Source organism: Cetorhinus maximus, chromosome 1 (genome assembly GCF_964194155.1).
Source record: "Cetorhinus maximus chromosome 1, sCetMax3.hap1.1, whole genome shotgun sequence".
NCBI lineage: Eukaryota > Metazoa > Chordata > Chondrichthyes > Lamniformes > Cetorhinidae > Cetorhinus > Cetorhinus maximus.
In genome coordinates this window covers 226,383,844-226,528,022 of record NC_135879.1, presented here as the reverse complement: position 1 = coordinate 226,528,022, position 144,179 = coordinate 226,383,844, and positions in this window count along the sequence as shown.

Below are 144,179 nucleotides of genomic sequence, written 5' to 3'. Positions count from 1 at the left end.
TAAGGGCCCAAATTTTCACGGAGACAGAAGGGCTCTGCATCTCAGCCAAAATAGCGCTGCTGCTCCAAATCTGTAAGTTCTACCCCCATATCTGGCGCCCACTATTTTTTTTTCTGAGAAGGGGGAAGGGGGTGGGATATATTTCATACACGTGCAGTTCAAGGAGGCAGCGGCACATTTAAAGTGCACTTCACTCAAAATCAATTTTCATCACCGAGGCTTCTGAAACATGACTCATGGGATTTACAAATTTGAGGAAAAGGTCTAAACCTGCCAGAGTTCTTGGGAGAGGCCAGGTAGCCTTTTTAAGCGGTCAGGTGTCAGGAGAGATCAGATGCGCCTTTAGGGTTCTTAAAGTAGACATGAATGTGTGTAAAAGGCGGATAAGGTCTGTGGAACTGTCAAGCTGTCGAGTTATTTAATTGCCTGCTCTTTAAATTTTGAAAAAAATAAAAAAGCCTGCTGTGTCTCCCAGTTACAAAAAAGAATTGTGGGTGCATCTTCAATTGATGTTTGTTGAAATAAGCCTGAGGACTGTCATTATAGGATTAGTGCTGCATGACTGCTTCCACAACCTACCATTATCACAGTGGGGGCCTGTAAATTCACAGTTTGATTGATAGCTCCAAATTGTTCTATTGGATTAGCTGAGTTTGCTGTGGGGCTATGAATACAAATATTTGTTTTTATGATACGTTACAAAAGTATAATAATTTTCATAATATTATTCTGGTTTATTGTAAAGTAGGTTATGAGTGTGAGTGTGGGTGGTTCTGTCTGTGTGATTTAATTACATTGGAATAGGTAGACTGCAAGCTTGAAATTATCAAAAGAAGTTAGGTGTAAAAGTTCACTTGAAATGCTAAAAAGTAAACATGGATGCTGTTTTAGAGTATAAGGTGTGGAGAAAATTTGCATTTTTAGCTAAATGAAGGAGTTATTTGGATTTCAAAGGGATGTTAGGATGTTTACAACTAACCAGATAAGCAAGGCCAAGCAGTGTGTTTATTGTTCTCAAAGGTATTGACAATATTGGTAACATGATAGTTTTTATATTATTAGAAAAGTATATTTCCAAAGACATATGGAACAATGGAATTTACAGATTAAAGAGAGATAAACATACATAAAGGAGAATGAAAGGCTATGTTAGGGGTGGGTGGGGCATGTAAGGTCTAACAGGAGTGTGTGAAACAGCCTTCGGGAAGCCTCCAGCCATTGGCGCATAAGTCTGCTGTGTCCAGTAACTAAAACTGGAGAAAAGCCTTTGGAATTCCACTGTTGAGTGAGTGTGGTGGTAACTCGCTGGCTTGCTTTTTAAATTTAAAATCTATTTTAGACTGTTGCCTTAAATAGGCTGTGTAATTGAGGGTTAGGTTAATTAAGAATTTTAGGATTTGTTATAGTATTAAGTAACTGTAAACTTATGCATGTGCTTGAAATCTTTTGTTTTTGTTAATAAATGTTTTATAATTTAATTTTTAAGATCTTTAAAGGATGTTAGTGGATTTGTTAATTATGAATTGAATGCACACATCTTCTCATAATAAATACAAATTGCGAAAAATGTTTTGGCAGCTGTTTCAAGTTTCCCTCTAGGATTTGGGCAGCTTGGCATTTACCATCTGCCGCGCCTTAACAAATGGAATAAGTGCTTAAAAGAATTTAATGTATTTAATGGGCTTTTATCCATTAGTGTGCTTTTTACATATAGAGAAGTCTGTGATAAATACTTAGAAGTTGTTTTATTTCATATTAGTATGGCTTCTGCAGTCTTTCCATGGTAGATACTGGTGGATTAGTATGAAGGGTGCAAGGGAAAAGGGTGGTCAGCGGAGGGCACGTGTTGGCAAAAGTTGGTATAGGGGCTATAATGGGCAATGGAGATGAGTGGGGTGTTATGGGTTGGCAATAGTTGGCACTAAGTTGGCATTTGCGTTAAGAGAGACCAATAGGGTGGATAGAGTAGCATGGATTGATATGGAGGGTATGAGGGGCAAGGACAGTGGATAGAGGAACATAGGTTGGATGAAGGATATGAGGGGCCATGGGGATGAGTAGAGGGGCATAGTTTGGCATGGATGGGCATAGCCAGTATGCTGGGTGTAAGGGGGTGTGAGGGGTGATGGATAGAGGGCTATTTTTTGTTTTACTGTTTTTATTATAACTGGGACAAAGCTCCAGACCATTGATGTGGGCTTCTCGAACAGACCAGCTCAGCACTCAGCAGCTCCTGTGGCTGCCTCCACACTGCTTCCAGAGTGGGGGGTGGCCTGACTCCAGTACGCACCTGACCACCCACCCCCACCCTGCCCCAAGTGAAAACCCAGCGGTTCGGGGAATTTTTTCCCAAGTCGGGGTCGTGGAGTCAGGAAATTCCCAACTCTGCCCGCCGAACATGGGAGTGAAAATCCGGATCAAGGTGTCCAATATAGTGGAGCCGCATAGCATCTACTCTTTTTTAGGTGAAGTCTACAGAAAATTTCCAGAATAAATGTTGACGGAGTGTTGGAAAACTCTTGCCAAAGAGTCCCTGAAAGTTTCCCAGTGTGATTCAAAAGGGGACAGTGATCAATGTTCTCCTACTAACGCTTGATCCACTTGTCCTCATTCCCAAGAGCCAGCTGTAGCTGTGCATCCTTTGTTGTTGGGCTGGACACATACTGCTGTAGAAAATTTTCATGAACACACTCCAGGAACTCTTTCCCTTCTCTGCCCTTAATATGGCTACTATCTCAGCCTGCATTTGCTTTATTTGCCTTATAGTTACTCTATAATTCTTGCACCTCTCCGCAATTTTCTTGCAAATTTGTTCCTCTACATCCTTCCAACTAGTCGGTGGCCTATATACAACGGGCAATGTAATTGCACCTTCTTTGTTTCTCAGCTCTAGCCAAATAGATTCTGTCCTTGACCCCTCTGCGACATCCTCTCTCCAGCACTGCACTGTTCTCCATAATCAATACTACCACCCCTCCTCCTTTCCTATCCGTCCTGAACAGCTTGCATCCAGAAATATTTAACACACAGTCCTGCCCTTCTTTCAGCTAGGTCTCAGTTAAAGCCGCAACATCATATTTCCACATGGCAATCTGCGCCTGTAACTCACCAATTTTATTCATCACAATCCACACATTTACATACATGCATAGCAACCCTAATTTAATTGGGTAATAACTAAGTGGACAGCTCTCTCAAAGAGCCAGCACAGGCATGATGGATCTTCTGTGCTGTATGACTCTATGAACCTATGATACTCTCCTATGACCTTTAAATGCTGAGGACACCTTTTCACTTTGTGCAGAAATCAAATGAATAGTCGCAACTGTAGAGAAACAATAATAAAATGCATCTGAGCATAAAAAGCGCAAGTTAATAGCCTCCAAATACAGAAGATTGGATTGCAAAACAAGGAGCCCAAGACAGAAACATGAACACAGGGGTATGTTTACTTCATATGAAGATATAATAAAAAGCAGTGAATCAATTATTTTAGAAAATGCCCACACTGCTGCCATTGATGGATAGTTTGTTGGACTGTATTATTATCTATCCAATATGTTATAAATGGGTAGAATCAGAATAATTTGAAAAAAACATCAGCAGTCACACATCATCCATTTATCAATTGAAGTTATTGATTTTGTTACCCAGTGTGGTGATTAGTGTAACAATCCTGATATTGATGGACTTAACACTTTTACTGGATGGATAACATTTCTGTATTCTCAATATAAATCACATCCAACTATGAGAAAATAAATTGAATTTTCAAAGTAATCAATGCAGATTCGTTCCTAGATTTAACATCCATTCCTCAATAAACCAGAGATTTAGAGGTGAAACAACTACCCGTTCATTTAGTAAAAAAACCACAGACTTTGAGTTTGAAAATAATTTTGTTTATCAACATACTCATTATGCTAAAAATGAACAAGATTTATTTTTGCATCTAAGATTTTATTGTGGTACCTAATTTGGTTCTAAAATGGCTGATTCTATCCGACTGACAAAAATAAATTAGCCTGCCTCGTCCTTCTTGACCTGTCTGAAGGATTTGACACCATAATCCTTCAATGGCCCTCCAGTACTGTCTAGCTGGGTAGGATTGCACATGTCTCATCCCATTCTTATTCACCTGATCGTAGCCGAGAATCACCTTCAATGGCTTCTTTTCCTGCTCCTGCACTGTGATGACCCTCAAGGGTCTAACCTTGGCCCTCTCCTATTTTTCATCTACATGTTGCCCCTCAGCAACATCATCTGAAAACAGAATGCCAGTTTTCACATGTATGCCAACTACGCCTACCTCTACCTCACCACCACCTCTCTTGACTCTTCCACTGCTGCTAAATTATCAGACTGTTTATCTGACACCCAGTACAGGATGAGCAGAAATTTCCCCCAATTAAATATTAGGAAGACTTAAACCAGCCTTTAGTCTCTATTCCAATCTCTATTCCCTAGCTATTGACTCCATCCCTCTCCCTGGCAATGGTCTGAGACTAAGCCAGTCCGTTCAAAACCTTGGTGTCATATTTAACCGTGAAATGAGCTGCCAACTACATATCTATGCTATCACTAAAACTGCCTTTTTCCAGCATGTATCGTTGCCTGACTCTGTGGTAATAAGCCTTTAAGAGATAGCAGCATGCCATCATTAGAAGGGAAATGTGTCATGTGATCCAGTCCCAGTCTCGCATTGGCCTGCGAACAGAACAAAGCACACACAGCTCTGCTACTGATGTATTCAAGCTTTCTACCTTTATATAGCTGTTCTTATGTGCCTAGTGTAAATAAATGAAGCCACAACATGTTTACGCAATCCCTTTTGAGTTACTGGTGCCTTTATATCATTATTAAAACATGACATGGTGTTCGGCGGTGGTCAAAAAGCCTGGCAACAAGATTAAGTATAGGTACGACGTGGTGGACAGCCTTAGCTCATGCTACATGAGACAACCCTTTATGTTTTGGTCAGACCGCAACAAAGATGCAGCTTCAGAGAGTGTTGAAACTGCAGCTGACTGCACAGAAAAGCTTTGAAGACAAAGACAAGTAAAGAGCTGGTAAGCAGATGGGTCCCTCGTGGTGAGATTGTAGTGCAACATAGCCTGTCGGTACCGTGAGTGGGACAGCGTAGCGAGAGAACCAGCACCAGGTTAGCTCAGTTGGGAAAGGCATGTTTACACAATCCCTTTTGAGTGATTGGTGCCAGAGTGTGGGCCGGATTGGTAGCGAGTGAGGGAGAGTCAACCAAAAATAACCAAAACACACAAAATTGTCATAAAATCAGGCCAGAGGAGGTTGCGATTATAATGGTAGCTTTAAGAGTTGCTGAACAATAAATTGAATAAAACAAGGAGGAAAGTCAAAGGGGTATTGTCAGAAAGTCTACAAAATACCCCAGTTTGAATTGGGATACAGCTGACCTACTATCCGAATTCAAAATGCTTAAACAGTGTAAAGAGCTATCGTTTCTTGATTCAGGTGTGCCTGAACCAGACAAACAAGCCATAAAAATTTGCCTAGCAATTTGGAATGAAGGTCTACGTGGGCTGAACACATCAGGATTAACAGAAGAGCTAAAGGATCTACAAAAGATATGGGCCACATTGGAAGACTGGTTCAGAATCAGGTTAAACCTCCATATTCATCAACTAGAGTTCATGCCATTTCAATAACAACCTACAGATTCCACAGACCACTTTGTCAGCAGGTGTAGAGAAAAGGGTACGTACTGTGATTTTTCAAATGCAGAGCGAGCAGATAGAATTGTTAAGTTGGTGATCGCATCCAGTCCCATGGAAGCATTTCAGAAGGATCTGCTGGACAAGCCCAAAACATAGAGCATCAAAGAGCTACTCAAGGATGGGCGCAAATATCTTCGCAGGTCGATGAAGCTTATAGGTCCTAAACACAAGCTCAATTGTTGATGCACACACCAAACCTAGCAAGACAGGTGGAAGGTGGGGCCTTCTATATGCACAAAGGAAATGCCCAGCTTTCCATCAATTCTGCATGGCATGTGGCAGAAAGGCTCATTGGCAGCAGCAGTGCACTAGAGCAAAGGCTGATGCAGCTACAAAGAGCTGTGCACTCATCCAAACAGACCATACACAATGAGTACCTTCAAGCAATAAACATGACTGTCCAGTATCCCACCAGAAACACACACGAGGTATTTGACAAGCCGGAAAATGAGGATGATGTGTACGATGAGACAATGAGCAGTGAATACGTTTCACTCTGTTAAGCTCGAGGAAAATAGAGATGCCATCACACCATCTGCAGTGTTTGCCAAGATTAAAATTATCTGTCCTGGGAAAGCTGGCAGCTATTCATTATTGGCCAAGATTGGCATCAGGGACAAGTGCCAACAGACTACCCATGCGAATTCTAAAAGTTGCATCCACAGATGCCTGAAAAAGCCTTAATCACCCATGCTGACTCTGAGGAGGAAGGCCCATCATATCCTCTGCCCATCAGGCAGTTAATTGGATAGCGGCGGGCCTTCCTGAGGACCCCAAATGATGACATCTCGCCCGCCAAGAGTTGCCAGCTAATCAGATGCTGGCTGATCCTGCCCTTGGCAGTGCCACACATGAGGCCATGGCTGCTACGGAAGCACCCCCCCAGAGTCCCAGGATAGAGGAGTGAAGCAGGAAAAAGGTAAGTGCTGTTGGGGGCGATCAGGGGGGTCTCGCGGGGTGGGGGTCGCAGGGAGAGAGGTGCATGAGGGTCGGCAGCAAGAGCAGGGGTTGGCTGTCAGCGGCCAACCCCTACCCCATGTCCATACCCTCAATCATGCACAGCTTAGTGCAGATTGAAGGACCCCCCCCCCTCCAGCTGACATGCAGCCCACGTAGTTTTACCAGTCGTACAGGCAGCATGTTGTCAGGCCCGCCAGGAGCTAGGAAGATTGCAGTGGAGGCAGGAAGAGGCCCTGAAGCAGTTGTTAATTGGCCACTTAAGGGACTCAAGTGGAGGTGTGCAGCAAGGTTGGCCTTCCCAACCGGAACGTACTTCCAGTGGGGGTGGGAAGACGTCAGGTATCGGTCCCGACGCCACCCTGCCAAACCCTCAGGCCCGTCCATCTCCTTCCTCACCTCCTGCAAGGGGCAGAAGATTCTGGCCATAAAAGCAAGTTCTTTCTTTTCACAGGGATGAGGTACGCCAGAGACACTCGAGAATCTGGGATTGTTCCCTTCAAAGCAGGGAAGGTTAAGGGAAGATTTAATAGATTTGTTTAAAATTATATGGTTTCAACAGAGTAAATAAGGATAAAATGTCTCCATTGATGAGTGCTGATAAACGCTCGGCACAGGTTTTAGATAATTGGCAAAGAAACGGGAGGAGTTGAGAAGAATTTTTATTTTACTCAGAAAGTTGCTATAATCTGGAAAGCACTCCCTGAAAGGGTGGCAGAAGCAGATTTTCCAGCAGCTTTCAAAACAGGGTTGGAAAAAACTCTTCAAAAGTAAGAATTTTCAGAGCTGTGAGGAAAGAGCAGGGGAATGGGATTAATTGGATAGCTCTTTCAGAACTGGCACAATGGGCTGAATGGCCTCCTTCAGTGCTGTAAGATTAGGGCCCAATTTTAATTCTGTCTAAATGAATGGGTTTTGAGTGAGTTACAACCAGATCCTGATTCTACTGTGAACTACAGAGCCTGCCCTGTAAATCAGGTTTGCAATATCTGTGCTGTCCTTTCACTTCTAACAGCAAGTTAGCAGGCCACAGCCGGATTGTCAAATTATTATAGAATTATGGACAGCAATTTTAACCAACCCCCAACCACCTCCACAAAACGGTTTAGATCAGGTCAGAAGTAAAAATGTTAATAACCTGACTCATAGGCCAGAATATAATACTTGTCGGGCAGGCATCTGCCCGACCCACCGAGCATAAATGACGCGCGATGACATCGGGCGAGCGTCCCAACCTCATCACGCACTCGCGCGACATTCCGGTCGGCGGGCACGTGCGGGAGTCGGCAACAAACCCACCAACAATTAAAAGGCCTATTAAGGCCATTAAAGTTATAATTGAAAGAAATTTTTCACTACCCGTCCAACTTTACGGTTGGCGGGCAGGCGAAAAGGCCAAGCGGCCTCTGCATTTTTTTTGGAAACCTCATCCACGGGCGGGATGAGGTTTCCAACAGCAAATAAAAATGTAATAAAAATGTAAACATTTCATTAAGAACATGTCCCTGCTCATGTGATAATCACATGAGGGGACATGTTTTTTACTAATTTAGAACCCTTTATTTTTATCTCTTAAAAGCTTCATCTCCTGAGGCAGCTCTGTGCCTCAGGGAGCTTTTCCAGTGCACACTCGGCATATGCCCGAAATTCTCACTCGTCCTCCTCCGCCAACCGCCCGCCCCCCCCCCCCCCCCCCCCCCCCGTGTTTCAGCTGGACGGGCCTTAATTGGCGATCATGGTCTGGCCCCAGTTGCGGGCGGTGGTTGGCTTCCCGATCGCTCCCGCCTGCCCCTGCTGAGCCCACCCGATGAGGGAATAATCCTGCCCATAATCCCAACCTGCCTCCGACACACTCACTGTTACGATCCCAGCTGAGGTTACCCCTGGACAAGGGCTAATCTGATCCCAGAGTGGAACCCAGTTTGATAGATCCTAACTTTTATTTTGTTTGTTTAGATACATGGAGAGTAGCTACAGAACAGAGTCACAGGAGTCAGCTGATGAACTTTTAACAAAAGAATAGAACATTTATTCAACAAGAAAAGATTAACTATATTACAATACTCCTTCACCCACAACTATACCTTTACAGATGTATACAGATTTGTAAGGATAACACAAGTTACTAAAGCTATCTTATACTCTAATGTCCATAGTAAGTACACAATCCATGTAAATTTATGGCACCCTGTCATCAGATACACCACAATTTGAAATCAAGTGACAAATGTCACCTCAAACAAAATGCTATGGATCTCACCTTAACACCCCCCAGATGTTTGTCACACCATGAGCCAACCGGTGTCACTGAATTTGGTCCTTCACACTAGGGTTTCCAATCTCCACTCTCCAAGACCTCGCCTTGGAATCTTCTCCTAAACAGACGCTTTCTCTCAGGCGCCTTCCACAAGGGTTCACTTCCAGGGTTTCAAACTCTCCTTTTGATGTTCTTCTTCCCTGGGTCACCACATGCGTTCAAGCTGTCTTCCACACACTCTGTTTCTCGGACTCAGCGTTAACAGTACACACTGCTTCACATGCCCAAAGCAAAGAGCTACAGACCTTCAGTTGTCTCTTTGGATCTTCTTGCCTCTTGCACGCTGTTCTCACTTTAAATCTGCTTTCTGCAGCTTTTGTCTCTTTAAATTTAAAGTTTGGAGCCTTTCTCTCTGCCCCTCACTCGTAACTTCACTTAACAGGACCTTTTCCAGGTTCCTGTCCTTCCTTTGATTAGAAGGTCATCTTTGGACTTCCTCTTCTTCCACTCCCCTGGATTTTTGGGGTGTTCCTTTAGCTTGGGACTTACTATCTGTCCCTTCTAGGCTGCTTCAGCTTCTCAGCTGTCTTCAAACTAACTGAACTCCAACAGCTTCCAAAACAAACTTGTTTTCCTTTTTCTGTGTGTGTCTGTGGGGGGGCAACCTGACTCTCTGACCCCCCATGTTACAGTACGATTCTTCTATCCTTGTTTGTTTACCTTTACTTTAGGGGTCGTAAATCTCCTCATTAGAAATGCAAGCACCTTTTTAAAGTGAAACTAAAACTCCATTGACCTTTCTTAACACACAGATACAGAAATACTAATCAAACTTAAACTTTAAAGCTGAAACTCATTCCTAACACCTACAAATACCAATATAACTTACTTAAACTATCTCTATTTCGTAACAATCGCATCCGCTTTGAAGGGAGGTGGGTCAGGAATGGGCAACCGACCCACTCCCAGAAGGCGGATTGGCCATTTAAATACCACAGTGAGGCTGCATGCCACATATTTAACCACCATTTTAAATTTAACTCTGACCAGCTGTGCCTCTTGGGCTTTGGGCAGCTAAAGAATCAGGGCGGAATCTTCTGGTCCCACCAGCAGCGGTAATCGTGGCGGGTGGGGGCACTTAATGTGGCAGGAGGCACAAAACCTGTTTCCCGATGGGGCATAAACTGTGTGAATTTTGTTCCCCTGACTTTCAAGGTTAAAGGCAGGTCCAGTTTCCCAACAAATGTTGTTGGGAACCTATCTGTGTGCAATAGCATCTCATGCATGCTCATTAAAAGGCCACCTTGCCAGAATTAAGTTCACCCTCCATTGAGTTCCCCGCCAGCAGGTAATTAGAACGTCCAGTCTTACGGCTGGATATAAGGGGCATGCACCTGGCGGGCTTCACCTCTTCCAAGGCTTTGAGGTCTGTACATGTTGCATTCGTCGTCTTGGGGACCTCGCATTACTTCACTCATATCGAATGCCGGTAACAAAAGCTGGATGGCATTGGTAGGCGAAGGCTGGAAGGGAGGCCAGGTAGGGTGGAGTGAAGGCTGGAAGGGGAGGCAGGTGAAGGCTGGAAGGAGTGGAAGAGTGAATTGGATGGGGAGGCAGGCTCAATGGGGAAGGGGGAGGGAAAGTGTCTGGGAAAGGGGAGGAGTAGTGTCTTAGAGGGCGGGATTGGTGGTGTCGACTGTGAGGTCCTGGGGGGGTGAACTCAGGGTCGCAGTCAGAGGGGGAAATGGGATGTGGTCGGGTGGCAGGCCCTGATTGAGGGTGCGGTAGGTGAAAGTCTCATGGAAGGTTGGGGGGAGGTTTCGGAGGAGGACTAGACAGGTGGCTCGGATAACTCGGAGGGGGCAGAGTCAGGGTGGGCATGGGGATGGTAACAGGTGTCAGCTCTGAAAGAAGGGAAGGCATGTAGAGGTGGGTCGTGATAGGGTCCAGGGTAACAGGTAAAAGTCTTGGGAATGGTTCTGATCCAGAGCAGGAGGGCATGTTGCTGGTTATCACAGGGCCAGGAGGAGCAAATGCCTGAGCAGCAAGAGGTACTGGGGCCTCTATAAAGTCAAGGTGCTGGTGAACGTGGACTGCTGCAACGGTGAGCACCGGGCCGAGAGTGGGTGTAGCACTGGCAGAACTCAGCCTTCTGAAAAAGAGTTATATTGATCTCAAAACATGAACTCTATTTCTCTCTCCACGGGTGCTGCCGGACCAGCACTTTTAAGTTTTATTTCAGATCCCCAGCATCTGCAGTATTTTGCTTTTATTTTAGAGGGTCCAAAAAGGTACATCTACTTGCCTGCTGGATCGAATTTACCTGCTTCACCCAACCATTGAGATTTCCCCTGACATTCTTCCTCCTCTTCTGCCCTCTGACTTCCAATCGCCTGTGACCCTGGTCTCCGATCTACCCTCTGACCTCTGACCTCCACCCTTGTTCCCCACAGCCACCGCCCCCACAACCACCAACTGGGCCATTCCAATCTTTCACCGCCTCCTCTCCACTCTCCAGCTGCATCATGGTGCTGAAGACTATCAGCCTGATGGCCTGTCAGCCTCTCAATCTCAACCTGGCTGACTGCAGCCAGGAAACAGAGACAGAAGAATGGAAATCATGTGCTGCCGTTCAATTCAGCAGCAAGATATGAGGCAAGCCCATTCTTCTGGGTTCTCCCGACTCAAAATGGCAATGCACCCTCTGTCCCTGCCTCCGTGCTCAGAGCCATGGAGTAATGGAAAAGAGCAGCACAGAAGGAGGCCAGTCAGCCCATCGAGTCTATCTCAGCTCTTTTGAAGACGAATCCAGTTAGTCCCATTTCCCACACTCTTTCTTTATACCCCTACAATTTTTTCTCCTTCAAGTTTTTATCCAATTCCCTTTTGAAAGCTGCTATTGAATCTCTTCTTATCACCTGTCAAGACATTGTAGGCATTTAAGATTGTTACCCACCCAATTGGCTGGAATACTATTTTGTGTCAGCAATAATACACTTGCAGAGTCTGTTTGATGCCATTGGGGTTCCATTTTTTTATAATTCAGGTTGTTAGGGTAGCTTTAAAAGATTCAGCTGAGCCCTGAGTCTCATCCTAGCAGTTCAGAGTTCTGTAACTGCTGGGAGTGCTTCATGCAAGAAGCAGAGTTTTCATTAAAAACTTATATTAATTAGAGGCCTTTTACCCACATACTGAGTGCTCTATTTAGTCCTTGTCCATCACCCCAGGCTTTAAAGTAACTGAGAAAGATGGGCATTGTGGTATTGGTGAGAGACACAGCCTCCAGGGGAGGATGAGGAAGAGGAGACTGAGAGGAGGAAAGGCAGAGCAGGAGGTCCGGGATGCACTGATGGTGCATGAAGGTGCCAGAGCTGCACCAGACCCAGAGGGTAATGAAGCATATTCAGTGGAGGCGTATGTAGATGGTCTTATGCAGCCTCTCGAGTATACAGGCAGAGACTCAGCCATCTGCAGATGTCAGAGGCACAATGCAAGAGAAGGCTCTGGCTATCAAGAGCCACAGTGACATCACTCTGTGACATGCTCGCGGGGGATTTCTCCAAATGCTTTGGGGGACACCCGATGCCTTTAGCTCTAAAGGTCACTGTCGCACTCAACATCTTCATGACAGGCTCTTTTCAGGCAGCATGTGGAGACCTCAATGGCATAACACAACCTGTTACACACCACAATTGGAGTATAGAATACAATTCTGCACACCACATTATTAAAAGAAAAGAAAGAACTTGTGGTAAAATGAAGTGCTATGTACCTTTAAGAGAATGTAGTTAGATGACCATGTGACTGTATTGACCAATCGCTACACAGCGCGGGCTTCTTGGGTAACTGTAAGCCTAGATCTGGAGGTGATTGAAGAAGCACACATGGTGTTAGTGCTCTGTTCTTAGGTCCAATAAACTACCAGTGTTTGTTCTGTTAAATCCTAACCACTTGCGTAAAAATAAAGTTCTCATGTTGCCTCTGGTTCTTTTGCCAATCAATTTAAAACTGGTTATTGACTCTTTAGGTATTGGAAACAGTTTCTCTTTATTTACTGTATCAAAACCCCTCACAATTTTAAACATCTCTATTTGATCTCCTCTTAGCCTTCTCTTCCAGCTTCTCCTGCCCATCCACGTAACTGCAATCCCTAGAACCATTCTAACATTATTATCTGTTACTTACACTGCTTTAAGTGGCAGTTTAGTTTGTCAGACAGTCCTAAGAGTACCCTGTACATTCAGCTGCACCCTGGTGGGGGTGGGGAGATGATGTGTCAGATTTGCCTTAAAGAAAATGAAAAAGAGGAGACATTGCGCAAAGGTTGAAGTAGCATGAAGGAGTGGCAAGGTTGCTATTTCAGGGCCCAGCATTTCCCACTGCCGCACAGATTGGTCCATTAGGTGTGGCAGCGGCATGGTGGTTTTGTCACTAGACTAGTATTTCAGAGTCAAGGGTAATGCCCTGGGTGACCCAGGCTCAAATCCCACCACGGCCGATGGTGAAGTTTCAATTCAATAAAAATTCTGGAATTACAAGTCTGATGACCATGAAACCATTGCCGATTATTGTAAAAACCCATCTGGGTCACTAATGTCCTTTAGGAGACGAGATCTGCTGTCTTGATCTGGTCTGGCCTACTCCAGACCAAGAGCAATGTAGCTGAACAAGGCTAATTATGGATGGGCAATAAATGCTGGCTTAGCCAGTGAGGCCCACGTCCCATGAACAAAAAGAGGTTATCTCATTGGGGTGTTTGTGAATTGGTTCATTGACTTTTAAGAGAAAAAAGTTAACATAAGGCATATTTGCAACTAATTACACATTAAGACGAATGTTGAATTAACAAAGCGATATATAAAGAAAAAAAAAAGAGGCATCCTAATGTACCCAAGCTTCTGGTAAAGTTTGTCAAATCGGGCGCTCCTGTGACTACATAAAAATGAGTAACTAGCTTAGCTAAGCATGAGAAATGTGAACTCAAGGCTGAACCCTTTCTGCCCATTTTGATGTGGGATGTCATTTCAAGTAATGTTGCAATTTCTTTGGCTGCTCATCTGTTTTCTGCTACTTGTTTTCTTGAAAGCATTCTGAAGCTTCCAATACTTCCTCTACAAATTTGCAGGCCCTTTCAAACAGCACATTCATCTCCTACAGGAGTCAACTTCCAGAAGGCCTGGCTTCTCTCTAATCACTTAATGAATTCACATGCATACCCTTTTACTCCTTCAATCTCTGACAAAGTCCTTCTCTCACAATGGAACATACGATACCTTAAGCTTCTGTCTTTTTTGTTGTGCATTGTTGGACTGCTCATCCACATGCATGGTCTGTCCAAGCACTTAGTACTGCAATAAGGCCTGCTATTTCATTGTGGGTAAATTGAATTCAAACTGCTCTTTTATCTTTCTGTCAACTTCGTCTCAACATTTATTTAACCCCGAGAGTTTAGTCTATAGTTAGTCTTCCATCTGTTTCTTCAAGGAAAAATATTCTATCTGTGGTAATGTTACCCATCTGTTTGCAACTTACTGCAGCAATATTATTTTGGCAATAATCCTAGATTGGTGTAATTAAATTTAGATTTCAGTGTTTTACTAAACATAGCCAGACTGTGTTAAAAGAACATGTAGTCTGGGCTCAGTGGGTAACACTCTTGCCTCTTAAGTTAGAACTCTGTGAATTCAAGTCTCATTCCAGAGTCTTGAGGCTGATTAATACACTCCCAAATCGGGAGCGTTCCCCGCCTCCGCCAACATATTATCGGACTTGATGATGTTGAGTCACATTCCTAACGTCGTTATGTCCATTTTGAATAAGACGACAGGGAGGATGTGGTTAAAAATAAGGACTCTGCCCGCATTATTCAAATTTTGTTTAAGTAGGTATTTAAGATTGTTACCGATCCAATTGACTGGAATACTATTTTGTGTCAGCCATAATACACTTGCAGAGTCTGTTTGATGCCATTGGGTTCCATTTTTTTAATAATTCAGGTTGTTAGGGTAGCTTTAAAAGATGCAGCTGAGCCCTGAGTCTCATCCTAGCAGTTCAGAGTTCTGTAACTGCTGGGAGTGCTTCATGCAAGAAGCAGAGTTTTCATTAAAAACTTATATTAATTAGAGGCCTTTTATCCACCTGCTGAGTGCTCTATTTAGTCCTTGTCCATCACCCCAGGCTTTAAAGTAGCTGAAAAAGATGGGCATTGTGGTATTGGTGAGAGACACAGCCTCCAGGGGAGGGTGAGGAAGAGGAGACTGAGAGGAGGAAAGGCAGAGCAGGAGGTCCAGGATGCACTGATGGTGCATGAAGGTGCCAGAGCTGCACCAGACCCAGAGGGTAATGAAGCATATTCAGTGGAGGCGTATGTAGATGGTCTTATGCAGCCTCTCGAGTGTACAGGCAGAGACTCAGCCATCTGCAGATGTCAGAGGCACAATGCAAGAGAAGGCTCAGGCTATCAAGAGCCACAGTGACATCACTCTGTGACATGCTCGCGGGGGATTTTTCCAACTGCTTTGGGGGACACCCGATGCCTATAGCTCTAAAGGTCACTGTCGCACTCAACGTCTTCATGACAGGCTCTTTTCAGGCAGCATGTGGAGACCCCAGTGGCATAACACAACCTGTTACACACCAAAATTGGAGGCTAGAATACAGTTGTGCACACCACATTATTAAAAGAAAAGAAAGAACTTGTGGTAAAATGAAGTGCTATGTACCTTCAAGAGAATGTGGTTAGAGGACCATGTGACTGTATTGACCAATCGCTACACAGCGCAGGCTTCTTGGGTAACTGTAAGCCGAGAGCTGGAGGTGATTTGAAGAAGCACACATGGTGTTAGTGCTCTGTTCTTGGTGCCAATAAGTTACTGGTGTTTGTTTAGTTAATCAGTCTCTCTGCCTATATTGTTTCAAGCACCAGCTAATGTGTGAATATCAATGGCACAGCTAGCGTTCATTGGACAAAGTGAACCTGATAACCAAAAACATAAAAGTGGCAACGTAGATAAACCAGATCAATTGACGGCAATCAAGAAAGCCGCGGTAAGCCAGCTACCTTACTTCACCACTACTTTGAAAGCTGTTTGAAAGCACAGTCTCCTTAGTCATCGAGTATGCTGCATCTTGAACTATTCGACCCCGTTTCTGATGACTGGTCTCATTACGCCGAAAGCCTAGCGTTCTTCTTTACCACTAACAACATCGCCAGGGAGGACAAGAAGAGGGTGATTCTTTTGTCCACATGAGGGAGCAAATCCGCAGCCTCGCGTCACTTAACACCCCCGATACGAACACTTTCAGCGAGTTAGTAAAGATTGTAAAACACCATCTGAAGCTAAAGCCCTCAGTCATTATGCAGCGTTTTAAATTCAATTCGAGGAGTAGGCTTCCAGGAGAGACAATCGCTGGCTATGTAGCTGCTTTAAATGAATTAACGGAATATTGAGAGTTTGGAACTTCAATTAATGACATGTTGAGAGACCGATTGATATGCGGAATCGGGGGTGATGCTATTCAAAAGCGTTTGCTATCTGAAACTAATCTAGACTTCAGTAAGGCAGTAGAACTGGCAACAGGCATGGGGAGCGCTGTTAGAGACTCGGGGGCAATAAAAGATACACACAAAATGGCACCGTCCATCTTGTAGGACGGGAAGGGCCGGTAACAAAAGGCGCAAAAACATTGGACTCCACAGAAAGGTGGGGAACGGCCACTATGTACAGACCATTGAAGAACAACAGTACTACAGTGAAAACCCACGACATTAAGGAGAGAAATGCATCCAGACAGCCTTCAGGCGATCGACAGTTCAGAAATATCGAACACTTTTTCTGCCACCACAATGGTCACTGTTGAGATAGGCTGATGACAGCATTTTAAAAACAAAGGTAGAAATTGCCAAATTTGTCTCTTTGAAGAACCAGAGGAAGCAGAACCTGACATCTAATCATTACACAACCTGAAAGTGGGTAGAACTGAACCAATCCAGGTAGCCATTAGAGTCAATGAACAATCAAGATGGAGGTCGATACTGGGGCATCAATATCTGTCATAATGTCACATTCAGACACTTGAATAAAGGACGACTTCCTTTAAGTTTGGAACAGTCAGACACTAAATTAAAAACATATGCGGGTGAAGAAATAAGAGTGAAAAGGATATGTCGAGTCCTGGTGCAGTTTGTGGATCAGTCTGCAAATTTACCCCTTATAGTAGTAGCTGGGGCGGGCCCCAGTTTAATTGGTCGAAACTGGCTCAAAAAGATTAAATTGCAACGGGTCAAGATTTTTCAAATCAGAACGAGAAACTTAAAGGAATTGATACAAAAGCACACTTTCACTTTCAGTGACGATCTAGGAAGGATTTGTGGGCTACAAGCCAAAATCCATGTAGACCCTAACACAACCCCCAAATTTACCAGAGCCAGACCAGTCCCTTATGCTCTAAGGGACAAAGGCAAGACTGAGATAAACAGGCCGGAAAAGTTGGGTATTTTACGACTGGTGCAATTTTCCAAGTGAGCGGCCGTCATAGTGCCCGTACTGAAGCCAGACCAAAGTGTTCGCTTATGCGGTGACTATAAGTTAGCTGTAAACAGAGCACCCAAACTTGATAGACACTCAATACTGAGATTGACGAATTATATTTGAAATTTGCAGGGAGCATCACACATTCAAAACCCGACATGAGCCACACCTGCCAGCAGGTAGAGTTGGAAGAAGACTCTAGAGAATTTGTGACCATCAATACACAACGAGGATTGTATCAATGTACTCGAATACTCTTTGGGGCCTCATCGCCGTGTGCTATTTTCCAGTGTACCATGGAAAATCTACTTCAGGGACTGCCCCATGTAGTTGTTTATCTGGATGATGTCTTAGTCATTGGACTAACTGATGAAGAACACTTAGCTAATTTGGAGGAGGTGTCGAAGTGCTTCTCACAAGTGGGGGTGCACTTGAAGTGAGAAAAATGTCTCTACCGAGCCTAAGAGGTAGTTTACTTGGGCCATAAGGTCGATGGGCAGGGCCTGCATTCTGTGGAAGAAAAGGTTAAGGCTATTCACGAGGCACCTACACTGAAGAACACGACAGAACTAAAGGCCTTCTTAGGCATGAAAAACTACTGTGGGTGATTTCACCCAAATCTATCAATTTGGCTCCGTTCTACGCATTGCTTAAGAAAAACCATAAATAGATTTGGCAAGTTCCACACACGTTTCTGAAGGTAAAACAGTTGTTAAGATCATCAGCCCCACTGGTCCACTTTGACCCAAAGAAAGAATTGATTTTAATTTGCGACACATCCTCTTATGGAGTAGGAGCTGGACTTTCACATCGGATGGCGGATGGCTCTGAATGACCCATTGGTTATACATCTCGCACACTCAGTGCCGTAGAGCGATGATATGCTCGTTGTGTTTGGTGTTCGGAAAGTCCATCAACATCTTCACGGTCGCCATTTTCACATTATATCCGACCACAAGCCTCTACTGGGATTATTTGGAAAGGATAAGGCGATATCCTCCATCACATCTGCTCACACCCAGAGGTGGGCACTGATGTTCACTGTTTACGAATACACTTTTATCCACCGATCAGGAAGCCAAGTCACACATGCTGACGCGCTGAGCCGTCTCCCCCTGCCAGATAACAACGTGAAAGTCCAATTCGCCAGGAACTTGTCTTAGCACTATTTTTTTTGGATTCCGCCCCTGTCCAGGCCAAACAAATCCAAGATTTGGGAAGCTGAGGTCCACTTTTATCTCACATGCGGGAGCAGATCTTGAATGGATGGTCAGGCGAGCCAAAGTCTGATGACATGAAGCCCGATTTCAATCGTAGATATGAGCTCACCTGCTAGGATGGCATATCAGTCTGGCGAGCAAGGGTTATCGTGCCCCCGAGAGGGCGAAGGCCATTACTGGCCGAATTACATAAGGTTCACCCTGGTATTAGTAGGATGGAGATGCTCACACGCAGTGACTTGTGGTGGCCAGGGATGGACGCGGACATCGAATCCCGAGTCAAAAGTTGTCTTCAATGCCAGCAGGTACAAAAGCTACTCCCCTTAGCGCTGTTGCACCCTGGGAATGGCCGGGGCGGACATGGGTGCGCCTCCGCGTCAATTACGTGGGGCCCTTCTTGGGCAAGATGTTCCTTTTACTAATAGACACCCAGTCCAAGTGGATGGATGTCTATGAAGTCCAGCCACCCACGTCTGCTGCCACCATAGACCGTCTGCGGCAAAGTTTTACAATGCACGGTTTATCAGAGGTGCTCGTGTCAGATAACGGGACTGCATTTACCAGCGGGGAGTTCCATAGGTTTACAACCCTCAACAGAATAATTCACATCAAAACTTCACCTTACCACCCTGCCTCTAATGGTTTGGCTGAGCAGGCGGTCCAAACTTTTAAGTCCAGAATGAAAAAGCTGGACTAAGATTCCATCAGCACCAGATTGTCACGGTTCCTGTTCGCATACCGGACGATGTCACACACGACCAACGGTATTGCCCCCGCTGAATTACTAATGAAGAGATGTTTCCACACCAGTCTAACTCTTATCAGGCCGAATGTAGCGGGGAGGGTGGAGAGAAGCCAAGGGGCTCAGGAGGCTAGACAAGATGGCCATAATCATGAAAGAAATTTCACGGTGGAAGATGCAGTTCTCGGGAAGAACTTTGGAGATGGGCCGAATTGGCTATTAGGTGAAGTGAGTGCCATGACAGGACCTCTCTCCTATAATGTATCGATAAATGGCCAAATAATTAGATGACACAAGGATCATCTCCAGAGAAGAAAGATAGTCCCACAAGAAAGAATGCCGTCATCATTTATGTTTGAGTCTGCACCGCATGTGGAAGAAATGTTACTTAATTTGGAAGTACCAGTAGGGCCTGTTGGACCTGAGAGGGTCGAAGACACAAACTTGCCCACTTCCACCGAAGACAGTGACACTGGCGGACAGTTGACCCCTGAGGCCGTTGAGCTACGATGCTCGGCATGTCTGAGGAAGCCTCCTGAGAGACTTGACTTATAAATAGTTATTCATGTATAATTGGGATGTTGTGGTGCTTGTCAATTGTACTTTCAAGTAAAGGGGCAGGGATGTGGTAAAGTGGTGTGCTATGTACCTTTAAGAGAATGTAGGTAGTTGGCCATGTGACTGTATTGACTAATCAGGCACGCAGTGTGGGCTTCTTAATTAACTGTAAGTCTAGAGCTGGAGGTGATTGAAGAAGCACACATGGTGTTAGTGCTCTGTTCTTTGTCCAATTAACTACCAGTGTCTGTTCAGTTAATCGGTCTCTGCCTATATTGTTTCAAGCACCAATTAATGTGTTAATATCAAGGGCGCAGCTAGCGTTCATTGGACAAAGCGAACCTGATAACCAAAAACATAAAAGAACTTAAATTTGTAGAACACCTTTCATATCTTCTCAATGTCCGTTTACGACAGCCATGAAGTGTTTATTTTTTAAGCGTAGTTCTGTGGTAATCTCTGGTGTTATTTTATTTCACCTTCTCTGTAAACTGCCCACAGCTCTAAGATCCTTCAATCTCATTGCTGCATGTGAGGCCTTGCTGTGTGGAAAATGGCTGCTATTTCCCCCTATCTTACCACAGTGACTACACTTAAAAAATAAATACGTCATTGCCGTTATAGCCAAATTGTAACCCAGCCAATGTTGTGTATGAATTCCATTTCCTTGCTTTTATATGTAATGTTCCTTTGTATAAAATACAGATGAAGGGACCAATATACCGTGCTGTGTGTGCACGTGCTCAGTCCATACTGCAAGAATTTTTTTTTCATTCTTTCATTGGACGTGAGAGTCACTGGCAAGGCCAGTATTTGTTGTTCATCCATGGCTGCCCTCGGTGCTCATTCCAATTGCTTAGTGTGCTCCAAAGTCATCTCGCAGGCATTGCCTGTTTTAGGCCCGGTGCCAGTCAAAATGCGGTGGGGGAAGTGAGGGGGGGACCTAAAATCGGTTTCAGGCCCCTTTGGCAATTGCCACTGACCCCATCAAGTGCTGTGCATGCTGCTTTCAGTTCTCACAGGCCAAAAGTAGCTTTGATAGGGAATACTGGAAGCTACCAACAAAAGGGGTGTGGGAACCAAGAGAAAATATTAGAGAGGAATACCAGGGTATTGGGAGCAACAGATAGCACTTGTATAGAGAATATTAAGTTAATAGGTGAAGTCAGGGTGAGGGAGAAAGTAACAAAATCTAAATCAGGGTTACAGTGCATGTATGTAAATGTACGGAGTATAGCAAATAAGATTGGGGAGTTACAGGCGCAGATTGCCATGTGGAAATATGATGTTGTGGCAATAACAGAGACCTGGCTCAAGAAAGGGCGGAACTGGGTGTTAAATATTCCCGGGTACGAGGTGTTTAGAAAAGATAGGAAAGGAAGGAAAGGGGGAGGAGTGGCAGTATTGCTAAAGGACAGCATTGCAGTTCTGGAGAAAGAGGGTGTCCCAGAGGACTCAAAGGACAGAATCAATTTGGCTAGAGCTAAGGAACAAAAAGGGTGCAATTACATTACTCGGTGTAGTCTATAGATAGCCAAATAGTGAGAAGGACAAATCTGCAGGGAAATTGCAGAGATATGCAAGCATTATAGAGCAGTTATAATGGGTGACTATAATTACCCGAATGTAGACTTGGACAGTGGTAGTGTAAAGGATGGAGGAGGGCAAGAGTTCCTAGATTGTGCTCAGGAAAATTTTCTACAGCAGTATCTGTCCAATTCAACAAGAAAAGATGCACTGTTGGACATTGTTCTTGGAAAAGAGGTGAGCCAAGTAGATCAAGTATTAGTGGGGAACATTTAGGGGATAGTGATCATTGTGTTGTATGTTTTAGGATGATGACAGAAAATGATGATAGACAATCCAGAGTAAGAATAATTAACTGGACAAGAGCCGACCGATGGAACAAGAACAAAGCTGGGTCAAATAGACTGGAATGAAAGATTGGTGGGAAAAACTGTAGCTGAACAATGGGCTACCTTCAAAAAAGTATTGGTTCGAGCAGAGTCAAGGTACATTCCATCGAAAGAGAACGTTGGAGCTCCCTGGATGAAAAAGGAGATAGAAATTAAGATAAAGAAGAAAAAGTGTGCTTATGACAGGTGTCAGGTAGAAAATACAAATGAGTACCAAGAGGAAATCAGAAGGTTCAGAGGGAAGTGAAAAAGCATATTAGAGAAGCAAAGAGGGATCATGAGAAAAGAGGTTGGGACTGTTCTCTTTGGAGAGAAGAAGGCTAAGAGGAGATTTGATAGAGATGTTCAACTTCATGCGGGGTCTGGACAGAGTAGACAGGGAGAAGCTGTTCCCGCTTGTAAAAGGATCAAGAACGAGATGGCACAGATTTAAAGAGATTTGCAAAAGCAGCAAATGTGATGTGAGAAAAAACTTTTTCACACGAGTGGTTCGTGTCTGGAATGCACTGTCTGGAAGTGTGGTGGAGGCAGGTTCAATGGAGGAATTCAAGAGGGCATTAGGTGATTAGTTGAATAGAAACAATATGCAGGGGTACAGGGAAAAGGCAGGGCAATGGCACTAGGTCATAATGCTCATTTGGAGAGCTGGTGCAGACCTGATGGGCCGAATGGCCTCCTTCTGTGCCATTAAAATTCTGTGATTCATTTGGATGAACGTGGTACTCCTTTGGAGAGGTAAGAAACCCCTTTGGATCTGTTCCCAGGACACCTCTGGGGGAGATAGGGTGCCTTTTGGCGGAATTCAGGTGCCCTTTGGGGTAGTTCAGGTGCCGTTTGGCATTGTTAAAATTAGGCATAAATGTGCACAAAAAATGCTCATTGGAACCTTCAAAAGACCTGTCAAAATCAACAGTCAAAACTGGCAGAAACACCTGTCAAAGGGCCTGTCAATGGGACCTGTCAAAAATGCCAAGAAGACCTCTAAAAAACACTTGCCAAAGAGACCTTTCAAACCTGTCAGAAGCACCTATCAAAGGGGGCTGTCAAGCTGTCAAGGCATTTAAAAGCTCTTCCCTTTAAATCTTTGAAAAAATGTTAAGAGTGTTAAAAAAATGGTTGCTTGCTATTTCACTTTGTTGGTTGACATTAGCCTGAGGGCTTCCACTACTGGATAAGTGTTGTCTGGTGGATTTCACAATGATCCATTATCACAGTAGGGCACCTGTCATTTCATTGTTTGATTGACAGCTACAAGTGGTTATGGATTCTTTGATGTGGGACTATGAAGTTCAATGTTTGTTGTTATAAAGCTTTCTTTAGTTGAAGGAATGTAAATGTAATAATTTTTTTTCATGAATGAGTGTTTTTGTCAAAATAGTGAAGCCTAGCATAAAGTATAGACACTTAGAACTTTCTTATATAGAACTTGATTTTTTTCTCATCTCTGCATGAATCCTGAGGTCTGCCCATGGTGGATACCAGCTGAGTTGACATGATATGTGTAAGGGTAAAGGGTGGTATGTGGGGACATGAGTTACTACCAAGATGGCATAGGGGCTATAAAGGGCCATGTGGGTGAGTGGAGAGGCACAGGTTGGCATGGGGGTATGAGAAGTCATAGGGATGGATAGGGGGCATGAGGTGGCATGGACTGTCTTGGATGGTGTTGTGATAGTGTTTTAAGAGAGAATGTGTTAATGAGTAAGTAGCTAGAATGTAAACCATGTGACCAGCAGGCATTGTTCAGAGGACCTTTCAGTTTAGTTAGCAGCATGTGGTGTGAAGGAATGGCAGCTGTACTGTCCTGTCAACAATAGCTACTGAACCTTTACGGGAAATCTGTTTGCTGAGCAATCCTGTATTACATCTTCAAATGAACCGAGCCTACATTTAGTTTACCAGCCCTGTGTGGTATTTGTAAGTTTATATTAAGCAAACATAGAAATACAACAGAGGGGCATGGGGAGTGTGTGGGCAGGACGGAGTGGTAGGTGGTGAGGGGGGTGAGGGGTGAGTGCTGAAGAAATGTTCCCTTTTTAAAAAAGATTTTGGACAGAGTGCTGGAGCCCCGAGGGGGGCTCTCCACCCAGACCGTCTCCATGAATAGCATCCTCCTCAGTTCTTCCGGAGTCACCTGCCCCGACTTCTAATCCGGCCCATCCCACTGGACTGAAAATCCGACATTCGGGCAGCCTTTTTTAAAGGTCGATGCGCGGAGCCAGGAATTAACCTGTCTATTCGCATCCCACCCAGGAACAAAAATCTGGGCCATCAAGAAGAGAAGCTCCTTTCACCTTGAATTTGAATTCTGATGATGACCATGAAACCATTGTCAATTGTCATAAAGAACCATCTGGTTCACTAATGCCCCTTAGAGAAGAAAGTCTGCTGTCCTTATCTGGTCTGGCCTACATGTGACTCCAGACCCAGCAATGTGACTCTTAAATGCCCTCTGAACAATGGTAATATGGCCTAGCCAAAAAAAAGAGGCTGGAATGTTGTTGGACTTCCAATCGGTAGATGGGTATCTGATTTTGAACAGCCACTCGGTCCTCCTCACCCATGCACTGTAGCCCACTCTCTGCCTTTCCCTCATACTCACTCTATTGATTTTCCAGGGAGTCCTGATATTTGGAAGTTTTGCGGTAATGGCTTACTCAGGACACAGGCTGTAATTGCATTTTGTTCTATTCCTAAACACAGAGAAATTGAACAAAATGCAATCTCAAAGACAAAAGCACCAACAAAAGCTTGCACTTATAAAATGCATTTAAAACAATGAGATGTCTCAAGGCACATCACAGAAGCATTATAAAGCCAAATCTGACACCGAGGCAGATAAGGAGATATTAGGCCAGATGAATGAAAGCTTGGCAAAGGCCTTTTTGTCATCTCCACTTCGCCCTGTGGGAACTAGTGGTTTCCAGGACTAGGTCAGTGGACATGGCTTTCTAGGGGTAAATTTTCCCACAGGCGTTGGGAACCTGATGCCTGGATCATATCTGGATCCTGACCCAGTGTGTTTCGGATGCGCACCCTACAAACTCATTTCACACAAGGCAGTCAATTAACCTTGGTATTCGTCTTCCAATTTGGGATAGCAGGCAGATTCAGCAGAGGTGGGTGTGCAGGACATCGCGGCCTTCTACAATGCAGGTTGGCAGCCCCCCACTGTGAAGGCAGTGGGAGCGCTGCTGAGGGCCTGATTGTTGGGGCTGCAGTGAGGCACTGCATCTACCAGTAGCATCCGCACAGTAGCTAGAAAGGGAGCTGCATGTGGTCATCAGAGACACCCATCTCCACTATGTCAGAGCTCAACGGCAAGGCGATGATTGAGGAAGACAGCAACCTAAAGATATGAAGGCATTAGAGAGAGAGTGCAGAAAAGATTCGCGAGAATGGTTCCAGGGATGAGGAACTTCAGTTATGAAGATAAATTGGAGAACTCGGGACTGTTCTCCTTGGGAGAAAAGAAGATTGAGAGGAGATTTGATTGACGTATGAAATTTAGAATTAGCGTTTAAATTCTGTATTTCATCCAGGCTTAAGCAGGGATATACAGGCTCTACACTGGATAGCAGTTGAAGCTATTTAATTAAGCAAACTTGCTTAAACTGTTTTTGGGGCTGAGCTAACTCTTTAGCTTCAGAGCATATAAATACAGGCCTCTCCGTGCGACTTAGCATTGGAGAGTAACTTTGAACAACAGTGCTGGGAGTTTGGTGAGTGAGGGAGTTGGGTGAAGAGGGGAAGGAGGTGCTCCTTTGCTTTTCCAACTTTATCACTCTGTAGGAATTGGTTCTTACTCTGCTAGAGGGGAAGAAGCCAGCTGTTTGGTGAGTATCTGGTAAGTGGTTAAGGTCTATTCTATTCCCAAGGTTTGAAACAGTATAAGAAGGTAAGGAAATTAAAATATTTTAAAAAGGAAAATAATTAATTGAATAAAACTAAGTAGTTCATTAAACACATTAAGGAAGGCAGGACATGTGATGTGTCACAGCTGCAGCATGTGGAAGTTTCCTGATGTCAGTGTGATCCAGGGCAGACACGTCTGCAGTAAATGTTTGCGGCTTGAGGGGCTTTGGCTCAGAGTCATTGAGCTGGAAGCCGAGCTGCAGGTGCCGTGATGCATCAAGAAAGGGGGAAGTTACCTGAACACTTTGTACCAGGGGCTGGTCACACCCCTTAGGATAGGATCTTCTGATTTGGTCAGCGGTCAGGAGCAGGAAGGTGTGACTGCAATTGAGGCACGTAAGGGGGACCGAGGGCAGGAGTGCAGGACCCTCAGCCTTTGAAATTGTCCAACAGGTTTGAGGTTCTTTTGGCTTGTTTGGATGAGAGTGGGGGCTGCAGGGTGGATGAGCTGACTGGCCATGGCACTGTGGTACAGGAAGCCATTCAAGTGGGGGGAGAAAATAGGAATATAGTGGTAGTAGGGGACAGTATATTGAGGGGGATTGGCACTTGTCTCTGCAGTAAAGAGCGAGAGTCCAGAAGGCTGTGTTGCCTGCCCAGTGCCAGGGACATCTGCTCAGGGCTGGCAAGAAACTTGCAGTGGGAGGGGAGGATCCAGTCACCGTGGTCCAATTAGGTACCAATGACATAGGCAGAACAAGGAAAGAGATCCTGCATAGCCAGTACAAGGAGCTAGGCACTAAATTAAGAAGCAGAACCTCAAGGGTAATAATTTCTGGATTATTACCTGAGCCATGAACAAATTGCCATAAGGTACATAAAATTAGAGAGATGAATGCAAATCTGAAAAACTGGCATGGGAGAAGTGGATTCCAGTTCGTGGGGCACTGGCACCATTACTGTGGAAAGTGGGATCTGTACCGTTGAGGTGGCCTACTCCTGAACTGTGCTGGGACCAGTGTTCTAGGGAACCATGCAGCGAGGGAACCGTGTAACTAGGGAAGTAGAGAGGGTTTTAAACTAAATAGTGGGGGCTAGGTATCAAATTTGGGAAGATGTGTTAAATCAAAGAGTAGAAACAAGGCAAGAGAGAAAATATTAATGTGGGAAATGATAAACAGACAGTGACAGGAAGGGAAAGAGAGTACAAACCTAAGAGTAAATCAGGAGATAATGCTAGAGGTTTTTGTTTATTCATTCAAGGGATGTGGGATGCTGGCTAGGCCAGCATTTATTGTTCATCCCTAATTGGCCTTGAGAAGGTGGTGGTGAGCTGCCTTCTTGAACCATTGCAGTCCATGCGATGCAGGTACATGTAGGTTACAAAAACAATAAAAGGACAAAACTAAAGGATCTGTATCTGAGTATGCATAACATTTGAAAGAAAATGTTGATAGCGCTAACAGAAATAAATAAGTATGATTTGATAGCCATTAAATAGACATGGCTGCAGGATGACAGATTGGGACCTGAATATTGAAGGGTACATGAGATTTAGGAAGGATAGGAAGCTAGGAAAAGATGGAAGGGTGGCTCTCTTAATTAAGGATTGTGTTAGCACAATAGAGAGTGATGACCTAAGTTCAGGAAACCAGGATATAGAAGCAGTTTGGGCAGAGATGAGGAATGAGGAAGCCACTTGTGGGAGCAGTGTACGTGCTGAGAGTGTTGTACAGGTCCACTAACAGTAACCATACAGTAGGATAAAATATAAAGGGGGAAATAATGGGAACTTGTTAGAAAGGTGCGGCGATAATCATCAGGGATTTTAATCTACATATGGATTGGAAAAATCAGATGGGCAAAGGTAGCATAGATGAAGAATTCATAGAATGTTTTTAGGATAGTTTCTTAGAACAACACGTTCTGGAGCCAACCAGGGAGCAGATTATACTCAACCTGGTATTGTGCAATGAGGTAGGATTAATTAATGACCTCACAGTGAAGGCACCACTAGGTAGAAGCAATCATAATATGATTTTACATTCAGTTTGAGGTAGGGAAGAGTGGATCTAGGGCTAGTACTTTAAACTTAAATAAGGGCAATTATGAGGTATGAAAGCAGAGCTAGCTAAAGTGAACTAGCAAAGTAGGTTTATGGATAGGTGAGTAGAGATGCAGTGGTCGAGATTTAAAGGGATATTTCAGAATACACAGAATAGATGACCCACAGAATAGGTGAACTCCTTCACTATCACTGGGTCAAAATCCTGGAACTCCCTTCCTAACAGCACCTTGGGTGTACCTGCACCACATGGACTGCAGCAGTTCAAGAAGGCAGCTCACCACCACCTTCTCAAGGGCAACTAGGGGTGGGCAATAAATGCTGGCCCAGCCAAGCGAACCCCACATCCTGTGAATGAATTTAAAAAATACATTCCAAGGAGAAAGCAAAAGAAAAAGCAAAGGTGGGTGACAGATCAGAAGATTGGACAGAATATAAAAAACAGCAAAGAATGACAAAAGATTGAAAAGGAGATTGAGTACAAGAGAAAGCTGGTTAGAAATATAAAGACAGATAGTAAGTTTCTACAGATATTCAAAAAAAGAGATCACAAAGTTGGTCTTATACAAAGTGAATCTGGGGAATTAATAATGGAAAGACGAGTAAAATAACGCATGGTGACGTCACTGTGTGTCATTCAGATCTTCAGTTCGGCGGGCGCACAGCGGAGTTGGTTACGGCCCGCAGGACTGTCAAAGGCCTATTAAGGCCAGTTAAAAACTAATTAAAGTAATCAACTGAACTGCCCGTCCAATCTTAAGTTTGGCGGGCAGGCGAAGAGCCCAGGTGGCCTTCGCATTTATCATGAAACCTCATCCACGGGCGGGATGAGGTTTCATGAAGGATTTATAATTCAAATAAATTATTTTACTAAAGTTCATTGACATGTCCCAGCTCATGTGACACTGTCATGAGAGGACATGTCTAAATTTTTTTTTTCTTAATTAAAATTTTTGATAATCAAACTAATCTCCCTCAGGGAGATTTCTGCGCTCTTTCGCACGCATGCACGAAAGAGCACAGGCCCCGACTCAGTCTACTCCCTCCGCCCAAGCAGGGAGTGCTCAGCGCTTCTGGGTGTGCGCCCCAATTAAGGCCCGCCCACATAAAATGGCTGTGCGCAGCCGATCGTGGGTGGCGATCAGCTGCAGGCCCGCCTGTGCCCACTCCTGTTCAGTCCCCCTGACAGGGAGAAAATTCTCCCCTATATGTTTCAGTCAAGTCGCCTCTTACTCTTCTAAACTCCAGTGGATACAAGCCTAGCCTGTCCAATCTTTCCTCATGAAACAACTTGCCAGTTCTTGGCATTAGTTTAGTAAACCTCCTCTGAAATACTTCCAATAAATTTACATTCTTCCTTAAATAAGGAGACCAATACTGTACACAGTACTCCAGATGTGGTCTCTCCAATGCCCTATATAACTGAAGCACAACTTCTCTACTTTTGTATTCAATTCCCCTCTCAATAAACAATAACATTCTATTCACAACAAAAACAGAACTATCTGGAAAAACTCAGCAGGTCTGGCAGCATCGGTGGAGAAGAAAAGAGCTGACGTTTCGAGTCCTCATGACCCTTCAACAGAACTGAAGTATAGTTAGGAGAGGGGTGAAATATAAGCTGGTTTAAGGTGGGGGGCGGGGGGAGAGAGAGAAGTTGAGGGTGGGGTGGTTGTGGGGACAAGGAAGCAGTGATAGGAGCAGATAATCAAAAGATGTCACAGACAAAAGGATCAAAGAGGTGTTGAAGGTGGTGATATTATCTAAGAAAAGTGCTAATTAAGTGCTAATTAATAACATTCTATTAGCTTTCCTAATTATTTGCTGTACCTGCATACTAGCCTTTTGTGATTCATGCGTTAGGACATCCAGATTCCTCTGTATTGCCGAGCTCTGCAACTCTCATCATTTAAATAGTATACTTTTTTATTCTTACTGCCAAAATGGACAATTTCACATTTTCCCACATTATACTCTATTTACCAGACCTTTTCCCACTCACTTAACCTATCTACGTCCCCTTGCAGCCTCCTTATGTCCTCTTCACAACTTACTTTCCTTCCTTTCTTTGTGTCGTCAGTAAATTTAGCAACCATATCTTCGATTCCTTTCATCCAAGTAATTTATATAAACTGTAAGGAGCTGAGGACCCAGCGATGATCACATCCCACCAGCCAGAAAAAGACCCATTTATGGCTATGCTATGTTTCCTGTTAGCTAGCCAATCTTCTATCCATGCCAATATGTTACCCCCGTACACCATGAGCTTTTATTTTTCACAATAACCTTTGATGTGGCACCTTATCAAATGCCTTCTGGAAATCCAAGTACAGTACATCCACCATTCCCCCTTTTTCCACAGCACATGTGACTCCTTCAAAGAACTCCAATAAATTAGTTAAACATGATTTCTCTTTCACAAAGCCATGTTGACTCTGTCTGATTACCTTGAGTTTTTCTAAGTGTCCTGCCATAACATCTTTAATAATAGCTTCCAATGTATTCCCTGTGACAGATGTTAAGCTAACTGGCCTGTAGTTTCCTATTTGCTGTCTCCCTCCCTTTTTGAATAAAGGAGTTATATTTGCTATTTTCCAATCTAATGACACCTTCCCCGAACACAGGGAATTTTGTAAAATTAAAATCAACTCATCAACCATCTCACAAGCCACTTCTTGTAAGAAACTAGAAACATAGAAACATATTTCTTCTTAAATATATTCAGTTACTTGGCTTCCGCAGCCCTCTGTGGTCGAGAATTCTACAGTTTAACCACCCTCTGAGTGAAGAATTTTATCCTCCTCTCAGTCCTAAATAGCCTACCATATCTGAGATTGTGACCCCTTATTCTAGAGCCCCCAGCCAGAGGAAACATCATTCCTACATCCAGTCTATCCAGCTCTGTCAGAATTTTATAAGTCTTAATGAGATCCCCTCTCATTCTTCTAAACTCCAGTGAATACAGGCTTAGTCTGCCCAATCTCTCCTCATACGACAATCCTGCCATCCCAGGAATCAGTCTAGTGAACCTTCGCTGCACTCCCTCAATGGCAAATATATCCCTTCTTAGGTAAGGAAGCCAAAACTGCTCATAGTACTACAGGTGTGGTATCACCAAGGTCCTGTACAGCTGCAGTAAGACATCCTTGCTCCTGTATTCGAGTCCTCTTGCAATGAAGGCCAACACACCATTTACCTTTTTAACTGCTTGCTGCACCTGCATGTTTGCTTTCAGTGATTGGTGTACAAGGACACCCAGGTCCCTTTGTACATCAACATTTCCCAATCTATCACCATTTAAATAATACTCTGCCATTCTGTTTTTCCTCCCAAATTGGATAACTTCACACTTATCCACATTATACTGCACCTGCCATGTATTTGCCCACTCACTCAACTTGTCTAAATTGCCTTGAAGCCTCTTTACATCCTTCTCATTTGTGTCATCAGCAAACTTGGAAATGTCGCATTTGGTTCCCTCATCCAAATCATGGATATATATTGTGAAATAGCTGGGGCCCAGCACTGATTCCTGTGGTTACCCACTAGTCACCGCCTGCCACTCTGAAAAAGACCCATTAACCCTACTCTCTGTTTCCTGTGTGCTAACCAATTCTCAATCCGTGCCAATATATTACCCCCAATCCCATGTGCTTTAATTTTGCACACTAACCTCTTATGTGGGACTTTATCAAAAGCTCCCTGAAAACCCAAATACACCACATCCACTGCTTCTCCCTTATCTATTCTGCTAGTTACATCCTCAAAAAACTCCAGTAGGTTTGTCAAACATGATTTCCCTTTCATAAATCCATGTTGCCTTTGTCTAATCTCGTTGCTATTTTCTAAGTGCCCAGTTATCACATCCTTTATAATAGACTCCAGCATTTTCCCTACTACTGATGTTAGGCTAACCAGTCTATAATTCTCTGTTTTCTCCCTCCCTCCTTTTTAAAGTAGTGGGGTTACATTTTCCACACTCCAACCTGCCGGGACTGTTCCAGAATCTACAGAACTTTGGAAGATGGCAACCAATGCATCCATTATTTCCAAGGCACATCCTTTGGTACCCTGGGATGTAGCTTATCAGGCCCTGGGGATTTATCAGTTTTCAGCCCCACTAATTTCTCCAGCACTGTTTTTGTTTAATACTAATTTCCTTAAATTCCTCCTTCTTACTAGACCCTTGATTCCCTAGTATTTCTGGGAAGTTATTTGTGTCTTCCTCCATGAAGACAGAACTAAAGTAGTTGTTTAATTGCTCTGCCATTTCCTTACTCTCTATTATAAATTCTCCCATTTTGGACTGTAAGGGACCTACATTTGCCTTCACCAACCTTTTTGTTCATACATACTGATAAATGCTGCTACGATCCTCTTTTATGTTTCTTGCAAGTTTACTCATATACTCTATTTTTTCCCTCTTAATCAATCTCTTGGTTCTCCTTTGCTGAATTCTAAACTGCTCCCAATCCACAGGCTTGCTACTTTTTCTAGCAACTTTATATGACTCCTCTTTGGATCTAATATTATCCTTAATTTCTTTCGTTAGCCATGGTTGGGCCACTTTTCCTGTTGTGTTTTTGCGCCAGAAATGAATATGAAACTGTTGCAATGCATACATTCTTTCCTTAAATATTAGTCATTGTCTATCCACCATCATGCCCCTTAATGAAGTTCCATAATCTATCTTAGCCAACTCACACCTCATACCTTTGTAGTTTCCTTTGTTTAGATTTAGGACCCTAGTTTCGGGTTGGCCTATTTCACTTTCTATCCTAAGGAAGAACTCTATCATGTTATGGTCACTGTTCCCTAATGGACTCCACACAACAAGATTATTCATTAACCCCTTCTCATTGCACAAAACCAAATCTAGGATAGCCTATTCCATGAGGACTCGAAACATCAACTCTTTTCTTCTCCACCGATGCTGCCAGACCTGCTGAGTTTTTCCAGGTAATTCTGTTTTTGTTTTAGTCTATTCCATAGTTGGTTCATCGACATACTGGTCAAAACAACCATCTCGTACACACTCCAGGAATTCATCCATCACAGTATTATTGCTAATTTGGTTTTTTGCAATTATATGTAGGTTAAGGTCACCCATGATTACTGTAGCACCCCTGTTACATGCATCTCTAATTTCCTGTTTAATACCGTGCCTTACCTTATCACTACTGTTTGGAGATATATAGTCAACTCCCACTAATGTTTTCCATCCAGGCTGATTCTACATCTAGATTTTCTGAGCCAAAATTCAGTCTCACTATTGCACTGATTTCATCCTTAATTAACAGCGCCACACCACCGCCTTTTCCTTTTTGCCTGTCCATCCTAAATATCAAGTAGCCTTGGATATTCAGTTCCCAGCCTTGGTCACCCTGCAACCATGTCTCCGTAATTACAATCATATTGCACCCATTTGCATCTATTTGTCCTGTTAATTCATCTACCTTATTGCGAACACTCCATACATTCAGATCCAGTGCCCTTAGACTAGTCTTTTTACACATTTTTTTGTACTATTGCCCTATTTGCTGCTAGCCTCTGCCTTCCATTTGTACTTTTTACTTTTCTGTCTTTCATTTCTATCTTTGTTTCCCTCTCTTGTGCCTCCCCACTCAGGTTCCTGTCCCCCTGCCACCCTCGTTTAAACCCCTCCCCACAGTACTAGCAAATATCCCTGCCAGGCTATTGGTCCCGGTCCTGCTGGGGTGCAACCCGTTCAGCTTGTACAGGTCCCATCTTCCCCAGAATCTGTCCAAATGCCTCAGGAACCTAAATCCCTCCCTCCTAAACCATCTCTCCAGCTGCGCATTCATCCAGTCTTTTCTCCTATTCCTGATCTCGCTAGCTCGTGCCACTGGGAGCAGTCGTGAGGGCCTGCTTTTTAATACATTTCCTAGCTCCCCATGTTCTACTTGCAGGATCTCATCCCTCTTTTTACCTATGTCATTAGTACCAATATGTACTACAACATCTGACTGTTCAACCTCCCCCTTCAGAATGTCCTGCTCAGTGATATCTCTGGCACCTTAACTAGGATGAAGTCCATTGGGACCCTAGGATTTGCCAGCCCACAGCTCCAACAGTTTGCTAAGCACCACTTCCCTGGTGATTGTAATTTTCCTGAATTACTCCCTCCCTTCCAAATCTTCACAGAATCACAGAATCACAGTGCAGAAGAGGCCCTTCGGCCCATCGAGTCTGCACCAACATGTGAGAAACACCTGACCTACCTACCTAATCCCATTTACCAGCACTTGGCCCATAGCCTTGAATGTTATGATGTGCCAAGTGCTCATCCAAGTACTTTTTAAAGGATGTGAGGCAACCCACCTCCACCACCCTCCCAGGCAGTGCATTCCAGACCGTCACCACCCTCTGGGTAAAAAAGTTTTTCCTCACATTCCCCCTAAACCTCCTGCCCCTCATCTTGAACTTATGCCCCCTTGTGACTGACCCTTCAACTAAGAGGAACAGCTGTTCCCTATCCACACTGTCCATGGTCCTCATAATCTTGTACACCTCAATCAGGTCGCCCCTCAGTCTTCTCTGCTCCAACAAAAACAACCCAAGTCTATCCAACCTCTCTTCATAACTTAAATGTTTCATACCAGGCAGCATCCTGGTGAATCTCCCCTGCACCCCCTCCAGTGCAATCACATCCTTCCTATAATGTGGCGACCAGAACTGCACGCAGTACTCCAGCTGTGGCCTCACCAAGGTTCTATATCATTCCAACATGACCTCCCTACTTTTGTAATCAATGCCTCGATTGATAAACGCAAGTGTCCCATATGCCTTTTTCACCACCCCACTAACATGCCCCTCCGCCTTCAGAGATTTATGGACACACATGCCAAGGTCCCTTTGTTCCTCAGAACTTCCAAGTGCCATGCCGTTCATTGAATACTTCCTTGTCAATCTTGATTCACGGATTGGAATGTTTGATCTTGTGGGTTTTTTTAAATATTCGTTCATGGGATGTGGGCATCCCTGGACTAGGACAGCATTTATTGCCCATCCCTAATTGCCCTTTTTCATAGGGCATTTAGGAGCCAACCACATTGCTGTGGGTCTGGAGTCACATGTAGGCCAGACCAGGTAAAGATGGCAGATTTCCTTCTCTAAAGGATATTAGTGAACTAGATGGATTTTCATAACAATCAACAATGGTTCCGTGGTCAGCATCAGACTTTTAATTCCAGATTTTTATTGATTTCAAATTCTACCATCTGCTGTGGTGGGATTTAAACCTGGACCCCCAGAGCGTTACCCTGGGTCTCTGGAATACTAGTCTAGTGACAATAACACTGTGCCACCACCTCCGGTCTATGTGGGGACATCGCACCTCGGGAGCAGAGTCCGATCGTGAGGGATGGTTTCAATTGATCAAGGGAGTGGCTTACAGGGTAACCGTGGATGGTTGGGAGGAGATACTTTTGCTTCTCCTGGTCCTTAAGCAGTGGAGGAAAGGAAATTACCTGTTGGACCCAGCAGTTGTCACCTCCCTTTAGCTGACGTAATCTGGTTAGAGTTGATCCAAAAACAGAGGAAAGCATGGGGCGCAGGCTCATTAAAATAGTTCAATATGTGACCCGCCTCCTGAGATCAGGTTGATCACTGTTCCCCCTGCCCTCCCCCACATCCACCTTCCCACCTTCGTTAAAACCAGAAGTGGGAAGGTTCAAGGTTTGGAGTTTGAGATACTTGGTGGAGATGGTGGTGTAGTGATAATATTACTGGTATTAGTAATCCAGAGGCCCAGGCTAATGGGGACTTGTGTTCAAATCCCACCATGGCAGCTGGAGGAATTTAAATTCAATTAATAAATCTGGAATTGAAAGCCAGACTCAGTAATGGTGACCATGAAGCTATCATCAATTGTGGTAAAAATCCATCGGGTTCACTAATGTCCTTTAGGAGAGAAATCTGCCATCCTTATCTGGTCTGGCCTACATGTGACTCCAGATCCACAACCATGTGGTTGACTCTTAACTACCCTCTGAAAAGGCCTAGCAAGCTGCTCAGTTCAAAGGTAGTTAGGTTTGGGCAACAAATCCTGGCCTTGGCAGTGATGCTCACAGTCCATGAAAGAATTTTTAAAATTCACATTTTAACATCCTAGCAGACACAAACCTACTCACTTGTGATGGTTAAAAGTTACCCTTGATTTTAGCCTATGTCTCCTAGCCATGTTCCATTACCACACTTAATGTATTTATGCTTATAGGAAGTTTAAATGCTGCCTTCCTGACATAGTGTCCCCTTGAAAGATGATACTGTCAGCTTTGACAACTTTAATTTTACTAATTTGCTGGATACTCACACACAGTATTAACCTTGAAAATTGCCTGCAAAACAAAATCAATCCTGCAGCTGATTGACAAACATCAGCCATATTACACATCTGCACTGCACTAGATGGGTTCACAAAATATTATTTCTAGTAAGATACATAATAGTTAGCCTGAAACCAGATCTATGTCCGGCTGAGGTGATCCATGCCCGGCTGAGGTGATCCATGCCATTGAATGTTTGTTCCCACATTTACTTCAATCAAAAGGATCTGAGAACTCTGTGGTTTTGGAAGCACCAGGCTGTTCATGCAGCGAGAACTATATGGCAACTTGGATCCAATGATAAGCTCAGGGTGACAGTGCCCTAAAAACTGAAGTTAGCTGCCACGCATGACCTATCAGCTTTAATTAAAAGGCTTTACTTTGAGGTATTATTGGCTTAGCCAACACATCCAAAATGGTTTAAGATCTTCCTCTTAAGTCGAGCGTGGCTTAAACTGATCATGCAGCTCGTCGACAGCAAACAGTACATGAGCTGCATGAAGAGAGCTAACTACCTTAAGGAAAATACTCTTGTACACAAGAACACAAGAAACCTACTCCACAATCATGGTTGATCTTGGGCTTCAATTCTATTTTCCCATCCACTCCCCATATCCCTCGGTTTCCTGAGAGACCAAAAATCTGTCTATCCCAACCTTGAACGTAGTCAACTATGCAGCAGCCACGACCCTCTGGGCTAGAGAATCCCAATGACTCACACCAATCCTTTGAGTGAAGTGATTTCTTCTCATCTCAGTCCTAAATGATCACCCCCTTATCCTGAGACTGTGTTTCAGATTCCCTGACCAGAGGAAACAATCGCTCAGCATGTACAGTCACAAATATATATGAAAACTTGGGGTGGAAATTTGCTTTGGCCTGTTTTCATGTACACGCATAAGAAACTAGAGGCCCCAGGCTCACCTGAAATTAGGCCTCAGGCATCACCATCACATTGCTGGTGATCTATGGATTTTTTTTAATACATTAACGGGATGTGGGCTTCGCTGGCTGGGCCAGCATTTATTGCCCATCCCTAATTGCCCTTGAGAAGGTGGTGGTGAGCTGCCTTCTTGAGCCGCTGCAGTCCATGTGGTGTAGGTACACCCACGGTGCTGTTAGGAAAGGAGTTCCAGGATTTTGACCCAGCGACTGTGAAGGAACGGCGATACTCTCCACTTGCCTGGATGAGTGCAGCTCCCACAACACTCAAGAAGCTTGACACCATCCAGGACAAAGCAGCCCGCTTGGTTGACACCACATCCACAAACATTCACTCCCTTCTCCACCGATGTACAGTAGCAGCAGTGTGTACCATCTACAAGATGCACCGCAGGAATTCACCAAGGCTCCTTCCAAACCCACGATCACTGCCATCTAGAAGGACAAGGGCAGCGGACAGATGGGAACACCACCACCTGGAAGTTCCCCTCCAAGTCACTCACTGTTCTGACTTGGAAATATATTGCCGTTCCTTCACTGTGGCTCAGTCAAAATCCTGGAACTCCCTTCCTAACAGCACTGTGGGTGTATCTACACCACATGGGCTGCAGCGGCTCGAGAAGGCAGCTCATCACCACCTTCTCAAGGGCAAATAGGGATGGGCAATAAATGCTATGCCAGCCAGCAAAGCCCACATGGGAAGCCCACATCCCATGAATGAATTAAAAAAACCTAACGAGGGGCAGACCTTAAACCATAAATTCAATATAGCCGCACTTGTTCTTTTGCTGGGATCACCAAAATCAGTTAATGTCAGGGTTTTGAAAAGTTTGCTTGAATTATTTTCAAATAATTCAAGATGTGAAATAACCTTTTTATAATCTACAAACAAGCTAGCTTTTGATGTCCTCTCATAAATGACAAATAGTCATGGAAACTATGGAATTTGCTTAATGTACATGTGGTTCCTCAAAATGGTGAAGTTAAACATCATATAGGAATCCAATTATTTTGAAAGCAGCAAGGCCTGCATCAGTTCACAAGAGGAGAGTAGCTCATTTTATGGTTTCATTCTGAGTTGGCAGTTCACATAACACCTCCAGCCCGTAGATTTCCATAGCTGTTCCAGCTCATTGAGTGATGGCGTTGCTGGATCATTATAAATCTGTATTGTTTAACCATAGGATCAGCTTTGATGGGCAAGATGAAGCGTGTTGCTCTGAAACCTCTACAATAAATGTTGATCTTGAACAAGTTTTTGTTTTAATGTTATATAGTGACATAAGCCCTTAAACAAGAAATAAAGTTGCCAGTTAGTTTGTGCAGAGAGATGCAATTTCAAGGGTAATAAATTAGAGTAGGAAATGTGATCACTGATAGACGTATAACAATGGTTTTAGGCTTCAGGGCTTCAAGACTGATGCCCAGAAATAACACCTAGAGACCTCCAATGTGGCTGACTCTTATTACTGGATCTGGAATGTTTAAAGGACTTACCTGTTTGGAGGTGGGAATTGGATGGGGTGAATAGGGACATGTGAAGTAACTTTATTTGGAGATCCAATCTTTTACTTCCTGAAAACTTGGGACTATCAGTTGTGACATCCTTGCTTGGCAATTGACTCTACGATTTATTCTCCTTCCTTTGATTCCAACCAAGCTTCTTCCAAGTCTTTTTTCTTCCTCCTCCTCGAAATATCAAAATTGATGAGCTCCCGTTGACAAGGTCATGTTTAGAATGCAAAACAGTACAAATAGCAACAAAACCCCTAACGCAGTCCTCAGAGTACTAAAAAGGTCACTCTGTCGGCATAGTAACAGAAGCTTTCAGTGGCAAGCACACAGAATGGCTGCTCAATGCCGTCTCCTTTTCAGAAATAGCCTACAGCAGCAATTGGCCTGGGTTTGGGGCAGAAATGGAAGAGAATGAAAAGTCTGGAGGATTTCATGCACTCCCTTGATCCCAGTTCAGTATGGGCAGCACAGGTTTGTGACAGGCTTTAAAAGGAACTTGAGTTTTCGTTTGGGAGGAGAACTCAGGTGCAGATTTTTATGGTGAATTTGAGGCGGCTGTCTCCAGAAGTGAACTGTTTCCTATGTGGTCATCCAAAATGCACCTAAATGGATGGAAATTCAGAGGAGATTCCAGGCTACAACCTCACAGGGCTTTCCAAAGCCCACTTGGGATGTCACTTTCTCAAAGCCAAAGGGGGGTTGGTCAGGCAGCATCTTGCCCATCTGAATTCACTCTGTTTATAGGCGATTAATGCACGGATAACCCTCAAGTTTAACTTCTTGATAATCCAAACTGGGATCAAATGATTGTCTTGAAATAACTGCAGAAAACCATTTTATGCCATACACCTCACCGTTGGGGCAGGATTTGTCCTTCGTTGGGCGGGCACGGCGGGCAGGCCCAGGAGCGGCCATGAAATGGTCGCCGCCCGCGATCGGGCCCCGACAGCGACTTCACACTGGCTGAGAATCTCAGTGCTGCAGGGGTGGGTGCCAGAGGACTGGAGAACAGCTAATGTGGTTCCGCTATTTAAGAAGGGTTGTAGAGATAAGCCAGGGAACTACAGACCAGTGAGTCGCACGTCAGTGATAGGGAAACTATTGGAGAAAATTCTGAAGGAGAGAATCTATCTCCACTTGGAGAGGCAAGGTTTGATCAGGGATAGTCAGCATGGCTTTGTCAGGAGGTCATGCCTAACAAATTTGATTGAATTTTTTGAAGGGGTGACCAGGTGTGTAGACGAGGGAAGTGCAGTTGATGTAGTTTATATTGATTTCAGCAAAGCTTTTGACAGGGTCCCACATGGGAGACTTATAAAGAAGGCAAATGCACATGTGATACAGGGTAATTTGATAAGGTGGATTCAAAATTGGCTTAGTTGTAGGAGACAGAGGGTGATGACAGAAGGATGCTTTAGTGACTGGAAGCCAGTGTCCAGTGGCGTACCACAGGGATCTGTGCTGGGTCCCCTATTATTCGTAATTTATATAAACGACATAGATGACTATGTGGGGGTTAGAATTCTTAAGTTTGCGGATGACACAAAGATTGGCCGGGTGGTTAACAGTGAGGTTGAGTGTCCTGGGCTACAGGAAGATATAGACGGGATGGTCAAATGGGCAGATAAGTGGCAGATGGAATTTAACCCTGAAAAGTGTGAGGTGATACACTTTGGAAGGAGTAATTTGACAAGGAAGTATTCAATGAACGGCATGACACTAGGAAGTTCTGAGGAACAAAGGGACCTTGGCGTGTGTGTTCATAGATCTCTGAAGGCAGAGGGGCATGTTAGTGGGGTGGTGGAAAAGGCATATGGGACACTTGCTCTTTATCAATCGAGGCATAGATTACAAAAGTTGGGAGGTCATGTTAGAGTTGTATAGAACCTTGGTGAGGCCACAGCTGGAGTACTGTGTGCAGTTCTGGTCACGCATTATAGGAAGGATGTGATTGCACTGGAGCGGGTGCAGAGGAGATTCATCAGGATGTTGCTTGGGATGAAACATTTAAGTTATGATGAGAGATTGGATAAACTTGGGTTGTTTTTGTTGGAGCAGAGAAGACTGAGGGGCGACCTGATTGAGGTGTAGAACATTATGAGGGGCATGGACAGGGTGAATAGGGAGCAGCTGTTCCCCTTAGTTGAAGGGTCAGTCACAAGGGGGCATAAGTTCAAGATGAGGGGCAGGAAGTTTAGGGAGGATGTGAGGAAAATCTTTTTTACCCAGAGGGTGGTGACGGTCGGGAATGCATTGCCTGAGAGGGTGGTGGAGGCAGGTTGCCTCACATCCTTTAAAAAGTACCTGGATGAGCACTTGGCACTTCATAACATTCAAGGCTATGGGCCAAGTGCTGGTAAATGGGATTAGGTAGGTAGGTCAGGTGTTTCTCACGTGTCGGTGCAGACTCAATGGGCCAAAGGGCCTCATCTGCACTGTATGATTCTGTGATTCTGGGGGCGGGTGGAGCATGAGCACTGAAATCCACACATGCATGGGGGTGCGCTCACTGATAGCTCCCTGAAGGCACAGAGCTGCCTCAGGGAGCTGAAGATTTTTAAAAAACAAAATTAAAGGTTTTAAAATTCTGGAAAAAAATATCCACACAGTGGACTCATGTACCTTCACATGGAGATAATAAAAATCCTGCCCAAACATTTTTTTTTAATTTAATTACGGAAACCTCATCCTGCCCATGGATGAGGTTTCCTCAAAAATCAAAAGGCCACCTGGCCGTTTCACCCATCCACCAATCATAACGTCGGATGGACAGGGAAACATATGGTTTAATTAAGATGGGCATCAATAGGCCTCTTAATTGTCAGTGGGTGCGCTGCCAACTCTTACATGCACCCGCCAACTGAAATATCATGTGCTATTTCACGTTCGGGCATGCCAAGCTGAAAATCCAGGCCTTGAAGCTCTTGTCTATTCTGATCAACAGTTATGTTGGTCATTAAGAGCCAACTACTTCCACTCCATAATACCCCCTACCTCAGCCTACCTGCTGCTGAAACCCTCATCCATGCTTTTGTTACCTCCAGACTCGACTCTTCTAATGCTCTCCTGGTCAACCTTACATGTTCCACCTTCTGTAAACTTGAGAACATCCAATACTCTGCTGCCCCACTCACACCAAGTCCTGATTCTCCATCAACCCAATATCCTAGCACGTCTCAACCTTGCCATCCTACCCCCGGTGAGGTCCACTTGCACATGAATGGAGGCTAGTAGGCCTCAAGTCCCTTGGCATGTCATCCACCTGTGTTCCGCTGGATCGCTCATAAGCTGAGGGTGCAGGAATTCCGAGTCTTACGGATCCCCTTTGTCAGCCATGCCTTTTCTGATGGAATGGTCAAGTAGGAGAAGGATGGAGGTTCTCCTTCACAGTGGACAATCCCTCGAAGCTCCAATCCAAGGTTGGGACCTGGTGTAACTTGTTCCCCTCGGAGTGCGCAGCTTCTCTGCTAAATCCCAACCAGGATTATGTCAGGACGCCATCAGGATGACTGTGCAGTTTGGGTGGGGGGGGGGGGCCGCTTTGCAACCTCCAGTAATTTTAAGCATTTAGCACACAAACGTCTATTTGCTTGGTGCTGATCAAAATTAAATCGAAGCACTTATGTAGCAGCAGCAGCTGGTGCCAAAGTAACTGAGGCTGAAAGTTACCAAATGAGATGGGCCAAGGGCCATGGGAATGACAATTTGATTTATGTGGGGTTTGCAAGAGATGGATAATAAAAGCATACTCACAAAATAAAAGGCAGAAGACTCGCCACTATAAATAACCACTGCTGACATTTTCATTCTGAAGTGGTGTCGAGTTTATTGACACAGCCGATAAACAACATAAATTCATCATTTGCCGCAATCATTATCAGCAGCTTGAGAAATATAGCAGAGGGTCTATGGATTCTGAATCAGAGAAACAAAGTGAAATGGTTAGCAAGTGTCCAAACGGGCTTCCTGACTTTTCTCCTTACTATTTTGCCACGGTTTCCTCAGATTTGGACAGCTGGGAAATGAATTTGGAATTTAAGCTCATGACACTTTTCTTTACAAATGACTTAATTTTTGGAAATTGCCATTCAATAGGTTTGATTAGAAATTAGAAGCACTGCTTTCTGTTCCTTTCTCCCTCATGCGCTTATCTAACTTCCCCTTAAATGCGCCTTTGCTATTTGCCTCAGTTGCCCCTTCCACATTCTAATCACTCTCTGGGCAAAGAAGTTTCTCCTGAATTCCCTATTGGAATTATTGGTGCCTATTTTGGCCTTCCCCTGCATCTTCTTTATGTACATCTTATCATAATTAGGATGAGGAGTGCTTAAGAATGATGGGAGGATGTTTATATCTTGTCAGGATGGTCTCCAGACAACTAAGTTGCAGCCCAGATTGGTAACAATTTATGAACGTTTGAACTAATCACGCTTATTTTGAGATAAAAGCATAATACTGCAGATGTTGGAAATCTGAAATAAAAGTAGAAAGCGCTGGAAAAATTCAGCGGGTCTGGCAGCATCAGTTAACATTTCAAGTCGAATATGACTCTTCTTCGGAACTGAAGGGAGGCAGATGTTGCAAGGTTCCAATATTCCTATCTTGGCAGATTAAATATGTGTTTTATTGCTTATGCACTTACTTTTCCTGGTTATTGCCTCTCTTTCTTTAAGTTATAGTGCCAGGTTTCTAAAATAAATCAAGTTATTCTGTGATCAGCATTTTCAACACACCTGTGGAAGATTAAAATTATGGAACCATACAGTTCAGAAATAAGCTACTTATCCCATTGTGCCTGTTCTTTGGAAGAGCTAGTGCCACTCGCCTGCTCTCTCCCCTTGGCTCTTCCTTTTCTTTTTTTAGTGTGTACCCAATAGACTATTGAAAGTTAAATCAATCACTCTATCTATCTATCTATCTATCTATCTATCTATCTATCTATCTATCTATCTATCTATCTATCTATCTATCTATCTGTCTATCTGTCTGTCTGTCTGTCTGTCTGTCTGTCTGTCTGTCTGTCTGTCTGTCTGTCTGTCTGTCTGTCTGTCTGTCTGCCTGCCTGTCTATCTATATATCTCTCTTTTATTTATCATATCTATCTAACATTCTAACTATTTAAAGTCTTGGATTTAGTGTAAGATATAACTTTGTCAGATCTAGCTCATTAATTCATATTTTAGGTGTCACATCTGTAAAAACAAGTTTCCATGCACATTGGCACACAATTGGCTGAAATTTCATTTTTATAGAACAGTAACTAATCACAGCAGGATAGGTAAAAATCAGGGAAAAAAATGAAGCCGAAATGTGAAAACTGGGTATGGTCTTGCAATGCACACCATCATGGCATGTTTTGAAATTGAAATGGAGTCACTAAGACCGCCTATTTTCACCTCTGTAACATCTCCCGACTGTCTCTGCCTGAGCTCAGCTGCTGCTGAAACCTTCATTCATGCCTTTTGTTCCCTACAGTTGATGATTCCACTTTCTAGCCTCAGGAAATGTGAGGCCATCCAAAACTGGGATGCTGATGTCCTACCTTGGACCAAGTCCCATCACCCCTGTGCTTGCTGATCTATATTATCTCCTGGTTAAGCAATACCTTGACTTTATAATTCTGATCCTTATTCTCAAATGCCACGCCCACCCCCCCCCCCCCAACCCCCACCACCCCCAACCCATGGCTTTCCCCCCACCCCTATCACTGTAGTCTTCTTCAGCCCTATAATCCTCCGAGATATCTGAGCTTCTCCAATTTTGACCTCTTGACCTTCTTTTAATCACTTCATCATTGCTGGTCATGCCTTCAACTACCAAGGTCATAGGCTCTGGAATTCCCTCCCTAACCCTCTTTGTCTCTCTATCTCTTTGATGAAGCTTTTAGTCATCTGCTCTCAAATCTCCTTATGTGATTGGTGTCAAGTTTTATTCAATAACGCTCCTGTAAAGTGCATTGGAACTTTTTACTTCCATAAAGACACAATATAAATACAAGTTGTCTTTATTGAATTCAATAAATCTGGTAGTTTGTAATTTAGCACTAGAGAAAAAAATAACCATTATCAATGTTGGAAGGTCACAAAAACCCAACTGGTTCATTCATGTCCTTCAGGGAAGGGAACATGCCACCCCTCATTGCTCAGCCTACACATCATTCTAGCCTCACACAATAGATGGAAGACCATCACCAACGAGGAATGGGAAATAAGTGTCTGAAGAACAAACAAGAAAAAAAAAAGTCCGCAATAATCAGTCAGAAAAAGCTACCAGTGAAAAGAAAAAGAACAAATAAGACTGTGGCAAATGTTTATTAAAAATTCTTGCAATAGCCATCTTGGGTCGCCTAAGGCTATAAACCCAGCATAGGCAGAAGGCTTTGTGAAATAATGAATACATTTATAATATATGAAGAGTGGAGGAAAACACATTATCTACGTGCTGCCATTCAGGGTCGCCTATCCACCGCCAAAAGACATCGGTCAGGACTCTTAGGCATTAAAATTGAATGCAATATTCTAGGTAGGGGGTCATTTAAGTAGTCAGGACAGGTAGCTGTGGCCTGTAAATGTGCAGTAAAGATAGTGAGGTGAGATGAGGTGAGGAAAATCTGAGCAGCCCCTGCCATCCAATAACCAGTGGCCCCTAATGAGCCAAAGCTAGAATTACAGTTTCCATTTTATCTGAAACAAACAATGCCATTTTTTATTATTTACTGACCATATCGAATTGCCTTCAGTGCATCAAGTCCAGTTCACTGATCACCTCCATTTTGATTGACCGATATCGACTCCCAGGCCCAAATTTAAAATTCACATTCTTGATTAAAATCCCTCCATGGCCATATCCCTTCCCTCCCTATCTCTGTAACTTCCTCCAGTCCCATAACCTTTCGAGATTTATGCACACTTTCAATTCTAGCCTTATTTTGTCCCAGTGTTGGCAACCATGCCTTCAGTTGCATCGGCCCGAAGCTCTGAATCTCCCTCCTTAAACCACTCCACCTCTCCACCTCTTTTTTTCTGCTTTAAAAGGCTCCTCAAAACTTATCCTAATATCTCCTTAATGTCAAACTTTGTCTGATATCTTTCCTGCGAAGTGCCTTGTTTTTACTATGTTAAAGACACTTTCCAAATGCACATTGTTATTGTGGCCAGAGGGCATCACCAACATTGTGTGAGATTTGTTCCATTTTAACATTGCATGTTTTCCACATCTTAAAACGTGTGGTTCTGACATTCATCTTAGCATCTCCATTCTGCATCATCTGCTGTGCGAAAATATTCATTCTCACTCGCATTCCCAAAATATGCTTCAATTCTGTGAACTTTCATTTTTAATCTTTACTCAACTGATAGAAATGGTTTTGCTTTGGCATTGTAAAATTGATTTTTCACACAAGGGGTAGATAGTTGGACACGTTCTGAACATTTCTTGGTCTCCGCAATTTACCGAAATGTTTACAATCCATGATCTGTAGGTAGCCAGCTTCCAGACTGTCATTATGAACCCAACTGGTTCACTAGTGCCTTTCAGAGATGGGGACCTGACACTTCTATCTGGTCTGCCTACCTGTTAGTTTAGGACCTGGGGTGCACTGCTTGAGAGTATAGTGGAGGCAGACTCAATTGTGGCTTTCAAGAAGTAATTTGATAATTATCTGACAAGAAAAGATTTGCAGGGCTCTGGAGAAAAGGCGGGGGAATGTGACTAGCTGAACTGCCCTGACTAGAGATCTGACACAGACGCAACAGGCCAAATGGCACATTTATATCCAGCCCCATGGCTGGGCCCTCCTCAGTTGTCGTGGCATCATCAGATGCAGTGGTCACTGGCAGAGGGGTGGAGGAGCTGGTGCCCTCGTCCACAGTGCCCTGAGAGAAGCCCATAGAGACGACAGGCAGCTTGTCTGCCAGTGTGAGGTGCATTTGCACCTCCCTGCTCACCATGACAGGGACCTAGCAGGGAGACTAGGTGCCTCATCCATCTCTCACACTGGCAGTGACCTCTTTAGGTCCATGTCTGTGTGAGGGCTTACAGGTTTGAGTACAACCCCAGGAACCCCTGATTCTGCTCCTGAAGCTGCCTCTCCATGAGAGTGGCCATTTCCTCAAAGGAGGAGGCTGTGCGCTCAGTGTTAAGGGTCAACAAAGAACTCATGCTCCGCATGGACTCCTCCATGACGGAGATCATGGCACACATACCCTCATGGATCTCCATCAGTTCTCCCCGTACATCCCGCTGGACATCCAGCACCTGCCGCCTGATGGATGATTCCAGAGGCTCGTCATCTGCCTCGGACACAGCATGGTCCTGGTCTCCAGCTGTGCTCCTGCTGTCAACTCCCTGGGACCGCTCTGCCTCTGCCAGCTCCTCATGTGAGTGTGATGTGCCCTCACCACTGTGCATTACCCACGGAGCCGAATACCTAATGCCCACCGACGTGTGAGTATCTGCGTTGGTGCTTGGTTCAGAGACACGGTGTGACGCTGGTGCAGGTGTGACATTTTCCTCAGAGCTCAATGGGGGGTCCTCGGGTTACCGCGGCTCCTGCGGATGGCACATCGGTGGGAGGAAAGCATAAGATCAGTACATTCAATCATCAAAGTCACTATGCATGCTCAGCGGGCTGAGGAGACAGTGGAGACCTGCTGCATGGTGCCATCTGCATTGGAGCTTCAGTGGAAATTCAGTTTCTGGTGAGAGGAGCCCATTATAGATCCAGTACCCACCGTACATGCATTTGTCACCTACACCCCTATCTTCATCCGACAGTCTCGTCTCACCACGACCAGAGGAGCGAGCTGGTCAGTGGCATTCCAGCTCCAGTGCATCACTCTCGTGCTTCATGAGGATGCACAGATTTGGCACTCCTCCACCCGTTCTGCAGCGCTCCGCAGCGTTATGACTGCACTTCTCCTGACAGGGAAAAATAGCCTCATTACAGCTCCGTTTCCCTGAAGTTCTTTTCCTGGTTCCCACCCGCCTCCCACTCAGGCATTAGGTGGGCTGTGTCACTGTGGCTCATCTCACCCTGCAATGCACTGAGGCCAATCAGGCTGACATCTCAGCCTTGGCAGGGCAAGCTTAAACGCCAGTTGGCAAACACACCCTTAGACCCCTGAATGTTCCGAGCAATGGGCACCTGACTAAAGATTCTCCGCACAGGTCCATGCCGTTTCTTCACTTACCTTTGCTGACCGCAACAGGTCATTGAACCTTTTGCAGCACTGAATGTGCTTGCCTGACATTTGCTCACATCTCCTGAGACTTTGTCATATAATGAGATAACATTTCTGTCAAAATAGAGGAAAATCTGGTTTGCCAGCCTCCCTGGTTCCCACAAACTCCAGGGTGGTATGTTGCCTCCCTGGTGCCAGGGTCCGGGATGTCACTGAACAGCTGCAGGGCATCCTGAAGGGGGAGGGTGATAAAGCAGAGGTCATGGTACATGTTGGTACCAATGACACAGGTAGAAATAGGGATGAGGTCTTGCATCAAGAATTCAGGGAGTTAGGCAGTAGACTAAAAAGCAGGTCCTCTCGGGTTGTAATCTCCGGATTACTCCCAGTGCCACCTGCTAGCGAGCTCAGAAATAGGAGAATAGCGCAGATTAATACGTGGCTTAAGAGTTGGTGCAGGAGGGAGGGTTTTAGATTCCTGGATCACTGGAATCGTTTCTGGGGTAGGTGGGACCTGTACAAGCGGGACGGTCTACATCTGAACCAGAGCGGGACCAACATCCTTGCGGGCGGGTTTGCTAGTTCTGTTGGGAAGAGTTTAAAATAATTTGGCAGCGCGAGGGGACACAGAATGTTAGCAGAATAGGGACACATCATAATACAGTAAAACAATCAAGTCAGAGGGAGTACAGCTGCATTAAGCTTCAAGGGAGTAAGGCAAGGCTGGATGGCCTCTACTTTAGTGTCAGGAGTATTACAGGTAAAACAGATGAGTTAAGGGTGAGGATTGACACGTGGAATTGTGGTATAGTAACCAACATGAGATGTGGTTGAGGGAGGGGCAGGATTGGCAGCTCAGCATTCCGGGATATAGAATCTTCAGTCGAGACAGGGGAGCCAGTGTCCAGTGGCATACCACAGGGATTTGTGCTCGGTCCGCTATTATTTGTCATTTATAGATGACTATGTGGGGGGTAGGATTACTAAATTTGCGGATGACACAAAGATTGGCCGGGTGGTTAACAGTGAGGTTGAGTGCCTTGGGCTACAGGAAGATATAGATGGGATGGTCAAATGGGCAAATAAGTGGCAGATGAAAAGTGTGAGGTGATACACTTTGGAAGGAGAAAATTGACAAGGAAGTATTCAATAAACGGCATGATACTAGGAAGTTCTGAGGAACAAAGAGACCTTGGCGTGTGTGTCCATAGATCTCCGAAGGCAGAGGGGCATGTTGGTAGGGTGGTGAAAAAGGCATATGGGACACATGCCTTTATCAATCAAGGCATTGATTACAAAAGTAGAGATGTCATGTTGGAGTTGCATAGAACCTTAGTGAGGCCACAGCTGGAGTACTGTGTGCAGTTCTGGTCGCCACATTATAGGAAGGATGTGATTGCACTGGAGGGGATGCAGAGGAGATTCACCAGGATGTTGCCTGGGATGAAACATTTAAGTTATGATGAGAGGTTGGATAGACCTGGGTTGTTTTTGTTGGAGCAGAGAAGACTGAGGGGCGACCTGACCAAGGTGTAAAAGATTATGAGGGGCATGGACAGGGTGGATAGGGAGCAGCTGTTGAAGGGTCAGTCACAAGGGGGCATAAGTTCAAGGTGAGGGGTAGGAGGGGGGATGTGAGGAAAAACTTTTATACCCAGAGGGTGGTGACGGTCTGAAATGCACTGGAGGGTGGTGGAGGTGGGTTGCCTCACATCCTTTAAAAAGTACCTGGATGAGCACTTGGCACATCATAACATTCAGGGCTATGGGCCAAGTGCCAGTAAATGGGATTAGGTAGGTAGGTCAGGTGTTTCTCACGTGTCGGTGCAGACTTGATGGGCCGAAGGGCCTCTTCTGCACTGTGATTCTGTTAAACGGTCGAAATTAAACCCTGATTTTCTAAGGTTCTGTAGGCTGATGGTGGTGGGCATAGGCACAAATTCAGGCCACCTTCCTCATGTACCTCATTCTTTGTGTTCTACATTTTATATTGCATGGGGGCAAAATGACGTTGTGCCATAGGGATGTGCAAGACTTATTTGCATGCAATGGTACAACCACATATAAAGAAACAAAGATTTCATGTCTCCAGGTGAAGTTGTGGTAAATTCAATAACAATTATAATTAATATTGTGTAGAGGGAGCGTAGAGGGGCTTAAAGATAATTTGTTCATTTGGATAATAACACAGCCAATGTAGTCCAACTATTCAATTGAAAAATGTCAAATGGTTGAATGTTTGATTCCAAATTCATTCCAACTGGCCTAGAACTTATATTGCAGCCAGTGCTACTCGTGCTGTTGATTGCCTAGACACTTCATTGGAAGGGTGGGATTTTGGATGATTCTGATTCCACTTAATGGCAGCCAGCAAGACAGAAAGGAGGGGTTAATTCTGACTGTAGACAACAGGGAAGCTCAGATTGAAGCTTCCCCCTCAACCACAGAATGAAGAAAATGGTCAGGGAAGAGGTCATTGAGTAATTCAATGCCAGGATCTCACACACTCCTGTGTGCTCACACACTCACCAGTAGTGCAACACTCACTTCTCCAATCTTCAAGTCTTGCATACATATACCAACTATTTCACCATGACAGAAGCATTCTTTGAACACCTCAGAATGCACTCCCTTCTTTCTTGTAGAAGACTGTGGACAACCTGTGCCAGGGAGCAGCCACTCAAAGGAGGCCAAGCCCACCTCAATACCCTCTCTCCTGTGGTACAAAATGCACTGGCTGTCATGGGTACAGGAAGAATCATGGCCACGCCAGGCGGTGATACCTGACGTGGTGCAGGATTTCTTCACACCTTACTCTGTCCTCCTGTTTTTACGCTGCAGACATACTAATCTTTACGCGTGAAGGTCTGCAGCTGCTTTTACCAGATATTTCTTGCTTATTCAGCTTTCACATCAAAAACTAACCTTTGCTTCTCTCTTTCATTTCAGGCACTGAAGATGTGGACACACCTCTGGCACTTGAGGGAGAGGAAGGCAGTCTTTTTCAAAATGCACCATTAATCAGTCTGACCCTAGCAAGCACCAGCTCAGAGATTGGCATCAAATGTACTACCCAGGCTCGGGTCGGGGAGGAGGTCTTTACGTGATGAGTTGTCAGCCGTGTGTGCAGGAACTGGGACATGAGGATGAGGTGTCATGGGTGCCAGATTGGAGGTTGAAGTCACATACTAGCTTTGCTGCAGAGGCTTCAGATGTTGATTTCCGGTGCCCAGGCTACCAAAGAAGGCCGATGGATGTACAGCAGGAAATGATAGGTGCACCAGGAAGACTGCTAGCAAACTTATACACAATGAAGCAGAGCTTGGATGGACCAGCTGCAACTTATATCAAGGCTTCGTGCATACATGGACACCATTCTGCCTAGCATGGACTGAGTGACCACACTACCAACACCACGTTGTTACCCACAACTCTGATGGCTTACGTGGCAGCATGGTCATCTATCTTGGAAAGACTAAACAGCTGCCGTCTCAGGTGTGGGGAACATGGTGGTCAGGAGCTTAAGGAGTGTCACATCACTCCTGCACTATGTTCTCCAGCAGAGTGCTAGGAGGGCTGAGGTACCAAATCAGGAGAGTGCCCTCATCAGTGCCAGACATCTAGATTGCCCCAGCCCACATTGAGATGGCACAGTCTGAAAATAGGCCCTTAAAGCCCATAGCTGCTTTAGGCTGCCCTTCATAGCCCATGTGAAATCTCCTCAACAGAAGCTCAGTAACCTTCCACCTCCAAAGCTGTAGCCACTGGGCAAATAGTTTGTAGGAGCACCAGTGTCTGTCTCTGTACTTGTTTATCAATCGTTTTTGTTTATTCATTCATGGGATGTGGGCTTCGCTGGCTGGATCAGTATTTATTGCCCATCCCTAGCTGCCCTTGAGAAGGTAGTGGTGAGCCGCATTCTACAACGGTTCAGGAAGGCAGCTCACCACCAGCTTCTCAAAGGCAACTAGGGATGGGCAATAAATGCTGGCCCAGCCAGTGAAGCCCACATCCCGCAAATGAATAAAAAATGAGGATTGATAAACAAGTATGGAAGCAGACACAAGGGCTTGCACAATTATTTCTGGTAACTATTAAAAACGGATAGATTTAAGTTGTTGGTAAGTATTTTTTTGTTCTGAATTTGGTTTGGAGTTTTTATTTGTAGTGAATGATGTAAGGACATGAGAGTCCCTTGAGGAGTCTCACTTACACCCAGAGGCATACTCTGGATGGGAAAGGAATGAGTGTCAATGCCAGGTAATGTATTAAAACAACTTTTTTATTGAATATTGTATAATGACAACTATAATAATAATATAACAATTATAATTAATAATATAAAAAGAAGAAAGAAGGAAAGATAACTTTATTGAAAGGAAAAACACCTTGTATTTAATATATATCAGAAGAAAAGAAGAATGACAATTTTTTTAAAGCACAAACAATAACCCAAATTAGTCTGTTCCAAGAAAGGACCTTAAATTGGTAAAATTCCCTCTTGGCACATACATAAATAACCTTAAATGGGAGAGGACTCTTTGGTCAGTCACTCCAATGTCCCTTCCTCCATAGTCTTCAGTGGTTGACTAATCCATTGTGGCTGCAGCAGCGAATCCTGGAAGCAGTATCCTTTTAAGCCAAATTTCTGGCTCAGTTCCAGTCATTGAAGGCCTTGTTCAGACTTCCCCCAAAATACAGGTCTGAACAGCCAAGAGTCTTTATCAACTTTTTTCACAGACTTTACGAAGTCTGCAGGCTGCACAAAACTCAGGCAGTGATGTGTGCCAGGTGGACAAAATCCACAAGGGAAATTTGGTCATGCTATCACAACGGTTTTGCAATTTGTAGTTATTACGAGAAGGCATGTGCACTGAATACAGAAGAAATAAGTCCACCAAGACCTTTAGAGATTTTAAAAATTAAATTAAAATATTTATTAACAAAATAAAAGATTTCAAGCATATATATAAGGCTACAATTACTCACTACAAAACGCCTCCTAAAATTCTTAATTAACCTGAACCCCCAGTTACACCCCTTTAAGGCAACAGTCCAAAATAGATTTTAGATTTAAAACTGAAACAGCAAGTTAACACAATACCCACTTGACAGTGGAACTCCAAAAGGCTTTTCCCCAACTTTAGTTTTGTTATATAGCAGACTTATGCACAAATTGGCTAGAGGCTTCATTAAGGCCAATTCACACATTCCTGTCAGATCTCACACGGCCATCTTCCACATAGCCTTCCATTCTCCTTTATATATGTTTCTTTATTTTTAACATATCAATTCTATTGTTCCATATGTCTTTGAAACTGCATCTGCCTCATGATATATAAACACTCATGTTGCCAATATTGTGAGTAACCTTTGGGAAAAGTAAACACACTCCTTAGCCTTGCTTATCTGGCTAGTTGTAAACAAATTAAGATCCCTTTGAAATCCAATAATCTCTTCATTTGTCTAAAAATGCAAATTCCTTTCACACCTTACATACTAAGCCAGCATCCATGTTTACTCATTAGCATGTCAAACACCTAGCTTCTTTTGATGATTTCAAGCTTGCAGTCTACTTGACTCCAAATGTAATTAAAGCACACAGACTGACCCAACTATACTTACCTCCATAAACCTACTTCACAATAAACCAGAAAAATATGAAAATTATTATGCTTTTGTCACAGGCTGTTTACACATCCTTGATGGTGTCTCTCACATGTATACTGTCCGTCAGTCAAATTCTATCTTGTTGACCACCCCAAGTGTAAAGCCATTCATTGTCCAGGCTTGTAATTCAAGGGTCATCAGGGTCAATAGAGCAAGAACAGTTCCTCTTTTTAAATTTTGTTTTGCAGTGGTGCATCTAGAGAAAAAAAACAATGTTCAGTCACAGCAGCAGCTGTAAATATGATGCGCAAGAAAAATCAATGGGAAAAGTTCCATGTCTACAGTTAATGATATTACTGATTATATAATTGATCAATATTCAAAGCACAATTACACCTAGGTTTAAATCAATGTCTACAAAATAAGGTTGAATAAAGGTTTACTTAAACATCAAAAGTGAAATAGAAATACAATTACAAAAATTAGTAATTACCAGCCGTAGGCCTACAGTGAGGACAGGGCCCATAAGGTAGGACTGAAGGAAAACAATCACCCTATCCATAAGAGAGACATGACTGTATGGATAGCATGGCTATTGCTGTATTGGGGATTGAAGGGTTGACTCACATGAAGTGTTGTTGGAGAACTCTCATCTCTGAGAGCTCTACAACTCAGGGCACTAATGGCTTATGCTACTCCTATCCTTCTTATCATGTTGCTTCTCCTCTTCTTCATGTTCCTGCCCTTCCACGTGCTGTATGGAGGGCTGGTGGCGTAGTGGTAATGTCACTGGGCTGGTAATCCAAAGGCTGGGTTAATGCTCTGGGGCAAGAGTTCAAATCCCAACATATCAGCTGGTGGAATTTAAATGTAATTAATGATCTGAAATCTCAGTAATGGTGACCATGAAACTATCCTTGATTGTTGTAAAAAAAACAATCTGGAACCTTTTGGGAAGAAAATCTGCCTCCCTTATCTGGTCTGGCCTACACGTCACTCCAGACCCACAGCAAGGGGGTTGACCCTTAACTGCCCTCTGAAATAGTATGGCAAGCCATTCAATTCAAGGGGAATTGGGGATGGGCAATGAATGCTGGCCTCGCCAGTGGTGCCCACATTCCACAAATGAATTTTAAAAACTCCTTATTCCCTTTGGGGTGATAAGAACTGGTTCTTCATGAGGGCAGAAGCATGCACAGCTGATCACAAGTACTGGAGACGTGTTCAGAGTTGCATTACACAGTGTGGTAAAGTGGAGTGCTATGTACCTTTAAGAGCATGTAGTTAGTTGACCATGTGATTATATTGACCAATCGCTACAAAGCGCGGGCTTCTTGGGTAACTGGAAGTCTAGAGCTGGAGGTGATTGAAGAAGCACACACGGTGTTAGTGCTTTGTTCTTAGTTCCAATAAATCACCAGTGTTTGTTCTGTTAATCGGTCTCTCTGCCTATATTATTTCAAGCACCAACTAATGTGTTAATATCAAGGGCGCAGCTAGTGTTCACTGGACAAAGCGAACCCAATAACCAAAAACATGACACACAGCTAATCCGGAGTGGTCAAGGTGGCAAACGTGTTGCTGGAACACACCAACTATCTACTCGATGATGTTTCTGGTCTCAGTGTAGCTCTCAGTATTGGCCAAATCTGCAGCTCTGACTATTTGCTGATTCCATGATCAGTTGCAGCTAGCCTTGTCTGTATTTGTTTTCATTTCTTGACATAGACTCATGGTGCCTAACACATATGTTCACATGGACCAGGAGTTCACCTCTTTCTTCATCATCTTTATCTTCCAGACATGCTCATCATTTGACGAGCACTGGCCTCTCTTGTCCGACAACAGCAGTTTCACCTAAACCTCTTCAGCTTTTACAGCCTACTCTAGTGCAGGACTGAGGGAGAGCTGCACTGTCAGAGGTGCTGTCTTTCAGATAAGGCGTAACATTAGAGCCCTTTCTTCCCTCTCATGTGGACATAAAAGATACCATGACATTAATTCCAATAAGAGCAGGGGAGTTATCACTGGTGTCCTGTCCAATACTTATCCCCCAAATCAACATCACAAAAAGTGATTATCTGGTTATTAATGCTACTCTTAATGGGAGTTTGCTGATCCCTATATTACCATAGTTACTATGCTTCAACAAGTACTAAATTGGCTGTAAAACACTTTGGGACATCTTGCAGTCGTGAAAGGCTCAGTATAAATGTATGTGTTTTCTTTTTTACTCATTCATAATCAGTTTTCCTCCTTGTTATTAACCATCTTCAACATCCTTCTGCTCGTCGCTGGTCAACAGTTCATCATTTTCAAGAGTTACTTACACATTTTATTAGTGCAGATGTCGACACTCCACTTCACTTGTCTCCAGTGCTCTTCATCATTCTTCATCAATCTGTCTTCACTGCACAACCTTTGCATTCCACATACACATCTTTATGTGAGCACGGTTCACTCCCTACATGTCAAAATTGTAACATCAGGCTTTCAATCAGCAATGTCCTTGTCACAATCTCAACACGTCTATTACAACACAACCCACTTGCTCTTTTTGCAGAACCATACATTTTTTTGTGATGGGTATTTAACCTTTCCCCATATATCTAATTTTTTACATAACTTAATCTTAGTGAGTATAACAGTAATTGTCATTGTGGTTGCATTAATTGGATTCCTTGAATTCCTTTGAGGGTTCCTACAATACTGCAGTGGTGAAATGATTTCATGGGATCGATACAAAGAAAATGTATCCTCTGGTGGGGGAAACAGAATGAGGTACATAATCAGAGCCAGCCCATTTAAGGGAGACAGCTGGAAACCCTTTTTCTCATAGAAGTAGAGGAAACCTGGAATCCTCTTCCCAAAAGGCTGTAGATGCTGGGATATGTTGGAGCTGTCTAAACTGAGACCAGTAGATTTTTGTTAGGTAAGGGGATCAAGGAATATGGAGCCAAGGCGGGTCAATGCAGTTGAGGTTTAGATAAGCCACTATCTAATTGAATGCGGGAGCAAGCTCGAGGGGCTGAGTGACCAACTCCTACTTCCCTGTTTCAACGATGAAGATGAAGATTGTCCATGTTAGTCAATACACCAGAATCTATGTTTGTAGGCCTCACAGTATGTATTTGCACAACAACAACTTTCATTTATAGCACCTTTGACATCTCAAGGACCTTCACATACAAAATTGGACACCAAGCCACATTAGAAGATGTTGGCCCATGACATCCGAGCTCCGGGGCATCATAACTGAGGGGTACCCCAAAGTTGCACCGGGGAACCCCCCCGACGCCTCCCCCCTCCAAATGTCCCAGGTAGGGATTGCACGCCGATTTCCCAGGAAGTCCAAACTTACTTTGAGAAGTTGTCCTGAAATTGGAACCATCCGAAGGTACGATACCCACCGCAAACTTTGGATGGCTCCAACTGACATATCAGAATGGTTACCCAGGAAACGTTATAAGAATTGAAACCACTTCTAACTTCCTGGATAACTATAGTACTGACCACCCCACTGCCCCTCATCATGGGACTCACCCCACCCCCCCACGACTTCCTGACTATCCCCCGACCCCGAATGGGAGCACCCTCCAAACACCCCCAACACGCCTCACTAAACCCACCCCATTCCCCACAATTGCCTCCAAATCCTCATGGGAACCCCCCTGACTACTACACCCACCCCCCCACTGACTAACCCTGCAACCCACCCCCCGACTACCCTTCTGACTGCCACAGGGCTCCCCCAAGCCTCTCCCAACTTCCCCCCAACCCTAACTAAACCCGCACACGCCCTACCTATCCCCAAGACCCCCCAGAGGAACCCCAACTCCCCCCAGCACTCCCCTGACTACTATCTACCCACTACTAACCCTGCCCCCCACCCCGATGCACCCACGGGACTCCCCCGACTCACTGGCCCCCACTCCCATGGGTCCCGCGACTCCCCGACTTCCCCAACTGACCAACCGTCCACTGACCATCCCCTACTAATCATCTGACCGCACCCCCCACCCCCCTTCCCAGGTCACCCGATCCCCTCCACTGATCACCAGACCCCCCACCCCAAACTGATCACCTGACAACCCACACTGACTACCCGACATGCACCCCATATTGACCAGCCCTCCCACTGACCACCCGACACCTCCCACTGACCACTCGACACCTCCACTGACCACCTGACCGGCGCCCCCAACTACCCAACCCCCCCACTAACCACCTGATCCCCACACCCCCACTGACCTCCCAACCCCCACTTCTCCCACTGCCCATCCGACCACCCCCAATGAACTGACCCATCTGCTGATCAACCAAACCTCCACCGAATGACACCCCGTGACCATTCGACGTCCCTGACCAGCCAACCCACACACCCCCGACTCCCCCAACCCCCAGCCCTACCCACTTACCTTACAAACTTACCTTCTCCCTGGCTCCTCAAAGTGACTGGACCTTTAAACTTACCTGTTTTACGCAGCTCGTGCCATAAATAAGGGGGCGTGCCTTCCTTATCTTACTGCCCTTGGCACAAGGCCTTGGGAACCCACCACAATAGACAGTTCTCACCTGGCCCGAGTTGGAAGATTGGGCGAGAAAGGAGGAGCTGGATTTTAAGGTAGGAAACTTGGAGCAGAGTGGCCAATACATGGAAGTTCAGGGCCAATGACAGGTGACCAAAACCTTGGTTCAAGGGTAGGTTTTAAGGAGTGTCTTAAAGGAGGGAAGAGAGACTGAGGTTTAGAGAGGGAATTCCAGAGCTTAAGGTTGATGTACCTGAAGGCACCCCCGTCAATATTGGAGAGATTAAAATCAGAGATCAGCAAGAGATCAGAATTGGAGGAGCACAGATATCTCAGAGTTTAGTAAGGCCAGAGATATCAGACAAAGCAGGTTTGTCTTCACCATCTCGACCTCACAAGACAGTACCTCACACATTTGTCCCATCCACTCCACGATAACCTGCAGCCAACATTCCAACAGACAAAAAAAGTGAAGGAGAAAAATATTTACTCCACAAGATCCTTACCAATTAGCAACAGCCAGGGATGTCTGCTACAGTAGACAAAAGGCAGTATGTGAGCACCTTTAGTACCTTCCCTGTGGAATTATTTTTTGAGGTAGAGTTGGACACATAGTCCAATCATCACTGCTGCGGCAATGTCAAAGGACAATCGTGGGTCAGTTGTTTTTAAGGGGTAATGGTTGAGGGAAAAATATTATTGAGAACATTGAATGCTGTCTTTTCAGTGGTGCTATGGGATATTTAATGTTGCCCTGCATAACTGGAACAGCAAAAAGAACCTTGATTTTAATGAACTGAAAGAAATTGTTTCCAATAAAGCAGTTTTCCAATCATGCTTCACTGGACTGTTGGTCTACATTATGCACTGAAGTCCTGGAGAAGGAGTTCCTGGTACTGGGAGCAAAGTGTGAACTCAAACCTGTTCTTATAAGTTCTCCAGTGAGCATTTTTTTTCTTGGATTTTTTTAAGCAAAATCTGTAGGAGTTGACTGCTTCAATGATAGAAGATTGGAATTGCATCGACTGTCTGCGAGTGAGTCTGTAATTCAATACATTAACCTCTCGGCCTGAAATACTCCAGGGCAATGTCAGTAATTGACCAGGCAGCTTGACTTATTAACAGGACTTGCATACCTGCCAATGGTTTTCTCAACCTTTAAAAAGAAGAGAAAGACTTGCATTTATATGGTGCCTTTCACAACCACTGGACGTCCCAAAGCACTTTACAGCCAGCGAAGTACTTTTGAAGTGTAGTCACTGTTATAATGAAGGAAACACAATAGTTAATTTGCGCACAGCAAGCTCCCACAACCAGCAATGTGAAAGTGACTGGATAATCTGTGTTTTGTGATTTTGGTCAATTGACTTTTTTAATGGGGCTTACCTGCAAATAACTTCCTCACCATTAGACCTAGGAAACAGCGAATGCTGTAATATGAATAGTGATCCTAGCTGGAGGAATAAAAGGTGTTTAGTCTGTTTCAGCTGATTAAATTCTAGTAGACACCGCACACACTTGAAGGTCCCTCAGCTCTATCTGTTGTTAATCTGCAGCTACAGCAGTTTGGAGTTAGATATCTGTGAGAATGTGTGCAGTTGGTATAGTTGTAATAAACCTAGGAGTGCAGGACAGGTCTCCTGTAAGCAACAGTAAACTTTACTTACAGAATCCTGGTGAGGCTACATGCTTGTTCCGAGACCAAGGTTAAAAAGCTCCGCCTCTAATAATCCCCGCACTTAGGGCTGATTTGTCTGTACAGTCACATGATCCCCATAACAGTAAGAAATGGTTTACAATTACTACATTCCTCCCCCTTTTATTTTGTTTTACCCTCTTATGCACAAAAACATATTAACCCATATTATATACAACTATATACAGCTCATGGCATTATAAATTTAATCTTTGAGGAGATTTTCAGATTCGGGTAGAGCGACGCAACTCTACAACTGGAGATTCTTCCATTGGATCAACTTGACCAGGAGCTGCAGCTTCAGGGACATACTTAGACACTGGCACTTCAGAATTATTTACTTCAACAGAGATATCAGGTATGTCTATTCTTTGTCGATCTGGCACCTCAGGGGTTGAAGTTTCAACTTCGATTTCAGGTGGATTAACTGGTTGTTGGAGGGTTTCTTGACTTCTGACATAATCCATGTGTTTCCTAAGAATCTGGTTTTCTGCTTCCACTTGATATGATAAAGATCCTGTTTTAGAGACGTTTGTACCAGGAACCCATCACGGTCCAATTGCAAACTTTTGTACAAAAACTATTTCTCCACAAATAAATTCTCGACCTTTACTGTGAACATCATGATTCACTTTCTGACTGCCCTGGATTTTTTCCACATTCTCCTCTAAATTAGAGAACACTAGGCCCAACCTTTTATGAAGTCGTCACTTCATTAACAATTCTGAAGGTGTTAAACCAGTGGCTGCATGAGGAGTTGTGCGATAGCTGAACAGGAATCTTGAAATTCGTGTTTCTAATGCTCCCTCTGATAGTTTCTTCATGCCTCTTTTAAAGGTTTATACTGCCCTTTCTGCTAACCCATTGGATGAGGGATGATACGATGCTGTTCTGACGTGTTTAATCCCACTTAGGTTCACGAATCTTTGGAATTCAGTGCTAGTGAAAGCCGTACCATTGTATGACACAATAACTTCAGCTAAGCCATGAACACTGAGACTCTGGTGCAGTTTTTCAATGGTTGCAAACGAAGTAGGTGATCTCACCAAACACATCCATCCATTTGGAATGTGTGTCGATAATTACAAGAAACGCCATTCCTAGAAATGGATCTACATAGTCTATATGTAGTCTAACCCAGAGTCGACCAGGGAACTCCCGCGGATGCAGTGGAGCTGAAACGGGCAACTTCTGCTGCTGTTGACACTGGAGACAGTGTTAACCATTTTTTCTATATCACTGTCTATACCTGGCCACCAGTAATAACTTTGTGCGAACATCTTCATTTTTGAAATACCAGGATGTGCAGTATGAAGATCTCTTCCTTGGACAGGGATAACGATATTTGCTCCCCGTAACAAGATACCATCTTGACAACTCAGTTCAAATCTACATTCAAAGAATGGTTTTCATTCTTCAGGAACTTGTGCATTTGACCATCCTTGCAAAACCTGTTCACGGGCTCTTACTAAAATTGAATCCCAATTTGTCCAATTCTTTCTCTGTCTCACACAGACTGGTGAGGAGTACAAGAAGTTCAACACAAGTATTACCTCTTGAGGTACTGAAACATAAAACTATCTGGCAAATGAAGACGACTGAGGGCGTCTGCATTTCCTATAATGTAAAACTGGACAGCACATAAAAGTGCACTCGTATGCTGACAAAATTAAAGCCCATCTCTGAATTCTAGCAGAGGCTATCGGTGGGATTGTCTTATCTTCACTAAACAATCCTAACAACGGCTTGTGATCTGACACTATGGTGATGTGTCGACTGTGCAAATATTGATTAAACTTTTTTATTCCAAATACGATAGATAAGCCGATTTTTTCAATTTGTGAGTAACCTTTCTTGGCTGCAGATAGGGTTCTGGATACATACCTTTTCAGTTTTTCAGAAACATCCTCCATCTTGTGTGACAATACTGCTCCCACTCCGTAGGGAGATGCATCACAAATGAGCATCAATTTCTTAGATGGGCCTTAGTGCACAAGCAGACACGACGTGTGTAAAAGCTTCTTAACTCTAATGAAGGTTTCCTCTTGTTCTGCCTTCCAGGGCTATCTGTGGTTCTTCTTCAATATTAAGTGTAAAGGGGCTAACATTGTAGATAGGTTAGGCAAGAATCGACCGTAATAGTTTACCACACACAAAAACGTGAGGCTCCATGACGTCGGTAGGAGAGGGCACTGACTTTCTCCTGGATGCAACCACTCGATGACCCAGGTACATAACTTCCTTTGCTTGTAAGTGAACGCCAATCTCTAAAAATCTCTTCAGAACCTCTTCCAGGTTGGCCTCATGTTCTGCTTCTGTGGATCCTGTGATTAGGATGTTGTCCAGGTACACAATAACTTGGGGAAGCTCCTGTGGTAAGCTTTCCATTGTTCTCTGGAAAATTGCACAGGCAGAAGACATCCTGAAGGGTAGGCATGTATACTGGTAAAGGCCCTTGTGAGTATTTAAGGTGACTTAACTTCTTGATGTGTTGTCCAGCTCAAGCTGTCGATACGTATGACTCATGTCCATCTAAGTGTAGAGTCTTCCTCCTGCAAGTTTAGCATACAGGCCTTCAATCTTTCGTACTGGGCATTTGTCTAATTCCGCAGCCTTGTTTACCGTTAATTTATAATCTCCGCAGTTGCGAATGCTTTGGTCCGGTTTTAGCACAGGGACTATGGGTGCTGCCCATTGTGAAAATTGGACTGGCTCCTAGACTTCTCCAAATGACATAATTCCGCATCTACCATTTCTTTTAAAGTGTAAGGCACAGGTCTTACCTTAATAAACTGGGGTGTTGATTCAGGGCCCATGTATCTTTTAGCTTGTAGACCCAATCATCTTTGAATACGCTGTCATATTTTCTCAGCAGCTCTGGGGTTCCTCCTGCTCACACTTGAAAAATTTCTGACCCGTATAATTTGACTTCTTTCAACCAATCTCCTGTTACAACAATTATTGACAGCTGAGCTGTCTGTTGTCTGTATGATACAGGGACAGAGGTGATGCCTTTCACCTGTATTGCTTCTCCTGTATATATTTTTAACTAAGCAGCGGTTTTCTCCAAACTCAATTGCTGGGGTAATTAAAGGTCTGTTCTCCCACCACTGTGGTCCATGTGTCAAACTCTATGAGCAAAGGCTTTCTATTTACCTGAAGTGTAACAGTGATCCCAGAAGGAAAAAACAACTGGGAAATAAGAAGACTGGTCTGAACTGCATTTTCTTTCTGGGATTGATTCAGTTTTCCTGGCCTTCAAATTGTGTAGGGAATAAAAGTCAGCCTCAATAACTTCTGACTCATTTATATTGTGCACTTCATTTAACTTGACCTGCTGCATGAGTGGCTGGATTGATTGAGTTCTGCACTGTTTAACAACATGCCCTTTTTTTTTGTGGCAGTCATGGCATTCTGCCTCTTTAAACCTACAGGCTTTGGGTGTATGATTTCCCCCACAACAGTAACACTTTAACTTCTGGGTTACTGGTGAGCCACTTCCAGTTTTTGTTTCATTTTTCTGATAGTAGGAACCGTGTCCCGTTTCGCGGTAGTCTCCCTGATCTTTGTGCCGCGCCCGGCGGCAGGTTCCCACCCTAACTGCAGAATAGCGTCATGTTGCACACTCTGCAAAGCCTGCGAATCCCTCTCAGCGCTCTCCATTGCTAGCGCTATCTCCATGGCTCGCTTCAGGTCTATCTCAACTTCCGCAAGCAAGCGGTGTTGAATGACGTCGTTGTTTATGACGCAAACTAAACGATCTCGCAACATGTCGTTTAAAGCAATACCGACGTCACAGTGTTCCGTTAAATGTTTTAACTTCATGGTGTACATTGAGATCGACTCACCAGGGGCCCTTACGCAAGAGTTAAACTTGAATCTTTGCACGATCACCGAGGGTTTAAGCTGAAAATGTCCTTTGACGAGGGTCCACTAGTTCGGTGAAGGATCTGGAATTTGGCGTGTTCGGAGCCGTCAAGCTACAGATTAGGTTATATGTTTTGCTCCCGCAGACACTTAGGAGAATTGCCTTCTCTTTCTCCTCCGCCGTTATTTCGTTAGCTACAAAGTAGAAACCTAATCGCTCAATATACTGACTCCAGTCCTCGACGGGTGAGTCGCATGAATCAATTCTGCAAAAGAGAGGCATTTCAGGTGAGTATACTATTTTCTTTCTTTCATCCCTTAAAATATCAGAATACTCACAGTCGCGAGGCGAGGTACTGCGTCGGCGCTATTTATCCTCTTTGCCAGTTGTAATAAATTTAGGAGTGCAGGACGGGTTTCTTGTAAGAAACAGTAAACTTTATTTATAGACTCCAGATGAGGCTACATGCTTGTTCCAAGACCAAGGCTAAAAAGCTCCGCCCCTAAGAATCCTCGAGCTTATGGCTGATTTGCCTGTGCAGTCACATGATCCCCATAACAGTAAGAAATGCTTTAACTTACAATTACTACAAAAGTCAAATAGAAACCCTTAACTGTGTGGTTACTCAGTGGTTTGATTTGCATCCTCGACTCCTGACTGATCAAACAAATGGACACGTGCATGAAGCAGGGCTTTCTGGAAAACAAACGAGACTGAAAACAGATTGGTCCTTGGTCAAACCAATTGTACAAAAATGAACTGTTGTACCCCAACCCAGGACTCTCCTGGTCTATGGCGCAGTTACTGTTTGCTGAAGCTTGTGGGTCCAAATTTTTAAATGACCACAGGGTCAGGAGCCAGTGAGGCACGATTCCAAAATCATGTGAGGTCATCTCGGAATCCCATTGCCTAATTTTCAAAGGGCTGGAGTGTGGGAGAAAATGGGGAACCCACTCGCCCCCAGTTAATGGCCCATTAAGCTTCTGTAGCAATTTGCTAATGGGCCAGAGAGGATGGCCCATTAAAGAGCGGTACTTTCAAGGAACAATTCAATGAACCCAAACAGCCTGGTGCATGTTAGTCGCCAGCTGTCAAGTTCATCGCGGGGACATGAGAAAGTTGATGGGCCAACTAGGCAAACTGAACTGACCAACTGGCATCAGTTTGAGCTCTGTTTCATTATTCCGTGTGCATGCCCAGTTTCCTCCACATTCCGGCTCCTGGCCTTTTAAGAAACTGCCTGCATTATTTGGCAGGCCCAAACATGGCTGCCGCCTGCCTTTGCTGCTGCTGCCAGCCAGGAGGCTCCCATCTCCTGAAGGCATTCGGCACCACAAATTGGGCTCTGAGCGCACCACCTGCCCAGTGATAACAGTGAATTTAAAAACAGCATGACAATAGTGACGCAGCTTGGGATCAGGACCCGGAATCCAGCTGTATGTTGGGTTCCTCCAAATTCGTTTTGAAATTCAGGCCCCTACAGTGACCAGGCTAATCTCAATGTGCTTCTTCACAGAAACAGTTGATACCTTTAATGAAAAGAATGAACTCTACAAATAGGGTCAGCACTTAAACTATGACAACTTCCTGGCTAATTTTAACATTTCCCTAATATGCAACTAATTTGGTTTACAAATGTTTATGCACAGCACCGTCTTCTAGAGTTAAGTGTGAGCAATTTCACTTGCATGTCTTTTTTGACTCTGGAGCCTAGTGGGCCACCCATCTGCAATGTCCTGGGCTCTAGTTTACTGGTGGTTGTATCAGTTGGGACACAGCATAGATTCAGCTCACAGATATCCGATAAAGTTTCTCTTCAACTTGAATACAATTTTGTTTTATTTTGTTCCTGTGGTATGGGTGATAACTGGAAAAGCATTATCCGTTCCTAATTAGCCTGAAATGGTGATCTTCAGCTTTCTCCCTGAGATGGTTGTTTATATACAACTGAATGGCTTGCTCGGTCACTTTTGTGTACGCAACCATCATTTGTAGGTCAGATTAGAGGTGGGAGATGAATATTATGAAGGGGCTTGACTGGGTAGGCTCTGATTGGTTGTTTCCCCTGGCTGAGAAATCTAGAACAAAGGAGCACAGTCTCAGGATAAGAAGCCAATCATTTAGGACTGAAATGAGGAGAAGCTTCTTCACGCTAAGGGTTGTGAACTTTTGGAATTCTCTACCCTGGAGGGTTGTGGATGCTCCATCGTTGGATATGTTTAAGGCTGGGGTAGGCTGATTTTTGGTCCAACAGGGAATCAAGGTAGATGGAGAGTTAGCGGGAAAGTGAAATCATGGCAGAAGATCCTGCATGATTGTATTGAATGGCAGGGCAGGCTTGGGGGCCCATGTGATTCACTCCTGCTCCTATTTCTTAAGTTCCCTGAAAACTATCAGTGAACTAGTTGAATTTTATTGGCAATCCATTCATAGTATCAGAAACAGTGGAGAGCACTTATCCTTGTGGTATTATGGGATCTTTCTATTCCACCACAATTTGGGGGGGTGGCGGGGAAGGGGGTTGGCATTCAGACCATCAAACAAGTGCCAATGTTGATCTCAAACTGCAGCTATCTACTCTCATTCTATTTTTGCCCTGAATACTTTAATATTCTTCTTCAGCTCGTGACTCAATTCTCTTTTAAATTGTGTCATCGGCTGAGACTTTCAATTCTGGGTCAGGGAACGAGCCACCGGTTTAATCCTGGTTTCTGACCCGGTATGGCGTGTTCCAGGCAGACCCGTCCAGAGTTTTAAAGGGCCAGGCCAAGTAATGGCAGGGGGAGCAGGCTCACCGTCCAGTTTTGGATGGCGAGTGGGCTCCTGAAGCTGGAGGGTCAACGGGTGTCCCTCCATCCACCGAAACATCAGCCCCCACTGGTCGAGGTGGGAGCTGCCTGATTCATGAGGGGAAAGAAAGGATGCGTCAACGTGGAGGTACCCTCAGAGAATGATCAGATTTTAAAGAAACATCTAAACTGTCACAGCTGCCCGGCTGTGACTGTAGAGGGACAACCCATCCCAACCCCTCCAGGGAAGCCCAGCAGACGTTGAGGGTCGGAAGGGTCTCTTGATCTACCGTCCCCCACCCACCTTCCCACCCTGAGCCCACCACATTGGCCTGGTCAACTGGCCGCCCGCTTTGCAGACTGAAAATCACAGTCGGTGCAGCAACAGGCCTTTATTGGGGGTTTAATTATTCAATGATTAGTTTGAACTGACTGCCCGCCAGAAAGCAACAGGCAGCCGAATTGATCCTTAGTTGCCGTCGTTATTGAAAATGGCTTTGGGATCGTAGAAGGGAACCAGCAAGGAGGCCATCAGTGTAAGATTGCACACTTGTCCGCCTCTGACCCAGACCCTGCACTAATTTTAAAAATTAATAGGTATTTGTGGCAAAGCACTCCCCATGTTGTAATAATCCTCTGTGTGCAAAGTTATGTTTGGATTTTAATACTGAATGAAATCCACCTACAAATCTTTATTTAACTGGAGTCCAAGAAAATGTGTTTTTCTGTAACATGAGAAAAGCTTGCAAAGGAAAGTTATTCTCAATTTTCCACAAATAACTTAGTTAAGTTAAAAATAACACTGGTCTACTTGTTGATTAAAATGATAGTTTGTTTCTATTTCACCCACCTCCTTCTTTCAGTTGAATGTGTCCTATATTTTTGCTAAGGGAATGCAAAACAAGGGAAAAAAACGAGCTCAGATCTGGTCAATCTAGTTTCTATGTGGGAAATTGGAGAGTTGGAGGGATATGCTCTACTCGTTGTTACTAGAGGCACGAGTTCAAATTACAGACGGAAGCGGAGGAATTTAAATTGAATTAATTAACTAATCCTAGAATAAAAAAGCAAGTGTCAATAAGTGTAACCATGAGACCATCAGAACGACATAATAATCCATCTGATTCTATAATGTGCTTAGGGGAAGGAAATCTGCTGCTGTTACGTGGTTTGCCGGAGACGTGACTCAAGACCCACAGAAATGTCATTTGCCCTTAACTGTCCTCTGAATTAGTCTAAGGCGCCATTCAGCCAGATCCAAAAACATGACTCACCACAGCAAGAACAAAAATACCTGGAAAAACTCAGCAGGTCCGGCAGCATCTGTGGAGAGGAGCACAGCTACCATTTCGAGTCCGCATGACTCTTCAACAGAACACCACTACCTTCTTAAGGGCCTTAAATGCAGGCCTTGCCAGTGAAGTCCACATCCTGTGAATGAATAACAAAACAATCAATATTTAAATAAAGGCAGAACTCCTGGTGCATTGAGAACCAACTATGGGTGCTCCAGTTTGTTGGAGGACTGTTAACTGTTTGTTTTGACTCTGCACTAATCTCTCCCTGACATTAAATGTTGAACTTTGGGAGTGAGTGACAATTAACGACTCCAATTCAAAGCATGTTTATCAAAAGCACACAGTTAAATGAGCAGCATAAGGAGGCATTCAGAATTTTAATAAGAGTTATTAATCAAGTGAGTCAGAATTCAATTTGATTTCATATTAGTTGATCCCTCCCAAGCTATATCCATATTAGGTGCTTCAGCATGTACTTTTGCAGATCATCCAAATTATTTGTAATGCGTTATAACTAATTCTACTTCAATTAACCACTGTGATATTTGTTACTGCAAAGATCAGAATTCCTTAAATCTCATACACAACTTTATCATGTAAAAATGCATCGATTTGAACATAAACCCCAGTTACAAAGATGGTTTAAGTTCCTTTCTCGCACGCAGACTATGGAAATACAAGTGATAAAGGTGAAAAAAATGAAAACATTTTTCAATATCGGCAGAACTTCACTCCTCTTAGTACAGAACTTGATTATTGCTGAAAAAAGAGACATGCTATCGAAGATTTTCATCTTGCACTCATCAGGACAGCTTGCAAGAAAATACCAACGGTAACGGGAAAAACAATTTACACTGCATGAGCAGAGAGTGCTGATTGGTTGGCAAGTGGACTCTGATTGGTAGGGTCATTGCCATGGAGAATGCAGTAGTAAATAGGTAACTGCCAAGCTTTTTGTTCAAATTCAAAGCAGACAGGTCGACTCTGACTGAAACATAGAAACAGAAAATAGGAGCAGGAGTAGATCATTCCGCCCTTCAAGCCTGCTCCACCATTCAATATGATCATGACTGATCCTGTATCTCAACGCCATACCACTGCACTATCCCCTTCATGCCTTTAGAGTCCATAAATCTATTTATATCTTAAATATACCTTCTGTGGTAGAAAATTCCACAGGTTCACCATCCTCTGAGTGAAGAAGTTTCTCCTCATCTCAGTCCTAAATGGTCTACCCCGTGGTCGAGGCATTACCATGGGGAATGAACCAGGGAATGGCTGTCCCCCAAGCTTTTGTTTAGGGGTTAGGGGCTGGTTAGAGGTGCGGGTCTCGGGTGGGGGGTAGTCAGACCTCTGGTTGGACCTGGTTAGACATCGAGTGGGGGAGGGTGCTGCACTTCGGTGGGGAATCTCAGGTCTCAGGTCGGCTCCAGTTAGGCCCCGGGGGGATGGGGGGGGTGTAGGGTGTTGGACCTCGGGGGGGTCAGGGGGCATGGTTGGGCCTCGGGTCGGGTCCGGTCAGGTCTTGGGGGCGGGTGCAGGAGCGGTGTGGGGAAGACGTCAGATCTTGGGCTAGGAGTGGTCAAGCCCTGGGTCAGGTCTGGTCAAGCCTCGGAGTTGTGAAGGGGTGTGGGGTAGTCCAGTGGAGGGTGCCAGACCTCAGTGGGGGTGCTGGTAGTTGGGCCTTGGGTTGGGTCTGTTCAAGGCTGGGGAGGGAGGGGGGGTGAGGTGTTGGGCCCAGTGGGGGAGGGGGGAAGGAGTCGTCACAAATGGGTGGGGTAATCCCATGGGGGAGTAGTTGGGGTGTGGAGGTGACACTGGGTGGGGGGGGGTTCAGGGGAGATGGGAGGAGTCCTGTGGGTGGGGTAGTCGGGGGGGCCACTGGGACATCGGGAATGGGCTGGTGGAGTCCAGTGGTGTGTGGGTCGGTGGGTTTAGGGTGGAGTCCCTTGGAGCATTGGGGATGTAGAGGGCATCCCGTGTGGGTCAGTCTTTGTCCGTACAATAGTTACACAGAAGTTAGAAGTGGTTTTAATCCTTCTAACTTTTTCTGGGTAACTATTGGTATAACCCAGTCAGAACCACCTGAAGTTTGCAATTTAAATTGCGTTTTCAGATGGTTCCAAGTGCAGGACAAATGCCCAAAGGAAATTTGCAATTCTGGGCAATTGACATACAAACCTTACCTGAAAAATTCTGAAGGGGTTCCTTAGCGCATCTTTGGGGTACCCAACCAAATACAATGCCCTGGAGCTCGGAAGTTACAGCCCATGTGTTTTGAGTTTTGCAAATGCGGGCTGGTTGGGTATGATCAGTACTTTACCTTTTATTTATTCAATCTCAGGGTGTGGGCTTTGCTGACTGGGCCAGCATTTATTGCATATCCCTAGTTGCCCTTGAGAAGGTGGTAGTGAGCAGCCTTCTTGAACCGCTACAGTCCATGTGCCGTGGGTACACCCACAGTGCTATTAAGGAAGGAAGGAGTTCCAGGATTTTGTCGCAGCAACAGTGAAGGAACGGCAATATATGTCCAAGTCAGGATGGTGAGTGACTTGGAGGGGGACTTCAAGGTGATGGTGCTCCCATCTTTCTACTGCCCTTGTCCTTCTCGATGATAGTGGTCGTGGGTTTGGAAGGTGCTGTTGAAAGAGCCTTGGTGAGTTCCTACTGTGCATCTTGTAGATGGTACACACTGCTGCTACTGTGCGTTGGTGGTGGAGGGAGTGAATGTTTGTGGATGTGGTGCCAATCAAGCGGGCTGCTTTGTCCTGGATGATGTCAAGCTTCTAGAGCATTGTGGGAGCTGCACTCATCCAGGCAAGTGGTGAGTATTCCATCACACTCCTGACTTGTGCCTTGTAGATGGTGGACAGGCTTTGGGGAGTCAGGAGTTGAGTTACTTGTCGCACGATTCCTAGCCTCTAACCTGCTCTTGTAGCCATAGTATTTATATGGCTAGTCCAGTTCAGTTTCTCATGAATGGTAACCGCCAGAATGTTCCTAGTTGGGTTTCAGTGATGGTAATGCCATTGAACATCAAGGGGCGATGGTTGGATTCTCTCTTGTTGGAGATGGTCATTGCCTGGCACTTGTGTGGTGCAAATGCTGCTTATCACTTGTCAGCCCAAGCCTGGATATTGTCCAGATTTTGCTGCATTTGGACATTGACTGCTTGAGAATCTCAGGAGCCGAACATTGTGCAATCATCAGTGAACATCCCCACTTATGACCTTATGATGGAAGGAAGGTCATTGATGAAGCAGCTGAAGATGGTTGGGCCGAGGACACTACCCTGAGGAACTCCTGCAGTGATGTGCTGGAACTGAGATGACTGACCTCCAACAGCCACAACCATTTTCCTTTGGGCTAGGTATGACTCCAACCAGTGGAAAGTTTTCCCCCTGGTTCCCATTGAGTCCTGTCTTGCTAGGGCTCCTTATTGCCACACTCATTCAAATGCTACCTTGATGTCAAGGAAAGTCATTTTCACCTCACCTCGGGAGTTCAGCTCTTTCGTCCATGTTTGAACCAAGGCTGTAATGAGGTCAGGAGCTGAGTGGCCCTGGCGGAACCCAAACTGGGCATCAGTGAGCAGGTTATTGCTAATCAAAAAGTGCCATTTGATAGCACTGTTGATGACCCCTTCCATTACTTTACTGATGATCGAGAGTAGACTGATTGGGCGGTAATTAGCTGGGTTGAATTTGTCCTGCTTGTTGTGTACAGGAGATACCTGGGCAATTTTCCACATAGCTGGGTAGATGCCAGTGTTGTAGCTGTGCTGGAACAGCCTGGCGAGGGGCGCTGCAAGTTCTGGAGCACAAGTCTTCAGTACTATTGCCGGAATGTTGTCAGGGTCCATAGCCTTTGCAGTATCCAAAGCCTTCAGCTGTTTCTTGATATCACGTGGAGTAAATTGAATTGGCTGAAAACTGGCATCTGTGAGGCCGGGGACCTCCGGAGGAGGCCGAGATGGATCATCTACTCGGCACTTCTGGCTGAAGATTGTAGCAAATGCTTCAGCCTTATCTTTTGCACTAATGAGCTGGGCTCCTCCACCATAGAGGATGGGGATATTTGTGGATCCTCCTCCTCCAGTGAGTTGCTTAATTGTCCCCCACCATTCACAACTGGATGTGGCAGGAGCGCACAGCTTAGATCTGGTCCATTGGTTGTGGGATCACTTAGCTCTGTCTCTCACATGCTGCTTATGCTGCTTGGCACGCAAGTAGTCCTGTGTTGACGCCTCATTCTTAGGTATGCCTGGTGCTGCTCCTGGCATGCCCTCCTGCACTCTTCACTGAACTAGGGTTGATACCCTGGCTTTGATTGGTAATGGTAGAGTGGAGGATATGCCAGGCTATGAGGTTACAGATTGTGTTCTAGTACAATTCAGCTGCTGCTGATGGCCCACAGCACCTCCTGGATAACCAGTCTTAAGTTGCTAGATCTGTTCGAAATCTATCCCATTTAGCACAGTGGTAGTGCCACACAACACGATAAGGGGTATCCTCAATGTGAAGGCAGGACTTCGTCTCCACAATGACTGTGCGGTGGTCACTCCTACCAATACTGTCATGAGCAGTGTGGCAGGCAAGTTGGTGAGGATGAGATCAAGTATGTTTTTCCCTCTTGTTGGTTCCCTCACCACCTGTTGCAGACCCAGTCTAGCAGCTATGTCCTTTAGGACTCAACCAGCTCAGTCAGTAGTGATACTACTGAGCCACTCTTGGTGATGGACATTGAAGTCCCCCATCCAGAGTACATTCTGTGCAAAAACAGAAATACCTGGAAAAACTCAGCAGGTCTGGCAGCATCGGCGGAGAAGAGCAAAGTTGACGTTTCGAGTCCTCATGACCCTTCGACAGAACGAAGTAGAAACAGGAAAGGGGTGAAATATAAGCTGGTTTAAGGGGGGTTGGAGTGGGGGGGCGGGTGGTTGTAGGGACAAGCAAGCAGTGATAGGAGGAGATAACCAAAAGATGTCACAGACAAAAGAACAAAGAGGTGTTGAAGGTGGTGATATTATCTAAAAGAATGTGCTAATTAAGAATGGAGAGCAGGACAAGCAAGGTAGTTCTAGTGGGGGTGGGGTGAAATAAACGATGGGTGGGATACATTTAAAAATAATGGAAATAGGTGGGAAAAGAAAAATCTATATAAATTATTGGAAAAGACATTGGATGTGCTGTTTGATACCAGCCACCAGTCACTGGGACATGTGACCTACATACCTGGCATCCCACTAACACTGACACCATCATCTGAAAGACAGCAGACTTAACAGTGCAGAACTTCCTCACTGTTGCACTGGGGTGTCAGCCTGGATTGTTATGCTTAGATCCTGCAGCAGGACTTGAATCCACAACCTAATATTTGAAGTTATTTGAAGGCATCAGGAAAATGAGAGGCAGGGAAGTCAAATAAAACAGAGTGTTGAAATATACTGCTGGCAGACGACAAGAGAAAAGATGTTTAAATGTTTTGTTGCGAAGTGGGGTGGCTGCAAATCAATTACTCTCATCACGGGTTGTGACCAGGATTGTCAAACTTCCAGGAAAGTCCTGGAATTTTCAGGAATTAAAGAGTGATAAGATTGATATCCTGGGCAATGCTATGAATGTCTTGGGAGTAAAGCCAAAAAAAAAAGTTGAAAAAATACACTCTTATTTCATTTTTACTTTTGAATGTGTTTGTTTATTAGTTGTCAAAACATTGGCGATGGGGATAAATGGCTGCTTGACTTGGTGGGGCAGTTGGAGGTGAGAGATTATGTAATGAATTTATCAGAATTGGCAATACTGATTCTAATTCATAGTAAAAAGCCTTATATCATTTTAATAGTGTCAACGCTGCTAAGCAGGAGAACCATAGAAGACTTGAAACAAGTATCTGCCAGATAAGTAATTTAGTTTACTTCAATGTATTGGGGTTTTTTTTAATCAATGGATGTGGCCAGCATATCAAGGCCAGCATTTATTGCCCTTCAGTAATTGCTCTCGAGGTGGTGATGGTGAGCCACTTTCTTGAATACAATTTATTAGCTTACTAGGCCATTTCAGAGAGCAATTAAGGGTCACCTTACTCTGGGCCTTCAATCACATATAGGCTAGAGAGCGCAAGGACTGCAGATTTCAGTGCTGAAGCATCTGTGGCTCAGTTGGTAGCACTCTGGCCTTTAAGTTCACAAAGTTCCAGGTTTAAATCCCATGCGAGAGCTTGAACATAAAAATCAAGGCTCACACTCCAGTGTAGTATTGAGGGAGTGCTCCACTGTTGGAAGTCCTGTCTTTTGGATGAGATGTCAAACCGAGGCCCAATCTGCCTGCTTGGCTGGATGTAGAAGATCCCTTGACGCCGTTTGAAGAAGAGCAGGGCAGTTATCTCCGGTGTCCCGGGCAACATCTGTCCCACAATCGACATCGCAAAAAACAGATTATCCTAGCTCTGTTTGTGGGAGTTTTTTTGCATGCGTACTGGCTGCTGTGGTTCCCACATTACGATAGCGACCACACTTAAAAAAAAACTTAATTGGCTGTAAAGCGCTTTGAGATGTCTGGTGGTCACGAAAAATGCCACTTCAATGTAAGTTTTTCTCTAATTTAAGGACGTTTGAATCAGGTGGATTTTTCTGATAATCTTGTAGTTTCGTGGTCACCATTATTAGTAGTAGCTTTTTATTTAGGACTTATTTCATGAATTAAATTTAAATTCCTCAACTCCCCACTGGGATTAGAACTCATGTCTGAGGGTGAGGTATCTAGGTTACTAGTCTAGTAACATAGCCAATACGCCAGCTAGAAAATAGATTGACCAAACCCAGGCTATAGTTTCTTCTCACTTTGCATTTGTTCAGCAAGAGCCTAGGGCCCATTGAGCTGAATGACAAGGAGGTGGGTGAAAAATAAAAACATTCTACCATTTTAACCAGTAAGTGGATCTGCATCGTTTTTAACTTGTCATTTGAAGGAAATTAGGAAATTGAAAGCATTATATTTCCTTTGAAAACATTTGTCAAAATACACAAAACTGAATCCCAGTCAGATAAAGACTTGTGGACAGATTTCATTCAGCAAAAAAAAAATCGAAACATAACTTGTGCGGACTAAAGTCATGTTTTCACACATATAACATGGGGATCGTCTTCTGTGCCAGAGACTATGATACAATTTAAAATAAAATTGAATCACCATTTGAAGAAGGACATAAAAGAATACAAAGAAAAGTGGTATTAGAGTGGATAGCTCCAGATTAAGGTTAACACCGACACAAATATATGAGGCTGAATGCTGCCCATATGTGCTGTAATGAAAAGATTCTATGATTAAAGTCAAGAGCGCTGGAGTTTATGATGTCCCAAGAGCCACTGGGTTGTCAATAAAATCAAACTTCTTCACTAATGTTTTTCAGAGCAGGCAATTTACCACCCGTAGTCAGACCTACATATGCACATGATGTGGCCTAACAAGCTATTCAATTGTATAAACACTTGCTCCAGAAGGCCCATTAGCACCTTCAGAAGCTAATTAATGGTTAGATAATAAATGCAGCTTTGCCAGCATCACCCACACCCCAGGAACACACAAAAAAAATGGTATCGAGGTGAGGAGAAAGTTGTTCGCACATCTGTGAATTGACTCTGTGCCATGCCCCAACCAACACAAACACTAAACCGAAGCCCCGGGAAGTTGCAAATTGCAAACTGGGTGGACCACCAGATGCCAGAATCAAAAAAAAAAAATCCTCATACTTAAATCCAGAAAACAATGCTGTCAGAGGTGCTATCCATTTTGAACAAGAGCAGCAGAGTTATCCTCCTTGTCAGAGCCAATATTTATGCCTTAATCAATGTCACAGAAAAACAGACTGTCTAGTCATAATCTTTTTGGGAGAGTTTGCTGTGCGCAGATTAGCTGTCATGTTTTCTACATTACAACAGTAACTGCACTTTAAAAGTACCTCATTGCCTGTCAAGTGCTTTGGGACATCCGGTGGCCATGAAAGTCAATATTTAAATACAAGTCTTTCATTTTTTAAGGTTGAGAAAGCCATTGGCAGGGACACAAATCCTATTAATAAGTCAAGCTGTCTGGCCAATTACCGACAACGCCCTGACGTTTTTCAGACCAGAGGCTAATGTATCGAATTGCAGAGTCTGCCACAGGCAGTTGATGCAATTACAATCTTCTATCATTGAAGCCGTTGACACCAATGTATGCTTGAAAAAAAAGCAAGAAAACAATTGCTCACCTGATAAGAACAGGTTTGAGTCCACACTTAGCTCTCAGTACCAGGAACTCCTACGCTAGGGCTTCAGTGCGTGATGTAGACTGACAATCCAGTGAAGCACTGCTGGAGAACTGTGCTACTCGAAGCAATTTCCTCAGTTCATTAAAATCAAAGTTCTTCCTGCTGTTCCAGTTATGCAGGGCAACATTAAATATCCCAAAGCACCACTGAAAAGACAGCATTCAATGTCCTCGATAATATTCTTCCCTCAACCACTACCCCTTAAGAACAATTGACTCATGATTGTTCTGCGACATTATGTGTCCAACTGTACTTCAAAAAATAATTCCACAGGGAAGGTGCTGATGACTTACATACTGCCTGTTGTCCACTGCGACAGATGTCTCTGGCTGTTGCTAATTGGTGAGGATCCTGTGGAGTAAATATGTTTTTCCATCACTTTTCTCGTCCATTCGAATGTTGGCTGCATTTGTAGGTTATCGTGCCGCAGGTGGGACAAATGTGTGAGGCACTGCCTCCTGAGCTGGAGATGGTGAAGACAAATCTACCCTGTCTGATATCTCCAGCCCCAAAAAGCTCCGTGACATCTGTGCTCCTCCAATTCTGACCGCTTGCTCACTCCTGATTTTCCTTGTGGCGGCCATGCCTTCAGCTACCTAAGCTCTGGAATTCCCTCTCTAAACTTCCATCTCTCTCCCTTCCTTTAAGATGCTCCTTAAAACTTACCGCTTGAACCTAGATTTTAAGCCAACTGTCCTAATATCCTCTTACGTAGTATGGGCTGGGATTTTCCAGCCCCACCAGCCACCGGGATCGTCCAGCCCGGCCGAAAGTAAATGGACTTTTGACTGGGACGCCAAATGTCCTGTGGCGGATCCCGCCATGACGGTGCCGGGAAACTCCGGCCATGGTGTCCGAGTTCATTTGTGAAGTGCCTTGGGATGTCAAAAGTATTTGTACATGAAAGCTACTGTTGTTGTTATTATTATTCAAGTGCAAAATGAGAGGTCTATAAACAGATTCCGGCGTAGTGACTGATATGGCCAAAACATTACAGGTATTGTCACACCTTGCATTTGTGGTCCATACATGAATTCAGCTTCGTTATCTAAAAAGAGGGGTAGGAGTCGGCCGGTCAGCCCTTCAAGCTTGCTCCGCCATTCAATTAGATCTTGACTGACCTGTACCTTAACTCCATTTATCCACTTCAGCTCGACCTATACCCTGACCTAACAAAATCTATTTACTTCAAGCTGGAAAGCTCTAACAGTCTCAGCATCCACAGCCTTTTAAGGATAGGATTCCAGATTTCCACTGCTGTTTGTGAGGAAAAGGAGGTCTCGATGAGCCTCTGCAATGGGCTGGTTCTGATTTTAAGATTGTGACATAAGACGTAGGAGCAGAAGGAGGCCATTCGGCCCATCGAGTCTTCTCCGCCATTCAATGAGATCATGGCTGATCTGATAATCCTCAACTCCACTTTCCTGCCTTTTCCCCAAAACCCTTGATTGCCTTACTGATTAAAAATCTATCCATCTCCACCTTGAATATATTTAATGACTCAGCTTCTATAGCCCTCTGTGGTAAATGATTCCACAGGTTAACTACTCTCTGAGAGAAGAAATTCCTCCTCATCTCTGTCTTAAATGGGCAACCCCTTACTCTGAGATTATGCCCTCTGGTCCTAGACTCTCCCACAAGGGGAAACAACCTCTCAGCATCTACCCTGTCAAGCCCCCCAAAAATCTTATATGTTCAATAACTCATTCTTCTAAACGCCAATGAGTACAGGCCCAACCTACTCAAACTCTCCTCATAAGAAAATCCCTCCATACCCAGAATCAAACTTCCGGAGTGAACCTTCTCTGGACTGCCTCCAATGTCAGTATATCTTTCTTAGATAAGGGGACCAATACAGTTGACAGTGTTCTAGGTGTGGTCTAACTAGTGCCTTGTATAGTTTTAGCAAGACTTTCCCATTTTTATACTCCATTCCCTTTGAAATAAAGGTCAACCTTCCATTTGCCTTCCCTATTACCTGTTGAACTTATGTGTTATTTTTTTGGGATTCATGCACAAGGACTCCCAAATCCCTCCATACTGCAGCTTTCTGCAGCCTTTCTCCATTTAAATAATATTCAGCTCCTCTATTCTTCCTGCCAAAGTGCATAACCTCACATTTTCCCACATTATGTTCCATCTGCCACATTTTTTCCCACTCCACTAGCTACAGGCTGCCATCCTGAAAATGACACCTTATCCCAACTCTCTGTCTTCTAGTAGTTAGCCAATCCTCTATCCATGCTAATATACTACCCATGGGCTCTTATCTTATTATGGGCTTCATGTGTGGTACCTTATCGAATGCCTTTTGGAAATCCAAATATATTACATCTACTGGTTCCCCTTTATCTATCCTGCTTGTTACCTCCTCAAATAATTCTAATAAATTTGTCAGGCATGATTTCCCCTTCATGAAGCCATGCTGACTCTGCTTGATTAGATTATGTAATTCTAAATGCTCTGCTATTGCATCCTTTATAATAGAGTCTAACATTTTCCCAATGACAGATGTTAAACTAACTGGCCTATAGTTATTGTTTTTTGTCTCCCTCCCTTTTTGAATAAGGGTGTTACATTGGCAGTTTTCCAATCCTCTAGGACTTTTCCAGAATCTAAGGATTCTTGGAAGATTGCTAACAGTGCATCCACTATCTCTGCAGCTATTTCCTTTAATATCCTAGGATGCAACCCATCAGGTCCAGGGGATCTATCGGCCTTTAGCCCCATTAGCTTCCCTAGTACTTTCTCCCAAGTGATAGTGTGTCCCTTTTGTTCCGATTCCCCCAGCTGAGAAAAGTATTTTTATATTTATGCTATCAAATCCTCCTAACATTTTTAGGTTAAGCAGTGTTGTAGGAACTCCTCAAAGGAATAGAAGAAATTCAATTAATGCAAAGGATTATATTATGTATAACTGGCCCAGTAATTCTGCGACTGTACCATATTACAAGCTCCAAAACTGAGGAGATCATGCTCAAATTATCCTGGCCTCAAGTGTTTGTGTACCCTGTTTTGCCAAAAGTAAAGTGGCACTTGAGTATTTTTATAATTGCTATCCATTCAAGCATTCAAGGTTTGGCCATCTTAATTCATCCATAGGAAAAAAAAGCTTCAAAAGTAATGATTTTTTTTTAGTTAACTTTTGAAGGTGGTAAGTATTGTCAATAATATCATCATACAATCATTTAATACACCTAAGCATACAGTAACATATTGGCCTTACTACCAATCTAGAAATTCCTGGACTAATAATCTAGTATGGCAGTTTGTGAATCCCATATTTTTAAAATCTGGAAATAAAAATAGAGTGGCTATCGGTAAAAAGTGGCCAGGAAGTTGTTGGATTTTTGTAAAAACATAGAAATATAGAAAAATTTTGTAAAAACGTAGAAACACAGAAAATAGGAGCAGGAATAGGCCATGCAGCCTTCAAGTCTGCTCCACCATTCTATATGTTCATGGCTGATCCTCTATCTCAATGCCATACTCCTGCTCTCTGCAAATACCCCTTGATACCTTTAGAGTCCAGAAATCTATTTCCTTCTTAAATATATTCAGTGACTTGGCCTCCACGGCCTTCAGAAGCGGTTTCTCCTCATCTCGGTCCTAAATGGCCTACCCTGTATCCTAAGACTGTGACCCCTTGTTCTGGACCCTCCAGCCAGAGGAAATATCATCCTTACATCCAGTCTGTCCATCCCTGTCAGAATTTTCTACGTTTCAAGTCTAAAAACTTCACTAATGGTGTCAGCTGCAGCTCAGTTTGTAGCATTTTTATCTCTGAATCAGCAGATTTTAGGTTTAAATCCTGCTCTCGACCTTGAGTACAACAATCTAGGATGATAATCAGTGCAGTACTGAAGAAGTGCTGAACTGTCAGAGGTGCTGTCTTTTGGATGAGATGTTAAATTGAGGCCCTAGATGCCCCCTCAAGTAGACACAAAACATCCCATGATACTGTTTCGCAGATAAGTAGGGGAGTTATCCCTGGTGTTCTGGCCAATATTTAATCGCTCACTTAACACATACATCAAAAAAACAGATTACCTGGTCATTATCATTCTGTTGTTTGTGGGAGCTTGTTCTGTGCAATACCTTACAATAGTGATTAAACTTCAACAAGTACTTTATTGGCTGTAAAGTGTTTGAAGGTCAAGTGGTCATAAAAGGCACTATACAAATGCAAGTATTTCTGCTTTATATCATCCTTTAAGCCTGCCACCTTTACCCAGTCTGGCCTGCAGGTGACTTCAGTCTCATGCCAACGTGATTGACTCTTTCAGAAATAGCCTAGCAATCCACCTAGTTGTACAATACTGCAATGTAGAGTGAACAACACAAACTTCAGCATATCAAATAGAAAGCCCATGTCATCTTCTCAGGGAAACTATGGGGGTGGACAATAAAAGCTGACCTTGGCAGCAATGCCCAAACCCTGAGAATGAATAAAAATACCTTGTATCAGAATATCACTGATGGCAATTTCTATCCATAAAACTTCAATTTACGGCAAATGCAATTATTATTGAAGAAAAATATGAGGTGAAATATAGCACCAAATTATATCTTCCGGCTTCTTTTCACTAGGATATATCCTGATATGGTAACTTGTCTGGCAAGTTGTGAAATGTCAGGTTTTGGGAATTTTAACAAATGTTAAGCAAAATGATAAATTAATTGGTGGTGCAACGAAGGGGCAAAATGAACTAATCAACCAATTATTTAGCATGATAATGCTTGAGATTTTTTGGCCCTGACTTTGCTGGAGTGCGGCATTTCAGGGCATGCCCTGTTAGTTAGATTTGTCCCCGCATGTGACAGCTCAAAGACATTCCCAGAAAATTGCTGGGGGTGCAAGTGGATAACGGGAGAATCAGGTCATCTGGGACCCTGGTGAACAATGGGGTGAACACAGTGTCTCCCTAATCGATGAGATCTAAGGATTGAGAAAGAAAGCAGGGGAAAGACTGAGAAGGAGTGTGGCTTAGAGTGGGTGAGCTCAATGCCAAATTAGGAACAGCAAGAGGAATACAACAAGGGAAAAGAAAGATGACATTAAGAAGGGGAGCAAAAAAAGAAAAAAGAACAGAAAGGAAAACTGAGAAAAACATTTTTTCCAATTTGTCGAACCCATTCTTCAGGCAGTCCAACCAGCCATTTACAGCAGGCATTAGGCCCCTTGCATGTGTTAATTAGAAGCCTAACATCTGTTGAAGGAGTCCTACTGGGACCATATTGAGTTGTCCTGACCAGAGCACATGCTGGGCCTGCTACAATCAGGCTTTATTGGTATCTATCAGACCTGGCAAATGTCCACTATCAAAAAGGTAAGTAAAGTTTATCTTTTTTCTTTTAATGTGGAGCCATGAGGAGCTTACTTTCAGCTCCTCAGCAATCCTCAGTAATTTCTATCTATTTGACTAGCCTATGATATAAGAGGTTTTTTTATATCACACTGGTCTACCCTGGCCTAATGACTGAGCTTCGCAGCAATTGATTACCAGATAACCCTGTGGAACTACATTAAGCTTGGTCGTGTCAACCTGAGGTCATTACAATCTGTGTATAATTCAGAGTAGAGGTAAATGGGCCTTGAAGAAAAGATAGCAAAATTGTTACCAAAGGGAGTGTTATTACTTGCATGAGAATTTTTCCATTGTGGGCCAGATTGCAAGTGCTCACAGAGGATATTCCACAACCAACTGTTAGGAAAGTCACTACTTAATACTTTCCGTTCATGTAAATTCACAGCTGAGTTTATGGAAGTGATGACTGAAAGTGTCTGTGGAATGTAATTGTTCAACACATCCTAAAAAAGTATTGGGTATTTCATTGTCTTACTCTGTGAAGGCAAAGAGCAATCGGAATGGTCATTGAAATGTACAAATAAATATACTGATGAATAGACTGCACCCATCAATTAGATATATTAGATATAGTGGGGAGATGGTGGTGTATTGGTAATATCAATAGGCTAGTAATCTAGAGGCCCAGCCTAATGCTCTGGGGACATGGGTTCAAATACCACCACAGCAACCGGGTGAAATAAAATGTAATTGAAAGCTAGTCTCAGTGATGATGCATGAAACTATCATTGATTGCCATTAAAAAACCTATCTAGTTCACTAATATCCTTTAGGGAAGGAAATTTGGCCTACATGTGACTCCAGACCCACAGCAATGCAATTGACTCTGAAATGGCCCAGCAAGCTACTCAGTTCAAGGGCAATTAGGGATGGGCAATGAATGCTGTCCTTGCCAGCAACACTGACATCCCAATAAGGAATAAAAAATGTAGAAATTGTTGCCCTGATTGGGGAGGGGGAGGGGTTTCTGAAGCAAGTTTCCACCATCAGACATATCACACAAGATTTTCCTTCTATAGACACGGAAAAAAGCATAGGCTGCAAGACGTGTTTCTCAAAAGCACTGCTCATTTCTATGAATGCTGGATCCTGGAGTCATTCCTATTGATCTTCTTTTCAACCCTGATCAACCTGCCATACAACATTTTCTGTTTTAATTTTTCTCTCAGAGGCTGGGAGACATAGAACCACTCTCTTGAAGTGGAAAGGTACAAATTTATTTTCTTATTCTTGAGGTATGGGCATTCCTGCCCAATGTTAGATACACTGAGGAGGGACAACAACAACTTGCATTTATATAACACATTTAATGCAATAAAACTAACCAAGGTGCTTCACAGAGTGTTACAAAGTAATGTTTGACATCTAGCCACATAAGGAAATATTAGGGCAGATGGCCAAAAGCTTGGTTAAATAGGTAGGTTTTAAGTAGATCTTAAATAGGAGAGAGAGGTAGAGAGGCATAGGCGTTTAGGGAGGGAGTTTCAGACTTAGGTGGTAGTTAGAAGGCTTGCCTCGGTTCTCCAGCACAGCAGCCCAGCTCTGAACATTGTTTAAAGGCCCCCTAAATTTTATTCCTCATCCCCCTCACCCTCTACCCACCCAACATGCCACCCCATGCCCCTCAGATCACACATGCCATCCCAACCCCCCATTAGATCATCCATGCCACATACATGCTACTCTGTATCCTCTTTAGCCATTCACCCAGTATGCACTGTGTACAGTCCTCAAGAACCATGCAGTAGCAATGGAAATTTTTTTAAATAATTGAAAAAAATCGTAATTCTTTAAGTGCCTATTAGGGTTGTTTTTATAACCTCTTAAAAGATTCAATCATTCTTGGATCAATGGACCACCTGCTGAACTGAAGCTATTACAACTTTTTGAAACCCAGCCAAGCATTCATAATGGCTACAGCTGTCAGAACAAAAGCTTCCAGATACATTGCTTGAAAGTGACAGAACAGCATGATGCACAATTTCCATTTGAAAGGAAAGTGACTGTCAATCAATGGAGTGCAGCAGGTGTTGAGATTTCTTTTTAACTTTCAACCCAATTTTTTTTTAAACAGCTAAATCTGTCAGTCAATTTAAATCACAGCATTAGACATGATAGCAGATTGACAGGATTTTTTTTTACATTATTTAATGCAACACGGCACTTTTGATGTTGGAAATTATTGTAATGCATGACAACAATGATCAATGTAAGGGTTCACCTACCTTTGCAGGATTACCTATGATTAATCACTGCATTAAGAATGCCTCTCCACTACAATACGGCATCTAATAGTGACATTTGAAAGTGTCAAATCATTTTATGTTTACCAATCAGAATATCCCCAACACCTCATCAGGCTTCCCCCAGTGGTCACAAACTCTCCAAGGAGGTGCATTTTGGATTCCGGAATGCACACCTGCATCTGAAAATAGTGTGTGGGTGTCAGGAAGATATAATAACTCTCATAATGTTATTGAATTTATTGTAAAATATTGGTATCTGTCTGTGTGTCTGTGTGTGTGTGTGTGTATGTGTGTGTGTGTATGTGCACGTGTGTGACTTAATTGGGTTAAAGTCAGCTGGTCCAAAGGCTTTGATGCAAACATGATGAAAATGGGGAAAGTTTAGAATGTAAGGTGTAAAAGGACATTTGCATTTTTAAATAAACCAGACTACATTGTTTTCAAAGGAGGGGTGAAATGTGTCACCTAGCCAGGTGAAGTTTAGAAACAGTGGGTTTATTTTTCCCAAAGATTACTGGTAAAACTTAGTGCTGTGAGAGATTTTATTTATCAGAAAGATAAAGTCCAAAGACATAGTGAAACAATGGGAATTTGCATTCAAAGGGGAAAATATGTATAAAGGATCGAAGGCTGTGTGTAAGGGTAGGCATTTTTAAAATCTAACACGTGTGAAAATCCTTCAGCATCTTTGCCTCAAGCTGCTGTTTTCAAAGAACTGAAGTTAAGAAAACTCACTTTGAATTTGCCTGGTTCAGGGCATCGTGTGTCATCTTGCCTGAGTCTTTTAAAACCTGTGTCTCTCTGTTGCCTTAACGAAAGTGTAACTGGGAGTTAGATTGAGTAGGGGATTTAGAAGTTATCATAGTAGTAATTTGTAGATCTATGTATATTTTTAAAATCATTTCTCCTATTAATAAATTTTAAATCTAGTTTTGTAAAAGCCTATAAGATTTGTTGGTCTTAATATGACTGAATTCAAGGCACGCAGCTCGAAACTTATACAAATCGGAAGAGGTGCGTGTGGATTTTGCACCCATAACCTTCCTGACCAGCGAAAAGGTCACACGAAAATGGCACAGGGTCAGGAAGGGAAGAGGAAACTGTTTGTCCAGCAAAAAAAATACTAAGTTCAGTGTTTTACGACCCGATTCACACCTACATTGAGAGATGAAAATCTGGCCCCTGTTTGTTTGCCAGCATTCCTTATTCTTGCATCGAATGCATGAGTCTCATAGAGTTTACGGGGTCTCATAGGCAAAATCTTCACGTGAAAATGTCAAAGCAGAACTGTCTTTGTAGTCGCTGATTGAGCAGTTACAGAACTGTGGTGTCTATTGTAAGTAGGCTGGCAGGCAATCTCAGCCACAGGGACGCCACTGCCAGTGGCAGTCAAGGTCACCATCTCCTTGAACTCTTGTGCCTTCAGCTCCTTCCAGATCACTACTGATGAAATATGCAAAGAAAAACCACTTATAGCACAAAGAAAATCAACTAGGCTTGAATACTTCCAGCAGTACTCCTGTAAAACTGGCCAAGTGTGTGACAATCTCCTAGTCCCAGTGAGTGGAACTGAACAGGAAGATCTTGTGCAAATGGCTAGTCACTAATCATCAGGTACTTCAACTGGAATTTTTATACTGTAGCGATTCTTGTGGAGTCAGACATGTTCTCATAGAAAAAGGGTGAAGGAAAATACTGATAATAATAAGATTAGCAGTGTGAGAAACAACAGGGCCAGGATTTTACAGTCGGTGTGCGGGGGCAGGCCCAACATGCCGCCACGTAAAATGGCATACGATAAGATCGAGCGTGTGTCCTGACATCATCGTACTGCCTCGCGATGTTTCGTTCAGTGGGGGCGTGCCGGAGTCGGCTGCATGCCCGCCGATAATTGATAGGCCTATTAAGGCCATTAATGAAGTAATTAATGTCAAGTTAACGCTGCCCATCCAACCTTACGGTTGGCGGGCAGGCGAAAAGGCCAAGCGGCCTTTATGTTTTTTACGAAACCTCATCCACGAGCGGGATGAGGTTTCCTAAAGTTTTTATGAATTAAATAAAGTTTTTCTGAAAAATAAAAACCATGTTCCATCTCATACGACACAGTCACATGAGGGGACCATATTTCATTAAATTTTTTATTGATTTTACTTGTTGTTTTCAAAAGCGCTTCAATCTCCCTGAGGGAGCTCCGTGCCACAGGGAGATTGAAGCGCTCTTTCCCGCGGATGTGCGGAAGAGCGCTGGCCCTGACTCTCCCTCCTCCCTCCGCCCGTACAAGTATCGCTGAGCGCTACTGCTCACGCATAAAATGGCGGTCAGCTCCGCAACCACAACTGCCCCCGCCCGCTCCCACCGAGCCCGCCCCAAGGTTTAACCCTAGATCAGTTACTGCTCGCTTTCTCAATTGTTAAAATTGGTTCAGATTTTAGATTATTTCCAAAATAATCCTCGAGTATCTAAAAAGCTAAATTGTAAGGGACTGGGGATATTTCTCTCATAGAGATGAATTTTCCCAGTTGGGCAGGCAGGCTGACATCGGGTGGAAATGTGTCACACTGGCATGCATGGGTATCCGGCAGGTCTCCCAGCCGAATTTTAAGGGACTAGCTGATTAAGTGGCGTCTGCCAGAGCCGCCATCCTACGCAGGGTGGCAGCCTGCCCTTGAGATCTGCCAACCTAATCAGAGGACCAGCAGCTCAGCAACCTCAGCACTGCTGAGATAGGCAGGGGCTCTGCATCTAAACCAAGTGGGCAAGGAAAATGTTTTTTTTTTAAATTCCAGAGCTGAGTACTGGAGGGGAAACCCCACCAGTGATATCATTGGGGTCGCTGCCTTCCATACCTGTGGACCCCTCTTTGCTTTAAAAATCATTCTCCTACGGGCTGCCAGTTGGAGACCACCCCCATAATGCTGGTGGCCCCCCCTAACACAGCGAGGGGTGGGGGTTGGGGTTGGGGGTTTTGGGGGTGGGGGAGGGGTTGGTCTGGCACTGGTAGAATGCTGTCAGCCTGGTAAAATGGCCCTTCATAGGGCCTTTGTATATTTAAATTGGCTGCCTGCCTTCATGGTGACTGCCGTCGGTAAAACTCCCCAACAGCAGACATCATCAGTGAGCTCAAATGGCTCCCCGCCTCCATTCCTGCCACCTGGCGGTAGGGGGGAGTGCTGGGAGTAAACTTCTTCCCATAGTCTATTCTCCTGAGACTATTTAAATAAATGGCCTGTTCTTAAATGGAGGTTACTATTGTTCAACGATGATGTTCTTGCATACACGCAGTTAACAAAGACTTCACTCAACCATTTGTGTGGTATTTATAATTTATAGGCTCATAACAATGGAAGAGTATCTTCAGGTTTGTTTCCTTCAATGTAACTTGGTGACTCACCTTCAATTTTAGTTGACACCTCTTGTAACATGCATCACCTGTCCTTTTGGTCTGGTCCTAAACAAACAAGATTTCAAGAACCAACAGGTTGTTTACTCCTTTCAAGGTTTTAACAATCAAAATGGTGGCTAGTGGCCATTTTCCTCCAGAGAGTTGATGTGAAAATGGATTAGGCAGCAGTAAAAGCAGAAAACTGGTCAGTCACAGCTCTTCTGAAATCATAGTTTTATATCTCTCAGTTGTCTACGCGCGATTGTGAAATGTGGAATAATGTAGCAGAGAAAACTAATGAAGGCTTCGCAAATAGACAGCCCGACCCAACTCCTCAAATCAGCCTTCTGGACTGTTCCTTCTTTACCTGTTCTATTGCCCAATGACAGTCCACACGCTCAATTTAATTATAGCAGAAAAGTGAACCACTCTGGATATGGAGAGACCTGACATGTATAGAGGATGAAGTTATGGATATAAGCACTTTCATAATTAAATGAAGTAATGACCAACTGCAAAGAATGAACTTGTATTACCATTAACATTGAAAATAGAATTGATTCTCAAGTGTTCGAAAGCCGACACTGAAGCTCGGAGTTTCGCACAGGCAGAGAGAAAATGCCAGCAGAGGCCTGAATCTGAAAGTCCCATCCCCAAAACTGGTCTCTGGAAGTTTTAAAGGGAGCGGGGGACAGAGGAGTGTTCTAAAAATCACATCTGCTGTTCCCGGAGGCAGCTGCCCATACAAAACAGCGGCTGCCTCCATTCGTGTGAGATTTTGGTGAGGTAGATGTCTGAAACCCAAAGTGTGCAGATTAGACCAGGCAAGAGCAGGTCTGAACCTTATGGAGAGGTAAGGTACCCCTTTGGATAGGATCTCGGGACATCCTTAGGAAAGGTAAGGCACACTTCGGGTGCCCTTTGGGATTGTTAAAGGCCAACATGATTGTGCCTGAAAAGTGCACAAACCCACTGGAACTGTCAAAGCTGTCAAAGAAATGTCAAAACTCATTGGAACTGTTAAAGCTCTTTGGAACTGTCAAAGCTATCGAGGCTATCAAAGCTACATTAACTCTGCTGGGCTTTAATTTCTTTTAAAAAAAAAATCAATGCTGGATATTTCACTCTGTCTGTTAACATAAGCCTGAGGGCTATCATTATAGGCCTTTTTGCTGCTTGACTGATTTTACAACCTCACAATGGGGTGCCTGCTAAATAAACAGATTGATTTACAGTGGTTGTGGGATAGAACTGTTTGTTTACATAAGTGATTATTTGAAGGAGTTTCAATGCATTGAATTTTTTTTTATCAATGAAAGATTTTTTTTAAATAGAGATGCAATCCATGGACACACGACTTAGTTTTATGTCAACATGGCTCTTGAAGTTTGTTGGATACTAGGTGAGTTGACATGGAGGGGGTAAGGGATAAGATTAGTGGGTGGGTGTCATGGGTTGGCATGAGTTTACACTAAGTTGGCATATGGACTATAAAGTGCCATGGGTATGAATGGGGGGAATGGATTGGCTTAGAGGGCATGAGGGGCCATAGAGGGTGGGTAGAGGGCCATAGGGTGGCATAGGAGATATGAGGGGGCCATGGACGGGGGGGAGACAGTGGTATCGATTGGCAGGGGCGAGGCATGAGGAGTGTGGGGGACGGTGAGGGGTGAGGACTTGAGGGGTTTTTTCTTTGTTTTGTTCCTTTTTTTAACAACTTCAGCAAGGTGCCAGAGCGCAGAGGCAGGCCTTAAAGGAAACCCACTTCCGCACCCAGCCACCTCCGCACTAGTTCCGGGGGCAGTGGGCCTGACCTTTAATCCAGCCCACCCTACCTCCCAGAGAGAAAATCCAACCTCTGGGCCTCTTTTCCCAGGGTCGGATTGGCAGAGTGACCTGTCTCTGAGCTCCAATCCGGGAGTGAAAATCCAGGCCTGAATGATCTAGGTTACAGGGATGTAATCAGCAGTGAACTAGGCCCAAACAGACAGCCCCATTACATTTCATACCATCAGAAATTCTGACCGAATTGCCCTGAAAGAATGTTGACCAGGACTCCCTTAGTACTCCTGCTTTCTTTTTATTCATTCATGGTATGTGGGTGTTGCTGGCTGGGCCAGCATTTATTGCCCATCCCTAATTGCCCTTCAGAAGTTGGTGGTGAGCTGCCTTCTTGAACTGCTGCAGTCCATGTGATGTAGGTACACTCACAGTGCAGTTAGGAAGGGATTTCCAGGATTTTGACCCAGCGACAGTGAAGGAATGGCGATATATTTCCAAGTCAGGATGGTGAGTGACTGAGAGGGGAACTAGCAGCTGTGGTGCTCCCATCTACCTGCTGCCCTTGTCCTTCTAGGGGGTAGTGGTCGTGGGTTTGGAAGGTGCTGTCTAAGGAGCCTTGGTGAGTTCCTGCAGTGCATCTTGTAGATGCTGCTGCAATGCACTGGTGGTGAAAGGAGTGAATGTTTGTGGCTGTGCTGCCAATCAAGTAGGTTGCTTTGTCCTGGATAGTGCCAAGCTTCTTGAGTGTTGTTGGAGCTGCACTCATCAAGGCAAGTGGGGAGTATTCCATCGCACTCCTGACTTGTGCTTTGTAGATGGTGGACAGGCTTTGGGGAGTCAGGAGATGAGTTACTCACTGCGGGATTCCTAGCCTCTGACCTGCTCTTATTTAAATAGTGCTAGGGAAATTTTCATTCATTCGCATGAACAGGTAGAGAGGACCACAGTTTAGTGCCTCATCCAAAAGACATTGGGAATAATATTCAACTTCGACAGAGGCAGAAAATGGGCAGTAGCAGAACAAGGCTTTTCTTAGTTTGTTCTCCATCAAAGCCAATGGAAAGGACAGTTGGTGAGTTATAATTAGATCCGCTGTGATTTAGTTAAATGGCGGAGCAGGTTGAGGGGCTGCACGGCCTATCCTGCTCCTATGTTCCTAATGGTTAGCTGATCTGCTACCATCCATTTTACAGCCTTAATGGAGTGGCGCTATTAACATGCCAATGAACTTGACACAGTTTACGCAAAACTTGTCTTAGCCATTGATATTATTATGCCATTATTAAAACTGGGTTTCTTAACAATTGTTGTTAAACATTTTAAAACAAAATAAAACTTTAAACAGTTATAAACTTTCAGAAGATATAATTTTAACAATTATAAATAAGGAACAAATGACATAGTAACAATCAAGCATCTACCATAAATTATTTTAACAGAACATCATAAAAGCTTGTTGATAAGTCAATGAAAATGTTTGATAGGCACGATAGCCAAGCTGTTCCAGTACAGCTCCAACACTGGCATCTACCCGGCTGTGTGGAAAATTGCCCAGGTATGTCCTGTACTCAAAAAGGACAAATCCAACCCAGCAAATTAACACTGCATCAGTCTACTCTCCATCATCAGTAAAGTAATGGAAGGGGTCATCAACAGTGTTACCAAGCAGCACTTGCTTAGCAATAACCTGCTCACTGACACCCAGTTTGGGTTCCGCCAGGGCCACTCAGCTCCTGACCTCATTACAGTCTTAGTTCAAACATGGACAAAAGAGCTGAACTCCCAAAGTGAGGTGAGAGTGACTGCCCTTGACATCAAGGCCACATTTGACTGAGTGTGGCATCAAGGAGCCCTAGCGAAACTGGAGTCAGTGGGAATAGGGGGAAAATTCTCCACTGGTTGGAGTCATACCTAGCACAAAGGAGGATGGTTGTGGTTGTTAGAGATCAGTCATCTCAGCTCCAGGACATTCATTGCAGGAGTTCCTCAGGGTAGTGTCCTCGGCCCAACCATCTTTAGCTGCTTCATCAATGACCTTCCTTCCATCATAAGTTCAGAAGTGGGGATGTTCACTGATGATTGCACAATGTTCAGCACCATTCGCTATTCCTCAGATAGTGAAGCAGTCCATGTCCAAATGCAGGAAGATCTGAACAATATCCAGGCTTGAGCTGACAAGTGGCAAGTAACATTCACACCACAAAAGTGTCAGGCAATGACCATCTTCAACAAGAGAGAATCCAACCACCACCCCTTGATGTTCAATGGCATTACCATCACTGAATCCCCCACTATCAACATACTGGAGGTTACCATTGAACAGAAACTGAACTGTTCTAGCCATATAAATACTGTGGTTACAAGAGCAGGTCAGAGGGTAGGAATCGTGTGACGATTAACTCACCTCTTGACTCCCCAAAGCCTGTCTACCATCTACAAGGCACAAGTCAGGAGTGTGATGGAATACTCCCCACCTGCCTGGATGAGTGCAGCTCCCTCAAGAAACTTGACACCATCCAGGACAAAGCAGCCCGCTTGATTGGCATCACATCCATAACATTCACTCCCTCCACCACCGGTGCATAGTAGCAGCAGTGTGTACATCTAAAAGAAGCACTGCAGGAATTCACCAAGGCTCCTTGGACAGCACCTAACAAACCCAGGACCACTGCCATCTAGAAGGACAAGGGCAGCAGAAACGTGTGGGCACCACCAACTGCCAATTCCCCTCCAGCCACTCACAATCCTGACTTAGAAATATATCGTCGTTCCTTCAATGTCGCTGGGTCAAAATCGTGGAACTCCCTCCCTAACAGCACTGTGGGTGTACCTACACCACACGGACTGCAGCGGTTCAAGAAGGCAGCTCACCACCACCTTAAGGGGAACTAGGGATGGAATAAATGCTGGCCCAGTCAGCAAAGCGCACATCCCAAGACTGAATTAAAAAAATAAATAACTGGTTAATAACCTGCCTATGCAATGCTCACTGATATTTTAAAGCTCTTCAGTTAAATCTGTTCCAGTGTTCAACTCAAAGTCAGCAGGAATCAGGAGACAATCCGAGGGTTACTCACATTGTCAATCTTTGTGCTGTACTCAGTGCTCCTCCATGTGCGCACCCCACCCCCCCCACCCCTCACACGGCAGCTGCACTCCAATTCTAGCTTGCAAAAAGCCAGTCTCCAGCCACCGCTCATTGGTTTACCTTGGACCATGTCCTGTGGTCATCCATTAAAGGTCACTCTGTACAAATAGAAGCAGATAATTTGCTTTCCTTGTCCTCTCCAAGGGTCCAATTTTAAGTGAAAGTATTCTGCTCAAGAGTTGGATGTAAAACTCCCAGGGACCAGATATCGCCTGTGGGCCATAATTGGTCCCCCTACACTCTATTGTGGGTGACAGCAGTCATGGGTTTGGGAGGTGCTGTCGAAGAAGCTGCTCTGCAGTGCTGTTGTACCTGTGGTGGAGGGAGCGAATATTTTAAGGTGGTGGATGGGGTGCCGATCAAGTGGACTGCTTTGTCCTGGATGGTGTCAAGCTTCTTGAGTGTTTTTAGAGCCGCACTCATCCAGGCAAGTGAGGCATATTCCAACACAATCCTGGCTTGTGCCTTGTAGATGGAGGACAGGGTTTGGGAAGTCAGGAGGTGAGTTACTCACTGCAGAATTCCCAGCCTTTGACATGATTTTGTAGCCACAGTATTTAACTGGTTCCTCCGGTTAAGTTCCTGGTCAATGTTAACCCGCATGTTCTGATCAGGCATTCAGCATTAGTAATCATGTTCAATGTCAAGGGGAGATGGTTAGGTTCTCTCTTGTTGGAGATGGTCATTACCTGGCAATTGTGTGGTGCAAATGCTACTTCCACTTATCAACCAAGTCTGAATGTTGTTCAGGACCAGCTCCAAGCAGGCACAGGTTGCTTCAGTATCTGAAGAGTTGCGAATGGAACTGAACATTACCATCAGTTGTGAACATCACTTCTAACTTGATGATGGAGGGAACATTTTTAATAAAGCAGCTGAAGATGGTTGGGCCTAGGACACTGTGCTGATGAACTCCTGCAGCAATGTCTCATGACTGGCCTCCAACAAACGCATTTCTCTCTTTCACTCCATTGCTTAAGGAAGAAATTTGTAATTTTCCAATCCAAGGGAACCATTTCTGAATCTAGAGAGCTTTGAAAAATTATGACTAAGACATCTACAATTTCTTAAAATGCCTTCTGTCGGAACCATCAGGCTCTGGAGGTTTGTCTATCCAAAGTTATACTATCACCTACATCTGACTTTAATAAACTCACATTCCCCTTTACTATACTTTAACATATTTATTGAAACAATTGGAGAGAGAAATTTCTTCATGTAGTGGTGCTTCTAGCTACACTGGCTTGCATCTGTTCCCTACTGACAGGAAACACCACAGGTCACTACCTGCAGAACCCACGCGGCACTCCTCATGATTCAATCACCTATACTGAAATCGTTCTTTCTCCTGTGGCAATTGTGTGTGTCGTTTATCATTATCTGGGTTCTCCTTAGGGCCTTACAAATTATATTCAATATAAATTATACACGGGGTCTTAAAGACTAGCTGAAAATATTTTATTCGGTCAGCCAAATATATAAGGCACCAGTGTCAAAATGATCCAGCCTCCCCCTGATTTTGTGTGATATATAGGGCAGAATTTTATGGATGACGTGCGGGTGGTGGAGCCCGCACGTCAACGCTTAAAATGTCGCGCGCTGACGTCGCATAAGCGTCCTGACGTCAGCGCACAGCATCACGATATTTCGGTCGGCGGGCGCGCAAATTCACTCGTCATTAATTAAAGGCCTCGTTAAGGCCCTTAACTTGCCAATTGTCCTGGATTTTGAGGGACCCGTGCGAACTTCGGGTTGGCGCACGGGCCCAACTGGCAGAGGGTAGGGGATTTTTAAAGAAAATTCATGCAATGTCGGGATATGTGGACTCAGAGGGGTTGTTCATGTTTTACACGAAGTTTTAATTGCTGAAAGTGTTTAAAAGTTGCCTGTGTGATTGTTAGCAGTTCTCATTGATTTCCAAGAGCTTCTTGTGTACTTTGAAACCAGTCTGCAGACAGTAATCTTTCTCGGGCCTGCAGCTTTCCGGAGGCCTCCATTTAGCCTGAGGGTATGGATTCTGACCTCTCCACTGGAGGTAGCTCCCCTGAGGAGGAAGGGAGGGATAGAATAAGGAGGAGGCCAGGACTGGACAATCAGCCTCCAGGGGAGCCACCTTTGGGAGGCCAGGCGCAGGCACAAGGGGCGCAGGCACAAGAGGTTGTCCAAGGTGCAAGGGTCCGCAGAAGATGCCACTATCCTGCTGCCAGGGTATTCAGGCGGCGAAGCCTCAATATGACTGAGGTGCAGTGCCAAAGGAGGCTCCGACTCTCAAGGGAGACAGTCAACTATATCTGTCAGATGATTGGCCCTGAAATCTCCCCTGTGTGCATGGACACCCCATGCCAGCGGCTCTGAAGCTCAAAGTTGCCCTCAACTTCCAGGGCTCGATGGGTGATCTTTGCGGTGTCTCCCAATCAGCTGTCCACACTTGTGTCAAGCAGGTTACAGACGCTCTGTTTAGCCATGCATTGACCTTCATCCACTTCCGCTGCAACCAGGCAATCCAGACAGTGAGCCAGAGGCTTCGCAGCCATTGCTGGCTTCCCCCGCGTCCAGGGTGCAATCGACTGTACACATGTGGCCATCAAGGTGCCAGCATATGAGCCCGGTGCCTTCGTCAACAGGAAGGGCTTCCACTCCATGAACGTGCAGATAGTGTGTGACCACAGGATGCTGATTCTACAAGTCTGTGCAAGGTACCCAGGCAGCTCCCACGACACCTACTTCCTCAGACACTCGCAGGTGCCAGGGCTCTTCAGTGCTCCAGCCCGGCTGGATGGATGGCTGCTGGGTGATAAGGGCTATCCCCTCAGAAGGTGGCTCATGACGTCACTACGCCATCCAAGAACAGAAGCTGAGCAGCGGTACAATAGGAGCCACGCCTCCACAAGGGCAGTGGTAGAGAGAACCATTCATTTTCTCAAGATGCCTGGACCGCTCAGGGGCCGCACTCCAATACCCCCCAGATCGTGTGTCGCTGATAGTGGTTGCATGCTGCGCTCTCCACAATCTTGTGCTGGAAAGGGGGGGACGCTGTGGACGATGAAGATGTAGACGCAGTGGCTGCGGCTGGACACGATGAGTCCAGCAGTGAGTCTGAGGATGAGCACGCACAGGGAAATGCTGAGGGGGTAGACGCTGACCCGGGCAATTTCCAGGGAGGCAGGGACACCCGGGAGGCTTTAATCCAAAGAACCTTCAGCTAGTGCATGGCAGATGGACCTCCAGGACAATGCTGGGCTGTATGCTCCATATTCGAGGCAAAATCTGCCTGGTTAGGAACATTAACTAAGGGCCTTGTTAATAAAGCTGAATGTCCCACAAAGCACTCATTACATTATTGGAAACCATCCACCTGCAGAACAAAAGAGGTAACCTCAGCCATGTCTGAATTTAATATTGCAACCAAAGAAACTTAATGAAATAAAATGAAAAAGGTGTTAAAAATCACACCAACTCATAAAAACCTAATTGTGGGCCAACACAAAAGCACCAGTGATAAACCCCTGGTGTGCCTAAGGTGCTTATGCTTTCGCTTTCGGGCGCTACTTCTTGGTGCTGCCCCCTCGCTGGGACTGGCATCTGAGACAGCCTGCTCACTCTGCTGTCCTGTTGGCCTCGATGACCTTGGCAGTCGCCATCTGGCCCATGGAGCCTGTGCTGTCCCAGCCTGGGAGGGAGCTGCCAGTTCCACAGCTGGCATCTCCCCAGTCGTCGCAGCCTCACCGGATGCAAGGGTCACTGGCAGAGAGGTGGAGGAGCTGCTGCCCTCATCCGGAGCGCCCTGAGAGGAGCCCGCAGAGATGACAGGCAGCTGCTGCGCCAACGTGAGGTCGCTTCGGACCTCCCTGCTCACCGTGGATGGATCGGCACTGAGCTGGGAAACTTGGTGCCCAGGCCATCTCCCACACTGGCACTGACCAGCTGAGGTCAATGCTGATGTGAGAGCTTGCTGGTCTGAGCGCATCCCCAGGAAGCCCTGATTGGTCTCCTGGAAGTCTCTCTATGAGAGTCGCCACTCTCTCCATGGAGGACGCATGGCGCTCGGACATGAGGCTCATTGCTTCAGCAATTGTCCGGGTAGACTCCTCCACCACAGACACCAAGCCAAGCATAACCTCATGTATCTCCACCAAATGCTCCCGCACACACGGCGGTATTTCCTGCATTTGCTGCATCGTAGACAACTCCAGAGGCACATCATCAGGCACCGACTGAGCATGTGCCTGGTCCCCTGCAGTCCTCCAACTGCTGGCGCCCTGGGCACTCTCTGTCTCTGCCAGCTCCTCCATGGACTGTGAAGTGCCCTCACCGCTGTGCCCCGGGTCACTAGTCGATGTCCTGATTCCCACTGGGGTGCTAATATATGCGTTGGTACCTGTCTGGCAGAGATGTTGTGACGCTGGTGAGTCCATGACTTCAGGGCCCTCAGGTGTGAGAGGGGGCCTCTGCTGCTCCTCCTCCCAGCCCTGCTCCGCTGATGCTGAAAAGAAGAACAAGGACATTGTCTCCACGTTAACTGATCCAATGTCAATGTGTATCCCTGTCCCCCGGATCATTATGTGCTCATCCTTCCATAAGCAATGGTCAAGCCATGTTGCAAACTTCAATCACTGAACATTCAGCACTGCCATGGCTGCTGGGAGAATAATAGTGACCTCACTACTGGCCATACATACCTGCCCATGGAAACCCAGCCTCACTGACACCGGTGGACCTGGGCGCATGGCGCCTCTCTAAATCTAGGGCCTCCTGCTCAAAACGGCTGAGAATTGCCACCTGGGCCGGCCCGCCGCCAGTCCTCACCCGCTCGGCGGCATTATGTGCATTCTTCTCCTGAAAAGGAGAGAAGAGCATTGATTAGTGCTACTTGTACCTGGACTCTCTTTGTGGACGGCCCACCCCAGCCAGATTGGGACATTGCAGGGCTCCAGTGTCTCCTAACCCACTGCTGCCAAACAGTCACACAAATATGCTCGGCTTGTCACATCCACCCACCCCCACCCCTCATCCCCTTGGCCAAATGCTGCCTACATCACATTAGGCAGCACACGGTTTAACCGTCCATAGCAAGGAGGCACAAGCACGTGGAGCGCAGAGGACACCAAATCGATCGGTGCCACACCACCTTGAAGCTCCCCTCCCAGCATGTCATCACCCTGACTTTGACATGTCCTGGAGTTCCAGCACAGCGCCTAGCTGCAGCTCCTCCAGGTTTCCCCCAACACAGTAATGTGGGTCTCAGTGTACCATACGTTGTGGGTGCAGCACCCATCCCTTCACCACCCTCTCAGGGTGACCTCGGCATGGGCAAAATCTGCTGGCCTACCCAGAGAAGGACACATGCCGTCAATGATTCAAAGCAGTCTCTACACTCAGAGTTGGGGGGTTTGGGGGACAGGGGGGCGCCAGGGAGGAAAGCCTACCTGCTGGGTTAAGTGACCAATGCCAACATGGTACTCACCCTTCCCAAGCGCAACAAATCGTTGAATCGCTTGCGACACTGGATCCAGGTGCATCGCACCACATCGTGGGAGCTCACCACCTCCACCACCTCCTCCCAGGCACGTTTCGTCATGTGGGGGGCCTCCTCCTCCTGTCCTGGGGAACCAGCACCTCCCATCATGCTGCCACCTCCTTGAGGAGGGCAGCAAAACAGCCATCAGAAAAACGAGGGGCACAGTGGCCCCCCTGCCCTAACCCCTTGCCTGGCCTGCTCACTAGCAGTGCTCTGGGGAGATCTTCCACTGGCCCATGATTCGCAGCCTTTGAAAGGCTGCAGCAGCTTTTTAAAACAGGCAACTGGGTCGCCATTGGACACAGCGGTCAATGCAGACCCGCCGCCGCCCGCCCATGATTCATGCTAGGCAGGCCTTAATTGACTCGCCCGTGTAAAATGGCGGCGCGGACCCGATCGCGAGTGGCGATCAGGTCCACGCCCGCCCCCGCTCCGCTCAGCCCCCACCCCCCCCTTTAAGCTCTCTCTTCCTCATGAGGGATTTCAGCTTCCCTCCTTTGAGGGAAATGAGGGGCTATAACCTCAGCAGCAGCTCAATTTCAGCCTGGAAGCCCTCTTGCCTCTTCTGCCTGTGATGAGTTGTGAGGCAACTGGGCTCCAGCTGAGACGGCCCCAGTGGCTGCTCACCTCCCAGCCGCCCAATCACTTGGTCTGAGATTGCGTCCCATCGTATTTGCCAAGCTGCACTCCAGAATCCATGCTCAGGTACAGCTTCAGCTCCCCCAGCAGTTCCGCTGCTGCCGACCTTCTCCTCAAAGGCTTTTCTTTGCCCCCAACTCCCAGCTTCACTGAGCCTGTGAATTGTTCTCCACGGGGACTGAGCTGACACCTCTTCAGCTTCACTCAGCTGCCCCAGCTCCCGGTCTTTTCCTGAGCCCCAGCTCCCAGCAGCGTGGAGCCCTCCCTCTGCCGCTCACTCGAACGTTTTCTCTGGCGGGCTAGTTGACGCGCTGCCTCCACCGGCTCCCGTGCTTGGGGTTTTCGGTCACCCGGTCATTCTTTTTTTGCAGCCATCTCCCCAGGTCCCGTCAAACGAAAGCCAGAATGGAGCAGGCGCGGCCTGTTCCCCCCCACCACCGCCCCGACCACCGCTGATCTCTGCACTTGTGCCAGAGCCCTGGGCATGCTGGGAGTTGTAGTCCTTGGCCTCCACCCATAAAATACATAGGCCCGACTTAAAAATACAGATTCCCTCACAGTGTGAAGAACTCTATGGTGCTTTCAATCAACACAAGTGTGCTGAAAATGTGACGCTGCTATAATCCAGAGTCAATGAAGCGTTTAGCCAAGAACCTGCTTTGGTAGGAAAAACAGGATGGCAGGGTATTATTTAAATGGTGATAGATTGGGAAATGTTGATGTTCAAAGGGACCTGGGTGTCCTTGTACACCAATCACTGAAAGCAAACATGCACGTGCAGTTAAAAAGGCAAATGATATGTTGGCCTCTATTGTGAGAGGGCTTGAGTACAGGAGCAAGAATGTTGTACAGGGCCTTGGTGAGAGTATTGTGTGCAGTTTTGGTCTCCTTACCTAAGAAAGGATATACTTGCCATAGAGGGAGTGCAGCAAAAGTTCACCAGACTGATTCCTGGGGTGGCAGGGTTGACATATGAGGAGAGATTAGGCCGACTAGGCCTGCATTCACTGGAGTTTGGAAGAATGAGAGGAGATCGCATTGAAACATATAAAATTCTGACAGGGGTGAGCAGACTGGATGCAGGGATGATGTTTCCTCTGGCTGGGGTGTCTAGAACAAGGGCTCACAGCCTCAGGATATGGGGTAGGCCATAAATGGCCTACTGAGATGAAGAGAAACTTCTTCACTCAGAGGGTGGTGAGCCTATGGAAGTCTCTACCACAGAACGCTATGGAGACCAAATCACTGAATATATTTAAGAAGGAAATAGATAGATTTCTGGACTCTAAAAGCATCAAGGAGTATGGGGAGAAACTAGGGGTACGGCATTGAGATAGAGGATCAACCCTGATCATACTGATCAAAGGGTTGAATGACCTACTCTGGCTCCTATTTTCTATGTTTCTATGTCGGTGTTCCTATGATGGCTGTGCCTTTAGCTGCCTAGCCCTAAACTCCAGAATTCCTTCCCAAAACCTTTCCATCTCTCTCTCTCTCCTCATTTAAAAGACTTTTTAAAACCTACCTCTTTCAGCAAGCTTTTGGTTATCTGCCCTAATATTACCTAATGTGACTTGATGTCTAATCTTACTTTGTAACACTCATGTGAAACGCCTTGAGGTATTCTATTATGTCAAAGATGCTATAAATGGTTGTTGTTGTAAGTTCTAGTTACCATTTCTTTCTATTAACGATACCAATGTAAACATTGGGCTGTCTTATTTGTTTGTTGGAGGGTAAGTGGAGAGTTTCTGTGATAATTTTGCAATTCCTGTGCTTTTGTAGCCTGGGAATTGTGCCAAGTCTCTGGAGGGAGCAGTTGTGTGGCAAGTGGAGTTTTGCACTATGAGAATAAGTGAAATATTTTTTCATTCATTTCACGGTGATTACTCCTACCTTCATGGTGGCGTTGGTTCCTGGCAACAGGCATGGCAACAATCCTCTCAGGCAACAGGTTGAGCAACTTTGCACATTTGATAGTTTGTATGATGCCCTTCCAGACTCTAGATGTATCCACAACCTATAACTGACTTGGGTGAATTGATTAAGGAACTACCTTTTGGCATTCTGTCTCTGCTTTGGCTCATGTCTCCTTCCGCTTTAAATGTTTATCGATATTTAAGTTTGTAAAGAATCCTTCACTGTCCCACAATATTTGGCAAGTGACAAGTCTTTGTTAGCGGGGCCAGTTTTATCTCATAAGGAGTTATCCCATCTTTTGTTGTCAGGGACTGCTATTATTAGAGTTAGATGAAGTGGGGTGGGAGAAGACTGTGTGGAGTAGAACCACCAGCACAGATAAGCTGGGTCGAATAGCCTTTTTCTGTGCAGTAAATTCTATGTATTACTTATGACAGTTTGTGTAATTAACCACAGGGACCTTATTCAAAACAGAAAATTTTAGAAAGACACAGCAGATCGGTCAGAATCGGGGGAAGGGGAGGAGAGGGGAAAGGTGCCACTTTAGTTAAATAGCGTTCATCCAAACTGAAGCATAAGATGGTGGGTGGGGGGAATACTTAAAGGATCAGAAAACGGAAGGAGGGGAGGAAACGGTATTTAAACCCAGACTGACAAGCACAGAGAGCACCAAAATAAAAGCAAAGTACTGCAGATGCTGGCGATCTGAAATAAAAACAGAAAGTGCTAGAAAAACGCAACAGGTCTGGCAGCACCTGCGGAGAGAGAAACAGAGTTAATGTTTCGAGACCAATATGACTCTTCATCGGAACTGAAGAGAGGTAGAAATGTGATGGATTTCGTGCTGTTACAAAAGTGAGGAGGGGCAGGAGGAGTAAAAGATGAAGATGAGGGATAGGTTAGAGAGTGGAGGAGATCACACGACAAAGATGTCATGGAACAAAAGTCAAAGAGCATGGGAATGGAAGTAGTAAAGGAACAAAGCAATAGTCCAGAGTAGGTGTCAATAGCAGAGTAAAGGTCAACACTGTCAAAGTAAGATAGCAGAATAGCAAGGAGATTGGGGTCATACTTTGTACCTTTGCTCAGTCTGCAAGCATGACCCCAACCTTTCAGTCACTTGCCATTTCAATTCACCATCTTGCCTTCATTCTCACATTTTTGCCCTCGGCCTGTGGCCATTCTCCAATGAAGCCTGAAGCAAGCTTGAGGAACAGATCCTCATCTTCCGATTAGGCACTTTACAGCCTTCTGGATGCAACAGTGGCTGGAATTTTCCATCCCTGTTGGCGTCTGGTGTCATGGTGGGTGTGAGCGGACAATATGGCAAGGCGGCCAAATAATCAGTTTCACGACGTCGTGAAAGCAGTTTGTGATCGTCTGCTCCGCTCATCAATGGTGGGCCGCGTTTCCCGGAATGTCAGGAACTTAATTTTAATACATCTGCACATCATTATAAGCCCTGCTCACTGGAATTTTCACCCCATGTCAAATTTACCACCCACATCTGTGGGAAAACACGTTGCCCCAGAACACGTCTTAACAAGTGTGATGTGCAGAAGTCAGGACTTACCTTTAGGGCCTTGCTCAGATCGCAGACATCCGAGGAGCAGAAGATGCTGGAGCCCTTTAGCTACCGGACCTTGGAAGAACATGTGCATCACATGCTTAATGGATGCTCATGGACATGGCTCCACCGCAAAGCAGCTCATGGAAGGTGGGATGTCACCGTTGGTGTCTGGGTTCTGCTTCGGGTCACCGGAGTCTTGGCCATGGGCTGCCATAGCTGGTCATTGAGAGGGTGGAGAGGAAGGTCTAGGTTTGACTGGAAGAGGAGAGTGAAATGGGCCGGGGGTGGCGGGGCTGGAGGAGAGAGTAAGGGTGGAGGATGGAGTAGGTCTGCAGGAATCAGTAAGGGTGGAGGAGGGAGTAAGGAGGGGAAGCCCAGGTGAGCGTGCAAGGGGGGAGTCTATGGAGTTGATGACTGCCTCCTGGGGAGTGAACTGAGGGTGGGCATGAGTATCAAAGAGGGCACAGTAAGCCGGTAGGGAGAGAGGATGAGGGTGCGACGCAAGCGGGTAGAAAGGACGGTTGGTGGGGATTCGGAGGCAGACACGGATCCTGTGGGTGGGAACGAAGAGGCCGGGGAGGTCAAAGTGGACGGTGTGGGATTATTGGGAAGGTAGGGATTTTTTAAAATTTATTCATTCATGGGATGTGGGCATCGCTGGCTAGACCACCATTTATTGCCCGTTCACCTGGACATTCTAGAAAGAAAAGGTTTCTGGTTGTTAGATGATGGTGGGGAGGTGGAAGGTGATGCTGGGGGTTCAACAGTGATGGGGGAAAGGATGGGAGAGCTGAAAACAAACCTTACAACAATCAAGCTTCTGAAATCGAAAGTGAGAGGAGCCTAGTGTTGGACGGGCACAGGTGCTGCATGGGAGTGTGGTCAGTGGGTGGGTGGAGATGCAGGTCAGCTCAGATGGACAACTGGAAGAGAACCACAGCAAGCCGCATTGAAAATGCTCAGGACATTTATATAAGTGTGAATGAGGAAGGATCCGCATGCATGGGAGAAAGCTTGCTTGAGGTTCTGAAAGGCCCTGTCATACATACACTTCCTCTAGAATCACTCATGGTCTGGTTGCATGCAGGTGAACTGCTAGTGGTGGGGGATGCAGTGGAAGGAATTGCGAAGCCTGTAAATGAAGCTGAAAGACACCATTACACATTATTCAGTGATATAACACAGCATAAGCAGCAAGTGATAGACAGAGCTGAGCGATCCCACAACCAATGGATCATATCTTAGCTCTGCAGTTCTGCCACATCCATTCTTGAATGGTGGTGGACAATTAAACAACTCACTGAAAGAGAAGGCTCCACAAATATCCCCATCCTCGATGATGTAGGAGCCCAGCACGTTAGTGCAAAAGATAAGGCTGAAACATTTGCTGCAATCTTCAGCCAGAAGTGCCGAGTGGACGATCCATCTCAGCCTCCTCCAGAGGTCCCCAGCATCACAGATGCCAACCTTCAGCCAATTCAATTCACTCCACGTGATATCAAGAAACGCCTGAAGGCACTGGATGCTGCAAAGGCTATGGGCCCTGACAATATTCTGGCAATATTGCTGAAGACTTGTGCTCCAGAACTTGCCGCACCCTGAGCCAAGCTGTTCCAGTACAGCTACAACACTGGCATCTATCCACATACGTGGAAAATTACCCACATATGTCCTGCACACAAAATGCAGGACAAATCCAACCAGGCCAATTACTGCCCAATCAGTCTACTCTCGATCATCAGTAAAGTGATGGATGGGGTCATCAACAGTGCTATTAAGCGGCACTTGCTTAGCAATAACTTGCTCACTAATGCCCAGTTTGGGTTCCGCCAGGGCAACTCAGTTCCTGACCTCATTAGAGCCTTTGTTCAAACATGGACAAAAGACCTGAACTCCTGAGGTGAGGTGAGAGTGACTGCCCTTGACATCAAGGCCGCATTTGACCGAGTGTGGCATCAAGGAGCCCTAGCAAAATTGGAGTCAATGGGAATCAGGGGAAAACTCTCCACTGGTTGGAGTTATACCTAACACAAAGGAAGATGGTTGTGGTTGTTGGAGGTCAGTCAACTCGGCTCCAGGACATCACTGCAGGAGTTCCTCAGGGTAGTGTCCGAGGCCCAACCATCTTCAGTTGCTTCATCAATGATCTTCCTTCCATCATAAGGTCAGAAGTGGGGATGTTCGCTGATGATTGCACAATGTTCAGCACCATTCATGATTTCTCAGATACTGAAGCAGTCCACGTCCAAATGTAGCAAGACCTGGACAATATCCAGGCTTGGGTTGACAAGTAGCAAGTAACATTCGTGCCACACAAGTGCCAGGCAATGACCATCTCCAACAAGAGAGAATCCAACCATCGCCCCTTGGCATTACCATCACTGAATCCCCCACTATCAATATCCTGGGGGTTACCATTGACCAGAAACTGAACTGGACTAGCCATATAAATACTATGGCTACAAGAGCAGGTTAGAGGCTAGGAATCCTGCAACATGTAACTCACCTCCTGACTCCCCAAAGCCTGTCCACCATCTGCAAGGCACAAGTCAGGAGTGTGATGGAATACTCCCCACTTGCCTGGATGAGTGCAGCTCCCACAACACTCAAGAATCTTGACACCGTCCAGGACAAAGCAGCCCGCTTGATTGGCACCACATCCAAAAACATTCACTCCCTCCATCATTGACGCACAGTAGCAGCAGTGTGTACCATCTACAAGTTGCACTGCAGGAATTCGCCAAGACTCCTTAGACAGCACCTTCTAAACCCACGACCACTACTATATAGAAGGACAAGGACAGTAGATAGGTGGGAACAACAGCACCTGGAATTTCCCCTGTAAGTCACTCACCATCCTGATTTGGAAATATATCGCCGTTCCTTCACTGTTGCTGGGTCAAAATCCTGGAACTCCCTTCCTAACTGCACTGTGTGTGTACCTACACCACATGAACTTGCAGCGGTTCAAGAAGGCAGCTCACCACCACCTTCTCAAGGGAAACTAGGAATGGGCAATAAATGCTGGCCCAGCCAGCGAAGCCCATATCCCGTGAATGAATTTTTTAAAAGTGAGTACATTTTCAGATTATAAAGTGACAAAATGAGTCAACCGCTTGTGATCAGAATGTCTTAACTTCTCTCAGCCTACCACTTCTTCTAGGTGCTGCCCTGACATCTACAGCATGGGTGAAGACAGCCTGTGTAATGGTTGGCCCTGTTGCCACTGATGACTTTGGCATGGGTCCCTCTGGGAAGCCAAGGCTTTGACGGTCCTGGCTTGCTTTAGCTGGCATCCTGTGGTCCAGCTGCTCCCTCCATGGTGACAGAGGATGAGGTTGAGGGGGTCACAGACAAAGCGGACTCAAAGGCAGAGGGCAGCCTCTGAGCTTCCCGAGTGGGTGACCCAGGAGTGTCTGGCTGCTGCTTCTCCACCCTTCAGGTGCCCGAGCACCACAGCCTGACTCCTTGAGGGGAAGGAGCAACTGGGGGGACATTGAGGTATCCCGTTTCCGTCTCGCATTGCCACTGCAGGAACTCATGGGTCTTCGAGGCTGCTTATTACCAGCTCTTCAATGGAGGAGGTGTCCTCTTGGCTGGAGGTGTGGACCTGGATGGAGCTGAGGGACTGGCTGGCTGAAGGTGTCGATCGCTTGGCAGAGCTCCCTGTGAACCAAAGTGGAGATAATTAGCACATGGCAACAGAGGCAAAAGCAGGAGAGAGAGCACTCACAGTTGTGTTGAGGGAGGGATGATGTGGTGCAGGATCCTCAGGTGGGTGTTCACCGCCAACCTCACCGTTGCCGCAGGCACGGTCCATGCCCTCAACAGTCAGTGTGATGGCACACTCCTCAAAGTGAGTGAGGGGTCTAATGTGGGCCACTCCACCCCCCGGTCTGGAACTTCTTGCTGCTGATGTGAGCCCACTTCTACATGAAAACAGATGGAGAGAGTGTGAGCAGGACACATGGCACTGCGTGGGATGTTTGTGCGGTGAGCGGAGCCATGGATGGGGTGAGGACATGAGCTCCAGAGGATACGAGCCTGATGGAGATGTGAGGGTGTGTGTGAGAGTTAGTGGTGCTGTCCCTTGAGGTGTGAGATCCTTGTGGATGTGTGGTGGGTTTGTGAGTATGAGAGCTGAGAGTGATGAGAAGAGTGACTTACCCTGGCAGAACGGATGAGAACATTCATCATCTCCCTGCACTGAATGGCTGTCCTCTTTTGCAGGGCATTGGCGCTGACCACAACCGCCACTGCCTCCCAAGCTGGGTTGATGACCTTGTTTGCTGGTCCTCGTCCAGAGCGGGGGTAGAAGGCTTTGCCAAGGGCCTCCACTCCATCCAGGAGGCACTCAAGGGAGGCGTTGCTAAATTTGGGGCAGCATATTTCCTCCCTTTGGCAGTCGTAGGTTCCCAGCAGCTTCCTATCACTTGAAGAGTGCCAGCTCTGTGCAGGGGCGGCCTTTAAATATGGCGTCCTGATTACTAGAGGCCTGAAGTGATGGCAGGGCGGGCGATTCAGAGATTGCCCCACCAGCAACCCGGCATGTTTCCCGGCAGTGCATAGTTCATGAGGCAGAAATGGGACGATACCGTGTGAAATGCCACCATTGCGGCTGGTGGGTAAAACGTCCTTTTTTCCCCTCGCTGCCACCCGTTAAGTTCAACAACTTCAGACCATAAACTCTGTCCTTCATTTTGTATTTTTGCCCCTCGTTCCAATCTATATCTTGTTCTCATAGTTTGCTTTCAGACAGCACTGACTTTTATTCTGCTGTTAGCACCTACTCCGGACCAATGTTTTGCTCCTTTACTGCTACCATTCCCATTCTCTTTGTCTTTTGTTCCATGATATGTTTGTCATTTAATCTCCCTGCCCTTCAACCTATCCCTGACCCCTTTTGCTCCACCTGACCCTCCCCCTCTTTTTCAACAGCATAAAATCCATCACATGTCAGCCTCATTTCAGTCATACTTCAAGAAGAGTCATACGGACTCGAAATGTTAACTGTTTCTCTCTTCACAGATGCTGCCTGAGCTACTGAGTTTTTCCAGCGCTTCTTGGTTTTATGAGGACAGAGCACAAGTATCCATGGAATCCCAGACACATAATAGAGCACTGACAAAGTAAGAGGTGCAAAAGAAGCATAGGACATGGAAATAGCCAAGTAGGTAATAGGTCAAACTGTTATGTTTTGTTGGGGAATCTGTTTACTTCTCGGTGTCTAAGTGTGATTTTACTTTGATTTTACGTCTGCTGGTGTCTGTTAATGAACTTTTATTTGGAGCCTAATGCCGAGGATTCCACTTTGGAAGTGTGATTTCCTGCATGTGTGAGGGGAATTTGTGTGATTAATAACCCATTTTCAATTTTCAGTATATTAAAACCTCATGGGATCCAAGGGGAAGTAGCATGTTGGATCCAGAACTGACTCAGTAGCAGGAAGCATCGTTTCATCTCCACCTTTTAGCCCATTCCGATCCCTTCCCCCCACCCCAACCCACCCCCACTAGGGCCATCTGCCACTTGTTTGTCCTGCTTTCTACCCTTAATGTCCCCATTAGCACATTCCTTAGATAATATCACCACCGTCAATACCCCTTTGTCCTTTTGTCTATGACATCTTTGGCAATCCCTTCTTTGCCTCCCCCTATCACTAGCCCTCTATACAGCTCTACCTGTCCCACCCCCCTCTACCAGCTTATATTTCACTACATTTCTATATTTCTTTAGTTCTGATGAAGAGTCATACGGACTCGAAACATTAACTGTGTTCTTCTCCTCAGATGCTGTCAGACCTGCTGAAATAAAATGAAGTTCTAAGTAACTGTTACAGACTTCACTATATTAAAAAAAAAACACTCTCATTGATAAAAGCCCATTCAATAATTTAAATCCCTTCAAATACTTAATTCCTTATAAAATACAGACAGGAGGGAGACAGTGGTGTAGTGGTAATCTTGCTAGACTAGCAATCTAGGAACATAGGTTCAAATCCCCCAATGGTGGCTGTTGGAATTTGAATTCAGTTAATAAATCTGGAATTATAAGGATAGGTTGAGTGGTGGTAACCAAGAGACTGTAGAAAAGTTACAGCACAGAAAGAGGTCATTGTGTCTATGCTGACTAAAAAAAAAAGCAGTCTGTTTTAATCCCACCTTCTAGCACCTGGCCCATAGTCTTGCAGGTTACTGCACTTCGGGTGCAGATCCAGGCACCTTTTAAATGAGTTGAGGGTTTCTGCCTTCACCACCAAACCAGGCAGCGAATTCCAGACACCCATCACCCTCTGGGTGAAGAAGTTTTTCCTCATGTCCCCTCTAATACTCCTACCAATCACTTTAAATCTGTGCCTCCTGGTAATTGACCTCTCCACTAGGGAAAACAGGGCATCCCTGTCTACTCTATTTAGGTCCCTCACAATTTTGTACACCTCAATCAAGTCACCCCTCAGCCTCCTCAGCTCCAAGGAAAACAGCCCCAGCTTATCCAATCTCCCCTCATAGCTGCAATTTTCAAGCCCTGGCAACACTCTTGTAAATCTCCAGAGCAATTATGTCCTTCCTGTAATGTGGTGACCAGAACTGTACACAAAATTCCAGCTGTGGCCTAATCAGCGTTTTATACAGTTCCAGCATTATAACCCTGCTTTTGTATTTAATACCTTGTCCAATAAAGGAAATCATTCCATATGCTTTCTTTACCACCTCATCCACCCATCCTGCCATCTTCAGGGACCTGTGGATATGCACACCAAGGTCTCTTACTTCCTCTACCCTTCCCAATATCCTCCCATTTATTGTGTATTCGCTAGATTTTCTTGCCCTCCCCAAATGCATTAGCTCACGCTTCTCTAGACTGAATTCCATCTGCCACTTTTACACCCATTCAATCAAACCATTGATATAATTCTGGAGACAACAGTTATCCTTTTCACTATCAACTACATGGCCAATGTTTGTGTCATCTGCATATTTCCTAATCATGCCTTTTTAAGTCCACATTTAAGTCCAAATCATTAATATACACAACAAACAACAAGAACTCCAACACTGAGCCCTGTGGAATGCCACTGGAAAGTGTTTTCCATTTGCAAAAATATCCATTGACCATTACCCTTTGTTTCCTGTCACTGAGCCAATTTTGGATACAACTTGCCACATTCCCCTGTATCCTATGGGCTTTTACTTTTCTGACCAGTCTGCTTTGTGGGACCTTGTCAAATGCCTTATTGGAATCCAGGTAGACGACACCTACTGCACTACCCACATCAATTCTCCTTGTTACTTCCTCAAAAAAATTGATTAAAATGGTAAGACACGACATCTCCCTAACAAAACCATGCTGACTATCTATCCCTGATTAATTACCGTTTCTTTCTAAGTGACAGTTTATCCTATCTCTCAGAATTGATTCTAATAAGTTTCTCACCACTGAAGTCAGACAGGCTGGCCTATAATTATTTGATATAATGGTTGCACCGTTTTTAAATAATGGTATATATAATAATAATATATAATATAATGGTAATAATCTTGTGCCTTGCCTCTATCTAGTGAGAATTGGAAAATGATCCTGAGAGCATCCTTATTTCCTCCCTGGCTTCCTTTAACAATCTGGGATACAATTCAGTCAGTCCTGGTGATTTACCTGCCTTCAAGGATGCCAGACATCTCTAACTATGCTTATTGTATTGAATATTTCACACTCCTCCTCTTTAACTAGAATATCTGCATCATCCCTCTCCTGAGTGATGACAGAGACAAAGTGTTCATTGAGGACCCTGCCCATATCTTCAGCATCAGCACATAAATCTCTGATAGGCCTTACTCTTTCCTTAGTTATTCTCTTGCTCTTAATGTACTGGTAAAATATCTTAGGGTTTTCTTTGATTTTACCTGCCAATATTTTTTCATATCCTCTCTTTGCTTTCCTAATTATCTTTTTTACTTCACCCCTGTACTTCCTATACTTGATATGGCACAGCCGAAGATAAATGCTGAGTTGTTGAAATCCCAAAGGGAAACTTGAAACAACTGCCACAACTTGTTTTGCAATTTGTAAAAGTTTTGAGATATGTGCCTTGAATTCAGTAGTAATAAGACCACCAAGTCTTATAGGTTTTTACAAAACTAGATTAAACATTTATCGATAAAAGAAATGATTTTAAACACATACATAGATCCACAAATTACTACTATGATAACTTCTAAATCCCCTAGTTAACCTAACTCCCAGTTACACTTTCATTAAGGCAACAGTAAGACACATAGATTTTAAAAGACCCAGGCAAAGAAACACGATACCCTGAACCAGTCGAATTCAAAGTGAGTTGTCTTAACTTCAGTTCTTTGAAAACAGCAGCTTGAGGCATAGATGAAGGCTTTCCACACTTGTTAGATCTTAGAAATGCCTATGCTCACACACAGCCTTCGCTCCTTTATACATATTTTCTCTTTTGAATACAAATTCCCATTGTTTCACTATGGCCTGAATCTTCTGGTTGGCATGTGGGGGTGAGCCCCGCTCGCCGATGCGTAAAATGATGCGTGGTAGTGTCGGGCATGCGTCCCAACGTCACCGCGCGTCGTTCCGATCTTCAGTTCGGCAGGCGTGCACCGGAGTCAGCTGCGTGCCCACTGAACTGTCAAAGGCCTGTTAAGGCCATTTAGTTACCAATTGAACTCATTAACAGGGCTGCCTTGAGGTTGGCAGGCAGGCAGGCGAAGAACCCAGGCATCCTTCACATTTTTCATGGAACCTCATCCACCTGCCCAGCTTCATTTCCTAATACTAAATCTAGAATTGCATTCCCTCTCATTGGGTTTGTTAGGTGGTGGTTTAAAAATGTTCTCTTAAATGCAGTTCGAGAATTTGTGCCCTCTGTGCCTATTACATGGTTTGTATATTCGAGTAGTTGAAGTCTGCAATTATTATTGCCCTATTGTTTTTGCACTCAGAAATCTGTCTACATATTTACTCTTCTATCTTATTCTCACTATTTGGGGGTCTATAGTACACTCTTAGTAGTGTGGCTGCCCTCTTTTTATTCCTTTTAAGCCACATGGCTTCATTTGATGATTCATTTGGTGTATCATCCCTCCTCACAGCTGTAATTGACTATTTAACCAATAATGCTACACTCCCACCTTTTTTGTCCCCCTCTCTATCCTGCCTGAAAACTCAATATCCAGGGATGTTGAGCTGCCATTTTTGCCCCTCTTTAAGCCAAGTTTCCATCATAGTGATGATATCACGCTGCCATATCTGTGCCCTCAGCTCATCGGCTTTATTTGCTAAACTCCTTGCATTTAAATAAATATCTTTTAACATTGCCAAGTTCCTGTGTTGTAAACCTTTCAACCTTTGCTTCTTCTGCCTTTCAGAGTGACCCACTAATTTCCTGTCTCCCGCTCCCTGCTCTGAATTTGTGCTATCTGAATCTGCCCGCAGGATCCCAGCCCCCTGCCAATCTAGTATAACCTCCCCACAACAGCACTAGCAAACCTCCCTACAAGGACATTCGTCCCAGTCCTATTTAGGTGCAGACCATCCGGCTAGTACAGATCCCACCTTCTACAGAACTGGTCCCAATGCCCAAGGAATCTGAAGCCCTCCCTCCTACACCATCTCTCCAGCCACGCATTCATCTGGTGCATTCTCCTTTTTACATACTCACTAGCAGTGGCCTTGGAAGTAATCCGGAGATTACTACATTTGAAGTCCTGCTTGCTAATCTCTTTCCTAACTCTCTGAACTCAGCCTACAGGGCCTCATCCCTTTTTCTACCTATATCATTAGTACCAATGTGGACCACGACCTCTGGCAGTGCGCCCTCACCCTTCAGAATGCTCGGAGGCCACTCAGTGACATCCATGATCCTTGCACCAGGGAGCCAACATACCATCCTGGAATCACATCTGCAACCACAGAAGCGCCTGTCTGTTCCTCTAACTATACAGTCCCCTAATACTATTGCCCTTCTGTCTTTTCTCCTCTCTCCCTGTACAGCTGAGCCACTCATGGTGCTCTGGTCATGACTCTCACTGCTCACTCCAGAGGAACCCTCTCCCACTTTGCAACTCAGAACTGAGTACCTGTTAGAAAGTGGGATGTCCTCTGTGTTTGGCTCCACTACCTGCCTTGCCTTTCTTGTCTGTCTGATGCCATCCAGTCCCTCTCTGCCTGCTCTTTCATAAGCTGCGGAATGACTACCTTCTGAAATGTGCTATCCACATAGCTCTTATCCTTGCGAATGCTCCTCAGTGACACCAGCTGCTCCTTGAGTTCCAAGATACGGCATTCGAATTTATCCATTTGATGGCACTTTCTGCACATGTAGTTGTCCAGGACATAGGTAGCGTCCTGGAGTCCCCACATGGCGCAGGCTGTGCACTCGACGGGTATGAGCAACACTGCCATGCCTCGAATGATTTATTTACTGCACTGAAATTGGAATTTAAGTAAACACAATAAAAGGTGAATTAACTCTCGCTTTCTCCTGGCACCGGGTATTTTTTAAATCCCCGATTCTCACTGAAACTCTCGCTCTGACCTCCCGCTGTTTTGTTTTCAAAGTCCCGATTCTGGCTGGAACTGGATCTGTCAGCCTGACAGTAACATTTTTTTTTAAATCAGGCTGCAATTGCTAGGGCACAGTTGACTTCACTCTGTATTTTTTTTTTAGCTCTTGTTGCAGGACAGAACTTTGAAAAAACTTTGCAGGTGTATTTTACAATCAATGCGGATACAGGGTGTTTTTTGCACTGGCTTGGAAATTTGGGGCAGGATGTTTAGGTTGGTGCGCAGGCACGATTCAGTGGGCCTGCGAGCGGGTGGGGAATGGACTGCCACCCACGATCGGCCCCCGACCGCGATTTCATGCTGGATGGCCAATTAACGGCCGGCCAGTGTGAAGTGCGCGCCGATATGGTCAGCGCTGCCTGTGTTGGGAGCAGGAGGAGGGCGAGTGCTGCTGAAGTCAGTGCGGGCGGGAGCACTCACAGGAAGCTCCCTGAAGGCAGAGAGCTTTCTCAGGGAGCTGAAGACCTCAAAAGTATCAAAGTTTTTTTAAACCCAGAAAAAAACAGCGTTGGATGGGCAGTGAAAAATCCCAGTTAACTGCGCCGTTAATGAAGGCCAATAAACCCTTTAATTGTCAGCGGGCGCTTCCAAGTTTAGCATGCGCCCACTGTCCGAAATATCACGCGAGTGCACGTTGACACCGGGGCGCTTGCCTGATGTCATCACACGTTATTTTACGCTCCAGCGGGTCAGGCATGCACCACCCCCGCTCAACGAAAAGTTCTGGCCTTGATTACGCCTCTGTTTTAGTTTGGGAGAAAATCTGCCCTCCTTATTTTAAAATGAGTGTTTGAAGCCATTACCCTTTCAGTTTAGAGGGGTTATTTCAGCATTTCCAAAATGCTTAGAAGGGTTGTTCTCACAGCCTGTGTTGCATTTCAGTGGCACTGCTGTTTCTAATCCTCTGGTCCTAAAGTTTTCTTTTTTTGTTAAAACTTTAAAAGTGCAGCAATTTCTTCAGGGGTGGTGCAGTAGGCTTCCACTCACTCTGGTGGATTCCTCACTTCCAAGTCTGTACTGGAGCTCCTTCAACTTATTCTTCAAGTTTTCTGCTTAGGTGCATGTCTCTCTAGTTAGGCCTCAGTTTCCTTTAGTTCCTCATACCTTGGGATGCTGATTTAAGGCTTCTTCAAAAATCAGGTACAAAGTAGAGTGAGCCAGAGTGAAGATAATGTTGGTTGGGTTTGTTATACCAGTTAATTGTGACTACACTACAAAAGTTATTTCAATGTCGGAGAACTTTAAGACATTCTGAAGACGTGAAAAGTGTTATAAATGAAGGATTTTTTCTGGATGTGGAAAGCTGCTAGGAGAGATAAAAGAGCGCGAGGAGAGCAGAGACACAGGATAAAAGAGCGAAAGGAGAGCGGAGACACAGGGTAAAAGCGTGTGAGGAGGGCGGAGGCACAGGATAAAAGAGCGAAAGGAGAGGGGAGACACAGGATAAAAGAGCGAAAAGAGAGCGGAGACACAGGATAAAAGAGCGAAAGGAGAGCGGAGACACAGGATAAAAGCATGTGAGGAGAGCGGAGACACAGGATAAAAGCGTGTGAGGAGAGCGGAGACACAGGGTAAAAGCGTGTGAGGAGAGCGGAGACACAGGATAAAAGAGCGAAAGGAGAGCGGAGACACAGGATAAAAGCATGTGAGGAGAGCGGAGACACAGGATAAAAGCGTGTGAGGAGAGCGGAGACAGGATAAAAGCGTGTGAGGAGGGCAGACCTGCGTGAGAAGGGCACTGTTGGCAGGAACTAAAAACCAGACGCAATGAGCCCCTTTAATTTGTTTCTACCTGTCAGAGCCAAAGTGTGACGTCACAAGAAAGCAGGTAGGTGATTGGTGGTTATAACTCCGTGTCTCTTTTGATTGGCCAAGTGGTCTAAATCAGGAGACATTATTACCGCTGAAGAGTATAGTTAAGACATTCACTTTTAAAATATTTAAGTATAAACGGCAAGAGTGGAGCGGCTGTATGAAGAGCAGGAGTTTACCTGTGAGGGAGCGGAGCAGCTGTATAAAGAGCGGGAGCGGAGTTTACCTGTGAGGGAGAGATGCGGCTGTATAAAGAGTGGGAGCGGAGTTTACCTGTGAGGGAGCGGAGCAGCTGTATAAAGAGCAGGAGCGGAGTTTACCTGTGAGGGTGCAGAGCAGCTGTATAAAGAGCGGGAGCGGAGTTTACCTGTGAGGGTGCAGAGCAGCTGTATAAAGAGCAGGAGCGGAGTTTACCTGTGAGGGAGCGGAGCGGCTGTATTAAGAGCAGGAGCGGAGTTTACCTGTGAGGGAGCGGAGCGGCTGTATTAAGAGCAGGAGCGGAGTTTACCTGTGAGGGAGCGGAGCGGCTGTATAAAGAGCAGGAGTGGAGTTTACCTGTAAGGGAGCGGAGCGGTTGTATAAAGAGCGGGAGCGGAGTTTACCTGCGAGGGAGAGATGCGGCTGTATAAAGAGCAGGAGTGGAGTTTACCTGTGAGGGAGAGAAGCGGCTGTATAAAGAGCAGGAGCGGAGTTTACCTGTGAGGGTGCAGAGCAGCTGTATAAAGAGCAGGAGCGGAGTTTACCTGTGAGGGAGCGGAGCGGCTGTATTAAGAGCAGGAGCGGAGTTTACCTGTGAGGGTGCAGAGCAGCTGTATAAAGAGCAGGAGCGGAGTTTACCTGTGAGGGAGCGGAGCGGCTGTATTAAGAGCAGGAGCGGAGTTTACCTGTGAGGGAGCGGAGCGGCTGTATTAAGAGCAGGAGCGGAGTTTACCTGTGAGGGAGAGAAGCGGTTGTATAAAGAGCAGGAGCGGAGTTTACCTGTGAGGGAGCGGAGCAGCTGTATAAAGAGCGGGAGTGGAGTTTACCTGCGAGGGAGAGATGCGGCTGTATAAAGAGCGGGAGCGGAGTTTACCTGTGAGGGAGAGAAGCGGCTGTATAAAGAGCGGGAGCGGAGTTTACCTGTGAGGGAGAGATGCGGCTGTATAAAGAGCAGGAGCGGAGTTTACCTGTGAGGGAGCGGAGCGGTTGTATAAAGAGCGGGAGCGGAGTTTACCTGTGAGGGATCGGAGCGGCTGTTTAAAGAGCGGGAGCGGAGTTTACCTGTGAGGGAGCGGAGCGGTTGTATAAAGAGCAGGAGTGGAGTTTACCTGTGAGGGAGCGGAGCGGTTGTATAAAGAGCAGGAGTGGAGTTTACCTGTGAGGGAGCGGAGCGGCTGTATAAAGAGCGGGAGTGGAGTTTACCTGTGAGGGAGCGGAGCAGCTGTATAAAGAGCAGGAGTGGAGTTTACCTGTGAGGGAGCGGAGCAGCTGTATAAAGAGCGGGAGCGGAGTTTACCTGTGAGGGAGAGAAGCGGCTGTATAAAGAGCGGGAGCGGAGTTTACCTGTGAGGGAGAGATGCGGCTGTATAAAGAGCAGGAGCGGAGTTTACCTGTGAGGGAGCGGAGCGGTTGTATAAAGAGCGGGAGCGGAGTTTACCTGTGAGGGATCGGAGCGGCTGTTTAAAGAGCGGGAGCGGAGTTTACCTGTGAGGGAGCGGAGTGGTTGTATAAAGAGCAGGAGCGGAGTTTACCTGTGAGGGAGCGGAGCGGTTGTATAAAGAGCAGGAGCGGAGTTTACCTGTGAGGGAGCGGAGTGGTTGTATAAAGAGCGGGAGCGGAGTTTATCTGTGAAGGAGCGGAGCGGCTGTATAAAGAGCAGGAGCGGAGTTTACCTGTGAGGGAGCGGAGTGGTTGTATAAAGAGCAGGAGCGGAGTTTACCTGTGAGGGAGCGGAGTGGTTGTATAAAGAGCAGGAGCGGAGTTTACCTGTGAGGGAGCGGAGCGGTTGTATAAAGAGCAGGAGCGGAGTTTACCTGTGAGGGAGCGGAGTGGTTGTATAAAGAGCGGGAGCGGAGTTTATCTGTGAAGGAGCGGAGCGGCTGTATAAAGAGCAGGAGCGGAGTTTACCTGTGAGGGTGCAGAGCAGCTGTATAAAGAGCAGGAGCGGAGTTTACCTGTGAGGGAGCGGAGCGGCTGTATTAAGAGCAGGAGCGGAGTTTACCTGTGAGGGAGCGGAGCGGCTGTATTAAGAGCAGGAGCGGAGTTTACCTGTGAGGGAGAGAAGCGGTTGTATAAAGAGCGGGAGCGGAGTTTACCTGTGAGGGAGCGGAGCAGCTGTATAAAGAGCGGGAGTGGAGTTTACCTGCGAGGGAGAGATGCGGCTGTATAAAGAGCGGGAGCGGAGTTTACCTGTGAGGGAGAGAAGCGGCTGTATAAAGAGCGGGAGCGGAGTTTACCTGTGAGGGAGAGATGCGGCTGTATAAAGAGCAGGAGCGGAGTTTACCTGTGAGGGAGCGGAGCGGTTGTATAAAGAGCGGGTGCGGAGTTTACCTGTGAGGGAGCGGAGCGGCTGTTTAAAGAGCGGGAGCGGAGTTTACCTGTGAGGGAGAGGAGCGGTTGTATAAAGAGCAGGAGTGGAGTTTACCTGTGAGGGAGCGGAGCGGTTGTATAAAGAGCAGGAGTGGAGTTTACCTGTGAGGGAGCGGAGCGGCTGTATAAAGAGCGGGAGTGGAGTTTACCTGTGAGGGAGCGGAGCAGCTGTATAAAGAGCAGGAGTGGAGTTTACCTGTGAGGGAGCGGAGTGGTTGTATAAAGAGCAGGAGCGGAGTTTACCTGTGAGGGAGCGGAGTGGTTGTATAAAGAGCAGGAGCGGAGTTTACCTGTGAGGGAGCAGAGTGGTTGTATAAAGAGCAGGAGCGGAGTTTACCTGTGAGGGAGCGGAGCGGTTGTATAAAGAGCAGGAGCGGAGTTTACCTGTGAGGGAGCGGAGTGGTTGTATAAAGAGCGGGAGCGGAGTTTATCTGTGAAGGAGCGGAGCGGCTGTATAAAGAGCAGGAGCGGAGTTTACCTGTGAGGGAGCGGAGCGGTTGTATAAAGAGCAGGAGCGGAGTTTACCTGTGAGGGAGCGGAGCGGTTGTATAAAGAGCAGGAGCGGAGTTTACCTGTGAGGGAGCGGAGCGGTTGTATAAAGAGCAGGAGCGGAGTTTACCTGTGAGGGAGCGGAGTGGTTGTATAAAGAGCGGGAGCGGAGTTTATCTGTGAAGGAGCGGAGCGGCTGTATAAAGAGCAGGAGCGGCGTTTACCTGTGAGGGAGCGGAGCGGTTGTATAAAGAGCGGGAGCGGAGTTTATCTGTGAGGGAGCCGGTTCTCACCCACACACTCGGCAGTGGTGGAATTCGAAAGGAATGACATCAGGACAAGAGAGAGAGCTGATTGGTACGTATTGGGCAAGTTGTTTTTTTCCATTAACGTGACATTATGGAAGGTAAGAATCTCAGCATTTGTTTTTTTAATGAAAAACTAAATAGTTTTCTACTTGGCTTAAATTTGAGGAAATAGTCTTAATTAAAATCAAACAAAAAGTATGGCAAGGGAGCTCAGTCCTGTGTGTTGTACGGTCTGCAGCATGTGGGAAATCTTACACTCCTTGTAGTCTGGATGACCACAAGTGCAGGAAATGTCACCGGCTTGACCAGCTTGAGCAACGGGTTTCAGAGCTTGAGCATCTGCGAGGCTGTGGGTTACGTGGATACACGATTTTAGATGTGGCCACTCTGCAACTTAAGGAAGTGCAGTCAGAGAGGGAATGGGTGATCACCATTCAGAAGAAGGGAGACAGGAAGGCAGTCAGGAAAGCCCCAGAGTGCACCTCACTCAAGAACCATTTTTCTGGTTGGAAAATGATGAGGGTGAAGGTTCCTTTGGAGAGTGCAGCCAGAGCCAAGTTCACAGCGCTGTGGGTGGCTCAGCTGCACAAGGGGGGTGGGGGGGGTTAAGAGTGCAAGAGCAATAGTGGTAGGAGACTCAATAGTGTGGGGTGCAGACAGGTGCTTCTGCGACCATAGACGTGACTCCAGGATGATGTGTTGCCTCACTGGTGCCAGGGTCAAGGATGTCACAGAACGGCTGCAGCGCATTCTGAAGGGGGAGGGCTAACAGTCAGAGGTCATGGGTCACATTGGTACCAACAACATAGGTAGAAAGAGGGCTTGAGGTCCTGCAACAAGAATTATGGAGCTAGGCAGCAGATTAAAAAGCAGGACCTCAAAGGTTGTAATCTCTGTGCCACGTGCTACTGAGTATAGGATTAGGAGGATAGAGAGGATGAATGCGTGGCTGAAGAGATGGTGCGGGAGGGAGGGCTTTAGTTTCGTGGATCATTGGATCTGCTTCTGGCAAAGGTGGGGCCTGTACAAGTCGGACAGGTTGCACCTGAATCGGAATGGGACCAACATCCTTGCGGGCAGGTTTGCTAGTGCCGTTGGCGGGGGGGCGGGATTTAAACTAATTTGGCAGGGGGTGGGATACAGTGTGGAGGTACAATAAGGGGTGGTGCACAGCCAAATGTAGAAGAGAAAATAAGTCAGTATGGAAGGCAGGGCAAATATAGACCTGTTAAGGCAAGAGGGAATAATGCAAGGCCGGGTTGCATCTATTTTTACACAAAGAGTGAGTGGATAGTGACCGTAACTCTGTAAGATTTAAGACAGTTATGAAAAAGGACAAAGATGACTGGAAATTAAGGTCCTGAATTGGGGGAAAGCTGATGTCAATATGATAAGATAGGATCGGGCCAAAGTGGACTGGGAGCAGCTACTTGTAGGAAAGTCTACGTCAGGCCAGTAGGAGTCATTCAAAAAGGAAACAGTGAGAGTTCAGGGCCAACATGTCCCTGTAAAGGTGAAGGGTAGGACCAATAAGTTCAGGGCTGGGGTTGTTTTCCTTAGAGCAGAGAAGGCTGTGGGGGACCTGATTGAGGTATACAAAATTATGAGGGGCATAGATAGGGTCGATAGGGAGAAACTTTTTTCCTTAGTGAAGATGTCAATAACCAGGAGGCATAGATTTAACATCAGGGGCAGGAGGTTTTGAGGGGACTTAAGGAAAAATATTTTCACCCAAAGGCCTGGTTGGAATCTGGAACACACTGCCTGAGGGGGTGGTAGGGGCAGTGATCACAACATTTAAGAAGTATTTAGCACTTGAAACACCATAGCATACAGGGCTACGGGCCAAGTGCTGGAAAATGGGATTAGAATAGATAGGTGCTTGATGGCCAGCATGGATACGATGGGCCAAAGGGCCTGTTTCCGTGCTGTACAACTCTATGACTCTATGAGAGGACTGCAATGTGGCAGTTCAGCTCTCAAGTAGAGGTCTTCACACGGGGACCTTACAATTGCGACTCATCATTGATTAGATTGGACTAGGTGCAGGTCAATGGGACTAGCAGAATAATATTTCAGCACAGACTAGAAGGGCCGAATGGCCTGTTTTCTGTGCTGTAGTGTTCTATGGTTCTATGATTGTTGTAAAAACCCATCTGGTTCACTAATGACCTTTGGGGAAGGAAATCTTCCATCCTTACCCGGTCTGGCCTACATGTGACCCCAGATGTGGTTGACTTTTAACTGGCCCTGAAATGACCTAGCAAGCCACACAGTTCAAGGGCAATTCGGGATGGGCCTTGCTGGACTTGCCAGTGAGGCTCACATCCCATGAAAAAATAAAGGAAGATTTTTTTTTATTCAAAAAACCATTAATTGCCTACTTAAGGGCCTCAATTTACATCCGGTTGGGAAGGCCGTCCATGGGCCATCCCACCCAGGATTTAATTGGAGGCAGGAAGGCAGCCGGATCCCCATCTTGTATCCTCCCATCCAATTAAATGCCTTCCCGCCTCCAAACTTGCCACTGGGGAGGCATTAAATCCTGCCCAGAAAGTCAGAATAAGTGGGTCATTCTCAGTTTGGAAAATTATAACTAGTCGGGTGCTACAAGGGTTAATGCTGGGGCTTCAACTATTTGCAATCTTTAATAATGATGTCGATGAAAGCTCCAAGTGTGTGGTAGACAAATTTGCTGATGATACAAAGGTAGAGAGGAAAACAAATTGTGAGGAGGATACAAAGAGTCTGCAAAGGGACATAAATAAGTTAAGTCTGTGGGCAAAAAAATTGGCAGATGAAGTATAATGTGGGAAAATGTGAGGTTGTTCACTTTGGCAGGAAGAATAGATGACAGAATATTATTCAAATGGAGAGAGGCTGCAAGATGCTATATCAAGGCACTTGGGTGTCCTTGTACATGAATCACAAAAAGTGAACATACAGGTACAACAAATAATTAGGAAGGCAAATGGAATGTTGGCCTTTATAGCAAGGGGGTGGAATATAAAAGTAGGGAAGTCTTGATACAACTGTACAGGGCATTGGCGAGACCACACCTGGAGTACTGTGTACAAAATTTGATCTCCTTAATTAAGGAGGGATTTACTAGCACTGCAAGCAGTTCAGAGAAGGTTCACTAGGCTGATTCCTGAGATGACAGGGTTGTCTTATAAGGAAAGGTTGAGCAGGATGAAACTATATTCGTTGGAGTTTAGAAGAATGAGTGGTAATCCTATTGAAACGTGTAAGATTCTAAGGGGGCTTAACAGGGTAGAAACTGAGAGGACGTTTCTTCTCATGGGGAATCTAGAATGAGGGGGCATAGTTTAAAACTGAGGCGTCTTCCGTTTAAGGCAGAGATGAGGAGGGATTTCTTCTGCCATGCCCTAGTATATTCTGAATTCCAAAGTAACTTTTATATTTTAAAATTGACCAGAAGGGCTGCAAAAGATGGCTGCCCGAGGGTCACAACTTCCATGGTGGATTGAAACCAGTCCCTTGTCTCAAGACGGAACAAAAGGAACAATTCAGACTAATGTTGAATCAATGCTCTTTCCTAAAACTAATCCAAGAGGGCATTGCCAAATTGAATGGGTCATTGAAAGACTAAGAAACTGGCTGTCTCAAGGTGTCAAGGTGTTAAACCCACAACACAGGATGTGTACTCAATGTAATCACCCACCTTATTTTGAAAAGGACATTGAACTTGTAAAAGGTCATAGGATGAGACTTGTCCTTCTAGGTGGTAGAGGTCACAGGTTTGGAACATGCTAGCAAAGGAGCCTTTTAGAGTATACTGACAAAGGTGTGTTATCAGTTATGTCTGACCAGGAGCCTCTCCCTCTCTTACCACCTGTCATGGACTCACATGAAAGGACTAGCAGGTGGTTTATAGAGTCATAGAGATTTACAGCACAGAAAAAGGTCCATCAGCCCATCAAGTCTGCACCGGTCAAACAAGCATCTAACTATTTTAATCCTATTTTCCAGCACTAGGCTCATAGCCTTGTATGCCATGGCATCGCAAGTGCACATTCAAATACTTCTTAAATGTTATGAGGGCTTCTGCCTCTACCACCCTTTCAGGCAACTTTAACTTGGCTATGACATAATCGCACCTTCCATGGCCAACATTTCTTGGAGCAGGACTTGAACCCAGACCTTTTGGCTCAGTGACAAGGGTGCTACCCACTGAGCCACAAGCCCCTTTGGACCTTTGATACAATTACTGGGTAATCATAATAACAAGATAGCATGGCAGAGCTTGCAGTTGTATAATGAAGGAATTCTGGCAGCTCCCAGGAATGTGCGTACTTTGGCACCGGTGTCTATGTAATTTGGAACAATTAGAGTGTCTAACTGAAGAATGTCTATGTTCTTTTTTTATTTCTTCTACGGCCTGGTTTCATGTATCAGCCCATGTTTTTTGCCCACAGCATGTTATTACTTTGCTGCTTCAATGACTATTGTAGTGCTATATCCTGTTATATAAGGGTAGGTGATGGCATAGTGGTATTGTCGCTGGACCAGAAACCCAGGGTAAAGCTCTGGGGACCTGGGTTTGAATTCCACCATGGCAGATGGAATTAAAAGTCTAATGATAACCAAAACACTATTGTTGCGTTTTGCAAAATGCTTACTGTCCTTTAGGGAAAGAGGTCTGTTGTTCTTACCTGGTCAAGCCCTCTAGGTGGTAGGAGTGGCAGGTTTGGAAGGTACTGTCAAAGGAGCCTTGTTGAGTATACTGACAAAGGCGTGTTGTCAGTAATGTCTGATAGGAACCTCTCCAGACCCACAGCAATGTGGGTGTCTTTTAAGTACCCTCTGAAATGACCAAGCAAGCCACAAAAAAGGAATGAATTCAAGCAGACCACCTGACATTGACCCAGGCACCACAGAAGACAACAGCAAACTCAGTCTGGCCAATTACTGCCCCATCAGCATACTCTCCACCATCAGTAAAGTAATGTAAGGGGTCAACAGCAGTGCTATCGAGTGGTACTTGCTTAGCAATAACCTGCTCACTGACACCCAGTTTGGGTTCCTGGGCCACACAGCTCCTGACCTCATCACAGCTTTGGTTCAAACATAGACAAAAGAGCTAAATTCCCGAGGTGAGGTGAGAGTGACTGCCCTTGACATCAAGGCCGTATTTGACCAAGTGTGGCATTAAGGAGAGCTAGCAAAACTGGAATCAATGGGAATCAGGGGGAAAGCTCTCCGCTGGTTGGTGTCATACCTAGCACAAAGGAAGATGGTTGTGGTTGTTGGAGGTCAGTCATCTCAGCTCCAAGACATCACTGCAGGAGTTCCTCAGGGTAGTGTCCTCGGCCCAGCCATTTTCAGCTGCTTCATCAATGACCTTCCTTCCATCCTAAGGTCAGAAGTGGGGATGTTCGCTGATGATTGCACAATGTTCAGCACCATTCATGACTCCTCAGATACTGAAGCAGTCCATGTCCAAATGTAGCAAGACCTGGACAATATCCAGGCTTCGGCTGACAAGTGGCAAGTAACATTCACGCCACACAAGTGTCAGGCAATGACCATCTCCAACAAGAGAGAATCCAACCATCTCCCCTTGACGTTCAATGGCATTACAGTCACTTAATCCTCCACTATCAACATCCTGGGAGTTACCATTGACCAGAAACTGAACTGGACTAGCCATATAAATACTGTGGCTACAAGAGCAGGTCAGAAGCTAGGAATCATGCGACAAGTAACTCACCTCTTGACTCCCCAAAGCCTGTCCACCATCTACATGGCACAAGTCAGGAGAATACTCTCCACTTGGCTGGATGAGTGCAACTCCCAAAACACTCAAGAAGCTTGACATCGCCCAGGATGTAGCAACCCTCTCGATTGTCACCACATCCACAAACATTCACCCTCCCTGACTACCATCGCACAGTATTAGCAGTGTGTACCATCTACAAGATGCACTGCAGGAATTCACCTAGGCTCCTTAGACAGCACCTTCCAAACCCATGGCCACTACCATCTGGAAGGACAAAGGCAGCAGATAGATGGGAACACCACCGCCTGGAAGTTCCCCTCCAAGCCACTTACCAGCCTGACCTGGAAATATATCGCCGTTCCTTCATTGTCGCTGGGTCAAAATCCTGGAACTCCTTTCCTAACAGCTCAGTGGGTGTACCTACACCACATGGACTGCAACGGTTCAAGAAGGCAGCTCGCCACCATCTTCTCAAGGGGAACTATGGATTGGCAATAAATGCTGGCCCAGCCAGCGAAGCCCACATCCCGTGAATGAATTTTTAAAAATCATGTCTCCCCTGGTGTTTTTTTAAAAACTACCTAGTCCAATTACCCTATCCTGAAACACCACACAGCCAGGAAATTGAGCATTTACTCACTTGGTGCCGCTGATCGCAAGTGAACTGCACATTGAGAGAGTGCATCCTTTTCCTTTTATTTAAGTGATGAGATTTATGAAGGGAACACCCATGGCTATGTGAATATCATCTGGAGCCCTTTGCATTTTGGGGAACTGCGATACCCAGCAAACTTGCAGTGCCAGTTGTGCTGCTGCCAATTGACAAATACGGTTGACCGGCTTGTCATAGCAAACTGTGTGGGCTGGATTTTCCCTCCCAGGACTGGGAACAGAGGTTGAAACTGTTTCCAGACCACAAACTGTCCCATGAGAAGAAACAGCCACTCACTTGTGATACTCCCAGAGTCGCCCTCTTAATTGGCACAGAGATAATGTTTCCATCCAATTCAGGACAACAGGCTGCCTCTTAAAGCTGGAGGGACAATCAGAGGCCTTGTAGCTTCACAGGAGCAGCAGGCTGTAATGGAAGGTAAATAAGTGAAAGGGTGCTTCAAAAATGGAGGCAGCATCTCCACAACCTGTTTAAATATTTAGTTAAAAAACAGATTCAACAGCCAGGCCACCACAGTGGGGGGGGGGTGGGGTGCAAACCCATCCACACTGCGGCCTTTGTTTGCTCCTGCACCCAGGCTACAAAGAGGGCCTGAAGTTGTGCCTGGAGCACTGGCCCCTCTGCCACTTGGACCCTGCATCAAGGCAACTAATCTGGCCCTCACAAGTCTTGGAACCTGGAGGATGTCTGGAAATTCCAGTTGTCCTCTTTCAATTGGCCTTAATTAGGCCTTTATTAAGGCTGATCAGCTACCCAGCACATACAGAGGAGTAGCCCTGCAAACCCCAATCATACCATCACCAAAATTGGCCCAGTGGCAGGATGGAGGCTGAGAACTGACATGTCAGCTGATTTTCAGCCCCGCTTGTCTCTGATCCCAGCCCCAGAGGGGGCCGAAAATCCTGCCCCGAATCTCTGGTTTGCTTAATGCATCTTGTGCAGTCAGTTAACTAATATTGACCAACATCACTTCAACAGTTTACCTGGTCATTATCACAATGCTCTGGTGAGGCCTTGTTCTGCGCTAACTGGCTGCTGTGTTTCCTGCATTACAACAGTGATCACTATCCAAAAAAATACTTCTTCTGCTATAAAAACGCTTTGGGGCATCCAGACTATATGCATTTAGTGAAATAAAAATAGAAAATGCTGGAAAAACTCAGCAGGTCTGGCAGTATCTGTGAAGAGAGAAACAGAGTTAATCAGCTGGATTTTCACGCTGGGCTCAGGAGATGAAAGTCGGGCTATTTCCTGACTTCGAAACCCAAAACCCATCGTCTCTGCCCATACCTGCAATATTTTCATCTCCTAGAGACGGTGTGCCGGTTTTCCGAGACATGAGGTAGCGTTGGGAAAGCGTGGGTGCCAAAGTTAGTTGGTTAGAGGGCCCACCTCAGCACACTGGAACATCAGCCCAGCTCTCCAACATAATTTTAACGTCCCCAAATCCTCACCCCTCACTGCCCGACGTACCACCATAACCCCATGACCCCCTCCTACTCCCTTGCCCTCCATGTACCCTCCATAGCTACTCATCCAGTATCCCCTATGGGCAGAACTCAGGAACCATATCCCTGAAATGGACATGAAAAGAAAATTAAACTTCTAACAATCTGGTGGAGCTGTCATTCAAACACGCTTCATATTGAAAATACTCGAGGGATGTCCTCAAAGCATCCCTGAAAAGGTCAAACATCCCTGTCGCCTCATGGGAGTCCCAGGCTTGTGACTGACCAAAATGGAGAAGGCTGATCCTGGATGGTACTGAACACATTGAGAGACTTTGTCAGGCATGTGCAGAGGCAAAGTTGAGGCGTTGGAGGGGGCGCATTAACCTCCAAACAACTCATCAACCCAACCCTTCAAGCACCACCTGCCTCATATGTGGCATAGTCTGCAGATTGCGCATTGGACTTATCAGCCATCTCAGAACTCATCAAACCAGAGTTGAAGCAAATCATCCTCAATCCCAAGAGACTGCCTAAGAAAATATTGAAAAAACTCTCATTCAAAAAATCCATTTAAAAAATAATAAATCCCATCAAGTGGTCAATCTGTTGCAAAAAAAAACCAAACATCAATTCAGAAATCACATCAAAGACAGATAATTCTTTAATAACCTCCTAAAGCTGTCAAACTGTGAATATAGTCCCCTGCTAAGAGAGCTTGCTCTGTAGTTTTTGAAACTCAGGCAAACATTCATATTGATATCAATGGTCAAAACAAACTCTTAGAAATATAAGCAATGGAGCCTATTGAAATTGCAAGATCCTATGGCTATGTTTTTTACTAAGTACACCAGATGGCCTGTCAATCAAAGCAGTCCAGGAGCAGGTATCTGTTTTTTTTTCCCTAACGGAAAGCTGCAGAGCAGATTTTGTTTTCAGTTTTAAAGAGCCCTGGAAATTTAAATCACTTCAGATCACGACGCTAGGGATCACAAGCAGTGTTTCCTTCAGTTTTGAATGCATAATAGCATGTTTCCCATTGGTAAAAGTACTCTAATGCATCTCAACACTTAGACAATGCTGATTAATGTATTGGTCAATGTATCTTTGCAGGACAGGGCTCTATATTCAATCACTGCAGTAAAACACATCTAACGTATAATGCAGCACCTAATAACATTTGAAAGTGACAAACCATTTAACACTCACCTGTGGGAGCATTCCCAACTCCTCACTAGGCGTCCCCCAGTTGTGAAATGGCCATACAAAAACAGTGTGGGGTTGGAAAGCCACATGAAATTCAAACTTCCAGTGAAAAGAATGCAGCTTTTGCCATTCCCAACCCCCAGCTCTACCTCCACGAGAGGGCAGAAATCCATCCAAACATTTCAAGTCTGTGATCTTTCATCGGAATCATGTTGATTAGTGACATTGATTGAGGGATTAATATTGGCCAGGCCATCAGGGCCAACTCCGCTACTTCTTTTCAAAATAGTGTCAAGGAATTAACATCTAGCTGTGGCTGACGGCAGCTCTAACAGTGCAGCATTAATAAGAACATAAGCAATAGGAGCAGGAGTAGGTAGAACATTCGGCCCATCGAGCCGGCTCGGTAATTGAATAAGATCATGGCTCATCTGATTGCGGCCTCAACTGCACATTCCTGCCTGTCTCCCGCAAACCTTGAATCTCTTGTAGATCAAACAATCTGTCTAATTTCGCTTTGATATATTCAATGACATAGCCTCTGCTGCTCTCTGTGGAAGGGAATTCCAAAGATTAATGACACTCTGAGACTGTGCCCCTTAGTTCTAGATTCCCCACATGAGGGAAAATATTCTTTCAGCCACTGTCCTCCGAATCTTATATGTTTCAATAAGATCACCTGTCATTCTTCTAAATTCCAATGAGCGTAGGCCCAACCTGGTCAACCTCTCCTCACAAGACAAACCTTCATCCCAGGAATCAACCTAGTGAACTATCTCTGAACTGCTTCTGATGCGAGTATGTACCTCCTTAAATAAGGAGACCAAATCTGTACACAGGTTCAGGCATGATCTTAGCAACGCCTTGTACAGTTGTAGCAAGACTTCCCTACTTTTATATTCCACCCCCCTTGCAGTGCTGCACTAGAACGTCAGCTTAGATTTTTGCCATCCAATATCTGGAGTGGGACTTGACGACACAACATCTGACTCAGGAGGTGAGGGTGTTTCCCCTCTCAGACATGGCTGACAATATTTGAGTGGACAGGGTCTGACCGTGATGGAAAATCTTGTCAGGTCAAAAAAATAAGCAGAATCCATCAATCCGTACTTGCACTGATGCTGAACTTTGAAGCTGGTTTCCTCAAGGAGGTTGTAAATTCCTAATTTTTGGTGGGCAGAATGCTCTGGTTGCACCAACACAGGGTTCAGGACTGCTCAGAACCTTTCTGTTGTTTACTCATGCACCAGAGATTTAGTTAAAATATTTATAGAATATAATAAAGTGCACATGCACACACATACGACAAGCCAGTCTCCCCTACATCTCACTCTTTTTATTCTTGTTGTTTCCCTGTACATGCTTGATGTTCTTTATTCATGTTACAATCCATTTAATTATCTTTTGTGAAGAACAAATCCTTGATGCTGATCCAGGTTTTACTTTTACAAGTTTAAAACTTCTTTATGGGCAGAATTTTCAGTTCGGTGGGGGGACGGGGTCCACGGGCCTGGGATCAGCCAATTAAGGCCCGCCCACCGTGAACCGCGGCTCCCCACTGGTCAGGAAGGGCCGGGCGGGGGCCTATCGGTGCAGGCAGCCCCTTGAAGGCTGTCACGGAAGAACGTCTCTTCTGTCTCTTGTTACCTAATGTGATGGAGTTGAGTGCAGCTGGAGACGCCAGGCAGAACGGCAGGGCACTTGCCCCCCCCCCCAGCCCCCCCACCCCACCACCACTTTTCGAATGAGTGCCTCACGGTCCTCCTGGAGGAGGTGGCTGCCAGAAGGGACACCCTTGTCCCCAGAGATGGGAGGAGGAGGCTACCACCCCTCACAAAGAGGGCGTGGGAGGAGGTTGCAGCGCTGGTTAGCAACCATGACGTGGTGCGGTGCAGATGGGTGCATTACCGGAAGAGGTTCAATGACCTGCTGCGCTCAGGACAGGTGAGTACCATGTTGGCATGAATCAGTGTGCGGAAATGTTCAGGTGTTAAATGTTAAGGCAGTCCTCCTGGGGGCCTCAGGGGTGCTAGAGTCTGAGTGCCAACTGACGCCGGAGCTGGCCAAGGGGGTGAGCTGAGTGTCTTGCGGCTTGAGGATGTGCCCTGCAAGGTGTTCTTTAGCTGGGATTGACCAGGCTGCAATGGCGCTGCAGGTAGAGAGTGGGCCAATTCATGCTGCTCTGTCCTTTCAGGAGAAGATGAGCCATAGCCAATCAGAGAGGTCACATACAGGTGGAGGCCCGGCCAACCTGCTGCCACGCAGCAGCTTTGAGCGGGACACCCTAGATCTAGAGAGCCAGCACGCTCCACATGCAATCGAGCATGGAGAGGCAGGGGTGTCAGACAAAGGCAAGATCACTATGCACAGAGGTGAGAGTTTTGGATTGTGTAACCATTCCAGTGTAGTCTCTTCATTGATGGGAGCCTCAAACCTGGAGTCCCCATTGATCATTGAAAGACGATGGCACCACGATGCAGATCTCCATTGTCTCACCAGGCATGCCTGGCATGCACAGTAACAGAGTGATGACTTAAATTAATGACATGTCCTTGTTCTACCTTAGATTCACCAGCGCACACTCACTCTCTCGACCCCGAAGGACCACCCTTGACGCCGGAGGACTACCGGGCTTCATTTGCACCCGCATCACACCCGCTCTCAGAACCAGGCACCAGCACAATACCAGCACTCGGTGGGCATTAGATAGGTGGCTAGAATGTCGATGCAAATTAGTGAGAGCACATAACACTCACTTGAAATGCAGGCGGAAGCAGAGAGTGCCCAGGGCGCTGGTAGCTGGAGGACTGCTGGAAGCCAGGGCAATGCTCAGTTAAAGGCAGGTAATGAACCTCTGGAGACGTCCATTAGGCGGCAGATTCTGGATGTCCAGCGGGATGTGCGGGAAGATCTGGCAGAGATCCATGAGGGCATGCGTTCCCTGGTCTCAGTTGTGGACGAGTCCCTGCGGAGTATGAGCACTGCGTTGACCCTCATGGCTAAGCTCAATGCCTCCTCCATTGAGAGAGTGGAGGGGTTCCTGGGGTTGCACTCGGACCTGCAAGCCCTCACACAGGCAATGACCTCAGGTGGAGATGGATGAGGCACCCAGTATCCCAGTTAGGTGCCCATCCATCAGTGGCGAGCAGGGAGGTTCAGAGCAACCTCATGTTGGCACACAACCTGTTTGTCATCTCTGCGGGTTCCACTCAGGGTGCTCTGGATGATGGCAGCAGCTCCGCCACCCCTCCACCAGTAGCTGTGGCATCTGATGAGGCTGCGATAACTAGGGAGATGCCAGTCGTGGCACTGGCCGTTCCCTCCCAGGCGGGGCCAGCACAGGCTCCACAGAGGACAACCACCATGGTCAAGGACAACAAGACAGCAGGGTCAGCAGGCTGCCTCCAATGCTGGTGCCAGTGAGGGGGGTGGGAAGGGTGCGGGCGGGGGCGCCAAGACGTAGCACTCGGAAACATAATTTGAAGGCACCATGAGCACAAGAGGGACACAGTTCACAGGTGATTTTCTGTTCATTTATGTTTGGTTTATATGTCTGCTGGCATGGACATCAACACCAATAATGGTAATGTCATTATGCATCCAATGTGACAATAACATTAAATTTGCTTTGATTCTGATGGCCTGAGTTTGCTTCACCATTTTTCTTTCTGGTGCAGGGTACACCAGTACGTAATGCTGGATGTGAATGGTTGGATGCTTTATTATACAGGCACTGAGTGGACTTTGGGTTCAAATGAAAGGGTCATTTCAGACATCCGGGATTGAGGGGACAGCCCTGGCATGATGCTGATCTTTGGTAGCCGAGCTGAAGGAGTGTTAGATCAAGGCATCCCTGGTGTCCCTGCATCCCTGGAGGTTACCGAGGCCTGCCTCCACGCCTTCAGCATTCTCCTCACCGTGGTCCTCTTCTGACTTACTACTGGACTCATCTTCTGGGGCCTGTGCAGCTGCATCAAGATCCTCTTCCTCCCCCCTTGCCAGTGCCAGATTGTGGAGAGCGCAGTATACAACCACTATCCGTGACAGCCACTCTGGGAGGTATTGTAGTGCACCCACTGAATGGTCCAGGCATCGGAAGCACACCTTGATAAGTCCTAATGTCCTCTCTATCACCGCCCTTATGAAGGCATGACTCCTATTGTAACGCTGTTCTGCCTCTGTTCTTGGATGGTGGAGAGGCGTCATGAGCCAAATTTTCAACGGATAGCCCTTGTCACCCAGCAGCCATCCATCCAGTCAGGCTGGAGCACTGAAGAGCCTCGGCACCTGGGTGTGTCTCAGGATGTAAGCGTCATGGGAGCTGCCAGGGTACCTTGCACAGACTTGCAGAATCTGCATCCTATGGTCTCACACTAACTGCACGTTCATTGAGTGGAATCCCTGCCTGTTGACAAAGGCACCCAGCTCACCTGCTGGCACCTTGGTGGGCACAAGTGTGCAGTCAATACCAACCTAGACGCAGGGGAACCCAGCAATCACTACAAAGCCTCTGGCTCGCTCAGCCTGGTAGGCCTGGTCCATGCAGTAAAGAATAAATGTCATTACCCGCCTGAACAGAGCTTCTGTCACCAGCTTGACGCAACTGTGGACAGCTGATTGGAACACTCCACACAGATCCCCCACTGAGCCCTGGAAGAGCCGGAGGCATAGAAGTTGAGGGCCACTGTGACCTTCAGAGCCACTGGCATGGGGTGTCCACCCACACAGTCGGAGCTGAGATCAGACATATTGAGGTAGTTGCATCGTCGCCTGTAAGCCTTGGCAGCAGATAATGGCATCTTCTGTGGCCCCTTCCACCTTAGACCACCTGCTGGCCCTGCCCCCTTGTGCCTGCACCTCTCCTCCCACAGGTCCCTCTCCAGGAAGCTGCACAGGGACACCTGGCCTCTTCTCCCTTCTGCCTCTCCCTTCCTCCTCAGAGGACGTGCCACCAGCGGAGATCACAATCCCCATTGCTAAGGTAACGGAAGGCTGTCTGATACTTGGAAGGATCCACATGGTCTGAATCCTCTGGGGGCCTTGGAGATACTAATATGCCCTGAAATGAAGCCTGGAAATGCTAACAATGAAGACCTGAACAGAGGTGAAGCTGCCAAGTACCAATAAATGACCAGCAGTAAGCTATCTCCAAAACTCCTCACTACTCACACTGCGGACCCTTTTTATCCCACCCTTGACTGAGGTTTAGTAAATTGTCTGCTGCCCGCTTACCCATTTGCCCATGCGACAAGCGCAAAATTGCACGGGCAACGTAAAATCTAGCTTGATTGCCTTTGTAATGGCCTTAACTGGTCTCGTAACTGATGGCGGGCACGGCTCCAACTCCCATGCGTGCCTGCCGACCGAAATATAATGCAAGTGCGTGATGACATTGGGACGCTTGCCCGACATCACCACATGCTATTTAATGCTCGAGCAGGTCGGGCGCGCGCCTGCCCACTCTGCGAAAAATCCTGCCCTACGTTCAACCAGCTCAGCTGGTGTAATTTGGATTTGGATTAACATAATTTGAACACAAAGTGAGTTAAACTCGTCATTTTCTCAGCAAGAGACATTGTAAATGGTTCCTTCTCCTCAGCTACTGTCCCACCTCATTTCAAAATTCTTGTAATCTACCCCTTCCTCAAATAAAAATCATCCCTTAAAACCTGTTCTTTCAGCCTACTGTCACCAACCTTCCTCTCCAAAGTCCTTGAAACTATAGCATCCCAAATCCATGCTGACCATTGCTACAACTCCATGCCCGAATCTCTCCAATCAGATTTGCACCCTCTACTGTACTCAGCCAACACTAATAAAAGTCACAAGCAGCATGGTCTGTGACTGCAACCATCGCTCTTCTCAACATGGCCTTCGGCCCAGTTGTTTACATCATACTTTTCTAGCACACCCACCCCTCTCCAATGTCTAACTGAGAAGCATTGTTCTCACTTGGTTTCAATGTTACTTATCCAATGGTAGCCAAAGCATCTCCAGCAATGACATCTCTTTGTTGAATGGATAAGAGCCGGAAGTTTTATATTTATTCAGTCACTAGATGTGGATGTTATTGGCAAGACCAGTCCCATCCCTACTTGCCCTTGAGAAGGTTGCAATGAACTGTCTTCTTAAACAGCTGCAGTTCCTGGTGAAGATTTACCAGGTAGGAAATTACAGGTTTTTGATCCAGTGATATATTTCCAAGTCACTGTGTAACTTGAAGATGGTGGTGTTCCCATGTGCCTGCTGCCCTTGTTCTTCTGTGTGGTAGAGGTTGTAGGTTTGGAAGGTGTTGTCAAAAGAGCCTTGGTGAGTTTCTGCAGTGCATCTTGTAGATGGTACACACTGCTGCTGCTGTTGGAAGGAGTCAGAGTTGAAGGTGGTGGATAAGGTGCCAGTTAAGCAGGCTGCTTTTTCCTGGATGACATCAAGCTTGTTGAGTGTTGTTACTAAGGGAAATAAACAGACAAAGTGAGCGGTCCACATGGAGTTCAAAGTGTGGACTTATGAGGTCATTCACGTTGGATCTGAGAAAGGCTAATCAGAATATTTTCTTAATGGTGAGAGGTGGAACTGTGGAAAAGAGAAGGGATTTGGATGTCACAAATCACTTAATGTTCATCCACAGGTACAAAAGGTAACCAAAACAAGTGAAAGGAATCTAGGCCTTTACATCCAAGGAGATCGGAATTCAAATGTGAGAATATTATACCGACCTGAAGATGTATCGAGCTTTGGTCAGACCCCATCTGGCATAGTGTGCTCAGTTTCAGACCCTCGTCAGTAAAGATATATTGGCCGTAGTGGAAGTACATAAATGGCAAGACACGGGGCAGACTGCCCATTCACTATCATCCATTTAACTACCACACAAAATCAAAATAACCCCTTCAACTCCTTGGGTTCCTTCCCTAAGTCCCCTTGCCATATCTCTCTCCACCTTTAAAAGCTTTCTCAACCTTTGGAGCAAGTTTTCAGTCAACTTATTGTCTCAGCAAGCATCCAGTTCGATCTATTTTCCCTTTCTGAATGTATTGAAGTACATTCCACACTGAAGGTGCTGTATAAATACAACATATTACTGTGATGTTGTGAAACCCTATCTCAACAAGTCCTGACCTGCCTGAGGCTCACTAGCAGTAAAATCAACTCAGACCCAGACTCATTTAGACTTTAACAACCTTCAATTTCACTATTCAACACATTCAGCAAGCACTAATCTAACTGATGATCACCCTTAACTTAGATTTCTGGGAGGGAAAAGATCAATCACCTATTTATAAACCAGAATTACTGAGAAATGCTAATTTAAAAAAAAATGTCATGGAATTAAGTTAAACTTTAGTATGGATCAGAATGCATGTGGTCAAAATGGTGTTAGACTGCGTCCAGGACTACTTCATTTTATGACAGGGTGGAGAGGATGTTTCCTCTTGTGGGAGAATCTAGAACTAGTGGTCACAGTTTAAAAATAAGGGGTCGCTCATTTAAGATGAGGAGAATTTTTTTCTCTCAGAGGGTCATGAGTCTTTGGAACCCTCTTCCTCAAAAGGCAGTGGAAACAGGGTCTTTGAATATCCTTAAGGCAGAGCTAGATAGATTCTTGATTGGCAAGGGGGTGAAAGGTTATCAGGGGTAGGCAGGAATATGGGGTTGAGGTTACAATCAGATCAGCCTTGATCTTATTGAATGATGGGGCAGGCTTGAAGGGTGAAGTGGCTACTCCTGCCCCTACTTCGTATGCTCACATGTTTCTAGTCCAACAGGAAAAAAAGTAATGATTTTAATTTTGCGAAATGAAGTGGGATAAATAACTGATGTAGGAATATGTAAATAATTGAGAAATGGCAACCACAATCAAATAGTGTATGCATCAAAAAGGATAATGAAAAGTCAAAGATAAGGATGTTGTCAGACAAGAACAAAGGCAAAACTAAAGATAAAAGGGGGTCTAGTCCAAATCAAGCAGGTGGAAAAGTAAGTTGACAGATCAGGAATTAGAAATCTTCAGATATGAGGTTCGGAGAATACAAAATAAATATATATTCCAATCAGATTAAAAGTGGGCACATCCAAGTGTAAAGTTAGATGGATAAATAGAGAAGTTAAAATTAAAGAGGAACTTAAAATGAATCATCACTCATAAAAGGAAAGAAACATGTGCATTTATATTGTGTTTTGTCACATCTCAAAAGCACTTCATATACTTTTGTTACATGCCAGCCATTTTGCACACAGCAAAAATGAGCAGTTAACTGTTCGTGGTGACATTGATTAAGATCTGAATACTGGCAGGGATACCAGAAGAACTCCCTGCTGGACTTTAACTAGCACGATGGGGTCTGTAATGTCCACCGGAACCATTGACACAGACGGAACTAGAAATTCCTTATGGCCCACTTTCAGCATACAACCGACAGAACGCACACAACATCTGCCAAAACCCAGAGGCCTCAGGCCTCCTTGTGGAATTTGGGGCAAGCTGTTAGTAGCTGTCACACCTCCAGAGGTGGCTTACCCCTTGGAATCCAAACAATTTGGGTGCAACTACCTTACTGGCAGTGGCTCTCGGACAAAGCCCTAGGCTGGAGGGGACAGAAGGATGGAGTGATTGGGGGAGGGATGGAGGGGTGAGGTGGGGTGGTGGGGGGGGTTGTTGGGGGAGGGGAAGCAATCCTGGTCAGAAGCAGCTGCCAGGAGCACTGTAGGTATCTATCTACTCCTCCTGGCTCCACATTATTTTTTTTAAACTTACCATTTGTTGACAGACATTTGCTTAAGCTGTATTCAAGGCAGAAAAATCTTATTGATGTAGGCCCGGCAAAGGGCTGCCTAATTTCAGGAAGGGGCACTTGGGCAATCATGAGCGCATACAAGGGGGCCTAATGTTTCTTTTAGGTGGCCACCAGAGCTACCCGAAAAACCACCTGACTGAATACGATGTTGGACGGAATTTAGGCAGCTTTAAGGCACAGGACCAAAGCCCAGAGAATGGGTGCAATGGTGACAAATTTCAACCCCGATTGTCCACAGGGCGACCTTTTCCAACAATCCAACAGTTACTCCCTACTCTACAGAACTGCTGATCTGAATGATGTCATCGAGCATTGGAAATGGGTTTGAAGCCACTACCTTCTAATTCAGCTGTGCTACTCCTATCAACTGAGTCAAGCTAACAAATTGAACTTTCAGGTATGGTAATTATCTAGAGTATCACTTGCCAGGACTGGGCTCACCTCAAAGCAGTTGCCTAAGGAAGTATAACTTATATGGCCCCAGTGTATAATTGCTAAGGCATTACACCAGGTTTCCAAAAGACCAATATACAAAGAAAAAATTAAGCAATGATACCTTTTAAGTATTTCATAACCCATGAGCTATAGATTCGGAGGAGGTGTAACCAAGGAAAGACAGTTACAAGTCTGAAGACAGCTACATCATGAGTGACAGTCAATAATATGGACTAGTTGTGAGATACTGATCACAAGCCGAGGAGGTATGATGTCCAGCACAGGCCACTGAACACAGCAAGAGGCCATTAAGTGGGCCCACTATAAAGTAAAAGATATTTGCATTCTTTGCCATTAAAGTGCGCTGCTTGGAACATTGTGTTCTGGGCAGCGCTCAAGCTGATTGACTCAAAGGACTCATTAAAAGCTCAGTAACTGGGCATTGTTGATGAAAATGTACAATATTTATGTAGTCTGCTGTCTCTGGATAATGTGTTAAATTCTTCCCAAAGGCTTGATAATGATTTCTGCTTCACCGCGCAGGAATTTGGAACAGCTGCTTGCCATGGTGTAGAGTATACCCCTTACAACAATAGCCTTAAAATGAAGATTTTTATTTTAATTATGGTCTGTATTTATCACTTTGCCTGCTCTTTGAGGTACGTGACGTTCACTCTGTGCAGCACTTTATTTTTTGCAAGCCATGTTCCAACTGGCAGGAAGAGACATTGGCCATTTTTAAAGACAGATTCATCCTGATTCTCACCTGACTCTCAAACCCTGTGGGTTCGAGTGGGGTGCAACGCTACTTTGCTGGTTTGGTGTCGGCTTCTGGGGTCAGTCCTTTCTGCCCAATGTGGACAATCTGCAGGCATCAAGGCATCACTCAGTAGCAGACAGGAAATCACATGTTGCTGCAGTTTCGAGGGCCATTGTTGCTTATTGGTGCGAAGTAAAGTCAGATGGTGGTGATGTGTTACTATTAATTAGAGAATACCTAATGAATGAAAACACTTCAAAAGTGAGTATGAACTAAATAATTAGTTACGTATGATGAAAACTGTCCAGTAATGTTGTAATCTCCTCTCATTATCCCCATATTACCAATGGCTTTAGGTTTCATGAAGCTATCAGATCAGATTTATGTCTTTCATAGTTTAACAACTGAACAAGCAAGAAATCACCTTCCTGGTTGCCTGAGAAAGGAGTCCGACAGATGGGCCACTCTCTTCACAGCTTCCGCTTCCGATTCATCCCATAACTTCACAAAACAGCTACTCGTACCTCTGCATCATCAGCTGCCTTGCCCCTACCTCAACCCAGCATCCAAGATCTCAACCCAGCACCTAAGCTTCAGTTGATCCAAAGCCTTGCTGCCAAGATCCAATCCAGCACCAGGTGCTGCTCACCCATCACTTCTATTCTCACTCGTAACCAATTTCCCCCAATGCCTCAAATTTAAAATTCTACTTGGTTAAATCCTTTATTGCCTGTCCTTCCTTGTCCCTGTAGTTATGATCCTTTCCCCTCCAAGATTTTTCTTTCCTTTGACTCTGTCCTGTTGTGCCCGTCAGTGCCTAGACTCCTCTCTCTGGAGGGTGTGGGAGCACAGAGCATGCCAAGACCTGAGTGTGATGAGGTATGAATGCTAACTTGGGAATTTGATTCAGGTCGGAATCTCGCTGGTAAATTGTGCTCATGCTATAATTTAGGTTAGCAGTCAGACCCCGACTTAGAGTTTTAAAACTATAAGCTTGTCAAGGAGCATAGTTAACAGAAACCGCCTGGCAATAGCAGAGATTTAGCTGAGAGTGTATAGGTGTTAATCACTGCAGCAGGAAGCTGATTTAGCAGTTGTAATGAAAACAAAAATTGCTGGAAAAACTCAGCAGGTCTGACAGCATCTGTGGAGAGAAATACAGAGTTAATGCTTCGAGTCCGTGTGACTCTTCTTCAGGACTAAAGAAACTTGGGTGTGAGTCATCAGCTCTCTACAAAAGTAGGCAGGTTTTGCTATTACACGCAATGTGGGAGCTCAGAAATGGGTGAAGCCTTAAGTGCAATGTGTGCAAACTTGGAAACTTGGTGCTGGTGAGAATTCAGTGCAGAGGGGGAAGGAGGTGCTGTTTTGATATCTATTTTTTCAGCCTCCAGAATTCAGTTCAAGGCTTTAATTAGATGAGCAGGTAGGTGATTGTTTTGTAGGTTTTAATGATTTTATCCCTCTAAACATGGGCAGTAGTTTAAATTGGTACTAAGGAGATATAAGTATTATATTAAATTTATAGCTTAACTTGTTAAACTATTCAGTATAAGAGCTGACAACAGCTGAGTGATATTTCCAAACGTGAAACCTAATTGGTTAGCTTAAGCAAAATAAAGATGGCAAAGCAGGTGATGTGTTGCAGCTGCAGCACGTGGGTTTTGATCTACGGCAACCACATCTGCTGTAAGTCTCTGAAGTTCGAAGAACTTGGCTCAGAATTGATGAGCTGAAGTCTGAGCTTTGGACATCGCGATGCATCAGGGAGGGGGAAGGTTACCTGGACGCTTTGTTCCAGGAGGCAGTCACACCCTTTAGGCTAGGTACTTTAGATTTGGCCTGTGGTCAGGGACAAGAGGGCATGATTATGAATGAGGCAGGTATGGGGATCCAGAAGACAGCAATGGATGAGCCTCGGCCTTTACAATTGTCTAACAGGTTCCAGATTCTTGCAACTTCTGTGGACAAGAACAGGGACGGCAGGGAGGATGAGCACAGCACTGTTGTGCAAGAAACCATTCAAGTGGGGAGTGTAATGTAGACGTAGTAAGGGACAGTATAGTCAGGGAGAACAGTGTTCTCTGCAGCCGAGAGTGTGAGTCCCGAAGTTTCCTGCCTGGTGCCAAGGTTAAGGACATCTCCCCAGGGCTGGAGAGGAACACAGAGTGAGAGGGGAAGGATCGAGTTGTCTTGGTGCATTGAGGTACCAACACTATAGGTAGGACAAAGAAAGAGGTTTTGCTGAGGGAGCATGAATAGCTAGGGGTTAAACTAAAAAGCAGAACCTCAAAGGTAATCATCCCTAGATTATAATCTGAGCCAATAGCAAATTGGCATTGGGTAAAGAAGATTAGAAAGTTGAATGTGTGACTCAAAGAAAGAGGTAGGAGAAATGGGTTTCAATTCATGGGACACTGCCAATAGTACTGGGGAAAGTGGGAGCTGTACCATTGGGACAACCTTCACCTGAACCACATTGGGACCAGTGTTCTGGTGAGTCATATAAATAGGTCTGTAGAGAGGGCTTCAAACTAAATTGGGGGGGAATCACATGAGGTGATATTTGAAAAGTTAAAAAGAAAGGACAAAGCAATGGCACAGGGTAGTAATGTGGATAATGATAACTAAAGTGTGTCAGGCAGGGACAGAGTGTACAAACATAAGGGTGCACCAACAACCAAGGTCAGAGTTGGGGAAAATTGTAAAGAGGCAACATTAAAGGCTCTTTATCTGAATTCACAAAGTACTCATAACAAGATGGATGATTTGGTGGCACAGATAAAAATAAATGAGTATGATATGATAAGCCATTACAGAGACATTCGCGAGTATTTGGCATTTCAGAAGGAAAGGTAGAAAGGAAAGGGAAATAGGGTATTTCTGTTAATCAATGATGAGATTAGTACAGTAGTGAGAAATGATCTTGCTTCAGAGGATAAAATGTTGAATCAGTTTAGATAGAAATAAAAAATAGCAAATAAAAGAAGTCACTGGTGGGAGTGATTTATTTGCACTGGAGGACAGTATAAATCAAGAAATAATGAGGGCTAATAAGAAAGGTACTGCAATAATTGTGGGAGATTTTAATCTTCATTTGGATTGGATGAATCAAATTGGCAGAAGTAGCCTGGGTGATGAGTTCATAGAGTATATTCTGGACAGTTTCTTGGAACAACACATTGTGGAACCAACCAGGGAACAGGCTACTTTAAACACGGTAATGCGTAATGAGACAGGATTAATTAATTACCTCATAATAAAGGATCGTCTAATTAAGAGTGATCATAACATGATAGAATTTCACATTCAGTTTAATGGTGAGGAATTTAGGTCTGAAACTGGTCTGTTAAACTTGAATAAAGGCAATAATAATAATGGGCAGGATTTTACCGTCGGCGAGCGGGGGGGCGGAGGCGGAGCCTGCTCGCCGATGCACAAAATTGCGCAGGATGATGTCGGGCGGAACTCCCGACATCACCCCGCCAAATTTAAATTTTCAGGAAGGCGAGGGCGCAGCAAAATCAGCTGTGCGCCCGCCGACCTGTCAACGGCCAATTGAGGCCATTGACAGATCAATTAAAGTAATTAGTGGACCTGCCCATCCAATCTTAAGGTTGGCGGGTAGGCCAGGAGCCCCGGTGGGAAGTAGGAAAAACATGAAACCTCATCCACAGGTGGGATGAGGTTTCATGCAGGGTTTTAAAAATTTTAATAAAGTTTCTTAGGAAAATATGAACATATCCCAACTCATGTGTCATTGTCACATGAGGGGACATGTAAGGGGATTTTTTTTTTTCTATTTTCAATATTTTTGCACGTAGAGCCAATCTCCCTGAAGCTGCACTTAGCCTCAGGGAAATGAGTGCGCTCTTTCGTGCGTATGCGCAAAAGAGCCTACTCTCGATTTTAGACATTCCCCCCCGCCCCGCATAACGCTTCCCTGCGGACGTCACACTGGGCGGGTCAATTAAGGCCCGTCCACGTAAAATGGCGCAGCGCCTCCGATCGGGGGCGCCGATCGGAAGCGTGCCCGCCCATCAACTTCCCCCTCCCCCCATCGGGGGTAAAATTCAGCCCAATAAGTCAGAGTTGGTTAACGTGGAACAGGAATTTTTAAAAATTCATTCATTGCTTGGCTAGGTCAGCATTTATTGCCTTGTTCCACAATGTATTGTTCCAAGAAACTGTCCTGAATATACTCTATGAACTCATCACCCTGTGGATCTGGAGTCACATGTTGGCCAGACCAGGTAAGGACAGTAGATTTCTTCCCTAAAGGGCATTAGTGAGCCCGATGCATTTTTACAACAATGGTTTCATCATCAAACTTTTATTTCCAGATTTTTATTGGATTCAAATTTCACCATCTGCCATGTTGGGATTCAAATCCAGGTCCCTAGAGAATTACCCTGCGTTTCTGGAATACCAGTCCAGTGACAATACCACTATGCCACCACAAGGTTAGATGGTAGAGGAGCAGTGACAGATATTTTAAGGAGAAATTTCATCATGCTCAACATTATGATCATCTGAACCAAATTTCATTTCTCACCACTGTACCGATATCATCCTTGAGCAACGGAACTACCCCACCCCCTTTTCCTCCTGAGGAGGATAAACCATCTGTGGCTAACTAAGGAAGTTAAGGATGGTACAAAATTGAAAGAAAAGATGTACAATGCTCCAAACGCTATTGGTAGCCTAGAGGATTGTGAAAATTTTAGAAATCAACAAAGGATGTCTAAACAATAATAAAGAGAAATTGGAATATGAAAGAAAATTAATAAGAAATATAAAAACAGTAAAAGCTTCTGCAAGTATATAAAAAGGAAAAAAATAGCTAAAGTTAGTTTTAGACCCTTAGAGGGTGAGATTGGGGAATTAATAATAGTAACCAAGGCCTTTGAACAAGTATTTTGCATCTGTATTCACAGTAAAAGACACAGAAAACATCCCAAAAATAATAGGCAATAGAATGATAACAAGAGGCAAAATAAGGGGAGGAACTTAAAACAATCACAATCACTATAGTAAAAAAAGTACAAGGAAACCTAATGGGATTAAAGGCTGCCAAGTTTCCTGGACTTGATGGCCTGCATTTTAGGGTTTTAAAGGAAGTGGATACGCGAGATGGCCCTAGTCGCTTTTCCCAGCAACGTAAATCCAGGATGCAATTGTCCCCTCCCCCTGTCAGTGGCGGGCCACATTTCCCACTGTCCAATGTCAGGAGCTTAATCTTGATGCATGTGCATCTCATTAATGTGCCAGAGCAAGGGCTCCAGTGAAGGTGGGGCCGGAGTTTTGTGGGGGGAGTAACAAAGGCACCACAGACTGATGGGAGTACACAAACACGTCGGGGTGGGGGGGGTGGAATGGGGGGGGATGATGAGGGAAGCAGCCACGCACTTGGGAACGTTTGGCAAAAGTGAGCATTCTTCCACAGCTGAGACCGTTCCCCAGCAGCTCCATTGACAGGCTTGGAGCTGGGCCTCTGAAGCATTTCTGCCCACTCAAGCAACGCAAAAGCATGAGTGTCCCAACAAACGCTGCAGAACTTTTTACCCCTCGGATGCAGATTGTAAATTAACGTGAGTTTTAGGGTGCAGCAGAGCAATTGGACGACTGGATAAGTTGTAGAATCCCCTTGCAAAATATGGGCATGGAACAGTCACTGATGGAGGTGCTTAGAGCCCCTTGCAATGTATTTATTCAGGTTTGGACCAGTAACCCTCATGGTTCAAGTTAACAGTGCAGCCTTGCAGTGCGGGTTAGGAGAATGCCTGCGCCCGAGCTGAGAGCACAGCATGCAGTCCAGTGGCTGAAGCTGCCGCCAATCGGTCAAGTGGAGTGGAACAGAGGTGAATGGGGTTTTAGTCAGCCATGAAGCGCACTGAACACTGGCCATCCAAGTGGTGGCCAGCACTCCCTGGCATGCGTGAAGATGCCTTGAGATGCAGCCAGAGCTGGAGACTTAGCCAAGAGAGGTCCTTAGCAGATATATTGCAACCTTCGTGTCTCTCTCTTTGATACTGCAGGAGGAGAACATCAGGATCATGGAGCCTGGTGATCTAGCTGTATGCCTCATGGCCTACAGGGACAGAGAAGAAGGGGAAGATTGAAGAGAAGAAGGGCTGTTTGCGGCTGGGGGACTATGAGCTGTGGAGGGAAGATCTTCAGAGGAGATGAGATCAGTGACAGTCCTGGAAACAATTGCTTGATGTGCGGTGGTGGGGTCATGGATAAATTGTTTTTGTTGGTGCTGGCTGTCCGCATGTTGGATTCCACATTCCCTACAATACAGCAGTGCCTATGCTCAAAACTACTAAATTGGTGGTAAAGCATTTTGGGGTGCCCTGAGGTGTAAGGCGCTATATAAATGCGAGTTTTTTTTGTAATTGGCCTTGTTCCAGGTGTGAATCAATTATGTTGCCTGATTGTGCTGATTTAAGAGAGATTTTACATTCAGGTTTACGCCGACAGGATCTTATTTGTAACTTCACCGCAGCAAAACCGATGCAGTGCCCAGCACATTCTGGTCACATTTTGTCAGCGTGGTGCTCCTCCAGGCTGCTGTCTTTAAAAAGTCACTAACGTTTATGAGACAGTGGATGATGTTTACAGTAAGATAGACAGGAAGTGCGAGCTCACATAAAGTTTTTCAATTATCATGCATAGAATTTGATTAGTTTGAAAGAAAGGATTTAAGGATCAATGCAACCATGGATGTTAATCTATTTTAATTGTACTGTAAATCTTTTATACCCTCTCTAATCAGCTGCAGCAGAACCAAAAGACCACCAGCTGCACAAAGAAAGATCACTTGTTCTCTGTCAGAAATAGAAATTGCTTCAGAAAATTGATATATAATTCAGTAAATTAATCTGGCTTCACTGATCTGGAGAACACAAGCACGTACTGTATCCATGAAGGCAAAGCCCATAGATAGCTCTATACTTCCCAATGGCCAAAGTGATTAAAATTTTATTTAAAAAGTAGTAAATGCCAACTGCATATGTTTATGATGTCTTGTAAAACAAGAGTGTGGCATTTAATATGCAGCCAACAACCATAAAGATTGTCCTCATAAAAATTGCTAATTATAACAATTCAATTGCATTGTTTGGAACTTTTATTAAAGACAGAATTGAATGCTACCAAATAAAGGTGCAAAATCCAACAGAGTTATGTTAGGACTGGTCCCAGACAAGGTTTCCAGTTTGCTAAACTCCGGGACAAGATCCCCAATTTGTTACAGGAACATGCAAACAGGAGAAGGTCATTCAGCCTGTCAAGCCAGCTCTGCCACTTAATACGATCATGGCTGATCGAACACTTCAATGCCTTTTACCCACACTATCCCCATAACCCTTTATGTTATTAGTTAATCAGCAACCTATCAATCCCTACCTTAAACATACTCAATGACTGAGCTTCCACGGCCCTCTGGGGTAGAGAGTTCCAAAGATTCACAACCTCCTGAGTAAAGAAATTTCTCCTTATCTCAGTCCTAAGTGACTTCCCCCTTATTTTGAAATTGTGTCCCCTTGTTCGAGACTCCCCTAAAAGGGGAAACATCTTTCCTGCATCTACCCTGTATATACCTTTAAGTATTTTGTAGGTGTCAATGAGATCACCTCTCATTCTTCAAAACTCTAGAGAATTTAAACTAGTATGGCAGGGGGGTGGGAACCAGAATCAGAATAGGTCAGCAGGTGAAATAAATGACTGGGAACCAGTGAATATGGCCAGTAGGACTAAGAGGAAGGGCAGGCAGGGAGAAATTACTGAACACAGTGCGATTGGGGGTCTGAAATGCATTTCTTTCAATGCGAGAAGT